The sequence below is a fragment of the Saccopteryx leptura genome, chromosome 1 (assembly GCF_036850995.1).
Source record: "Saccopteryx leptura isolate mSacLep1 chromosome 1, mSacLep1_pri_phased_curated, whole genome shotgun sequence".
In the NCBI taxonomy this organism is placed as follows: Eukaryota; Metazoa; Chordata; class Mammalia; order Chiroptera; family Emballonuridae; genus Saccopteryx; species Saccopteryx leptura.
Window position 1 is genome coordinate 145,347,246 of NC_089503.1, and position 144,179 is coordinate 145,491,424.

Here is a 144,179-nt window from a genome sequence, read left to right on the forward strand (position 1 = left end):
CTCTGTGGGGTGGGCCCCACAGAGCTGATCCTCCACCAAACCAGTATTACATGAAATGTTAAAGTGTATTCTTTAAGAAAAACACCAATATGAACAATAAAGTAGCAATAAATACATACCTATCAGCATCTGAATCTAAAAAATAAAATGAACAAGCAGAACAGAAACAGGCTCATAGATACAGAGAAGATTTTGATTGTTGCTAGATGGGAGAGAGGTTGGGGGGATGGGTGAAAAAGTGAAGAATTAAGAAGTACAAATTGCTTGTACAGAATAGTCATGGTGATGTAAAGCACAGCACAAAGAATATAGTCAATTCTAATAACTATGTGTGGTGCCAGGTGGGTATATATCAGATGATTACTTTGTAAGTTATGTACTGTCTAATCACTGGAGTGTATACCTGAAGCTAATATAATATTGTATGTCAACTGTAATCAAAAGATAAAAAAATGATTTAAAAATAAGTTAAATTAAAAAAAAACCCCACAAAGACAAGGGCTTAGGAGGCAGTGATAGCAGTTGGAAGGATGAGAGCAAGAATAACTGTGGAAGGAAAAGAGCACAATTCCTGAGTTCTTCTGTAAACGAGTCTCCTCATACCGCCCTGCAGACCTGTTCTGCCTGACAAACCAGACTGATGTGGGAACCGAGAGAAAATGTTTTAAAACTTGTGACTTCCAGGGACTGTATATAAAACTGAGGCAAGGCAGACAATCCCAAATGTCATACACAGGTGTCATCAGCCCAGAAAGACTTAAATTTTATTCGAGAAGTTGATGACTCTAAAACCACAGCTGCCAGGTGAGTTGAGAGCCTCATTTGAATTTTATATTGGAACCTATCATCAAGATGCCCCCTTTTTAAAAATTTTATTTTTAAATTCTAGCTGACATACATTATATTGCTCTTATGTATACAATATAGTAATTAGACTTTTATATGTCTTACAAAGTGATCACCACGATAAACTTAATAACCATCTGTCACTTTACATCGTTATTACAATATTATTGACTATATTCCCTGTGCTGTATATTACATCCACATGACTTATTTTAAAACTGACAGTTTGTATTTTTTAATCCCCTTCACCTTTTTTCTCCCATCTCACCACCAACCTCCCCTCTGGCCACCATTAGCTTGTTCTCTGTATCTTTTAGTCTTTTTTCTGTTTTCAACCACTATGGATAATAGTACAAAGTTTCCTCAAAAACATTAAAAATAGAAATACCATACAATCCAACAATTCTATTTCTGGGTATTTATGCAAAGAAATCTAAACATTAACTTGAAAAGATATAGGTATTCCTATGTTCATTGCAGCATTATTTACAATAGCCAAAATATGGAAGCAACTTAAGTGTCCATTAATAGACGAGTGGATAAAGAAGTTGTGGGATATCTATGCAACGGAATATTAACCACCCACAAAGAAAGTAAAATCAGGCCATGTGTGATGGGCCTAGAGAGTATTATGCCATGTAAAATAAATTGAACAAAGAAGGACAAATACTTTATGATTTCACTCATATGTGGAATCTAAACACAAAAACAAACAAACAAACAAAAAAACAAAAACAAAATGCCCTTCTAATTTCAGAGACATACTAATCTGGAACTTTATAATTTTTATATGAGTCAGTTTCCTTTAATCCTTAGTGAGTGTTTTTATTTGTTTTGATAAAATGTACATGTTATCTCTGTACAGCTAGTATTTCAGTGGCTTTCAAACTATTTTGACCAACAGTAAGAAGAACACATTGCAATCCATACAGCCATCTATATATAATCTAAAAAAAAATCACCAAAAGCACTAAGTCTTATTATGCATAATGTTCTGAGATAGTTTCTATTCCAGTCTAGTCTCTTTTATGTAAATGTTGGTCTCAGCCCGTTTGATTTTATGACCCATTAATAGGTCATGACCTATAGTTTGAAAAACACTGCTCTCTTTTGCCTGGGGTAAAATTCAAGTGTTTGCTTTGTGTAATAAAAACCTCAACAGCCTCCACTGTCTTAAAAGTTAAAAGTCTTCCTCACTAAATGTATTGGAAGCAACATAAATCTGAGACTGTGTCAGAAGTTGGCATTAATGTGCTGTAATTTGGGGCCGGTGACGGGAATATCAGCCAGTGCAGCTGGCTCTGTCACTCCTCTTGATTGTCAGAGCTAGGGAGATAGGTGCTTTTCCTCCAGGTGCCCTTTGATGCAGCTCCATGAAGAGAATGCAAACGCTATCAGCCTGCTCAAGAACCTGCCTCCCTGTAGCATACTGGGTGCAGGGCAGAGAGAGGCGTGTGTCTCCATCACTCGGAAGAGTGATCTCTTGCGTGGGGAAGCCAGGGGAATGCAGGAAGATGAGAAGGCAAGGAAAGGGGTGCAGGTGTGGGGGATCCTTCCTAGTCTTATGCCGTCACCCCCAGAGCCATATTAATGATTCCACACTTGTGTTCAGGAGGATAGGGGAGAGAAATCAACACAATTTGTAAGTCAGGCCCTGCTCTAGGCGCATTCCCGTGTGGCCGCTGTAGTTAAGTGTAATAAGAGCTAATAATGTGTATTGAGTGCTTATTTTGCTTTAAGCATTATAAGCATTATCCCACTTAAGTCTCATAATTCTATCAAGCAGAGGCTAGTGATTCCCAATTTTGCAGATGAGAAAACTGAAAAAGAAAGAATCGTTTCTTCCAGGTTACATTGCTGATGTAAGATGGAGCCCAGGTCTGCCTGAGCCCAGAGTCTGCGCTTGTCACCACCACCCCACACCATCTCTATTTGACAGACAGGAAACTGGCTCAGAAAGGTTAAGTAATCTGTCCAAGGTCACACAGCTAACAGGTGGTAGAGCCAGGATTCACATAGAGTCTGTCTTGACATCATTTCTTTCACTAGAACCACTCAACACTCCTGCATCCCAAGCCCACAGATGTGGTAAGGAGAAATGTGGTTTTTTGAATAGGCTTACCAGATAAGGAGGGTGAGGGGCGGGTGTCACAGAAATCATCCTGTTTCTTTAGACAAATAACAGTGCAAGATTGGGGACATTTCTAAGTTCTATGAAGTTCAATTCTAAAGGTGTGAAGACTTTAAATCAGTTTAATATAAAGACTTGACTCTTAAATTTCTTTCTTAATCCATGCATCTTATGAGAGGCCAAGAATCATGTTAACTTCATTGCTTAGCTAAAAAGAAACAAGCTGAGGAGGGCAGGAACCATAGTTCTTCGAATACTTAGCACTGATCCTTCTCCACTGTTACCTTGTAAAGCTCCAGGAAAAGAATTTTTGGTGTCAGGGAAGATATTTAAAATTTAGGTGAAAGGGAAGTTACCTAGATTGGCAACCTCTACCCAATATCAGTGAAGTCATTTAAGGAATAGCTTTAATACTTGTTAATATTATACATAGTTATTTTACATGAGCAGAATTTTACAACCATTGCCTCAAAATGTAATCACTCTGCTTATAATCTGAAAACTTTCTATGTAACTTTCTATATATTGTTACTTATTAGGGTACTTATATCAATGACCTTTTCTTACAATGGCCTCACAAGGTCAGTAAGCACAATGACTGTGTCTGTAGTACTTCTCTCCACAGCCTTCCAGCCCAGTGCCTGTCACAGAGCAGGTGCTCAATAAACATTCATTGAATGAGTAAAGTTTTTGATCTCCTTCCTCTTTTAATTTCAAATGGGTAAATAATAGTTGGCAAATACTACAGGAAAAATTTTTAGCTTTAAGAGTGTCAAGGTTTTGATGAATAAACACTGTTCTATAGTTTTAGAAGCTAAGTATAGATTTTGATCACTAAATGACTCATGTTAGGACTAAACTAGCCACACTAATTCTTTCTCTCTAAACAAATAAATAAATGTCTCATAGAGGTTTGGGGGGTGTTTATAATTTTTAAATTTTTACAGTTTAAAATATGCAGCTTGAACAGGGCTAGACAGTCCCCAGCAATTCGAATCCTGGTTGGTTACAAGTTCTTCTGCATGCACCTGGTTACCAGCCAGATGGACGATGCAGTTCTCCTCCACCAGCAGACAAGTCCCAGGAAAGACTAACTTCGATTTGGGGGGAGAGGGTTTACAAGCTTACAAGGGCCAACCAAGGGTCTAGACAATTTGCTTTAGCTATTAGGTCAACTGGCAATTTGGGGGCAAGGGAAAATAGGATTCCTCCTAACCCCCCCCCAAAAAAAGGACTGGTCAAACAGAATAAAGTGTGTTAATAAATACTTTTTGAAACTCAAGCAGAGTCCTTGACCTTTGAAGGGTACGAGGTGCAGGAACAACAGGAATGAAGCAAGATAAATCACTGGGGCCATCAGTTGCTATTTAGATGAAGAAGTTCCAGTCCATCCTTTATTTTCTATTTTTATATTCATGAGAAAAAAACAAAGAGAGTATAAAACTAGATAGGGATCTCAGCATTAACAGCTGAACAGATGAAAGAAATAAAAAAATTACGATCAAGAGATACCATTTCACACCCATTAGAATGGCTATTATCCAAAACATGGAAAATTACCAGTGTTGGAGAGGATGTGAAGTGGGAGCCTCCGTGCACTGCGGTGGGGGTGTCAGATAGTGCCGCCGCTGTGGAAAACCATGCGGCAGGTCCTCAAAAAGTTAAACAGAGTCACCACATGGCCCAGCAACTTCACTTTTAGGTATATACCCCAAGGAATTAAATTAGGGACTCAAACAGGTATTTCTACACTAATGTTTAAAATTCACAATAGCTAAAGGTAGAAACAACCCAACTGCTCATTACAAGACACATGAAAGGATAAACACAATGTGTATATATGTGTATATATATATATATATTACACACATGTATACATATATATGTGTGTGTGTATGTATAAAATGAAATATTTTCAGTCTTTAAAAGGAATCAAATTTTGACACATGCTATATAGCATGGATGAACCTTGAGAACACAAAGCTAAGTAGAATAAGGCAGATACAGAGAACAAATACTGTGATTCCATTTAGATAAAGTTATCTAGAGTGGTTAAATTCATAGAACCAGAAAGTAGAAAATAAGTTACCAGGGATAGGGGGAGGAGAGCGTGAGGATTTATTGTTTGTTTACTGGGTACAGAGTTTCTCTTTGGGATGCTAAAAAATTTCTGGAAATGGATAGTGGTGATGGTTGTACAATATTATGAATGTACTTAATGCCACTAAATTGCACACTTAAAAAATGGTTTGAATGGTCATTTTATTTTATGAATATTTTACCACAATGAAAAAGAACGTATTATAAAACCTGAGAATATATGAATTGCATTCACAATGTTGTACAAACATCACCACCAGCTGCTGCCACCTCCCGCAGGTGGTCTATGCCAAAGTCAGGGGAATGGATCTGCTGATGTCCACTGGCTCCTCAGCGGGCCTAGAATAGCTTTTCTACATCAGGAACTGGGGAGGATGGGAGCGGCCACTTGGAATATCCATTTAGAAATCCACTGGAATCACTCTTCTATGACACAGGCCTGTGGGGGACAAGGGACTTTCTGCACCAGCTGCCCTACTCAGCTCCTCCTTACTGAGCAGGGGCCTGGGGTTGGGGGAGTGCCGCCGGTGCCTGACCACCGTCCCGGGAAAGGTCTTCTGCACAATGCTGGAGACATGCGAGTTGCCACTGGAATGGTCTTCCACAGCATGGATCTGGGTAGGCAGGATGGGCGCAGCCATGCCTTCCACCATCCCATTGCGTTCCTGTAGGTTACATGGAATGAATATATCTTAAATTGCTGTAAGCCCTTTGATCAATCTCCAGAGATTCTGGATGATTGCTTTTGCTTACTTTTACCAGTTTAATTGATGTCTCTCTGGGGCTGAGGTTTCACTAGGATCGTCACTCCACCATTCGGGAAGCCCCCTCCTTCTCTGTAGAGTTTTAATTGGCCACAGTGGAAAGATGCATGTTTTTGGACAGCAGCATTTTGTGCAGGTCCTCTTGAAGGATCTTCCTGGAAAGTTCACTTGTCAATCTTATACTCTTCTTTTAGTCTCCCAAAGCCACATCCGATCTCAAGTCTGTCTAAAAACTTGCTGGAGATTGCATAGTGGTGGCCAAGCCCTTGGCTCAGAGAGCTACCAGTCTGAGTAGGTGAAGCATTTAATTACATAAACCTGAGATCAAAAGTAAAGTGTCCCTGCAGGAAGGTAAGGGGATTAGCAGTGAGGAGGCACATAGAGCTTTTGCAAAGACAAGCCCTTTGAAATCCACAAAATCACCTGTGTCTGCTGATAGCAGTTTAGAGTGACTTCTGAGGGATTAGACCCTGTCGGGTGGTGCTTGCTTCACGGAGATGCATCATTATACTTGATGACTGTTTATTGAGCATGCCCTGGGATGCTGGCATTGTAATTACCTGTTTCTAAGGCTCTGCATCACCTTGCTTTGATTTTTTTGCTTTTTCCTCCTGTAAAGACTTTGCAATTGCTGGGGATTTTTCATTTCTTTTATTTTCCATTGGTTTTCCAGGACTGTGAAGAGGCAGTTGATGCAAAACCACAGCTCAGGATTTTAACCACTTTTCTGACTTGGATAGCCTGTCACTCCAAGTGAAGCTGTTTTCTTTACCAGGCTTGCTACGGGTTGGAAGGGAAGCTATTCTTCAACAAGGGCAAATAACACAGTCTCTACAATTCATCCATCCCTTCATCCTAAACAGGTTAGAGACCATTTTCATTAATACTACATTCTAGAAGAAACAAAATTATTTGCCAGCATCTTAATATAATTGATTGCTAAAATGAAAGCAGTATCCTTATGCTGGTGGCTGAAACCAGGCAGGTCTATAGCGGATTCGGGCAGACAGTAAAGAAACTGAGGAGCCGAAAAGCATTGGGCCATTCGTTTAATAAAGCCTCACAACGGCAGACAAGACACAGGCAGGGGAAACTGCCTCTCGGGCAAACAGCAAAAATGGCAGGCAGGCAATCCGCCATCCTCAATCCCCCTGAGCAAGAGCACCTACAGCCTTACATAGGTCATACACAGGTGGCATAGCCACCAATCAGGCAAAATGCTTGCAGCTGGTAACACCGAGAGCAAGCCTAACACAGCTGCCCCACACCTTATAATCCATTTAGGTGTCTCTTAATGTATATTACTCCATTTTCCTCCCCAAAACCATTTGTTTAAGATCTGCTCTGTGAAAAGATTTCACAATGCATATTTCTAACAGAGATGCTTTTTTAAAAATCTTTATTGATTTTAGAGAGTGGATAGAAAAAGAGAGAAAGATAGGGTAGGAGTGGGAAGCATCAACTCATAGTAGTTGCTTCTTGTATGTGCCTTGACCGGGCAAGCCCGAGGTTTCAAACCAGCGACTTTAGTCTTCCAGACAGCAGTTTAAAATGATTCTCAGGTGTGATGCCAGAAGCTTCAGCAGCCCGCTTCACGTTGCCTCTGTGATCTCTGGCATGTCCTTCTGAGCGCCCTCCTCCTCTCACCCCCCTCCCAAGTGCATTTTGAATAGCAAGGATTTCTGGCTGGACTTTTTGTTTGGGTCAAGTTCAGAGAGAGTTCTTGTGTTTCTTTCATCCTCTAATAAAGATGGGGGGGTGGAGGTCAGAGGAAGCACATCTTACAGATGAAGGGCAAGTTGAGATCTTTGATTCAAAGGCTGTGGCTCTATCACTTTCTCTTAAACAGAAATTGCATTCATCTCACACTTCCTCCTGCAAATCACTCTGGTACGACATGACAAAGCAGCAGATACACAAGGACATTTCCCACATCACACTACAAACACGGACCCCTCTCTGGGGAACCTAAGAGAAACCTTTGGGCTTCCACTTCCCCTACATTTGTTTGAAGGATCAAGAGAACACAGTTCCATTTTCAACAAAAATTAAAAAGGAAAATCATGAAAAGAGCCAACCTCCTTTTTTTTCTTCTCTCTTAATACATTGTTGCATCCAGGGAAGAGGAAGCAGTGAGCGCCACTGATACTGGGTCCCCAAGGACCCTACACGGGTCACTCCCCAGCTATCAAATGAGCATGTCTTCCTCCACTTGTCGAGCAAGTTTGTAATGGGACTGGAAGTTACTCTTGGCTCAGCTCTGCTGTGCAAAAAAAAAAAAAAATGAAATGCCACAATGCTTCAGGGAACTGGCTGTGTTCACACCTGGGTTTTCACAGAGAGGGCAGTTTTTTGCTTTAAGGCTTTGGAGATTTGGAGAGAAGAGATTTGAAAAATCATTAGCCGTGTTCCTGCCAGCCTCCGTAGGCTTGCTAAGAACAATGTGTTCCCTAAGGGCAGGGATAAACTCTTTCCACATATTTTGTTTTTTATTTCTTCTTAAGGTACTGTCTGTAATGCCATGGGCCAATTCACTTTAGGACTTAAAATATGACAACATCTCATTTATTCTGCCTTGTTACAAAATAATGTGCCCTGGAAAAAATTTTTTCAGATTACTGGACTTTCACCCTTTGAGAACTGAACAGTTTAAAATGAAAATGTACTTGGAGTTAGTTAATAAATACGGTTGAGAATAACAACTATCCTTTGACCATGAAATTTCACTCTCACAAAGATGTGTTAGATTACACTCAGGCCCTTAAAGATGCAAAGGATTCTACAGCCTCACCTAAGGCTCTTAGAGTTCTGACCTCTTTGCATTGGCTTTCTGGGCTCTAAGTCTGTGTTCGTTTGTCTTCATGTCTGCCATTTCTTCCCAGAATCTGTGTCTGAGAAGCTTCAGGGTCCTCTTCAGTCTCAGCTGTTACTTCTTTACCAGCTATAATCCAGAACAAGACTGCAAGAAACCAGGGGGGCTTAATTCTATATACGGTGCACACATGGTGAACATGTTCTCCTGACACCCAAGTAGAGAGCCGGGGTCTCCTGATAGCTGTGCAAATCTAAATCACCCTTTCTGTCACACAAGGAGATAAACCTTATACTATCATTTTATTTTGTATTTAGAAAAATATGCATTTATCTTCTTATTAAAATTTGCCTTTGGTAGAAAAGTCAACTGGACCTCCAAAACAGATTTTGAACCATCCATGTCTAGCTTCTTCCTTGCCACTTCCTTAATCCAGGCCAGCATTCTCTCCCATAGACTGTTAGAGCAGCCGCCTAATGGTCTTCCAGCATCACCCAGCTTCCTTCCAGCCCTCCACACCACAGCCAGGATGAGCTTTAGAAAATGCCATCCTATCAGTTTACCTCCCGCACATGGCTCCCCTCAGCTGCATCCCTGTGTCCTGCTGTGTTCCGTTGGGCGGGGCGGGGGCAGGGTGCCGTTACGCAATGGCTCAGGGAGGCATAGGTGTGAACACGGGTGACCCATCTGGCTTTCCTTTGGTACTCCTTTCCCTACTCATGACAGGAAATGAACAGGTACAGCAACCCCATTCTGACAAGGGCACGTGTCTGTTCAGGCTGCTATAACAAAACCCCAGAGACTGGGTGGCCTAAACAGCAACCATGTCCCACAGTTCTGAGGCTGGGAAGTCCAAGCTCAAGGTAGCGGCAGGTTCTGTGTCTGGTGAGAGCCTGCTTCTCGGTTTTCAGATGGCTGCCTTCTAGCTGTGTCCTCACATGGTGGACAGAGGAAGGGGGGGGGGGGCTTTGCTCTCCCCTTTCTTTAAAAGAACAATAATCTCATTGTGAGGGCCTTACCTTCATGACTTAACCCAAACCTAATTACCTCCCAAAGGCCTCATCTCCAAATACTGTTGTTTGGGGTTAGGGCTTTAACTCATAATTTTTTAGGGGACACAAACATTGAGTCCACAGCAGTGTGATGACCAAGGCTCAGACCCCTTGGCAATGAGGATCTGGGCCATGCTACCTGGGAAGGTGAGTGGTACCTAGACAGGTAATGGAGGAAGAAGAAAATGATTATCAGTCGTATCTCTTAGACTAATTGCTGCAGTGGGGACTGCTGTTTGCCCCACTAACCCTGGTCTTCTAAGTTTTCCCTCAGGAGTCCTGGAGGAGAGGCTTCCTGCATGTACGTGAAGCAGTGGATAGGCGTGAAACCAGGGAGGGGGGACTGTGGTCCACACAGAAGTGAGTCACCCCATCTCTCTTCAAGGAAGGACTTGTCCTCTCTGTGAGGGGTATGGTCAGCAGACAGCCTCCAGCCACCGGATCCTGGAGTCCACGCCTGCTGAAGAGTCACACCTTTCTGAGGTCACGTCCTTCTGGTGGGGGGCAAAGGCCTGGATATTTCTGCCTAATGTGGCACAACTCTGACTGCGGGCAGCCTTGTTCCAGAGCTGCCGCTGAGGTTCGGTGGGGCCTACATCAGTTTTGCCTCTCTCTTTGCTCGCTCTTCTTTCCTCCCGCTCCTTTTAACCGAGGCCAGTCCCTCATCAGCACCTCACACTCACAGTTGTCTTAGCATGTCCGTCCAGAGACTTCAACCTGCTACAGGCTAAATGCTTTGAAGGCAAAGGAGGAACTTACCGACTCGGTAATTTGAAGCAAGCTCTTTCACTCTCCTGAGCTTCTGTTTGCGCATTAGTAAAATGGAAATAATAGTTTGACTCTCAGAGTTGTGCGAGGCTTAAGTGAGATTGAGCGTGTAAATCGCCTGGCATAGTGGTCAGCATGTAACAGTGTGTAATGTTTAAAAGGGGAGCTCCCCCCGAAATGGACAGTTTCCCATGCCGACATAGCTTTGTGAATTCTGAAGATGGAGAGCTGAGTGTTCTGTTTTCTGGTCACTCTGTTGATGACGGTGATGGCTAATTCCTACATAGCATAAACTGTGAGCCAGGCACGTAGATGTCTCTCATATATTAACTTATTTAACTCACATAACAACCTGGTGAGGAAGGTACTGTTCTTCCCATTTTATAGATGAGAAAACTGAAGCACAGAGAAGTTTATAAATTGGTCTCAGGTCCCAAAGACTGAAAGTGGGGGAGCTGGACTTTGACCCCAGGAACCTGGCACTGGAAGCTGTGCTCTGGCCCACTAGAGTACACTGCCTTTGGCTGAACTTTATTCTATAAAGAACCTGATGCAACCCTGCCTCTATCCTCCCACTTCTCCAAGATACCCTTCTGGAACTAATTTTTTTAAAATAGGAAATATGCAGAAGGCGAGAAAGATGCCACCAGCCTGCAAATGGGCTGAGGGTGAGGGTGACTAATCCTTTCTGAAGCTTTGATGGATGGGGAACCCAACATCTGTGTCCCGGGGCGGAGGCCCCAGCCAATGGGAACCACCCTGAAGAGGGGATGAAGGCAGGAGTGAGACTGGCACTGGCAGCTTCCTTGCAAAATTTTGGCTATTTGCAAATAATTAACTCAGCTTCTTCAACATATTTTTATTTGCTTAAATTAACAAAATATAGGCTACATGCTCTTTTCAGGTAAACGGCTTTTTCACTGAAGCAGAAAGCAATATTCACAACTCGGGTTGCTACACACTTGGAGTTTTAGTTTTTAAATAGCAAGCCAAAATTCTGTACAAAATCAACATATGGTGTAATGTTGTCCAAATATGTGAAGGATTTTAAATGCTAGCTCCATTACATTTTGTTCCAGCAAAGCAGACAAAGATCATGATTCATAACACAATGTTAATATTTTATTAAATGCCTTCAGGGCTTAATAAATACAGTATGTGCATTGGGCTTTCTCATACAGCTACTCAAATACAAATACACCGGTTACCCTTGTGGGGTTATGAAAGGTGAGCCTCCATCTCATGGCCAAAGGGGAGTCAAAAAAATTTTTAAAGAAGATGAAAATAATTAAAAGGCAATAAGAGGGGGTGGTCATAGGCCTGAATTGAAAGGATAAAATATGTTACTTGGCTGGTCAGTTGGTTGGTTCAAAGTGTCAGTGGCCGAAAGCCTGAAAAGCATTTAGTGGTGACCCATTTTCAGAGCACAGTGCGATGACTGACACGTTGCCCTGGCTCTGGAGCGCTGGAAGCCGTGGGTGGTTTCAGCCCTACTCTCTGAGGATGGCTCTCCCTCAGGGTTTCATTACTGTTAATTTGCTCACTAGGCAGGGCTGGCCAGCCCTTTCCTGAGCTCTGCACTGACGCATAGTCCTTGTCATTTATCACCCAAACTGGGACACTTTTGGGAGTTTAGGTGACACCACTGATAATTACCTTAGGACAACAGGTATAAACCAGGGTTGACCTAGGCAAACCAGGAAGCTGGTCACTCGACAACATACAAAACCAACATTTTAACCTTGGTTCTCAGAATGTCAGTGAATACTAACCATGGGTTAGATCTAATTAAATAACTCATACCCAGAGTCAAGAGCTATAAACAGGCTTTAGACTACACCCCATAACAACTTTTTACTCCTTTTTCTAGACCTTTTCCTCCCTCCAGATGAAATTTTACTAAGAAGGCTAACACAAAACAGAGGAAATCTGAGCCACTCCGAGTGACACGGGCATGAGGCCTGGGAGTCTCTCCTCCTCACAAAGCCTCTCTGGAGGGGCCCACGCAGGGGCCCTGGCTCCTCCACGGACAATTTGAAAACTCTTCTTCTAGACCATACTCTCTCCCTCTCGACATTAACTTGTTCCTCAAACATTCCTAGATGATTCATTTTGGTTGGAAAAGACTAGAACTTTCTGTTCTAGGCCTCTTGGTTCCTTTTCCAGCTAGCCAGACCCAGAACAAACTGGCTCTGCAGCCCTCAGAGTAGGTTCTCAACACATACATAGCCACCGGAAGAGTACATCTGTAACAGAACCCTAAAAGCTGGGGACCTCACGGTCTGCTTTCCGGGTGATTCCATTAGGGCATTGATGAGCTATGTTAATAGTGAGTGGAAAGCAAGTTGCCCCTCTGAGGACTTGGAACAGGTTCCTGGCCCGGAGTTGTGTTTGTAACTGCAGGAACCACAATATGCCCTTCACCATCCCTTTGCAGGTGCTCTGACCCGAGGACACGGGCGGCCGGAGAAAACCCAAGCTGCTCTGGCACTGACGGCGGTGAGGCTGCAGGAAGGGGCTGTGCGCATGGTGGCAGGAGAAGGGCACCGGGAATGGATAAAGACTCGGGTAAATGATGAGAGCTATACTGCTCACAAAAACTAGGGGATATTTTATAGCTTCATATTCATTTTGAAAATACCCACTAATTTTTGTGAGCAGTATAGATGAGGCTGATGGGAAAGCACCTTGGCCAAGAGAAAAAGCCAGCATGCAGCATCAGAGGTGGGCTAGGTCTTGTAAAGAAATGTATTGGGGACTTTGGAGGAGAGGAAGCAAAATAATAAACAGTACCTAGCTCTACAAATAAGAGTCAAAACTACCAACCTAGAGGCAGTTTTTACACACAGACACAGTACCAGTGGGGCTCCTGCTGATGGTCAGTCACAAGTATGGGACGTCCTGTCAGTTCTGCTTTACTCGGTGCCCAAGCCTGCGGAAAGCTGACCTGCTGGGCTCTACCTACTCATTATAATCATCGTCTCTCACTGGAATCGTGATTCAAGCATCTAGGAAGAAATAATTAGTCACTATAAGCCAGCTATGTATTTTAAAACATAGTAAGTGACCATAAACATCACAGGCATCATCTTGTAATACAGAAAGTGTGTATTTATGCTGTGTGTGTGTGTGTGTATGTGTGTGTGGGTGTCCCCTTGGGAGGCTCTTACAAAACAGGTAAGAAGTCTAAGTGAGCAGTATGATTTCCAGGTCTCCTGCTCTCTGTCTTAATGATTCTGAAGCCACACAGAGAAATATTTAGAGTCCCTGGGAGGGGTCCTGGGAGTCACAATTTCAGCCCAGTCTTCTTCAACCCCGGCTGCACGCAAGAATCATGGGGCAATTGAGAAAATAATCAATGCTGGGATCTGCTCTAGACCAATCCCATCAGAGTCTCAGGGAGTGAGGCCCCAGCTTAGGTACTTTTAAAAAGGCCCCCTGCACCGATTCTAATGTGCAGGCACACTGAGAACCCAGCCCAGATGCTCCCCTACTGGTGACTAGTGGCTGGATGTTCTAAGACTCCAAATAAGGCAGGCATTAGATTCCAGGGAGAAGTCCTCCCTGGCTCCCCAGCTCCTGCTCTGAGGAGAAACCAACAGCTCACAGGTGACAACTCTTGTTGCGGCTGCTTTATGGAGCACGAGGCCTCCGAGGAAGGCCTCCAGAAGGAAGCCCCCCCCTGCTCAGGATGCAGGCGTGAGTACTGTTGGGCCATCGGAAAATATGGATGTTCCTAATGCCATATTTAATGAAGGTAACTGGAGCAGAGCAAGGCAGACCCAGGCAGCAATCTAAGTATGGCTGGACTTTCCTGAGCCAGAATTATTCATTTTCCCTTGAAATTTTATCATATTCCTGCAGCAACTAGGTGAGAACACCCTTTTCAATAACTCACCCTCCTATGTCATTTCTGGTATTTTTTACTTTTTTTTTTTAACAAAGGCAATTTTTTTTATATACAACTACTTATATTTTTACCTATCTGGGAAAATATAACTTTCACACATTCAACTAAATAATCATTAATAAGGCAACATGTCAAGCACCATAGTTCTGCAACTTGAAAGAAATTGACCACGTATTGTGTATTAGTCAAAGAAAAATAGAATTTCTAAAAGCACCTTAGCACCAGCTTACAATTAGATATCTAGAAGAATGTGTACAGCTTATTATATTGGAGATGCATAAAACACTGAAGAAGACCCTGCCTGTGTGTGAAATGACCCAGGGCCAGGGAAGGACCTGGGGGGTTTAAGTCACCGTCACCGAGGATGGCTCTGCTCCTGCACACGCAGCCCAAGCCACTGTGCTGTGCGCCACCAGCCAGTCTCCAGCGAATGACAGCTCATGCAGAAGAAAAGCTATATTTGAACTGCCTACTTCTCATTTTCCAAATGTAATTCTTAAACGGTCCACTTAGATACCTAAAAGCACTGCTTGTTTTTCCATTTTCCTCTCCAGTAATTCTTTTAAACTCTCATCTCTGTGCTTGAAGTACAAGTAATCAGAAAAGGAGGCACCCCGCCGGGTGCTGGGCAGCGCCCTGAGGCTGAGACCCTCCCCTCTGCCGGCCCGCTCTCGCTCCCGGCCGCCCTCTGCCCCCAGGCTGTCCTTGCTATTCTCCTGGCGTTCTTCCTTCTGCACATCCTTCTCCTCCTCCTCTTCATTTCCCCCCTTCTCCGCCTCCTCCCGGGCTTGCCAGGGCGCCCTGGGGGCCGGCTCAGGCTTGGCGGAGAGATCCTGAGGCCCGCAGAGCTGCTGGCTCCCGGAGGCCAGACCCGGGCTGTCCTGCTCCGCCTCGTAGCAGGTGTCCTCGTCCTCCTCTTCGTGGCAGGAGCTGCCCCTGGCGCTCTCCCCATCAGACTGGAACGCCCGGCGCTTCTGGGACAGGTCGAAGGGCTCCTCTTGTTCCAGACTCCTCAGGACCCCTGCGGTGGGCGCCAGGGCAATTCTCCCCCTTCCAAAACCTGGGAGAACAAAGGCAGAGTTCAGGCCCCAGGAAAAGCCTCTGAGAATGGGTGGTTAGGTGGCACCCAGGGCAGGTTAGTGTAGTTTAATTTTACATTTTAAAAACAGATAAACTCCCAGAAAGGATGTGGAGATGGGCCTTGTCTCAGATGAAGTCTACATGGGTTTAACCCCTTCAAGGTGAATTTGGCAACATGAACCAAAAGCCTAAAATAAGCCTAGCTCTTACTTAGCAATTACATTGCTGAGAATCTAAACTATAAAAATTGGCAGGTGCATAAAATCTGTGTTAGGATGCTCATCACATTTTTAATAATGAAATTGTGAAAACAACTCATCTATTTAATGATAGAGGTTTGTTTAGATAAGTAATAGTACATCCACACAATGACCTATGTGTGGAAGATGTAGAGACCTAGTAATCATAAAAAAGGTATTTTCTCCATATTTTAAGTAACAAACATATATATTTATTATATACCGGTATATTTATAGTATAAACTCAATTCATTCTTTCTTTCTGTCTCTTTCAAAAAATGATTTTTCTTTATACTTCTAATGCACTTATTTCTTTTTTTATTATATTTAGTGAGCATATATTTTACCATTGGAAAAAAAATAAAATAATAAAGGCATTTCCATCTTGGAAAAAAATAACAGATGGTCTCCTTCCCCTCATCTCCGCCACAGCACAGCGCACTGGGCAGGGCGGACTAGTACCAGCACCGAAGAACTGCCTGCTTAGGGGCCACGGGGAAAGCTGCCAAGCTGGTAGACCTGGACCATGAATTCATCACAGCTGAGGACCCCGGGACTGAGAAAGTAAACTAGGAGAAAACTTCTTCCCAGTTCAGTCAGGACGGAGGCCGAGAGACGGAAGCCCCTGCTCTGCACATGGGCCTATCGGCTCTACCGAGCAGGAAAATGGTCCCTGAGCGAGTCTAGCCATGACGGGTCAGAGGAGGCCTAGCCTGCTTCAGACACACTTCTGCTGACCACAGAGCTGGCAGGCCTGGGTTTTTTTGTTTTTGTTTTTTTGTTGTTGAAAAGAAAGATTGCATGCCTTTTAACAGTTGTGCAATGAAGTGGCTACAATATAGGCTTTAGCGTCAGAAAAGTTTGTGTTCAAATCCTCACTCTGACACTTTTCAGTTGAACAAATTCAGGCAAATTAATGTCTGGCAGCCTCAGTTCCCCCATCTGTAAAATAGAGAATCACAGAAGTTTCTCCAACTAGAAGCTGCTGTGAAGGTTCGAGGAGGCCAGGCACCCGAGGCAGAATCTGGAACAAAAATCTAATAATGGCCAGGACTGGCCTCATTACAATGTTCCAAGTTATTTTCTGGAATTCACTTTTACTTACTGCCTTCCGATCTTACTTAGCATTTTATTTGTGATAGTAACATTGTTAGCCTGCTCCTGCTACCCTGTTGTAATCTTGAAGTTTATACTCCCCTTTTCGATCATAACAATCAAGTAAAGCCCCTATACACAGTCACCTCCCATTTGTTACCCGCTGGCCTCCGCAGGCTTGGGGGCTCCCTGGAAGCGCGATTACCTTGGGAATGGAGGCCCCGCTCCATGACCCCGTGTTTGACTTTCATGTGGCGCGTCAGGTTCCCCTTCAGGGTGAATTTGCTGGGGCAGTAGAGGCACTTGAAGGGCTTGCTGTCGGAGTGCAGGTGCATGTGGCCCATGAGGTTGTGCATGCGGTTGAATTCCTTCCCACACAGCTGTCGGAGACAGGGATGAGGAGAACGAACACAGGTTACTCGCAGGCAGGGGACTCTGCCCAGGCGAACCCACACCCAGGCCTGTGTGAGACCCTTGGTTTGGGTCTGGGCATTTTAAGCTGCTTGCAAAAAAGCTGTCAGCATGGAAGTCAGGGAGGACCGTCCTGGACTGTGCCCAGGCTCAGAGGTGGGGCAGGGAGGGATGGGCTCATGAGATTTTGTTCCTGTGGTACAGATTCTTAAACTCAAAGTAAAAAGCACAAAGTTATTAAAGCTTCTTTTAAACCTTTTGAAAAAAAAGAAAAGCTCATCCAAAATGAGGAATGCAAAAAGTAATTGCCCAAAGCATGCTTCACTTGAATAATAAGAACACAATTACTGTTTTAATATTATGGAGCATTTACAAGTGGGAGGCCCTATCCTAAGGCTGCCATGGAATATCTCACTTGATTCTTGCATTAATCCTATGAGATGGGTGCTGTTGTCACCACCGTTTTACAGATGGACAGACTGAGGGACACACATGACGGGACAGACAAAGGCACACAGTTAATGGGCACTGGAGCTGGGATAATGAGTTTAGGTCATCAAACACCAAAGGCCACAGAGTTAACCAGCATACCATACTGGACACCCCCAGTAATCTTTGTTTTTTAATTGATGAGAAAAAGAGAGAAACATCAATTTGTTGCTCCACCTATTTATGCATTCATTGGTGGATTCTTATATGTGCCCTGACCGAGGATTGAACCTGCAACCTTGGTGTACAGGGACAATGCTTTAGCCAACTGAGCTATCTGGCCAGGGCCCAATAATCTTTTCTGTCAGACTATATCAGCCAATACGTTTCTAATTTTTAAATTTGCTAATTATTGGGATGAATTTCAGACTTAAAGGGAAGAAGGAGACATGCAAAGGAAGAATGTGTCTTTTCTCTGGGTGGAGATTTAAAGTACTGAATATATTATCTCAGGTATACAAAAAGCAAACATGTTTTATTCATTTTTTTTCTTTGTCATTTCTCTTGATTTCCATTAAGGTGCAAATGCATGATGGACCACAACGCTTGTTCTCCAACTTCTTTCAGAAGAGAATCTGTCTTTTCAAAGGCACTGTTTGCAGAGGGGGCAGAGCGTGAAGCAGAAGCCTCTGCTGGGGGATGCTCTCTTGCCCCTGCTGTCCCCAAGCCTTAGCAGGGACTCCAGCCCTCCCGTGGCTGTGCTGGGAGGAAAGCAGAGAAGGATTTTTGTGTCTGTGCTCGGACCAGAGTGCTAAGGGAGGATTGTTCTCCTTCTCCTCCAGCCTCAGTGGCCTGTGTCATGAGGGCACAATATGGAGTGAGAGATGCCATGGAGAGAGGACTTGGGGGTACAGAGTCCTCTGAAGCTGACATCAGTTTCCTTTTCAGGCACAACGCTGGGGGCTCTGGATTGAAGCTTTAATAATTAAGGCAACGTTGTCCTCGGGTGGCTTATGGAGCTGCGAGTGGAGCTGGCCTTGCAAGAAGAGGTGGACTAACAAAGGGTGGCCTTGGGATATTGACCTGAAAGAAGCTGGGTGGTAGGAGGAAGCCAGGCTAGGATTACACATTGGGCACAGATAAGCTACAGATGGATAATGAATGGTTGGTTCTGTATTCTTAAATGACTCATATTTGGGAGTTTTAAGTTCTTTTTCCCTTTTACTTCCTTACTAGCAAGAATGAATTCAGCATACTGGTGTCCCACACTCAGTATTCAGAGTATCTGCTCACCACATTCATTTGGAAAAGTTGACCCAAGAAGGGAAAGGCTCAGAGTTGGTCTGATTTCAGCCTCCTCGGGAGCCCTACATGTGGGATGGATACTTGCTTTCTTTTATTTTGAATAGAGATAATTTATTAAGACATTATCAATTTGTGGCTTAGTTTTATACATGTGTACAGGTTCTGGCAACCTTTTTTGATCCACTTATTATCTTAGTTAATGCAGTTCTCCATTCTGGCTAAAGAAAAAAACAACTTTGAATCTAAAGATTCTGCATTAGATATTTCCAGTTGTGGGTCATTTTAGAAAAAGTATATTTCACTTGGTTCCTGATCATTTGGAGTGATGTTGCAGCAGGAGATCCCAAACCAGCAAAATCCAGCTCCTCTTCCTGCTGTCCCCACAACACATATGGGAGGAAGGAGCTGGAGGCTGGAAGACGAATCAGGCTACTGCACTCGTCCAAGCCTAAATGGTCTCATGGTCCTCCAGGCCAACAGAGAGAACCGAGAGGATGAGATGGGCACCTTCTGCACTTGGATCCCATGAAGGGCGAATTCCCACTTCTAGTTATGGTTGCCAAGATATCAGAAGCTGGACTGGTCTGAAAGGGATTTATGAAGGAGACAGAATTTTAGCCTAACCTTGAAGAACATGCCGAGTGTCCTTTGTTTGATTTTAACAGAAAAATAAAGTATCTTCATTAAACATCTTTAGACACCTCATTCAATAAACTACACTATCATTGTGTGATCATGACCAACCATTTGCAGCCGCAACTGCTGTAGCTCTGCAATCAGAGAAGATCCTGCAATATACCTGCCCCAATGTCCCACCTCCCTCCCCCCTTACCAAGGTTCCCCCCATCACCAAGGTCCCACTTCCTTCTCCCTCTATAAGGTTCCCCCTTCCTCTCCCACACCAAGGTTCCCCCCTTCACCAAGGTCCCACCTTCCTCCCTCCTCATCAAGGTCCCACCTCTCTCCCCTCTCACTGATGTCCCACTCTGTTCCCCCTCACTTCTCTCCCTACCTCATGCACCAAGATGTGTACATATCACAACGGCTACCACTGGGCATTCTCCAGAATCTTCCTCAGCTTTAGACAAGCAACTTTTTATGATCCTTATCATAGTCCAGTGTGTGTTTTTCTATTCTAATCTTTTTCTGTATCAATTTGTTCATTAGTAAACTTCCTGGGCCTGACCAGGCAATGGCGCAGTGGATAGAGGGTCGGACTGGGATGCAGAGGACCCAGGTTCAAGACCTCAAGGGCGCCAGCTTGAGCGTGGGCTCATCTGGTTTGAGCAAAGCTCACCAGTTTGGACCCAAGGTCGCTGGCTCAAGCAAGGGGTTACTTGGTCTGCTGAAGGCCCAAGGTCAAGGCACATATGAGAAAGCAATCAATGAACAACTAAGGTGTCACAACAAAAAACTGATGATTGATGCTTCTCATCTCTCTCCATTCCTGTCTGTCTGTCCCTATCTATCCCTCTCTCTGACTCACTCTCTGTCTTTGTAAAAAAACAAAACAAAACAAAACAAAAAAATCAAAAAAACTTCCTGGGACATTTCAATGGGACGTGTGGACACTAGGACATTAAAATGGTATTATCCCCTAAAGTCAAGGCCTGTGGCCTCAAGGAAGGTCCACTGTGGGACATGACTGGTAAACTATATTTTCTGATGTGTGACTGGTAACAAAGACTGATTTCTGTGCTGTTGATAAAATCTAATTTTTCAATACCAGAGTTCTCCTTCATAGTTTATGGTAGCTTACTGGGCCAGCCAATGGAGAGCTCTCCCAGGACTGAGGGGAGGTATGTGAACTCTAGAAGATGTTTGGGGCAGTAAAGGGTGCTGAGATCATCTTCAGAAATGTTAGGGCTGCCTTCCTTGTCTTTGTGGCTACCTCAGTATCAAGCAAAGGGGTATACACATAGGAACAATAAATATCTAAGTATTTAATTGAGAGAGTAAATAAACAATCAGGAAAATATCAGTAACCCCATGCAAAAATTCCAAAAAGCAGCCATCACCACTGTCTTTTTCCCCCACTATAGTGTGTATAACTCTATACAGTACACACTACTTTGTAAACCCAAATCCTTGGTAGTAGGAGAATAAAGACAGTTAACTCAGGACCCAAGGTACTTGGATAGCATTCAGATCTCAATGGTTGGCACCTTTAGCTTCTTCCTCTCAAACTCTGACCCTCCCAAAAAGCCCTTTGGTTATTATCTAGAACCCTTGACCTCTTCATCTTTCTCAGAAGATTGTCCTGACAGGACAATACATGAGTATATAGAGATATGTTGTGTCTGTGAAGTTGAGAGAGATGCCGCTCAGTCACTGTTAGTGAAGATTGTCACTGTTAGAAAGAAGACTGCGTTGGTTATTCTCTGAGCATCGTCACTGTAGCAGCAGAGGGGAGTATGACCGGAAGGAGAGGAAAGGGTGAGAGGGAGCACCAAAGCTCTAGTTTCTTTTTCTGAGAAAAGCAGCTGTCTACATCAAGGCTCCCTTTAATCATGACATGTGAGGCTAAGAGCTTGCTCAAGCCAATACTTGCTGAATCATCTCCTGCCCAGGTCTATAAAAATGAAAACAGTTAGGTATTGGCACAGGAAGCTGCTGGTGAGGATTCAGCTTTCATTTTGCAGGCGGTCATCTCGACCTGCCCACCCCTCAGGAACTCTCGGCTTCTCTGATGTGGGCTGTTAGTGAGCCTGACATTAAACCTCAGCTTTTATATCGATGCCCACTCCTATGCCTACTTTTTAAGTGGTAAGTGGACCACAACATTAGAAAATTAGAACAAATGTTTTGAACTGTCCTTGAAAAATGGGTTGCACAGATCATCAGGCTTTGAGATGACAGCACAGAGAAGTGATGGTGAGGCCCTAGAGGGGTACAGCACTAACTAACTCCATTGTCTCTTCTGTAAAATGTTGAAGAAAACAATAGTTCCTTGTGAGGTTGTTATAAAGGTCAAATGAGAGAATTCATGTAAAGGGTTTGACAAAAAGAACTCAATAAATATGAGTGTTTATTACTATCATGATCATATACATAGTATACTCTTTTACATTTCAGAAATAGAAAGATCTTTGAAGATGAGGGTGTGGTCTTTTTACACCAAATTATTTGGAGGGAATATTGAAGGAAGTAAGGAATCCTCTGAGTAAACACTGCCAGGTTACTTGAGGCATACTAGAAAGGAAGCGTTGTGCTGGACCCAGCATTGGGAAATGTGAATGGAAAAAGAAAATTCGTCTTAGATAGCAGGTCTGGGGAGAGCCTATTGTCTGGCTCCCTGATTCTTAGCCCTTTAAACAGCGGGCAGGTGTCCTGTTCCTCATCTTCACAGGAGTTCCAAATCCAGCTTCCTGGTGCCTCTTCTGTCTCTGATTAAGGCCTGGAGATGCCTCAGGCAACTTCCCATGATCCCCAGCGACAATGCTGACAGCCAGAGCCATGGAGAAGTCAAGTCAGTTGTGTGCACAGACAGGATGAGGGCAGCGGGCAGCTGCTGGGCTGGAGCCAGAGGCCTATGAAGCCAAGAAGAGCCACACTACCTCACGCCAACCAGCCTGATCTGGGTCTGGGGACTGAGATGCACCAGGAAGCCTGCGTTTTCCGATTCTGAGAGAAAAGGTCAAAGAGCCGCAACCTGCAGCTCAGGAGAATGGCCTCCGCTAAACTGCCCTTCCCTTACATTCTTCTCTCTCTCTCTCTCTTTTTTATTAAGAAGGGTGTTCCTTTCCTCAAAGGGAGAGAGAGGGAGGGAGGGAGAGAGAGACTGTAAACTGTCCAAAAGGGCCGTGAGAAAACAGGAAGCTTTGAAAAGTACAAGAGAAAGCAAGATGAAATCTATTTGCAGGCGGGCCCCTGGGGACATGTGAGGCATTGTTAAGCAGGCAGTTCATGCAGCTATATCCTTCCTTCTGCTGAGGAGGGCTTTGCTGCCAAAAGGCTGCTATCTGGTCACTGCCTTAACCCCCTCAATGCCAGCCTGAGAACCTTGGTTTCCAGTACTGAGCCCCTAAATATCCTCACACGGTTTGTCCCCTACACGGCATCAGCGAGCCGGAGGGGAAGATGGAACCTGCTTGGTAGAGGTGGTGGGGCCCTTTCCAAGGAGACCTCATCCTCTTCCATCAGCTTGCCCTTGGCCTGCAGGCCTCTGCTTCAGACCAGGCTCTAGATGACCTAGTGATTCATAACTTAGGCAGCTCCCGGCTTCACCCATCTCAAAGGAGAATTTGTCCCGGAAATTCTGGATGGCTGCTTTTCCTGGACAGGTTTCCCAAAGACGGCAGCTGGTTCTTTGCTTTTATGAAGAGCGGCCGCTACAAGGACAGTGTCCAAGTCCACCCCTGCGTACTAACGCAGAATCTGGGAAGCATCTTTCTGAAACATGGCTGAAATGTACAGGCGCGGGTCTCTGGAGAAGCTCCAACTGGCTCCCAGAGGCAAGGAGTCCAGAAGTTGAGCCAATAACAAAAGAGCCCAGAAGGGCAGTAAATTTTTTTATAAGGAAGCAAAGAGAAACATAGAAAAGAACCTTTCCTCTCCTCTAATTTTCCATTCTATTGTTAATGCTTAATTCCACAGTGAGTGAACTTTGCTGTTTGCTATAAACAGCTGTTTCCACTGAGCACAGGGCTGGAGAAAACCAGTTTATGTTGCAACAGGGGGCGGGGTTTATTTTAGGAAGGATTTTTAGTGGTGAGAGTCCCAAGAAATTAGAATCTGTTACTTAAAATAATTGCCCCACTCCCCTTTTGCAAGGTTTGGGGTAAAAGAGACAGAGCGGACTCTCAGAGTCAGGCCTGCCAATCACATGAAGGGAGTAAGTCTTCCCTGTCACCAGGTTTAGTTGTCTGGGCCTATTCGCCACCATCACTATACACAGCCTCCCAACCACTTCTCTCTGATGGCGGTGGATGGATTGCACAGCAATGAGCAATGACCCTCCCTTTCTCTCTCAACCCCCAAGATCCCAGTGAGCTCCACCCAGGGCCAGATTTCTAAGACTTCAGCACAACATGGATGGGAAGCAAAGTCCACGAGATGCCATCTCGAGATGGCCCATGTCACCATGGAGCCAGTTCACCAACACACAGAGGCCCATTACATAATCTTTCAACTCAGATGTGCTCTGAAATCCTTTGAAATGAAGAAGGTGACAGCAGGAAGAGGACACTGAGCAGGGTAGCACTGAGATGGGGACACATAGAGGAAGAACCTGGCTGTATGCTTCGGGCACTTTCCAGGAGACAGAGAGCTCTTGTTCAAGGTGATTGACATTGTTCTTATTCTAGAAATATCCAAGAATGGAGAAAGGCCACCTAAGTTTGATTTTTTTAAAAAAAGGCCCTTTACCATCCAATTCTTTTTGTTCTAATGACATATATCCACTCTCCTAGGCAGCCTCCTGACCCACAGTGCGGTCTGCTGAGAGAAGCTACCCACCAGGAGGAAGTGACTGTAGATTACAGTCCAATTCTGGTGCCAGGCTCAGCTCCCACAGGACAGGATAAACTATGCATTGCTTCAGAGTTGGCATTTTATCTTACAAGCCCTTCTTATGGAGTAATCAGACATCCAGAGCCTAATGCACACTCAAGGAGAGGTCAGCTTGAGTTTCTGAACCAGGTGACTGTCAGACACCCTTTGAACCGTGTATGGTGTGCTATCATTGGGGTGGAGGAAGAGGGACAAGATGTTCATGAAAGGAAGCCCGAAACATCACGCAAGGCTGGCTCACTGCAGGATTGGGCCAGGTTGTACTGCTAGTACAGTCTTCTATGCACTAGTACCAGAGAGAACCCTGTAAGTCCTCAAGTAGCACCTGGGCGAAGAAATCCTCTAGGCCCCTCTGAGGCCCTTGATATAGAGAAACAGGGCAGCCTCTGTGTCCCCCAAATCACACATAGCTCTGCCCCCTAACATAGCCCTCTGTTTCACAGACGTTTTTCTGCCTGGTTTAGCCTCTACTGCTGGACCTGAATTGATGAGGTGGAGGTGGGAGTTGGTTGGACTGGACAGGTGAGAATTTTCAGGGGACTGCTAACTATGCAATGGTTCCCTTCATATATTAACAACTTTATGTGCTCTCCACCACCAGTTAATAAGCTAAAAAATAAAACCACATTTCCCCATATATAAGATGCTTTCATGTATAAGATGCACCTTAATTTGGGGGCCCAAAATTTGAAATGTATTCTATAAAGTTATTAACTCAAGTTTTATTCACCAAAAAATCATACAACTCCTCATCACTGTCAAAACTTCCATCCATTAGCTTGTCCTCATCTGTGTCTGATGACGAATCACTGTCTTCATATATTGCCTCATCCTCAGTTCCATCTATGGCATTGGAAATGCCACACTTCTTAAATGCAAGTAAAAAAATCTACAACCACTATATAAGATGCATCCAGGTTTTAGACCCCAAATTTTTCAAAAAAGGGTGTATCTTATACATGGGGAAATTCAGTAATATGTGCTCAAAGTCCAAAAGTAAACTCAGCAGAAGGAATGCACGATGGAAAAGAGCTCCTGTTTGCACCTTCATTGTAGGAGAGGAGAAACCCCTGGAAGGCAGGAACAGCTCTACTAAAGGTGAAGGGGCGAAAGGGCTCAGTGAAGTGGGTAGGAAATCAATCAAAGAAGTGCCTAGTGAGAGAAAAGAGTTGGTTTGTGGTGTAGCCAAGGCTAGCTTCATGGTGTCTGTGTGACCTGAGCAGTGACACAGGACCCCAAACTCAAAAGGGTCCTGAGTCTGGCCTACTGCCCTGCTTTTATCGTCTTGAAATTCTTCATACTATTTGAACAAGGGGACCCCGCATATTCCTTTCGCACCAGGTCCAGCGTGCAGTTTCCTCCCCCTTCAGCTCAGATGACTCGAGGTGGACGTAAATTGACTTTCAAACCACTGGAACTTGAAGGGAAGGAGGGGAAACACAAGTGGGTGGCAGGAAGAGGGCTGGAGGGAGAATTCTCCCTCCCCCACCTCCGGAGAATGTCCACACAGGTCTAGGGAAGCTCTGGTTCCTGACCCCTCTCACCCCGTCCAGGAGTGGCCAACACAGGAAAGAAGTCAACTTCACAGGGGGTTCCTTCACGTGGGGGGCATGCCGCAGAGGCATTAAGGCAGAAGCAGCCCCTGAAAGCAGGACACCCTATTTTAGAAATAGGGATCGCCTGAGAATATCATCCAGACCCCATCAGACATGCAGTAACAGAGAGAAGGAAAACTTCCATTTCAAACAGAAAGGCCCCAGTGACATCTGAACATGGTGATTTCCTCCTTCTCCCCCCGCAGCCCCCTCCTCAAGGCCCGGGTGACACTTGCCGGTACAGTCCTTGCATGAAACTACCTGAGCAAGATTTCCTTTGTCTTAGAAGTGAAGGGGGATGCTGTCAGGAGGGGGCAGCCTGGGAGCCCAAGCATTTCTGAGTGACACCAGTCAGTGCCGTGGGTTTTACAAATCTCCTGCTCACACATTATCTCAGCAGATGAAATAAAAATCCAACCAAGCTAGTGTGACACAGAGATTTTAACAAAGATGCTCCATGGTCCTCAGGAATAAATGAGAAATGCTTCAGGTGACTGTGTTCACAGTTACTCCTCAGCCCAAGCCGGCATCGGAGTCCTCTGAGGGCTAGCCTCAGGTCTCTGTCACCCTCTCTCGAAGACCTGCCCTCAACTCACACCAGTCAGCCCAAGTTCCAGGAGGGCAGGAGGGGAGGCATGGGCTGGGAGTGAGGGCAGTGCTAGAAGCTTCTCTGACTCCTTTCTGCAGTCTACTCATTGGCTTGTAAGGGGAAGAGGGCTTCACTGGGTTGCTCCTTTCTGGACCAACCTTTCCATATCACCTTTATCCTTTCACCACTTCGTTCCCCAGATGGGCCTTCCCCCTCAGACCTTTCCCTGCTGGCTGCCTCCACCCTCTGGGCGCTGGTCCATGGTGAGACAAACAGGCCCAGCTGCGGGGCGGTGTGAGCACAGGTGTGGTGGAGAGGGGGAAAGCACTGCGCAGAGCCTGGGTCGGCTCCCTGGCCCCACTGTGGGCCCCACTGATGAAACGCTGTGGAAGGCTCCCTGGAGACTCTTCCCCACTGGGCATTTGCACAACCCTCCGAGTCCTCACTTTCTGCACTCTCCCAAGGCCCTCTGCCCACCTTGCATTTGAAGGGCTTCACGTCAGAGTGGACGATCATGTGTGCCTTGAGCGTCTGTTTCTGCACAAAACTCTTGTAGCAGAGGTGGCACTGGTAGGCGCGGATGTTGGTGTGGATCAGCACGTGCCGCTTCATGTTGGCCAGCAGAGTGAACTCCCGCCCGCAGATGCCGCACTTGTGCTCCTTGACGCCCTGGAGGGAGGCAAGAGCCAGACAAGCGCGGTTAGTGGGCCCGTGCTCTCGGCAGGTTGTCGTTTGCTTTTCTCTTGGTCGTAAATCCACGAGGAGCTTGCTGATAGATGTTTAGTTCTAAATAGTGTGGCTTTCGCCTTGTTAAATTGTTATTTTCTTGAAAAATATTGATTACATAATTTTTTTTTTCTTTCTGAAAATCATAAACTATGTGAAGTTAGAGGAAAGGAAAGCTATTGCTCTTGTTCCTGCTGCTGCTGGGGTTAATTCTACAGTAACAGTTCTCGGGGATTAAAAGGATTTGGGTCAGAGAACTGTCGAATGATATGCAAAATGAGTCTGTGATCCAGCTTTCACGATAACGAAAAAAAAAAAAGCTCCTAAACTGATAATATCATTTCCCATATGAAAACCAATGTTCTCTTGAGTTCTCATTAATAGACCTGAAAATCCCAGAAGAGTAACTCATATCCACACTTCAGTTAATTACAACTTAACAATCACCTCTTGAGATGGTCCCCTGGGTTCCCACAGGCCACAGTGACCTCTGAGCGACCTGGGCATGGGACCTCCTCTAAACCAGCTCTGTCCTGTAGAGAAACTTGGTTGAGGACAGCTTTCTGAATTAGAAAACAGGACCACCGATTTTCTAGTTTCCTTGTTGTTTGTAGAGAAGTGTTTGAATAACTTAAGCATCGATACCCTCAGTTGAAAGCACTCCCAGGGATTAATAACAGGAATAGAGCATTAGCTAATTCTGTATAATCAGTGCTTCCCTGAAAAGGCCTTTGCAAGGGATCTGGACCCAGAATGACTTTTTGGAAAAAATAGTTAGAAAATCATGACATTAAACTAAGATTAATACAGGTTTAGATCAAGTTGTTTAGCTAATAACTGTATTTTATAAATCTCATATTAACTGGTATCCATAGTGACCTATGGAGGGAGGGATTCCATGCTTAACTCTCACTCTCTCTGCCTATATTTCCGAGTCTTTAATTTGGGATATGATAAGAAATATAGTACCATTCTTCAGTTTTGGTAAGCCCATGGCACTAACTGTGATTTCAGGTCTCTGGCCAGGCACTAACTGGCTGCAAAACCTAAGGTAAGTCCGTGGCCTTTCCTGGTGAATACTTCCTCATCTCAAGATGGGAAGGTGAACTGTAAGAATACAGGACTCTTTCCAGATGGAACGTTCCCTAGTCTAGGTTAGTGCAGATGAGGGTGGATTTCTGCTAATGAAGAGATCACAATTTTATTGTCTTCCTAAGAAGATGCATTTCAAATGTGCTGAATATTCAAACAATGAGTTTAAAATTATGAAATTAATGAAAAATATTTTCTTGATGGGTTGTAAAATTTACTTCAGCATCTTTTTCTCAAGATTGTCTCCATATTCGGCTAGGACCAAGGCGAAGTAGCTACTTATCACTGTTTTTGGAATTCTCTAGAATTCTGTGTCCAAAGTAAAATTCACATGTGGGCTGGCCTTGAACCCAAGTCAGTAGAAGCCGGGACATAACTTTGGGGACAATAGGAAGCTGCTGTATCCCTAAAAGGATCAGTGAAATCACAGAAGGAGGGCTTGCAGGGCTTGTTAGGAATAAGGGGAGGGAGGGGGGTAAAGAAAGGGAAGTCTTGACAGTAGTGTTCAAGAGCTCAGGTGCTGGAGTCAGAGATGCTGGGTGACCTCCCCATACCTCCACGTCTCATTTGCAATTTTGGAGTAATGATACTTGTAAGTAGCTCTTGGCATTGCTGAAGAGGATTCGATGCAGAGTAAAGTGGCTGGCACATAGCAAGTGTTCAATAAATACTATGCTTGCTGTTTGCTGACATCCTTTATTAAAATACACTTCATTTCCTAATTTAAATGAGACTTATTTTGGGTATTAGGCTGTTTTTCCCATTTTGACTTCATTTTCTACTATCTTACAGACTTTTTATATGTTTCAAAATGCACCTTTGATTCCTTTCCCACACATGTAGGAGGAGCCTCTGAAAGCAGCAATTGCCTTGGTGGCTGAATCTCAGTCTCACTTCTTTGTTGATGGTTCCTGCACTTGGCAGGTCCCTTCTCGGGATGCTTTCTGCAGATGTCTTGTGCAGGGCAGGAGTTGTCTGCACAGAGTCCACAGAGCAGCCATACATGTCATGTCTGCAACAGAGCCGGAGACACCCTGTGTTCTGTCTTAACCTATCAAGGGAAACCCATTATGGCAGAGTATGAATGTATCTTGGCTGGGCAAAGTCCTCCACTAACCTTTAAGAACTAAAAAATGTTTTAGAAACTCTGTTGATGAAAATCCTTCCTGCCAAGAAGACCTTGAGGTCAAAGGTGTGAGGGCAAAGGTCAGTGGGGCAAACTTCCCCTCTTGGAAGCTCAAAGCAGCCCTGAGCAAGCTCAGCTAAGAAAGATTTCAGGGACACTACTGGGGCCTTGTTTTAGTTCATCTTGAATGACTCCAGAGCTTTGGTTACAAACCAGAAATGAACTAAGACCTGTGGGCCTGTATTTCTCCTTGAAGACTTGAGCCCAGGGAAGATATAATCCAACCAAACAGAGGATACTCTCTCATGTCTCCTGCAATGGAAACCACGTGGCACTGCAGCCAACTAGGCAGGGGCTCCACCTGGGGAAGCACAGACCCGCTGGACGCGGCCTCTGTTCACCCAGAGCCATCTACAAATAAAGCAGGTCTCCTAGTTGAAGGAGAGAACAGCCTGGGAGGTAGCGGAAGGTAGTCACTGCTTCGGCAGCAAGAGACCAAGAGAATTCTTTAGAAAGAGACTCTGATTAATATATCTCAGGCACGGGGCTGGTCTTGGGTAGATAGAGTTGATGACACACTCATGCTAGTGCCCTGGATGAAATTTCCAGAAGCAGCAGAATTTTGGAGATTCTAGGAAGCTGAGAAGCAAAAGCACAAAGACCTGCTGTTTCCTTCATCTTTTGCACCCACTCCTCCAAAGGGTCCGCAGTGTATTTCTAGGCTCATTTCAGGTGCTGGAAGGCTAGCTCTAGATGGGAAAGGGATTGACTGCTAGTTTCCTCATTCTCTCCCATTTCAAGGTGAGGCAGGGCGTCAAGGCCCCGGGACCGGAGCTCTCTCCGGGGTTACACAGCTTCTCCCGTCAAAGTGGGGAGCAGCGCGGGTTTTGGGGGCCCTAATCCCCAGGGCTCTGCCCAGCCCGCCCGCCCCAGGCTGGGACCCGCTGTACCTTGTGGGTGAGGGAGTGCTGCTTGAGGTGGTGCGGCTGCACGAACTCCATGCCGCACTCGGAGCAGATGTACGGCCGGATGTCCTTGTGCTTCATCATGTGGTTCTGCAGCTGGCTCGGGTACTGGAAAGTCTTGTTGCACTCAGAGCAGTTGTACTGGATGGGTCCGCGGTGCGTGGTGAGGTGCCTCTTCAGCTGGGCCAGCGTGGGGAAGTCGAGGCCACACTCCACACAGATGTTCTCGCGCCCGCTGGCGTGCTTGGCCTCGTGGGCCTTGAGCTCGCTCGGGTAGGCGAAGCCCCGGCCGCACACGCGGCAGTTGTGCGGTTTCACCTCGCTGTGCTGCATCATGTGGCGCTTCAGGTGGCTGGTCTGGGTGAAGGCCTTGTGGCACACCTGGCACTTGTGGGGCCGCGTGCCCTGGTGGGTGAGCATGTGCGTGTGCAGGTGGCTGAGCTGCTTGAAGAGCTTCCCGCAGCGGGCGCACGCGTGTGGCTTGATCCCGCTGTGGCCCAGGATGTGTGTCACCAGGTTGTACTTGGAGGTGTAGGACTTCTCACAGTTGGGGCACTGCCAGCGCTTCTGCGCCCCGCCCACGTCCACGTAGTAGCTGTCGTCGATCTGCACGTTCACGTCCACCCTCTCCACCTTCTGCTTGGTCTCCTCGCTCTCCTGGGGCTCAGCCTTGTGGGGCAGCAGCGGGTCCGGGGGCTGCTTGGGCAGGAAGGCGTGCCGGCTGAAGGGGAAGGGGGAGGCTGAGGGCACGAAGAAGGGGAACATGAGGCCCGGGGGCACTTTGGGGTAGTAGGGGTAGGGCGCGGGCAGGAATGGAGCGGGGGTCGTCTGGGGCCACACGGCACTGGGCTTCACCGGCTCCTGCTTGACGGGTTTGCCCCCCAGGTGCTCCAGGGTGCGGTAGAACTGGAAGCCCACATTGCACAGGTCGATCATCTGCGAATCGTACTTGGGGCGTGGGGGCTGCGGGAACAGCAGAGGGAAGTTCGGGGTTCCGTGGATTTTGCTTTCCTCGGAGTGGAGGCCAAGAGCGGCTTCCTCAGACGGGTGGTTATAGGGCATCTTGGTGGGCATGCTCTTCCGCTTCCGAGACCCGCCTCCTTCGAAGGCTCCCGGAAATCCGTCCAAGTCTCCGGGAGGAGGCTCATACCGGAACTGGGAAAAAGGCCCCCGAAGAGCTTCTGGGAAGGGGTGTCTTTGGGGCGCTTTCCCTCGGGAAACCACTGGCTGCAGGCAGTGGGGATAGGAGGGGGTCCTCTTCACACCCAAATTGAAATGCACATCCTCATCTTTGATCATCTTCATTTCCTTCTGCATCCTTGGCAATTTTCCTTTAAAGAGAAAGAAACTTATTGTTTGAAAAAGAATCCTTTTTTTTCCCATTATCAGGCTTTGGCTATATGTCAGTGCTAATTTATGAAGAGCAATGCTTGCTTAACACTGGCCCTCATTTATCCTAGGACTGTTCAGAATACCACTGTTTTTATCCCTGGCAAACCTAGTTACAAATGTGGATGGCACTGGCCTCCTGGAGTGGGACCCTAGGGCTCCAGTAAACACTCTGCCACAGAACCATAGCTGGGAAGGGGGAGGGTGGGAGCTGTGGGAGCAGAGTAGATTGGGAAGAAGAAACCTGAAAACTCATTGGGCTACTGTCCCCACTTAAGATGAGGGTATCACAGCCCACAGAGATGAAGTGGCATGTTCAAGTCCCCCAGCACAGCTACTGGGTACAGGAGTATGAACTGGGGCATATTCTGCTGCAACTTTTCAGCCTGAGACGGAATTATATATGCTAATGGTGACTTAAATGTGTCTTTTAAGGTTGTTTTTTCTCTAACGGAACCAATGATTTACACTGCCTCACTCTGTCTGGTGGCCTTTGTTGCTGGAGGGTGGGGATATTCAAGGCCACATAGGAGAGGGGACTTGAATGATTAACTTAGATCTCAGATTTTCTGAGTACCCCAAGCAAAATGTGCTGCTGGTATCTATTGAGTGGATGAGATCAGTGTGATTAAGAAAAGCATATAACCCAATGTTACAAAGTCATTCCGGCATTTGTGCTTTCTAATCTAACACCTGAAGCAACTTCAGTGGGGAAATTTCAGGATTGTGAGTCTCTAAAACCACACTTGCATCTTTCACTTCACACAGGCGTCAGAGCCTTTGGCGACTCCTGCAGTACCAGGCATTTCTCTGCTGAGCCAGTCACTGCCAGAGGCTGTGGAGCCATGGTCTAAATTAGGGGCCATGCTTCCTTTCACGTGTCTCCTTGCCATTTTTTCTCCTCTTTACATGGATACTGGTGGGAAAATCTAAGTGGCTGACTCCACAATTTCAGTGAAAGCCATTTCTACCTAAGTCTTCTGAGTTTTAATGGGATTGGTTGTTTTTGGTCATTAGAGGATTCCTCAGAGCCAGTCAGCCTGCCCAGGCAAGATCTGATCTCAGGCCACTGGAGACAGGGCAGAGATAGGGTCCTGGACTAGACGAGGGCCCTGGCCCTCGGGAATGGCTACATGCTGAGCAATATAGGCCGAGGGGCCCAGGGGTAAGGCCAACAACGTCCAGTGGTTTTCTGTAGTTCCTGGTAAGTTAAATACAGTTTTTACCTAGATATTCCCAAATCACATGTGTGTGTTTATGAGAGGTTTGAGAACTGCAGCACAATTTTTAATAAATGGATCTTTTTATATTAGATTACCAATTCCATACACAGACAATCCAATTGAGAAAAAAATTATGTGCTCTTATTATATGAATATTTGGGCATTATTTAAAATTATGCAAAAGTGTCAGAACTAAAACATAATTATCTGTTAGTCTGAGTTTATGTAAGGGGAAGATAGCCCTGTCTTGTCTTCATTCCATGGATTTTGAACTTAGTAATTAAGAGAGAGAGCTTGCATGTCCAGAAAAGGAAGGTTCAGCCTTGTGTCCCACCCTTCTTCTGCTTTTTTCTAAAATTATTAGCTAAATGCTAGGTCTTTCGCCACTGCTGCCTCAAGTTACCAGGCACTTGTAGGAAGTGATAAGTGCAGAGGAGGATGAAACAGCTAGCTTTATGACACTGGGAGGTGTGTGGGAAGGGTATCAAAATGAGGGGTATTGTGCTGTCACTGTCAAAAGGACCAAGACAGGATGGAGAGGGCAGAGGCTCTTGGGTGGTTTTTCATGTTTAATAGATTGTCTGGGGGTTTGCAATATAGCAAGTTCTGAGCCTAAAATTCATATAAAGTTATAGAGGTTGTGGTCTGTCCCAAGAAGTTGTTGCTCCTCTAGAAATAATTGGCTTTCAGACTAGGCTAATGTGTCCTATTGAAATAGAGGGAAAATGGCAGCTCCTTATTTAGAAATTTCATTTTGGCCGCAGTTGGTTTTATAGCCTCTGTGAGGATAAGATCCTATTTGCAAGGAGGCTGCTCAGACTGGAAAGAATCCTTCCAGGCTTCAGGTGACTCCAGCAGACCACAGCTGAGTCCATCCAAATGCAAATTGGTCCTGTCTGTTTTATTCTGATTTGGTGAAAAGAGTCAGTTGATTCTTACTTTATATGAGAGAGCATGATTGGAAAATTAAGCTCTGTAATATAAATATTGGAACATGGGTCAGGACTCATTGAACTTTTTTTTGTGTGTTTTATTGTTAAGAAGGTATTTGAAAATGTGTGGCTAATGATGTCTGGAATCTTTATATTTTGTTTTGGTTCTTACACTGGAAAGCTACTTAATTAAAAAGAAATGTTATTGTTAATTTTGAAAGTGAAGGTATTTCAGTTTATACACATAATTGTTAACCTTTGTTTGGTATTTTTATTTTTAGTTGTGACATAGTCTACTAACTGACTCATCTTAATATATTAGGAGCGACATTTATAATATAACCTTCATTTCAAAAGCATATTTATTTTCAGTGTCTGCATTTTTATTTTATCACCATTGACCTAGTAAAGCAAAGAAACATTGTTGAACAGAAATAATATGTTTTTTTAAAAAAATAAATGGCAGAATTATGTTCCCCAAACCTGGTCTTTACTTATGTACATTTAATTTCCTCCGTATTTCAGTATAATAAAAATTTCCCCCAGTTCTTGACTTGTGCGTATACACACTTAACTCCTAAAATAGTAGTTTTTAACTCAGGGGGTTTAAAAAGGCACTGGGATCGATCCATGGATATTTTCCCAGATCTGTAAAACAGCAGTCCCTTTCTGACTAACGATCTTAAGGAGCACAGCAGTCCCCACAGGGGTCAAGGAGAACTAGATCTGCTTCCTTGCGGCAGCAGTAATAAGTTGCTGCTACTTTTTACTATCCCTGTCTTCTGAGCACAGGATGCTAAGGCCAAGACGAAGGGAGTAAAAGAAAAGCACCCAAAAAGCAAATCCATATTGGGGATGAGGAGTGTTGAAGGGAAGAGCATGAAAAAGATGTCTTCTTCAGGACGTAATTTATCTTGAAATCAGTCAATTTAAAACTCTGAGCAGCTTCTGCAAAACCATGACTAGACCCCTAGTAAACACGCTCCCTTCTATTTCTATAAGTAAGTCCACAGATATCCATGACAGATCTGAGATTCCTATGGGGGCAGCAATGATCTACTTGGACAAGGCACACCTTCCCCTGGTCAGTGATCTGGCTGCTCCCAGAAAACTGGCAGGTTGTAGGATAGTTCTCCATCAGGACATGCTGATACAGTATGCAAAAAGAAAAAAGAATTAAAATTATAAAAGTAGACAGCTTCAGGATAGTGGGAAGCGCATTGGTTCGGAGCCTGAAGATCCGTGTTGGAATGCTGGCTTTATGTGACAGTCGTGAGGCACTGAGCACATTTTTTTTTTTGGAAAGTTTGATTTTCTCATCTATGAAAGGAAGCCTGGATATCCCCTCTGAGTTGTTGGAGACTTTAAGATAGAGTATGTATATGAAAGTGTTTTAAAGACTGCACGGTGTGGTGCTCTTGAGGGATGAGAAAGAGTGGACAGGAGAGAAGGGCTTTGCCCGTTTATCCTGAGTTGCTCTTCTCATTAGAGTGAATGTGAACCACACTCAAAGAGCCCAGTGGGCAAGGCCGGCGTGAGTTTCTTCATTCAGTGTGGAGATCATCAAGGTTCTGCAACCCAGTCATAAAACAGATGCCCAGAAAGTCCAGTGAGCAGTAGGAGATAGAAAGACACCTGGATTGAGAATGTGAAACATAAACCAAGAATGGGTAGTCACCCTGCACCCTTTCACCCACAGGAAACAGTTTATCCTTTGTACTAACATGGGGGTGGGGAGGGAGAGGCCTTAGAATTTTATTGCTATTGTCAGAGAATGTTCTAAGTTCCTGGCTTTCTTCCATGTATATTCAATCACCAAATCCAATATGTTCTACATCAGGAACAAATTATTTGAAGAGTAAAATATCAGGTTGATCTGTGTTAGAAGAATTTGGGATTCAGGGTGTCTTCTTTAACAGGTGTATATATACATGAGAATTAGATATAAAAAAAATAGGGAATGAATGGATTTTAAAAACAAAATCTCCTCTTTGCACCGCAATGAACAATTAAAAATGCAAGGCCTAACCAATATGAAACTACATTTAGTTTGGGGGGCAATTGCTTCTAATAATACCCTTGAATTGGGAATTCACCTACTGCACCAAAATATAAATATTCCCCAGATAAAATTACTGGTATTTTCTGGTTCTCATTTGATTTGAAGGTCATTCCAGTAAATGCTGGTAGAAGAATCACAGTGAGTCAGCCTGCCAGGGGCAGACCTATTTATCTCCTTTCTGTTCATCCTGACATTCATAAAAAAATATTTTCTCACATTCTGTATTCCTTGAATATTTCTAGTGTTTCACTGGAAAATGTTACATTTTTACTATCAGAAACACTGACTTTCTTTTTAATTTGAGAGACTGGTCTACTCAGCAAAAATGGAAGCAAGAAGGAGGTAAGATTCAAGGAAAAGTTTAAGAATAAGAAACAGTGCTAAAAGATGCAAAGAGTAGGGACTTGTCAGAGGACAACAGGAAGGCAGGATGGGAGACATTTGGACGGACTGCCAACCTCTCTGTTCAGAAAAGGAATCTTGTTAGTAAGACTCCTCGGACACGGGGTTTTATTGGGTCACCTGGTTCTTTCTGAATTTGTGATAACAGAAGGAGACTTTGAGTCTTAGAATTAGACAATTTAATGATTCAACATAATTGTCTTAATATATCTGAAACTATACTGCTGAGTTCTTCATCTGCAGATATTAGTACCTAATCATTCACTCTTGTATTCCTGCTGTTGGCAGGAAAGAGGGTCTCTGTGCACATCTGGAGAGGGAGCAGTATGTTCTCAGGGAAGTGAATGGTCTGCCCCGTCACTCCTGGGTCAGTAGTAGAGCCAAGAAGAGGGGACCAGATGCTTGGTAGCCAGACTCCAAGGCCCTTCCAAATGCCCTTGTGGCCACCATTTAACTTATAAACCCAAATTCTTCCCATTTTATTATAAAAAGTAATCTGTCAGCCCACAGCATGACCTGAGCCCCCTAGGAGGTCAGAAATATTAATGAGACCTGTTCATATGTGAGAAATCAATTGAACTCACATAATTTATGTTTTTAAGTTTCTAAATACCACAAAGATATAATATAGTTATGGTGAAATTTAGTTTTCCATTGTTCAATGTCCATAATGAGCATGCATATATACCATTTTAAAAAATATATATTTAAAGAGCCCTTATTAAAACAACAACAACAAATTCAGCTACTAACTTGCACAGGTTAAATCAGTGGTCCCAACCTTTTTTGGGCCATGGACCGGTTTAATGTCAGAAAATATTTTTATGGACCGGCCTTTAGGGTGAGACGGATAAATGTATCATGTGACCGAGATAAGCATCAAGAGTGAGTCTTAGACGGATGTAACACAGGGAATCTGGTCATTTTTTAAAAATAAAACATCATTCATACAAATATAAATTAAACGGAAATAATGTAAGTTATTTATTCTTTCTCTGCGGACCGGTACCAAATGGCCCACGGACCGGTACCAGTCCGCGGCCCTGGGGGCTGGGGACCACTGGGTTAAATGGATACATGATTTACTTAGTAAAGTACTTAATGCCTTGGTCTAGTTTCTGGAAAGCAGGAATGAATATAATTACTTCAGCACTGGAGCAGCTACTAGTATGTTGAGGTTATCTCTGTCCTCATGGTCCATTTAAAGGAAGGAAATGAATTGGAGATATGAGTTAGCAGTTCTCCTTCCCAACCCCCAGAGTTAATATAGTTCTTGTGGATGGAGTCCTACTTTCTTTGGGGGAAATGTCCTTAGAATGTATGTCTTTTTTTTCCTTTATGTTTATAGATCAGGTAAACTTGATATACCCACTGCTAGCTAAGAAAATACATATATACATGCATATTAGAAAGGCTCACTTTATCCACCTCTGAGAATGACAGCATATTTGGTCTGGTGGCCCTCAGAATTGGTAGACAGTGCCAGAAAATATGACCCTCCGCAAGCAAAAGTGTTAAGAGTCAACACATAACAGAAATTAGCCATCTGTGGAAGATATCCATTTTGAAAGTATAACTCAAGGCAGTATTTTGGGGGAGGAGGGGAGTGAAGAACTGTTATATTTTGATTGTGGTGGTGGTCACACAACTCTATTTGTCAAAACTCATAAAACTCAAAGCATGAACTATATTGTATGTGCATTAGAAAATAAGTTTAAAATATAAAAGAAACATACAAAAAAAGCTACTTTGCACATTATCATAAAAAGAGTAACAAAGGATATTTGGGAAATATCCCATAACAATCAAGGCAACCAGACTCTATCCTCTGATCAGTTCCTATCTATGGAATTTATCTAGTAATATGCATATGGCTTATAAAGAGGAGAATTGGGTTATAAAATCAATAATATTAATTTCTGCTTTATCCAAAGAGAAAACCTTTAAATGGCAGAAAACATCTTCTTCCTTTTTTCTTGTATGTATTCTATTCAGCAAGAATATTGTGAGGCAGGGCTGGTACATTAAGTTATCCTTCAAGGTCTTCTAATCTTTGGCCCTGATTTTATTCAGTAAACAATCTTCTATAATTGCTCCAACAGTCTTTGATATGTAAAGTAGTCTACCATCTGTGGACAAGATTCTAATCATTAGAAAATATACTGCTACCCCTTGTAAATCAATAGATTGACATTGACATTCAGGTCCATAGGTCATTCTTAGAATCATTTTCCCTAAGCCCAACTAATAGAGTGCTCTTACAAAATGAAACTCATAAATCTCCAAACCCTTGGGCCCAATTGTGAGTCATGGTAACCCCACCAGGGACTGCTATCCCATGAAGTCTGCCTGAGCAGCTAACTGTCTTCTTTCTGTGATACTTTTTATTGGCTATATCAACCAGACTGTCCCAAAATTCTGTGGATAAGAGGCAGAGAGAACCTCACCTACTAGAGGTTTTGTGACACTTTCCTTTCCACCAGAGCTGTAAAAAAATCCCTCACTTCTCCAAAGTCTACCACATTTGTTTGATGTTCCACTCATTGGTCGAGTCCCGTGCTGCGCATCACTTTTCTCTGTGGGTGGGTACCGTATATTTTACTAGAAGCTGGTTAGAAAGTCAGAAACTTGCCTGGTGCCTTATATGTTGTTGGAATCCAATAATTATTTGGGAGTTTATTTGACAAATACCGATTTTCTAGCTTGCTCTTGCTCTCTGATTCCAAGCAGAATTTTGGTATTACCTGAAAAAGTAAAATAACTGGTTGACTTGGCCTATCCTGGTCTACCCGCAAGTCAACTTCTTATCAATAAACTGCCAAGAACATCTCCAGTGAGAAAGGTGGTTTAGCTAAATAAGGTATAGCAACGAGTAGGGCAGTGCTCTTCAGAAAGCATGCCCCCAGCCCCTTGCTTCATTCTGGCTCAGTATCCTTGACCAGTGGGTGCCATTTTCTTTTGACCTGAAAGGTAGAATGCCTTGTTACACTATAATATGAATAAATTTGGGAGGGTTCCAGAGGTGCAGTGATCAGATGCCACTAAGCTTCTGAGGGAGTATGTCACCATTGAGTAGAACATGCCCACATTCTAGCAAACAATAGTGTCCCCACAATTTTTCTCACTCAACAACTGTAAGTTTCCCCATGACCATCCAGGAAAATGTCTGTTAGTTTTATGGAAATGCCCAGCCTAATGAGCAAATGCATCTGTGACCTCATCTTTTTAAAAAAAAAAAAAAACAGAATAGTAGGTAGAATTTCTACTCTATTTCTGCCTTCTGATGAGTGATCACTCTTCATCTTAAGTACCTTTTCTCTCTTACACTTTATACTTCAAGATCTTTAAAAATAATTTATTCAATTTATTGATTTTAGAGAGAGAGAGAAAGAGGAAAAAAATGCGTTTGTTGTTTCAGTTACTTATACATTCCTTGGTTGATTCCTTTATGTGCCCTGACCAGGGACTGACCCTGCAACCTTGAGATATGGGGATGACGCTTCAATGAACTGAGCTACCGAGCAAGAGATCGTATAGTTTAAGATCTTGATTGACCTGCTTTATATTGATTTTTTTTCCTATTGATTCTGCTTGCTAAAATCATTCTTGAAAAATATATATACTTACGAAATATATGTACTTAGCTCCTCAGGTACATGTGCACACAGCCTATTTTTCTAGAGGAAAAATACCAGAATCTGGTAATATTGCTTGCCTCTGGGAATGAATACTACATGGCTGGGGGAGGAAGGCTTGAGAGCCCAGCAGCCAAGTTATCAATGTCACAGTTTATAGGGAGGTGCCTTTGCAGCTGTCCAGGTCCCTGTGTGGACACTTTTAACTATATACCCTTTCAACTTAGACTTTTGGAGTTGTGACTGACTTAACTATTCAAATACTTGTATTAAAAATAAATAAAACTTCACATTGGCTTTCAAACAGCAAACATTCAGACAAAATTAGTCTTAGATTCTCCTCTTTTTAAGAATTCTCTCAAAGCATTTGTTTGGACCACTTAGTTTTTCTGCTCAAGGTCTTTTGGTGACCCTGGCAGAGGTCCCTCTGGTTTGTACAATGGGCATGCAGTGTTATGATGCAGGCTTATGTCATCAGGGAAATAAGTATAAGAACTGAAAAAACTCCTACTGGGAGAAGCCTCCCTAAAGGCATGCACTTGAAAACCCCTTCCAGTGCCTCCTCTGCTCCTGTGCCATGCTGGGGATCAGGAAGACAATGCCTCATGAGTCAGTGTCTGGCCTCAGGGAACTCACCATCTGGGAGAAGAAAGTGACAAGCAGATGTGGATAAAAATGTTCTAAGAGCTACAATGGAGGAATCTTGAATAGATATGTTGATTTGCTGAATATGAGAGAACAAGAAGAATGATATTTCTTTGACCAACATAATTTGTTTTCAGATCTGGTTCATCTTGCTTTTTAGACGCAGATATATTCCAGAGGCTATCCTAATGGTCTGCTATATGTTGTGTTTAGAGAATGACCCTGGAAGCAATGTTCACATTCCCAAGAAGGAATTTTTAACCTAACTCATCCTTTTTTTATACCTCAGGTGCCTATTGTGATAAAATGTAATTTACTCCAGGATTTGTTATTGCTTCAACACGTCTCTAATTCTTGGATTGTCCTTTGTCAATTTCCTTTTTTTAGTATGTTCTCTCCCATTCACTCCAAATGTTAACATTATGAATAAGAAAAAGAAAAGGACCAGAAGTCGATTTGCCAAGACCTTCCACCTTGATCATTCATTCCTGGGTGGTTTTTGCAAAATCTTGTTCATTGTTTCTTAGAAATGGCTATTAGCTTTTCTCCTTCTTTCCATTTTTATATCTAGAACTCTAGTTCAAGTGGACACCACTTTACCCCTAGAATACTTTCACCAGTTTCCACCTACTCTTTCAGATCTTTCTTCTCTTCCCTTCCAAATTCCTCAAATATCAATGCCAAATCCATCTTCTAAAACTTCATCACCTTTTCTAAGACAACTGGAATAATAGTGTGTAAAGATTGCTGCTGTATATAGTATGGAGATTGCCAATTGCTGCTTCAATATTCATTTCTCCTTATCCTTTCAGAAACAGAACGTTGATTTTACTTGTGGTAACAATGTCCCAGCAAAAACACTAGCTTTCCCAGACAATCAGGTAGGGGTTGCCCTTTGCCACAGTTCTGGCTAGAGACTTCTGAGAAAGCTTTTGCATTCTTGTGTGTGTGTGTGTGTGTGTGTGTGTGTGTGTGTGACAGAGAGAGACAGATAGGGACAGACAGGAACAGAGAGAGATGAGAAGCATCAATCATTAGTTTTTCGTTGCGACACCTTAGTTGTTCATTGATTGCTTTCTAATATGTGTCTTGACCGTTGGGCTTCAACAGACTGAGTGACCCCCTGCTCAAGCCAGCAACCTTGGGCTCAAGCTGGTGAGCCTTGCTCAAACCAGATGAGCCTGCGCTCAAGCTAGCTACCTTGAGGTTTTGAACCTGGGTCCTCTAAGTCCCAGTCCGACACTCTATCCACTGCACCATCGCCTGGGCAGGCGCTTTTGCATTCTTAATGCTGAAGCCTCCCGCTTAGCCTTTCCTGTCTTTCTTCTTTCTACCTGGAATGTGGCTCTGAGGCTGGAGGTAGCATTGTCATAGTGGAACTGCAGAGCAACCCAATTGATAATGCCCCCCACAAGATATAGAAGAGGGGAAGAGGGAAAGTGTCAATGTGTAGCTACTGTGCCCACTTGGTACTGATTTTCTTGTTATTTGAGAAAATGCATCCTTTACTTGGTTAAGAAAAATGTATTCAGAGATCTAGGGTTTGTAGCTAAACTGAAAATGTACCTGAAACACAAACAATTCAAATGTAAACTCTACTCCCTGACTTCCAAAGTCCTTGATAAGCAAGTTCCACTTAAGTCCCCTTCTCTCTAAAATCTTCCTAACCCCAAACTTTCACTATTCTCTTCATGCCTTTTTGCCTTTGCTTAGATCGGCCAGCTCTTAGGGACAGTCTTTCCATTGAGCCATCCCATTCTCTCAAGCTGAACTTAAGTTTAGCTTCTTCCTGGAAGCCTTCCCTCCCTAGTCTTGTGCCCAATTATCTCTCCTTTCTTTCGAAGGCTATTGTGTCATCTCACAGTACCCTGGGTTAAATACAGGTTTCCCCCTGTATTACATTCTGGTTATTTCAGGGTTAGGTTTTGTTTTCCCAACCAGCACATAAGCTCCTTCATCACGGGATTCACACTCTTCTATCTCCCATTGCCTCGTGCATGCTACCAGTCATCATGAAGATACTTGTCCAGAGCTGTTGCCTGGTTGGAATTCTATTAGTATGCATTGCTGTATCTGCTTTTTAAAACAAATTTGTCTGTGGCTTTCAGGGCACATGTGAATGTAGGCTGTATTATCTGGTAAGTTAATATTACCATTGACTGCCAGTTCAGAATCAGTATGAATTAATTTGCCACAGGGAGAAAGTTACAGTAGCAAATGTGATCACTGTGGTTTCTTTATCACTGTGAGCATTAGGTTGGATGCACATGGTGATAGAGCATTTACTGGGATTGGAGATCAACCTCCAACCCAGTAAATCTGGGTTTTCAGCATTAAGAGGTTATGAGATTAGGACTCTTTGGAGCCCATCTCTCCCTGTCTCAGAAGAAAGCAAAGGCACCAGTTAAAAAGCTAGGTGTGGGCAAGTGGCCACATATCTGTCACCTCCTGCACTGAGCCTGGCAGGATGGCTGTAGTGGCAGGTCCGCCTCGAAGCCTCCTTGGAGGACAGTGTTCTCCTCCAAAGGCAAAGGAAGAGAGGAGGAGGAAGGTGAGGAAATGCCACTGCTGATTAAATCTCTGAGGGTTTAATTACTCTTCTATGAGATGAAAATAATCACAGGAACTTATATTTAGACAGGTTTGTCTTCTTCCTTAGGCACTTACTGTATTTTTTGCTCCATAAGATGCACCTGACCATTAAGACACACTTAGGGTTTTAAGGAGGAAAATAAGAAGAAAAAAATTCTGAACCAAATAGTGTGTTAAAATATTTAATAAAATACCATATTTTTTGCTCCATAAGATGCACAGGCACTTTCCCCTTCACTTTTTGGGGAAAAAAGTGTGTCTTATGAGTTAAAAATACGGTAACTGAAAACCAAAAAGGACATCAGTGCAAGGAGGAGATATCCAAGTTCAGAAATGAAGGTTAATGTCATTTCTCAATTTTCTGCATTGATTTTTTCTTCAATGAGATGTAACTATATGCATATCCTTGCTTTCTTCCTCTCTCAGACATAAGCATACATACATGCACACTCACAAGTGTTGTATTCTTTGTGTGTTTGTTATAGTAACAAAATAGAGTTATAGTCACTATGGAAAACAGTATGGATGTTTCTCAAGAAATTGAAAATAGACTACCATATGATCCAGTAATCCCACTTCTGGGTATGTATCCAAAGGAAATGAAATCATTACCTCACAGAGATATCGATACTCTTGTGTTCCTTGCAGCATTATTCCACAATAGCCAAGGCATGGAAACAACCTAAGTGTCCATCAGTGGATGAATGGAGAAAGAAATGTGGTGTGTGTGTGTGTGTGTGTGTGTGTGTGTGTGTGTGTGTCTATAATATAATGGGCTGATATAAGGAAATATTATTCAGCCTTTAAAAAGAAGGAAATCCAGTTACTTGCAACAAGATGGATGGGCCTTGAGGGCATTATTCTAAGTGAGACAAGCCAAACAGAGAAAAAGACAAATACTAAATGGTATCACTTATATGTGGAATTTTTAAAAAAGTCAAACTCAGAGAAACAGAGAGAAGAGAAGTGGTCACCAGGGACTGAGGGGGTGGGGGTAGGAAGAAGTTGATAAAAGGATACAAACTTTCAGTTTAAGATGAATAAGATCTTAGGATCTAATGTAATACATGGTGACTATGCTTGTGACTATAACTCAGGGGTCCCCAAACTTTTTACACAGGGAGCCAGTTCACTGTCCCTCAGACCATTGGAGGGCCGGACTATAAAAAAAACTATGAACAAATCCCTATGCACACTGCACATGTCTTATTTTAAAGTAAAAAAAACCAAAAATACAATATTTAAAATAAAGAACAAGTAAATTTAAATCAACAAACTGACCAGTATTTCAATGGGAACTATAGGCCTGCTTCTGGCTAATGAGATGGTTAATGTGCTCCTCTCACTGACCACCAGTGAAAGAGGTGCCCCTTCCGGGAGTGCGCGGGGCCGGATAAATGGCCTCAAAGGGCTGCATGCGGCCTGCAGGCCGTAGTTTGGGGACCCCTGCTATAACTGATAACACTGCATTGTATAATTGAAATTTGCTCGGAGAGTAGAATTTAAATGTTCTCACCAACAACTGGGGGGTGTGTGTGGATATGTGGAGTGACGGATGTGTTAAGTAGATGGGAAGACATTTTCACAATGTATACAGGTATCAAAAAGTATAAAGTTGTACACTTTAAATATCGTACAATTTTATTTGTCAATTATACCTAAATAAAGCTGAAAAAATAAGGTGTTTTCTTCAAGAACAGTTTTTCCTGATACCTTAAATAGCACAGGTCTGCCTTAAGAGATAATAATCCTGAATCTAGGAATTGCAATAACTTCTTTATTTGGTGTTTTAAACTCAGTTTTTAAAAATTTAATTAGCAAAACAAACAATAAAGAAGGAAAGTATAAAATAACTGTTTCTTTTGGATTTTCCATGAGCCAGACCTTGGGGCAAATGCCCGCAGGACCATTTATAAATGTCTGTGAGTTGCTTCAAGGCCCTGCTGAGGAGTCTCAGAGGCGAGGGCCCACTGGGCAGTCGCTAGGGTGGAGGGAGGGTTGGAGCTCAGGAGCAAAATCATTGAGGCCTGCGGGCCTTGCAGGTTTCCTGAAGCCTCAGGAATTCAGGAGTGATAGTCAGGCTGCCCCCACAAGTGAATCTCCAATGGGTTTATTGCCCATCATAAGAAAGGCTTATGAGGGTGAGGAGAGAAGGGACACTCCTGCAGAAATGTCTAAAATACAATACCTTTCCTCAGGGAGCTTGCCACCTGGTTTGAGCTAGAGAGTACAAAATAACCGATTCTGAGTTGGAAGGGACCTATAAACCACATTGTATGTCTCTTAACCTTCAGAGTCTTGGTTCCACATTGATGGGGCTGATAGTGCCCCCTTAGCAGTGGATTAAATGAGATCATTTATCTTGCAGAGTGTATCTCTGCATGCAACAAATATAGTTCAATCTGCTTTTACTATTATAATTATGACAAGTCAGTGAATCATGTTCAAAAATGATACTGACAATGGGTTATCACTTCAGAGTGAGTTGGTCAATGAGGTCAAAGGGAAAGAGGATGAAGGCATTCCAGAATTAAAGCACTGAATATAAGGCATGCCATGTGGCTTCTGGTTACGGTGGTTTTCTGGGCTATCCAATCAGGGAGTATCTCCCATGTGTCTTCAGCCTATAGAAACTTGGCTTAGGCAAAAGTGAACAAGGAGCAGACATTTGATCCCAGCCTGTTGCTAGCCCTGAGTGCTAGCAGGGCTTATGAGCAAAGAGGGAAAGTGTGACCCACAACAATGATGTTATGACCACTCTATCTAAAGTTATGTAATAGAAAGTTACAATGCTCCCCATCATCCAGGTCTTTCTTTCACAGCTCCAAGTTTTATTTTCCCGGTAGGACTATCACAATGCGTTCCTTCATTTATTCTCTGTCTTGCCCTGTTAGACCACGAACAACATGAGACCAGGTATCTTGTCTATGCTGTTCACTGTTGTACCCACCTAGAAGAATGCCCTGAATATAGTAGGTCAGTTCATTTGAATCACTTGAGAAGTTTTAAACATACCACATTCTCTCTCTACCCCATCATACACACAGAAAATGTGATACCTAGATGCCTCCCCAGATCTAAATTACATATCAGGATCTCTGGAGGAGGAGCCTAGGTATTGGTGTATTTTAAGAGCTCTGTAGGTGATTATCATGGCCACCCAAAGTTAAGAACTACTTTTTTTTTTTTTAAGATTTTATTTATTGATTTTAGAGCGAAGAAAGAGAGAAAGAAGGGGGAGGAGCAGGAAGCATCAACTCATAGTAGTTGCTTCTCACTGTGCCCTGACCAGGCAAGCCCGGGGTTTTGAACCAGCGACTTCAGCGTTCTCTGTTGAAGCTTTATCCACTGCGCTACCACAGGTCAGGCTGGTTAAGAACTACTCTAGGGACATGCTCAGTAAGGCTTTGTTGAATGTAAGTGACAGAACCTATACACTAAGAGGAGTATGAGTAGGGATTCTGATGGAAAAAGCCCAGTGACTTGCAGTCACCCTGCCTTCCCTCCACCTATCCAGGCTCCTAGTGATGGGTGTGGGGTGACTAGGAGGTTCTCCTCCATGCCAAGGCAGACTTGATGAAGCATACAGCTTGTGGTAATGGCCGTTTTGGGGTCCACAAAGGGGAGCATCCTGAACAGGTTATGATGTACGCTGGTGCTGGTGCTGGTGGGGGCACCACCAGTGCTCCATTTGCATGCAGATGAATCTTAGACTGGAGACCCGTCCCCACCCCGTTTCCTTTACCCAAGCCTCCCCCCCCCCCCATGGCCCTGACTACAATGATTGACAATGAGGAAGAGGATGCAAGAAGGTTTTCTTCCTGCATGATTATGATACTTCTGAAAGGTTGAGCTGTGGGATTTTTTTTCTTTTCACTTCTCTCTTGGAAATCACCTCCATATGCTGATTGGACTGTAGTATAAGACTTCTTCTTTACATTGAGAAAGCTTTCCCCACTAAGGCGGCAAAGTGGGACTGCTATTACTTCAGCTTCCTTAATAGCTTTCAGTGCCATTTATCAAGGTTGGTTTTCTTTAAAAAAATTTTTTCCTCTAAATAAACAACTAAATGTAAAATCTTCCTTATAGTTTGATTGATGGTTCACACCTTTTGGAAAATCTAGCTCATATTTTTAGAAAGAAGCAGCTGGTTCTTTTGACATTTAATTCCAACAGAATGCCTCATTCAATCTTCCCTCTCCCAGATAGGGTACACAGACTATTGAAAAATATTCGGTGACATGTCTCCAAGTGTCTACATCAAGTGTGGAGGAAAGGTAGAATAAACTTATAATATCTTAGAATCTGAGCTAATGACATTGACATGTCTGGTTTTAAGAAGACATGATTATGGCAGGAAAGGACCTAGCTACTGTTGATATCCACAGGGAGGAAACTTTGAAACTGGGGTTGAAAAATCAGATTTTTTTCCTGAATCATGGTGAGTGTTTTACCCAAAGGGCTTTGCTAAAATCAATGGTATTAGTAGTAATCATGATAGCTCTCTTAACTGAGGACTCGCCGTATGCAAGGCTTTTATATATATAGATCATTTCTTTCTATCTCTATGACTATTACCCTTATTTTATAGACAAGGAATTTGAGGCACAATAACTATAAATGATATGTCTAAGGTTGCATAGCCTGGAAGTAGCAGCTTTTAGCCAGGGTTTGTCAAACAAATACAGTAAAGGGTCAAAGTGTACATTTTTTTGGCTTTGTGAGGCCTACAGTCTCTGCTGAAACTACTCACCCCTGCCGTCGTAATGAAGGCAGCAGCAGTTGCCATGTAAACAGACGGGAGTATCTGTGTTTCAATAAAACTTTACTTATAAAAATAGGCAGTGGGCTGGACCTGGCCTTGAACCTGTAGTGTGCTGACTCTTAGCCATGACACTAAGCTCTCTCTTGAGGCCTATTGCTAGGCTCTTATTTCAATAACTTCTTTCAAGATCTTTCACATTTAAACATGAGCTATTATTATTGCAAACACTCATTAAACCTACATATACAATGGCTTACTGAGTAAATAATTTAAGGGTTTTTTTTTTTTTAATGAATCACATTCACCAAATGCTAGCAACACTCTAAATGTTATGATGGAAAAGGACTTTTGAATAAGTGGGATTATAAACCACACAAGGATCCTAGTTGGGGAGTGCCTCCAACTACGTCTCAGCTCTCAGGAGTTTGTACGTTGGCACGGTGGAAGAGGAGTTATGTTTTTGCAGCATCTGCTCTATGCCAGGCCCTGTGCCAGGGCCCTCCATGCTCCCCCACTTCTTCAGAAAATATATGTCACTTATTTCATGCAAGTTTCAAGGTGGTACTCAAAAATACACCAAGATTTAAAAAATGTAAGAAAATGGAGCATTATAGCCTGACCAGGCAGTGGTGCAGTGGATAGAGCATCGAACTGGGATGCGAAGGACCCAGTTTTGAGACCCTGAGGTCACAAGCTTGAGCGCGGGCTCATCTGGTTTGAGCAAAAAGCTCACCAGCTTGGACCCAAGGTCGCTGGCTTGAGCAAGGGGTCACTCGGTCTGCTGAAGGCCCACGGTCAAGGCACATATGGGAAAGCAATCAATGAACAACTAAAGTGCCACAACATAAAACTGATAATTGATGCTTCTCATCTCTCTCCATTCCTATCTGTCTGTCCCTACCTATCCCTCTCTCTGACTTTCTCTTTTTCTCTGAAAATAAAAAATGGAGCATTATATTTAATCCCTACATCAGTCCTGCATGACAGGTGCCATTATTTCAGTTTATAAATGAGAAAGAGAAGCTCAGGAGGGAAGTTACTTGCCTGAGCTCAAAGAGAAAATGAGTGACTGAGCTAGCATTTCATCTCTGATGTGCCCACCAATTTCTTGGCTGGTACACCTTCCATTAGGGACCACTGCCATTTTATAGTGGACCGCACACCTTACCTGCTTCATAACTCAATCACTAAGTGAGTTTGGAAAGTCAGTTATATTTGAAGTTCTATTTAGTTCTCTTCTGTGAAATGGAGAATAATAAACCATAGCATACCCTATTTGTTCATATAGTTGCTGTAAATATCAAGCAAGATAGATAGAGTATGTGATAGATCCTTGCAAACGTGAAACACTTCTGGGCATGTACAGTGGTGGCATCTGTCAGGAACTGGTCATAGTTGTGGTGAGGCAGGCCCTTTCACCTCCTTGCCACATTGCTGGCCACTGAAAGGATTTCCCTGCACACAGGGGACCCCAGCCACTGAATCATTCAGATTGCCCATGTCTGGAAAGGAATTGGCCCCTAGAAATCCCCTGAAATCAGTATAAAGCTCAAGAACTTGGAAAAGGTTACAGAGTAGTCATCCAATTTCTAGTCACATAAATGACTCTTATAAACACACACATAAGTGTCATCGCCATCCCTCCCCACATCACCTTCCCCCCAAGAGACTCTCCTCCTACTTTCTATTCTTCTAGTTTCAAATGGGCTTTTTCTTCTTGAAATGAGTGTAAATTAAACCCTTTCCCCATCACCAAACTCCTGCCTAGTTGTTTCAACAGAGTGGTAGGAAAATGCTACCAATTTTATTCAAAGCCCACAGTTTCAACTCATTGGTTCTGAGGGCCTTTATGTACCTTTGCCTTCAACCTGTGACTTTCAAAACCTTTGGCTAAAAGTTGGAAAGTAGAAAATTTGAATAGTTTGATTATATACAAAGAACAATTTTTGTATATAAAAAATACATAAAATTAAAAAGAAAATGGCAAATTGGAAAAAATGTTTGCAACATAACATAAACATAGTATTATTTGATATATAAGAGCTTCTACAAATCAATCACAAGTCACCACTTAAAGTAGAAAATAGAGCCAAACCATCAAAAAGTAATGCACAAGAATAGTTCTAAAGACAATTAAAAAAAATTTTTTTTTGGATAGTGTCAAGTAACACCTGACTCCCAATTCTCATGGAATTACCAGTTATGGAAATGTCTTGACAAAAGATACAGGACTGTATCTGGCATATTTAAGATTGGTATGAGTGTGGGAAGGTATGTGATCTCTCTATATAAACCTGCACCTCCCTGAGACATTTTAGATGACTAGAGACAATGATAATGGAGACAAGAATTGGACTGAATTTCAGATCTAAAATTTGTGAAGACAGCATACACAAATATATTCAAGATTTCAACTCTGAGAATTTGAACAAGAAGAGAAAAAAAATGTATATAGTTGATCCTTAAACAGCACAGGTTTGAACTGTGTTGGTCCACTTATACATGGGTTTCTTTTTCAGTGAATATAGTAAATGTATTTTCTTTTCTTTAAGATTTTCTTCATAACCTTTTATCTTCTCTAGCTTACGTTATTTTAACAATACAGTGTATGACACATCTACAGCATATGTGTTTCTGACCGTTTCTGTCATTGAGAAGGCTTCCAGCCAACAACAGGCTATTAGTAGTTAAGTTTTGGGGGAGTCAGAGTTTACATACATGTTTTCAACTGCACAGGGGCAGGGTGTTGGCACCTCTAACCCTTATTTTGTTAGGGAAGAAGATAGAAGTAGCCTCACAATGTTGTTTTGCAATATTACCTGGAATGAAGTATACAAGACCTGAGGCTCATCTAAGGCAAAATCATACTTGGGAAAATCCATTCATGAAATCATATCATCCAAAGCAAATGACATTTCATAACTAGAGACCAGAACCAAAGTGTGAAGGATATGTTCCAAACCAATATAAAAGTGTGCAGAAATAGCTGTATCTAAATTGAATGAAAATTGTGCGACAAATTGAGGAGGTGGTAAGGAAAAGCCAGTTAAGACACTGATGGGCCTGTTCTGAGCATCTGAACGCTACATTACTATATTTAGAAGATTCTGGGTAAAGACTATTTCCTTGGAAGGGTCAGCAAAAGAAAGAATTCTTTTAAGTGCTTTTCTGTAGCCTATTTTCTGTTCCTTGGAGCTCTTGACTTTGAGTATGGTTGGGAATGTGCTTTGGTTTCTCTCTCTCCCTCTCTCTGACAGGCTGATTGTGTCAGATTATTAAGCTTCTCTGACTTTCTTATAAAAAGGGTACATTTAATAACATTATTTAATGGGGTATTTGGGAAATTTCCCCTTCAAGTTTTCATATTCATTTGTGCTGCTTGAAGAAATGGTGAAGCTAATTTAAGAGGAATTAATTCAAATGAGTGAAAAAATGGAGTGACTAAATTAAAAATCACCTTTCTAATGAGGGTCTCACCTGGTAAGTGGTAACTCAGTTGAATCTATTTGATAATAACAAATATGAGAGAATTTAATCTAGAGTTTAGGGGATTGTCTATAATTTCTCAAACCTTTAGGTTTTCAGAATAAACAGCTATTCTGTGGGGATTAATGGAAAATTCCATGTAAATTCCTGCCTGAGAAAAATGTTGCTTGTTACATCTTCTGGAAGTAATGAGTCCTGGGCCAATTCGTGTGAACTTCATGGGATGAAAGAATGTGTGGGATAATCAAGGAAGTAGTGAGCACCATATGTGGACACCCTAAAACTGACAGGTGACTCAGCTCTCTGGGCGCTGTCTAAGCTGCTGGCAAATGGCAGATGCAATATAAAGCCCACATGGCGCCATGATTAGAAAAACAAGAAGAAAGTCATGAAAGCAGTTGACAAAAACTGGCTATTGTTGATCAAGAAGGATTAAAAGACAAAATGAGTTGGCACCAGAATTAGATTAAGGTGACTTACTCTACACAATTTATTTTTAATGACCTTTATATAATATAAAGTCACTACCCTTGTAAAATTTAATGTTGAAATGTTTAAAGAAGAAAATGAAAATAATCAGTAATACCACCTCCAAGAGTAACTGTTAATATTTTGGTGTGCATGGATATGTTTTCTTTTCTAACTCTATTTACTATGCACATCTGTACAATACACAAATAATACTGCAGTAGACAATTTTATTACATAAATCTTGGTTGAGTCTCTATTTCCTTAGATTAAATTCTCTGGAAATAGAATTACTAAATCAAAGGATATGAATTTTCAGGTCTTAATACATATTGCTAAATTGATTTCCAGAAAGGTCACCCTAATTTATACTTAAACTATTCATTTCTTTAAATGTATTTTTTACCTATCTTTTCCCAACTGAAATTAAATAAGCTCCTAAAGTTGAGCCAACATTTTTTATAAAAGGAATAATAAACAATTTCAGCTTTACTGAGAGAATTATTTTATGATATCTATGGTAACTTACAGTGAGATAATTATCAAAGTTTTCAAAAACTTTCATGCCCATTATTACATTAGGTCCCCACAAAAACTCCATGAGATGAAGAGAATTAATTATAGAATGTCTTGGAGCATGGAAGAGGATTTCAGATATCATCTTGTTCATATACATACTTTATTTGTATTTCAACCTGACAGGCACAGGGAGGATATGAGAGTTTTTAAGGTCTAGAGCCTAAGTGTCTGGAATCTCACTTCACATATTACCTTCCCATTGGTGGCTTTAAATCTCTACTGATTTTTGTAAGGTTAGATGTCACTCCTAATTTCCTCCTCCCTTTGTACTGTTTTATCAATCCATTGGAAAGTATCTCTCCTGTCACGGAGATTTGCAGTAACTGGAAATATGAACTCAGATTCATAAGCAGAGACAGAGCAATCTTGAAATGAGCACTTTATCTGCAATGTGCATGATGACCCAGAAAAGAAGTCCCAAAAGCATGTGGATGACAATAAGCCAATGAAGTTGACAAAGTCAAGTCCAAACTTGGGGTGAACTTGACAAACCAAAGTGGTCAAGGGAAACATAGTAAGAACAAGTTTAGGGTTCCAAGTTCAACGTATTTTACTACCAGACTATTATGACCATGAGGATGGCTAAATGCTGTAGTATGCCAAGACACAGGGGGAATTGTTTTCGCTGGATATTCCTCACCAGCTTGTGTGACTTAGCCTAGGTGAGCTCTGTCAAAAGGAGGAATCCTCAAAGAAAACTGTCAAGGTTCCTTCCACCCCAAAGATTTGAATATTCTTTGCAGATTATCATCTGATTAATGCACTATAGAATTGCAATGTATTGCCTAGAAGTTAAAACAGCATTCTGTTGATGTTTGATGTCCACCTACAGTCCACCATGGCATCTGGTCAGTTATTGCCTCATTTTCCCATAGGGGTCAAATTTATTTTATTTAGAAACATCTCAGTAGCATTTCCATTTATTTTTGTGTATATAATTTTAAATTCAGAGAAATCATATCCTAAAATGCCTGACATTTAAGAAAATCTGGCACTGGATTGCCACTATTGAAGCCAAGTCTCGCTTATTTAGAAAGTGGTTTGGTTTAGCATGTGGAGTGTGCCAAATTTTCATTAAAATTAACATTTGTGCCATATGCTGGTACCCTAAACTCAGTACTCCTTTGGCTGATGAAAATACAAAAGGAAAACATTCTTAGACTAAGTCCTGTTCTCTCTCTTTGTAGACACTGGTATATCTAGATATTAACAATGATCTTCTCTTGGTATTGAAAGTGAGCACTCTCATTCTTGGTGAGAGGTCAAACATTACAATTTAAGAAGCTCTATTTAAAGTATACTTATTTTTTAAATATAAAAGAACCTATATTTCCAGGGTTTTTTATACAGCTGTGTGCCTGCTTCTATGGTTTAGAACTGTGCTGTCCAATTCATACTCACTAGTCACATTGGCTTTGAGCACACAAGATAGGGCTGACCCACACTGAGACTTGCTGTACATGTTAAAAGATCACTGGATTTAAAAAATTTATTTAAAAAGTAAAATTCCTCATTAACAATTGCACTGATTACATGTTTAAATAATATTTTTATTGGGTTAAATAAAATAGATTATTCAAATTAATTTCACCTATTTCTTTTTACTTTTTCCATATAACTACTGGAAAATATAAAATCACAGTAGTGGCTTACATTATATTACATTTCTACTGAACAATGCTGGTTTAGAGATTGTTTTTGGTGGAGGACTACATCAATTTATTATATAATACAACCAGGCCATGGGGCTGGAGAGAAGAGGAGGTGGTTTTCTATTCTGCCACCTCTTCCAATAAGGCTCAACACTAACTAAATCATCCTACAATAAATATTATTTAAAAGATTTGTAGAAAAATAAAATTTCAAATGTCTGTGGCTTGATCAAATACACATGTAGTAGAGTCTTATATCCATTTGTACAGAGATTTTAAATAAAACACTAGCAATTATTCTTGAACTCACCAACTCTCATGGCCCATTCAAACCAACTTACACTGACTGAATACTGCTCAGATCTATACATTCATCCTCACCAACTCTGTGGTCCAAGCAACTGTGATCTCTCCTGAGCTGCAACATTTGTTTCACAAGTGGTCTTCCACATCAGTCTTATTGCACCCCGGTAATCTCTTCTCCTCAGAGAAGCCGTAGTGAGCTTCTCAACAAGCACATGTGGCCATGTTACTCCCCTGCTTGAATTCTCAGTGATTTCAGGATGACATTAAGAATTTGAACATGGTCCATAAACCCAACAGGGCCTGACCCTCATCCATTCCTCCAGCGGCATCTTGCTCCTGTTCCCCAAGCCATCTGCATTTTACTCAGACTGTAGTGGCCTTTCAGCTCCTCATCCATACTAGGCTCCCCTCTCTTCAGAACATCCAGACATACCATTCCCATTGCCGAGGGCACTATCCCTTGCCCTTTGCCTTCTTTGCCTGGTTGACACCTATTAATTCAGATCCCTGCTCAGTGTCCCTTCCTCAGCACCTCTTGACCAAGGTAGACATACCAATGTTGACACTCAGCATATATCAGAGTGGTCATTTTACATTTATTTGTGTACTTATTGATTCCGTGTCTGGCTCTCCTCGTAGACTGTTTGCTCCATGACAGCAACAAGCCTGTTAGCTCACATTCACTGTGGTCTCCCAGCACAGTGTTTGGCATACAATAGGCCCTCAGTTAACAGGAAGCACAAGAGAAGAAAAGCAAGGTAGTTTGTACCAACAAGAATCCTGCCTCTTTTCTTTACCATTGCGGAATCCCATTCCTTCACAGCTCACTACCATGCTCCCCGATAGAGCACCTGAGTACCCCGGTATAGGGATCGGCGGATACTGTGGGTTCTGTTTTCATTGTCTATCCAGAATCCAACCATTTCTCACCACCTACACTGCCCCCACCTTGGTCTAAGCCACAAAAACGTTTTCCAAGAGCTTTGGCTTTTCCTCTGAAATAGATGGAAAATCACTTCCTAAATAACTTCCTTAATTCTTCTCTTTACTTCCACCCTTGGTTCCCTTTAGCCCACTCAATAATAGTCAAACCGATTTTATTAAAATGTAAGTCATATCTTGTTATTCGCCTGCCTAAAACCTTCCAGTAATTTTCTATTTTAGAGTAAAAGCCAAGTCTACCCAATAGCCTATGAGACTCTCCATGAGATAGTTACCCCTCTGACCTCATACTTGTCCCTTGCTTACTTTACTCCAACTCTCTGGCCTCTAGTGATTTCTTGCACACACCAGGCATTGCCCCCACTCCACCTTAGGGCCTTAACACCTGTTCTTCTTTCTGCTTGAACAGCCCTTCCCCAAGATACCTAAATAGCTTTCTTTTTGTTTCCTTCAAGGTTTTGCTCAATATCACCTTTTCAATGAGGCCCCGTGATCCTGCTCCCTCGCAACCCAGCTCTCCTTATTTTCTCTCCTTCCCTACTTTTTCTTTTGTTCCCTGATATGTTCCCAGTGCCTAAAACAGTATCTGCCAGTAGGTGGTTGCTCGATAACTGTTTATCAAAGGAAAGACTAAGGCTCAATTTATGCACCTGAAAAACAGGTGTGCTTGAACCTGGCTATTGAGCGTGAACACGCAGCGCTGGCCTGTACTGTCAGGAGGACAGACTCGGCTCCATTGCAGAATTCGTTCAGGAGACTTGGAGGCTCCCTAAGCCCCAATCAACTGCTCAACCTCCCAGCTCATTTCTGTAACTGTCTGTGAGGCCCAAGGAAGCAGTTTGGTTCCAGAGAGCATCAAAATAGCTCCTCCCAACATCCTCCCTCTACTCTCTCTTCTAACCCAACCACACACAATACACCACACAACCCTCTCCCTTTCCAAGGACACAACTCAGGCTATTTCTAAAACTCAGATTCTGATCCAAAACAGTATCCAACACATAGTGCTTCTTAATAGGCACAGGAAAAGACAGAAGACTTCTGAGCAATTTCCTGGCCCTATATTTTTCCATTCCAGTAAATGAGGCCTTCTTTAGCTCAGGAATCTCTCTCTGAACCAAGCTAATGACTTAATGGTGCATGTAATTTTTACTGCCTAGGCTTGTTTCTTTGTTCTTTTATTTTCTATTTTAAGTGATCAACACCTGGGTCTCTTCTGTCAAAAAATTTTTGACAGCCAGCTCTTCGAGGTGTTGACTGATAGTTAAGGCACATGTAATGTTAATGAGGAGTTCCCTTCCTAAACAGGCATTTTACTTAATAATACATAATACTTAAATTGCACTCTGCCTTCAAGGGGTTTTGCCAATTTTACACTCCATTAAGCTGAGCAGCACTCGAGTTCATGGCCGATGGCTGGGACACCAGCAAGGTTAAACAGTTTGCCTAAGGCTAGAGCTAGCTGTGCTTGGACAAAGTGCTTTGTCTCTTTTAATGGAGAGGGAAATACAGCCAATAAAAAATGTAGTACTTCTTTAACAACTGTGTTGATCAGTAAACTAGTTCTGAGTTCTTTCTGTGTGCTTTTTTGAGCCATATTGTGACTTGCTCCCTAGGCTGTACTGGTTCCCCACTGTCTCCAGATACCATTTCCTGTTCCTTTTCTTCCTTCTCCTCTACCCCTCCTCTTCCTCTTCCTTGCCTCTATCCTCTCTGTTTCTGGGAGACTATACCGGTCAAAGGGGAACCCACCATACCGCCCAACAGACAGGGACCCTCATTCCTGTCTCTCTGGGACACACTTTCAGGTACTGAGCATATTGTTAATGGATGGGGAAGGCTTGAGGTCAAGTTCGTAAGGGTGGTGAAAACCATAGAATAAGTTGTGTCTTCCTGGACTATCAATTTTATGTAGTGGTGAGTAATATAAAACATTTTTTAAAATTAATTTTAATGGGGTGACATTGATCAATCAGGGTACATAGGTTCAGAGAAAACATCTCCAGGTTATTTTGATATTTAATTATGTTGCATACCCATCACCCGAACTCAAATTGTCTTCCATCACCTTCTATCTGGTTTTTCCCCCCCAACCCCTCCCTTCCCTTCCCCACCCCTGGTAACCACCACACTCTTGTCAACATTTTAAGTGCAAAAAAATATAGATATATTCTGAAGAGAATGCAAAAGACCAGAACAGGTTAACATCTGAAATTCTACCTGTGGCAGACCACTTAGGATTTCTTTTCCAGATTTTTCTCTCCCTTTAAGAGTACTTAGATTTTAAAAGTCAGAGAATGACTAACATAACAGTCCTTCCTCTGGGCTCCAGGAAGATGAAATACTAGAATTGATTTCTAAGGGCTAGTGGAATCAGTCATTGTTTTATTGTTCCTTTGAGCAAGATTTTTTTTTTCTGGAGACTCAGTAATGGAGGGAATCTGAACCATTCTTTCCCCTGGTCCTTAAACATCCACCAGGCAGCAGTCTTACCAAACTAAGGGCAGAGTAGCCCTTTTCTCATTATTCAGCAAATAAGAGCAAAGACAAGGAAACCTAATCGCACTTGAGATCATGATTAAAAAGAAAAATCTGGCATGTGTTCAAAGATGAAATTTCTTTTACATAGTGATTTCATGCTGAATATGTTGAAGACCTTTAGGAAAATAGAAATGAGTAATAAAATAAAGGTTAAGCTACAATAACTTTGATTTGGTTCTACCTGTCCACATCCAGGTGCATATGAATATGTGTCTCCTTAAAGTGTCCCAGGACATGTTAGCCCAGCACAGCATTTGGAGAGAAAGTCCAGCACCATGTATGTAACATGCCTGTAGAATGTACCCACTGTAGGAGAGCAAAGAGTTCAGGAGACAAAGTCAGGAAACCTGGCTTTGAATCCCAGTTCCACCACCGACTAACGTTCTCAAGCATACATCTTCTCAATCATAATGACACTTTATCTATCAAATATGTCTAGCTGTCATGGGCACATGGTTGGATAGCATTTCCCTACTTACCTTTATATGTAGACATGGCCACGAGACTTTCTTTGGCCAATAAATTGTGAGCACAAGTGGCATGTGTCATTTCCTGTGGAATCTTTGAGAAGCAGTCCATGATTCCACATTCTTTTCTTTCCCTCTGCCATAGCAACCTCAAGCATGTCCAATAATAGCTGTTCTATCAGCCTGGAGCCTAAAGTTAAGATGACCTGAATCAAAGCTATAGTTGATCCATGCCATGGATATGTAATGAAAGTGAGAAATAAATCTTTTCTTCCTGTCTCTCTCTTTTTTCTTTTCTTTCTGTGTGTGTGTGTGTGTGTGTGTGTGTGTGTGTGTGTGTGTGCGTGCGTGTGTGTGTGACAGAGACAGAGAGAGGGACAGACAGGCACAAAAGGAAAGAGATGAGAAGCATCAATTCTTCATTGCAGCTCCTTAGTCTCCTTAGTTGTTCATTGATTACTTTCTCATATGTGCCTTGACTGGGGGGGGGGGTACTACAGCAGAGTGAGTGATCTCTTGCTCAAGCCAGCAACCTTGGGCTCAAGCCAGCAACCATTGGGTCAGGTCTATGATCCCATGCTCAAGCCAGTGACCCTGTGTTCCAGCTGGTAAGACCTCACTCAAGCCAGATGAGCCTGCACTCAAGCCAGTGACCTTGGTTCAAATCTTGGTCCTCCAAGTTCCAGTCTGATGCTCTATCTACTGCGCCACTGCCTGGTCAGGCACCTCCCTCCCTCCCTCCCTCTCTCTCGTTTCTTTCTTTCTTTCTTTCTTTCTTTCTTTCTTTCTTTCTTTCTTTCTTTCTTTCTTTCTTTCTTTCTTTCTTTCTTTCCTTTTCTTTCCTTTTCTTTTCTTTCTTTTCTTTTTCTGTTATAAATTTTTAATAGCCAACCCCCACAAAAGCTGAAAACCCATATATTACTGATAGGATTACAATTCTTTTCTTTTTTTGGATGTTGTTATTAAAACATAACCTGGTCTATCCTAACAAACACACTACTTCATAGATATGGAGAAGAATCAAAATGGGATACCTAATTGGTAATATGCACAGCACACAAGTGCTGAATAAATGTTAGTTTTCTCTCCCTCACCAAATTTCTTTGCTTTGTGACCCTTCCCAGCCCTTCCTTGTCAGCCCTGTGCTATGCTACTTTCCAGAGAATTTTTTCAATGAATGAAAAATTAAAATGAATTTTATTTTAAGAGTTCTTAAGGTTTTCCCTAATACCCTTTTAAAGAAACGAGAGATCCCCTGAGTAGAGCCCAGTTGGAAATCCCATAATGGGAAAAGAACCTGGTTCTCTGAAATTTATAAAAGAGAAAGGAGCTAAGTGTCTTAGGAAAGAAATCAGCCAGAAAATAAAACCAATGAACTCTGAAAATTTCCAACCACAGAGAACACTCCACCCCACAGCACTGTGATGCTATCATGGAACTGGGATGGGGCACAGGTTTCTCATAGGGACTCAATTCTGACTCTCCTTTAGCAGGTTATCTGTCCTGGAGGGAGGTGGAGTCCTTGTTCTACTGGGTACCAGCTTTTGTCTCAGTGAGAATGGTGAGGATAGTCAGACCTCAGGCTTTTAGCTTTTTCCTCATAGGCTCCTTAAGAGACCTGTCCCTTCCTCTTCCTGATCCAGGTCATGGCTTCATGGGTCTGAGAGGGGAAGTAAACTGGGCCATTGCTGCTGCTTTGAGTAAATGCTTAAACTTAATCACTTAACAATTTATTCAACTAGGGCAATAGCCTGATACTTTTTTAGGGTATTTAAGTTTACTTTTGAGGAAAAAAAGCACCTACATAAAATTACTCTGAAAAATCCATGTCTTTGAGCCTTACATAAAGGGTAAACTGCAGTTAATTGATTTAGAAGGCATTCATGACAGCTGTGGGTCTCCAAATTATTGAAAATTTTGAGAAGAGAGGAAGGAAAAAGGATGAAATATGGATGAGACAGAGCTGTATAACCTTTGAAGTTGCTTCAACTGTGACGTTACTTGATCTCTGAGCCTCAATTTCTTCATATGGAAAATGGTAATAAAAGATAATAGCTATTGGCTCAGTGGTAGAGCGTCGGCCTGGCGTGCAGAAGTCCCGGGTTCGATTCCCGGCCAGGGCACACAGGAGAAGCACCCATCTGCTTCTCCACCCCCCCCCCCTTCCTCTGTGTCTCTCTCTTCCCCTCCCGCAGCCGAGGCTCCATTGGAGCAAAGATGGCCCGGGCGCTGGGGATGGCTCCTTGGCCTCTGCCCCAGGCGCTAGAGTGGCTCTGGTCACGGCAGAGCGATGCCCCAGAGGGGCAGAGCATCGCCCCTGGTGGGCGTGCTGGGTGGATCCTGGTCAGGCGCATGCAGGAGTCTGTCTGACTGTCTCTCCCCATTTCTAGCTTCAGAAAAATTAAAAAAAAAAAAAAAGATAATAGCTCATCTCACAAGGTTATTATAAGATTTTATAAAATAAATAATTAGAAATCCCCTGATATTAAAAAAAAAGGCACTCAATAAATAGTAAGGATACTGGTATTTGGGCTTCCTAACAACCCTGGTAAGAAGATATTCTCATGGTTGTAAAAAGAAAGGAGGAAGACCTAAGACCAGATTAGACAGAAAAATAATATGGCAAATTAATAATTCTCATTCCAAGTTTTTTATTTTTTATTTTGCCAGGCCCCTTCATCTGGACCTTTTGAGGAAGAATTTTAGCAGCTTCTGAAACCCTGAAAATGGGCCTCAGAGAGCCCAGCTCTATTGTGTACTGGCCAAACCATTGGGATGGGGAGAGGGGCCATTCTGGGCCAAACATATGGAGCGGAGCGAACTAGGGAGTGGTCAGAGGTGAGAAGACATGAACCCTACCTAACTGAGGTGGCTGCAGGACCCTGGCACGTTATAAAGGAGGTGTGTTAGAGGCCTGGGGCCTTGAGAGCTTATGTTTAAATACTTCAAAGAGCTAACACTTAGGTGGACTGGATTAGTTTCCTGTGGTCCTAGTAGGCAGAAACAGGGCCAGTGGATGGAGGTGACCAGGGAAGCATTCATCTCCATTCAGTACAACCATTATTTTACTGGAAACCTCTGGAAGATTCAAACTGGACCTTCATCACTTTAGCATCTATAGCACCAGGACAAAGTCTCATCCACATGGGACAGCCAAGGAGCAGAAGCTGCCAGACTTTCTACTGGCTGGTTTTGGAAAAAAGCTATTTCTGAGAAGCTGATTATCAATTAGTTGACCCATCTGCTGGAGACTTTGTTAAACAACTGTGTCAGCCAGCAGCGAAACTCAGGACAGGTGCTTTTCTTTTACCTTCAACATCGCATTTTGCAAACACTGAAGAAAAAAAAGTTTCTAGCAGGCTCAGAGGTTGTTTATGTAATAAAGCTAAAAACTATCTGTGGGATGATCTGGAAGTGAAATGTTAAGCTAGATAAATGCTGAGCCTGTTATGAAAGGTCATTCTTACTTCCTTTGACCCCTTATAAGTGTGATCCTCAGCATTTTGGTTTGTGGCATGACAGCATTGCTTCTCTCTGCCTAGCTAATGGTCTACTGGCTTTGTTTCCTCTTATAATTTTTTAATGGGAAATAAAGTCTGTATTTGACATCAGCTCCAAGCCCAAACTTTTTTCTGATACCTTAAGCGCATGTCTTGATGAATCTAACACATAAAGTTGATAGACTTGGAAAGTCTGTTGGACCAGAAGATACAGAAACATTATCATCTCTAGCTTGAGCTCACTGAGGCGAATACTTCCAAATGTAGCATTTGCATAAAAGCAGCTGTCCTAATTGCCTGCCTATGACTAAGAAAATGCAGGTGCAGAATTATGTGTCTAAAATTGCCCTTTATTCACAGTTCACATTTTTTCTTATTCACTAATTGACTCCAAGAAATTCAACCAAGTCCCAACTATGTGTCAAAAACAGTGGCAAGTGATGCTTAACACAGCAACAATAATATTTGCTGAGTGTTCCCTCTGCAACAAGAATGTGTTAAAGACCAACCCATGTGACTGTCACAGCATTCTATGAGATAGGTACTATTCTTTTTCCTCATTTTGCCATTGAGGAAACTAGGACACATAGAGGTTAAACAAATTGTCCAAGGTCACACAGATAATAAAAGAAGGAACCAGCAGGTTTTTTGTAGATAGTTGTTAGAAGGAAGAAATTAAACAATAATGATGTATACTTCCAGATGCTTTCTAGACTTGTATTAAATACACAAACTTATTCTAGGGAGCTGTTTGAGATTGGAAAATCTCATTGCCACCAGAAGACCAAAATTATTTAAAGTACCTCCCTACAGTGTATTAGGCCCAGCTGTGGTCTACTGCAGTGGTTCCCAGGCTTCTCAGCCTGAGAATTTGTAAATTTAAAAAATAAACTTATTTTGCAAATCCCCAGTAAGTGAGAAAAAATACAAAATAACCAAAAATATTTTGAATTCAGTAACATCTTTAAATGAACTTATATTTATTAATTGCTACACTATAACCATATCAGAAAAGCAGAGGTTCACATACTTTCAAAACACTGTTTTATTCAGCATGCAAACATGAGGCACTTGACATCATTTTTTTTCTCCTTAAGTGAGAAACAGGGAGGCAGAAAGACAGACTCCTGCATGCACCCTGACCAGGATCCACCAGGTAAATCCCCTATGGGACAATGTTCTGTCTATCTGTGGCCATTGCTCCATTGCTTGGCAACTAAGCTATTTTAGCACCTGAAGCAAGGCCATGGAGCCATCCTCAGCACCCGGGGCCAACTTGCTCCAAATGAGTCATGGCTGCGAGAGGAAAAGAGATAGACAGACAGAGAGAGAGAGAGAGAGAGAGAGAGAGGAGGGAGAGGGGGAGGGGTGTAGAAGCAGATGGTCATTTCTTCTATGTGCCCTGACTAGGAATTGAACCCGGGACATCCACATATCAGGCCGATGCTCTACCACTGTGCCAACCTGCCAGGGCTGAAACTTGGCACTTGGCATTTAAATAAAGACTCCTTGCAATAGCACCACAAAACCCCAGAGATCCATAAGAGCTGTATGGCTTTGGCCAAATACTTTATCTTCTCTGAGCTTCAGTTTCCTCATCTGTATAATGGGGATAACAACAAGTTTTTCAAAGGATCTCAGAATTAATTTGAGACCAGAAAGAATCCAGACAGCTCTTATCCTGACAGTACCAAATGATTAAAAGCACAGTTCTTGACAAATAGCACTCCAATGTAGTTAGAGATAACAGACATGTGTGTAAGAATTAGTAAGCAGGGCAACCCACTAAACTACCTTTTGGGATCTAGTCCTAGAATGTGATCTGATCATCTGCAAGGCATGGAGTGCATACAAAAGTGGTTCATTACCACCTTACACACAAGGAATTCAATTCACTTAAGAGCTATCATTAAGAGCAAATATATTCAATTCATATTCTGGGGAGAAGGGGGCACTATCCATATCTGAGAAGTTTGAAGTTACAGGAACCAAGAGGTTGCCTCTGTAGATACATCCTTTGCTGTGCTGTGCTGAGGATGAATTTGGGAAAATGGGCATGTGCACATCATGGTGATGGAAGATTTTTGGTTTGGTTTGAAGCTGTGATTTATATTTTTAAAATGGTTACCATGGAGAGGAACTTCTACTATGGCCCTAATATTAATATTTAATGCTATTTTGATCAAATGCAATTTAAGTCATATTTATCTTGCATATAGAAACCTGCGGTTTAACTTCAGTGGTTCAACCTCCTGCACAGTCTCAGTCTTGCAATTTTACAGCCTGCATTCATCACATTTTCAGGATACAACTGAGTCCAGGGGATGAAATCTTGGAAGAAGTTGCCTGCAATGATACTGACTTGGGGGCAGCAGAAAATTCTCCAGTCTATCTTTTTTGGGTTGTCGGACTGAAAAAAGAAAAGCCATTTCATCACGCCAGGACTTCCAGATCACTGTGTTAATGAATACATCGCTTGATAACTTAGATGCTGGCAGGAGAGCTCCAGGGCCCATGAGCAGGAGTTGAGATAAATAATTAAAAATGGTAACATTTATTGGCTCTTCCTAGGCACTGTGCTAAGCAGTAACATGAATTAGCACTCTTAATCCTTACAACAAACCCTGGAAGGGTGGTGAGATTTTATACTTGTCATGCAGATGAGGAAATTACAACTACCTGTGGTCACTGTGCTGGCAAACAAGAGAGTCAGGACTTGATCCCAATCGGCTGCCCCTAAAACAGGGGCTGTAACCTCTGCTCTGCGCTGCCTTGCCACTCCTTCACCCCGGGCTTTGTGCAGCCTCCTCACCCTAGCTGACATCCATATTTCACATGTTGCAAAGTGGATAGGGACCCAATAAATAAATTGAGAGAAAGCCTGTGGTTGTGGCTTTGCATGTGGCAGATATGACATATTGGCAGGGAAAGGACAAGAGGAAGGTAGACAGGTGTGAGATGATCATCCTGAAGTAAATTCTCAGATTACAGAATGTAAAATCAGAAGCATCTTTAGAGATTAATTGTCTAACTCCCTCATTTTACTGATGAGGAAATAGAGTCTGAGGCAGTTGCCCACGATCACAGAGCTGGTGTGGGACTCAAAACTCTCTCTTACTCTCAATAATTATTTTTGATTGCATACAAAAGGATATACAGTGAAAATTTCCCCTTATGCACCTTTGCCATGCCAGCTCTCTCTTCTCCTGCCCACAGGTAAATTCTATTAGCAGATCTATTGTATCCTTCTAGAGATACTGTATGCATGTCAAAAACAGGCTTTTTTTTTACACAAAAATTCTAGCATTCTATACACTGGCATAATCTTGCTTTTTTTTAAACTTAACTATCCAGGTTAGAGATTGCTCCATTATTAGAACATATAGAGCTGCCTCATTCTTTTTTTTTTTTTTATCCCCAACTCTTTAACAGCTTTATTGAGGTCAATTTACATAATATAAAATTCATGCATTTTTAAGTGTCAGTGTGATGAGTTTTAGAAAATTTATGCAGTTGTGTAGCCATTACCAAAATCCATTCTGAAATCATTTCATCCCCCTCCCCCTACAAATGGGTTCCGTTCCGCTCATTTGCGGTCCCTCCCCATTTCCACTAGCGCCCCAGGCACAGTAATCTACTTTTTATCTCCACAATTCGTGCTTTTCAAAATCACAGATAGGTGAAATCATTCAATATTTATTGTGTATCTGGCTCCTTAAATAATATTTTGTCTGGCTTAGCATGATGTTTTTGAGATTTATCCACAAGCTGACTATAACAGGGGTTTCTTTTCATTGCTGAGTAGTATTCTGTTGTATGGATATGCCATCTTTTGTTTATCCACTCACCAACTGGTAGACCTTTGGATTGTTTCCAGAGTGGGGATATTATGAATAATGTTGTCGTGAACATTTGTATAAAAGTCTTTATGTGTACATTTAAATTAATTATGGGGGCATAGTTACCCAGAAGTAGAATTACCCTGTTGCTTGGTAAGTATATATTTAACTATTTAAGACACTGCCAATCTGTTAGAGCTCTAGTTTCTTCACAACTCTACAAACATTTGTTATTTTCAGTCTTTTTGGTTTTAGACATTTTAATGGACGTGTAGTGGTTACCTCATCATGATTGTGGTTTGCATTTTATTAATCTATTGATATTTTATATCTTTTCATGTGCTTATTTGCCATTTGTATATCTACTTTAGGTAAAGTATCCATAATTTTAGCCAGTTTTTAACTGGGTTGGTTTTTTTTTATTATTATTGAGTTAAGAGTTCTTTATAGATTCTGGAAACAATTCTTTTATCAGATTTGTTTTGCAAATATTTTCTTCTAGCTTATGGCTTGTGTTTTCATTTTTACAACAGTGTCTCTTTTTTTTTGAAGAGTAAAAGTTTTTAATTTTTATGAAGTTCAAATGATCAATTTTTTCATTTTTTTGTGTATTTTGCATCACAGCCAAAAAATTGTTGACTAACCCAAGGTTACAAAGACTTTCTCCTCTGTTTCCTTTTAGAAATTGTATAATTCCAACTTTTACACTTAAGTCTATAGTCTACTCCAAGTAAATTTGTGTGTGTGGTGTGAAGTAAGAGCCTAAGTTCATTTTTCATTTTGCGTATAGATGTTCACTTGTTCTGGGGCCATTTGTTTCAAAGATCCACTTGGCAATCCTTTACTACATTACACCTTTGTCAAAATCAGTTGAGTATATATCTAGAGTCCCTTCATGGATTCTATTTCATTCTATTTCCTCATTATTTTTAGGGCTGTATTATATTTTATTATATAGACACATTTTACTTAATTTAACCAATCCTCCTTATCAATGGACAATTGTGCTATTTATAATCTTTTTTTTCTTTTCAAATAATGCTGTGGCAAATATATTGTGTTTTTTTTTGCATTTTATATTTGCAAGATAAATTCCAAGAGGAGTCAATTTTGCATTTTGATAGCATTCGCATATTGATCTCTCTGGAAGCTTAGCTAATTCACTATTACATGGATCAAGTATAATAGTGCTTTTCAGAGCCTCAGAAACAAATATACTAACAAACATTTATCTTTATTTCATTAACTAGGTAGAGAATGGTATCTTATAGTTTTAATTTGCATTCTCTTATGAAGTAGGATGATGTCTTTATTTTTAACATTTTTAAGAACCAAATATATTTTATGTGAAATGTGTTTCATCTCATTTGTCCACATCCTGTTCATATTAAGTTCTTTGTGATATACATTACAAATGTTTCCCCCTAATTTTTTGTTCGTTTGTCTTTTGATCTTGTTTATTGAGTTTGAGTCCCGTAAGAAGCTGTTTATTTTAATTTAGTAAGATATGTAATAAATATTAAGCCTGGGTAAAACTAGAAAAAATTCCCCTACTTTGAAATTAAAATAAAATCTCCCATTTTTTCTAGTATGTTTATGTTTTTATTTTTAACATTTTAAATCTTTGATCTAGAATTTATTTTGTTTTATTAATTTTTTAAGTTTAATTATTTTTTTCTTTGCTTAATACCAGACCTGAAATTTATTTTAATTTAAGAAAAAAAAGTCGGGATATGCTCATTTTCCCCAAAGAGCTACCTAGTTGTCCCAACATCAATAATTACATAATCCAATCTTCCCTTTTGATATGCAATGACATTTTAAAATTCTTTCTTTCCTTTTTATTGAATTTATTGGGGTGACACCAGCTAACAAAATTATACAGGTTTCAGGTGCACAGTTCCACAACACATCACCTGTACACTGATTGTCTGCTCACCACCCCAAGTCAAGTCTCCTTCACCATTTACCAACCCCATACCCAGCTCGGAGTGAATGGCAGCCGGGAGAGACTTGCGTGGCAGGAAGTGAGTTTAGCAGAGAGAGGAGGGTCCTGAGCCTCAGGAACAAAGCCCCAGCTTGCAGCCCCAGAGCCCAGAAGAGGCGTAAGGACAGTATTTAGCTGGAAACAAGTCAGGATACTGTTTTTGAGAATCAGATACTACATTCTTGAGTCAAATAAACAGTTTGGTGCTAATTTATGGTTTCCTTCCATAAGAGCTAATAATTTTGGATAAGCTGTGTGTACGTGTGTGTGTATGTATGCACATTTGTAAGGCAGATGTGCCACATACAGAAGAGAGTACTTTACTGAGTTAACGAATACTCCCTCCCCATAAGTCCATATTGGTTGAAGAGCAAATCAATTTGGTACTGTATGTCCTGATCCTTCTGGGATAGAATTTGTTCATGGCTCAATGTCCTTCCCAACTGCAGGTATTAAATATATGATGCCAATGTCCTCTTCTAGGAGGCTCAGAAGGAGCAGAAAGGAGCCAAGGTAAGCCACAGTAAAGAGTGAGATGTATGAGCAGTAAGAGGTTATAAAGACACACCAAATGAAATTACCTTCTTAAAATGATATATTTGGCTACACCTGCTTTTCCAAAAACTAGGCTTTCTACTCTTTCTCTAATGTTCTCTTTCAGACCCAGGGCCTGGGCTGTAGCTAAGAGATGAGAACTCTCCATCCCTGGGGGCTTTAATGGACCCAGGGACATGTGATTGTGCCACGATGTGGATGTGCCCAGGGCTCAGGAGGGCTGTGGATCATGCTGGAGGAGATGCCACCTTGCTTGCTGCATTATTGGACGTCTCCTGATGGTCAAGAAAGACAATGCTCAGAATAGTCCCTCCTTGCCTATGTCTCTTAAAAAACCAGGATTCTTAATATACCTAGGAGTAACCAGGTAGGACTTTTTGTGTGTTCTTCACTCTGATAGTTCAAGTTCTAGTAGTTTAGAAACTCTGTCTTTATGGATTAAATATAGTATTACTTAGTTCCTTAAAAGTGCTCAGTATACACATTTTCTAGGATAATGTTGGAAGACTTCTCTTTGTACATTTTTTTAAACTGAAAAAGTCTGTAAGAGTGGGGTGAGGGAAGTTCCACTATGCTGTGGAAAAGAAAACTACCTCAACTAGAGAAATAGCAAGAACAAAGTGGTGGTGGATTGTGGTGGGAGTTCCATAAAACAGTGCCAAAACCTCAAGTTTTTCCCTCTCCCTTCACTTCCCATAGAAGAAGACCAGAGGTCCTCCATTAAGAGGGGAGATGCCATCATCTCCATCCAGGCAGAAGCCCCGTTGTGTCCCAGCTGAAGCAAACCAGAGGCGATTCCGGTCCTCTCCCTCACTCTCTTCCGGCTCCGCTTCCTTTCCCCGCCCCTCCAACAATAGCCCCTTCTTGATTTCTGTTCCAGGAGAGAACGGTGAGTCCCCAAGGCAAAGGAAACTCTAAGGATTCTTTCCGCAGTTTTCTAACTGGGGAGAGTGAGGTGTATGCTCTGGCATTTGCTCCTTGGTGGTGGTGCTAGAGACCCAGTTCCCCTCTGTCCCTGAGAAAGACAGAAGGCAGGAGGCAGGGGCTCTTGTCTCCGTTCTCCTGCATCCCAAGGAAAAATTGGCAGGGTATTCCTTTTTTCCTGGAAGGATTCTGAGGTGCTCTCTCTTGCTTTTAAATATTTTTTTCAAACTGCTAAAAAATCTAAACATCCTTTTGGGATGATGTCCCCAAAATACTTGTCTCTGCCCCTGCTAGGACTTTCTTACCTTAAGCCAAACATTTGTGGAGTAGATGGAGATTTGGTCCCTCTCCAGACTTCTTAGATCTGAGGAAAGGCCTAAAAATCTGCCCCAGGTGATTCTGAAATTTGGTGCTCAGAACACACTTGAAAAACAGTATTTCAGACCTTTCTTCTCTGAAATCATCAGAATCCCTTGGGATGGAGTTAACTTGCTGAGTGAGCAATCATACCTAATGTTGCTCAGAGCTGAATAGACGCAAGACTTGTCCAGTAACATCATTATCTGAGAAGGAATTATGTTGTCTTGGACAAGAATCAGACAGAGTTAACCTTGCAACTTTTTGGAAACCTACACTCCAAAATCAGTCTGTATACATAACTGAAGCAGTGCTGTTCAGACCTGTGATCCTATTAAAATGATGACTCAGATCCAGGAGGCTGAGGTGAGCCTGAGATTCTAACAACTCCCAGGTGATGCTATGGTATTGGTTCTTGGACTAATTTGAGGAACACTACCTTAATGGATACTTAATGTTTTTTTAAAAAAAATACGTGAATTACAGATGACATATGTCCTTTCTAATGAGAAACCTGTAAACAAGCAACATCAATTTGGTGATCCTGAACAAATCACTTACTTCTAGTTTATCTGTTAAGCTAGGTAGTTGCCTTTTCTCCTCTCTAAAATGGGATAATAAAGCAACTACTTCTTAGAATGGGAGGGTTAAGTAAAATGATGTAGGTTGAGTTCTTAGCAGACCCCAAACTTGATAACGACTCCTCCATAAATGTTGCCGTTGGAGCTGGTGGTGCTCTTCTGGTTATCTCCTTCTCCTACTTAATACCAGCGGCCATCACAGAGCGAGGTTTAAGTGAGGCCACAACATTTCAAAGCAAAATAGGAGAATAGGTCAGAAGTGCCTGTGTGTGCCCTGGTACTTGGCACTAAGGAGACAGGCTTTATCAAAGTAAACAGAGAGAGCTTCTTCCGTTTCTACCACAAATAACAGAAACCTTAGACCCCAGTGTTATTATTGTATTTATATTTACCACTTTAAATTTTCCAAATAAGTACAAAACTGCCTCAGTTCAGTATTTGTTCACTTTGGCTGTCTCCATGACCTAATTATATAAAGGAAAGGGTATTGTGCTCCACAAGGATATCACATTTCCCTCCCTGAGTTCACCCCCTCGTATTTATGTAAACTCAGCCCAAGTGGCATCCCTTTAACTTGGATTTACAGCCCTGCCTAAAAAAAAAACAAAAAAAACAGGGAGCACTGAGCATTTCCTACAAAGCTGAATCTTGGCTCACAACTTTTTTAGTCAAGGAAAAACAAATACCATTTTCTCTCTCACCAAAAACAATCTGCTAACCCATCATCTGCCCAGAAAACAAATGAAAAATAATATGCAACCAAAGCCTATTTTGTTTATCTGATAAACGTTTATCTCTACGAGCAAGTGGGAGGTGTTCTTTCCAAGATGGCATCTTCATATACACGTAGCAGCCCCATGCATGTAATGGTGGAACACACCATAATTCCAGTCAATTCAGATAGGGAATAACTATGTCATGCTGGCAGTCTGGCATTGTCCAGACCCCTCCAAAACTGACTTTTTTTTTTTTAACCTATTAACTGCTGCATCTGGAAGTATACAAAGGTAGCATGTTTTACTCTACAGCCCACTTATTTATTAAATCATCTATTCAACAAATATTTATTGTGCATCTACTATATGTCATGTGCTATTCTAGGCTCTGGGCACACAGGTGAACAAATGAAGTCCCTGTCCTCATGATGCTTACTTTCTAGTGAGCTGATAGATTTACACATAACTTCTGATGAAGACATGTCCTATTCTTTTACCTAAATGTCATTGTTTCCTCTAGATGTATTGGGTATTTGGCTAGCTATTTCTGAGAGTGTAAATCAACATATCTCTTGCCTCTCTGCTCCTGTCAGATGGAGACCTATGTCCTATAGTGCTTTACTTAATTAGTCATATAAATATAGGAGAAAAAATATCAAGTGATTTAGGTAGTAATAAAATCAGGCAAATCAAAACAATTATTTTTCCTATCAGTTACAGATTTTTCTTATAATTAAAGCAGACTTAACACGGCTTGTGAGTGTTGGTTTTTTCAAACACCATTATCAATCTTTTACCCTTCCATGTCACCATGAACTTAGGGACAAGGATTTAACTTCTAAAATGGGCTCAGCACAGCACACATTGTAAAAAGGTAAAAATCAAACCAAACCAAAAGAAGTTTATGAGATTGGCTCTACCAACAGTTACAAAAAATGATTAGAAAAATTTAGTATCTGTGTTTTCCTTGATTAAAAATATATCCACCTAGGACACTGAGGACCCAGCTCTGAAACCCTGGGGTCGCCGCCTTGAGCACAGGCTTACCAGCTTGAGTGTGGGGTCACTGGCTTAAGCATGGAATAACAAACCCAATCCCATGGTCACTGGCTTGAACCCAAGGTCATTGATTTGAGCAAGGGGTCACTGGCTCAGCTGGAGCCCCCAGTCAAAACACATATAAGAAGCATCAACTCATCAACTCCCATATGTGCCTTGACCAGGCAAGCCCAGGGTTTCGAACCGGCGACCTCAGCATTTCCAGGTTGACGCTTTATCCCACTGCGCCACCACAGGTCAGAAAACACATATAAGAAGCAATCAATGAATGAACAACTAAAAGTGATGCAACTATGAGTTGATGCTTCTCATCTCTTTCCCTTCTTGTTTGTCTGTCTCTCTCTGTCTCTGTCTCTCTCACTAAAAAAAAAAAACCCCAAAAAACAAAAAACAACAGAATGCATGCTCACTATAAAATACAAATAATATAGACCTGCATAAGTCAAAAGGGGCTATTCATACAGAATTACAATATTGATAGACCTCAGTAATTGCTTTATTATGATTCATACATGGTTATAGAACACTAATCAGTCTCATCAGATTGCTTGGCTGACTAGCATATTCCTTATTCCATAGTACTTCTAGAATAACAATTAATATATTTAAAACTAATTTCTAGAGAGAACAGCCAAAGCCGAATAAAAATTTCACTTAAAAGCATGGTTAAAGCATACATTTTTATTTATTGTCAGTGCAACCCTGAAGAAGACAGAGCAAGACGCTGACCATCTGTTTAAGAGAATCACAGGATGTCAGCATCAGAATCTCATGAATCTTCTATGCAGTAGGCAGGAGAGAAGAGTGTAAACAAGCCCACAGGTGAGTTCTGATACAGAGCCCCCCCGCCCCCCCCCCACCATAGGAATCACTGATTTGGTCCCACCCTGTCATTTTCTAGGTGAGAAAACTGGGGTTCAAGCAAGTAAAGAAACCTGCCAAGTCTCACACATAGAGGGTGGCAGAACAGAACAGAAATGATCTGACTCCCAGTGTGGTCTTTGTTCTACGGCACTAAGCTGCAGTAAAAGACATCTTTTGCACATAAGTGTACACAAGCCAGCTTCATTTGCCTCTCTGAAGGTTAAGTTGTCCAAACAAGTCTCTTATTTACCATAGCCTCTTTCTCTGACTATAGAACCTCACAGGTCTGAGTTATTGGTGGTTGGTTTTGGTGGTTTTTGTAGTTGTGTGTTTTGCTTTTGGAAAGTGGAGAGGGAAGTTTAACAAAGACCTAACTTAAAGTGCCATTATTACTTGACAAACTAAGCAGCATGTCTGTTTTAAAGTTTAGAGTGAGAGAAACAGCAGTTGGATCAACTCCACCTCCCTCAGCCACTCACCTACTGTGGTGATACTGCTGTTCTGTTTATCAGTTTGCAGTTAAGTGGCTCAGTACTAAAATGTTTGAGGAGCAGGATCTCCGAGTACTTTAGTGGATGGGAGAACATGTGACTTCAAGTCCTTTTCTCTCTGGTTGTCATGTAACTGCCATGACAGTATCCAGTCATGTAACTGCCCTCTACTGCCAGGGAGAGGGTCACCAGTGACACAGGGCTCAAGAGCTTGGGGAAGTGGGTTAAAAAGAGAATGAAATGTCTACAATATGATTGCAGTCTCTTCAAACATTCAAGGCAAGCTTTCCCTTGAACAGAGCCCTATGAAACAGAGCTGGCATGTAAATGAGGGTAAATCTGGCATTTCTGCTGTTTTCAAAGATGAACAGCAAAACAATCATTTCACCCTTCCTTTATTTTATAAGAATGCGGGGTTCAGGGTTCAAGATATCTTTACTCAATGTATGCCTAGCTCAAAAGCTATGAGGAGTAATTTCTGTTCTGATAGGTCCTTGGTATAGTACAGAACAAGAATTATGACACAAATCATCAGAGATGTATTCTATTCCCTACATTCAAAAAATAAAGTACCCTTAAGTAGTAATATGACTTAAAAAATTACAACTGGCACTGATCAACTTTTACTACTTGCCACACATTGTGTTTTTTTTGTTTTGTTTTTGTATTTTTCTGAAGCTGGAAACGGGGAGAGACAGACAGACTCCTGCATGCACCTGACCGGGATCCACCCGGCACGCCCACCAGGGGGCGATGCTCTGCCCCTCCGGGGCGTCGCTCTGTTGAGACCAGAGCCACTCTAGCGCCTGGGGCAGAGGCCAAGGAGCCATCCCCAGCGCCTGGGCCATCTTTGCTCCAATGGAGCCTCGGCTGCTGGAGGGGAAGAGAGAGACAGAGAGGAAGGAGAGGGGGAGGGGTGGAGAAGCAGATGGGTGCTTCTCCTGTGTGCCCTGGCTGGGAATCAAACCCGGGACTTCTGAACGCCAGGCCAATGCTCTACCACTGAGCCAACCGGCCAGGGCCACCACACATTGTGTTAATTGTGCTGCATAAATAATCTTATTCAATCTTCACAACAAGTCTTTTATGTCAATGAGATTTTACACTTGGGGAAACTGAGGCTTAAAGAGGTTAATTACTTGGAATAAGGCTCACAGTTCGTAAATCACAAAATTGTAATTCAAACCTAAATTTTTGTTTCAACGAAGCCTGTGTTTTTGATATTCTGAGTCACGTTTCAGCACACAGACTTACAGGACACAGCCTAACAACATTTATATGACAAATTTATAATTTATTTAGTTTTATTTGTACAATTTTGGCACAAATTAGTTAATAAAATCTTCTGTTTGTCAGATTCTAGATCATTCCAAGCTGGAGTTCCCCTAATGATATCACAAAAGAGCCTCTGATGACCCCAAAGAAAAATCACACCCTGGAAGTTTCTCTCCTTGGATGCCAGCTCTCTCCTTGGACTTGAGTGGAGACAGATCAGTACTAACCAGACTAAACATGTCAATGGCTTTTTTCTTTAGGTAGCTGAAAATTTTTTGCCTCCATCAAATATTCTTATGGTGATGACTTAACTTGAATGGAATTATGAGTGCACAGTGCAATCCACAGTACAAACACTATAGAGATGTTCACCTGAAACCTATGTACTCATATTGATCAATGCCACCCTGTTAAATTTAATTTCTAAATTATAAAAAGACCAAAAAAAAAAAAGGGAACATGTTGATTATTTTTTTTCTTTAGAAGAAAAGAACACGCCCTGCGCTCCTTGACCGGAGGCCGCAGTGAAGACCCCTGGAGCGGGGGCTGCGCAACGTAACGCGGGGGATCACCTCCCGCCTCCCTCGTCTTTAGTCAGTGTGACTCTGTGGGCAGTTTTTCTTTTTTATATTGTGTTGCATCTGATTTTTTAATTCAATAACCAAAACTGGAGAGCATCCTGTGATGTTGTTTTAATTGGGCACAAAATTAAATACGTTATCAAGGAAAAGTGAAACTGAAAGAAGCAAGTAAAGAAAGAACCCAGCCCTGGGCTTTCTATGGGGGTCACAGTTGCTGATAAAAGATGCCAAGTACCCAACCCAATCGTTCCTGCGACCTTTTGACCAGAAGAACTATGAAATGGGTGACGGGTCGGTGGCAGGGGAGCTGGAAACCACTTCCAACTGCGAATAGAATGATTTTGCATCCTCAAGCAAGCAACCGTTAATCATGTCTCTTTTATGTTGCTCATTTTATAGTGCTCCTAAGGGAAGTCTCTTGAAAAAAGAGAGAGAGAGAAAAAAAGAAGCCTACTAATGAAACAAAATCTACGTAACAGTCTAGCTCTATCATATTTTCTCACTCTCCTTAAGATTATGGCTCAGTTTTGAATAAAGATTAATTACTTGATTGTGGTTAATGTATAGTCTGGCCAAATTAATTTATAAATGAGAGACTGGCTATTTTCATTACACTCTTCACATCTCAAGTGATTCAACCAGTATATTTCATAGAAATGAATATAAAGAAAACTCTTCACGGTTTTTGTCCTTCACCCATTCAATACTTCTTTGAATTAAATGATTAATACTAGTAAATTTACACAGTCTTTCCAAGGGACCTTGCTGGCCTATTTATGATAATGTGATCTTGCCTCCCTTGTGGCTTTCCATTGAGAATTCTTGGTAACATCCTTTCTGACAAATTTAATCAAAAACAATTTAGACTTTCAAAAACAAGTTGTATATTTTTAAGCTTGATTAGTTTGTTGTGTCCTATTCTGTTTGGAAAACGAGGCTCTGGGTGAATGTTTTTCAATTATATCTACACCTTAGTTTTCCACTCCCACTGATACAAGTGATCAATCTCAATCCTCTTATTCCTGTTGCATGCTATTTTCAAAAACTAAAGCTACATGCCCCCAAACCTTTGTCTTCTTTTGTGTGGCAGATGACATTTTCCATTGACAGTAGATAATAAATTTACACTCAACCCACATGTGGAGCATGAACACACAAGCATCACCCCCCAAACACACACAGACAGTATAATTCAAAGTGATATTCCCTTCTTTTTTTCCCTCCTACCTCAGTGGTAGAGAATAACAGTCATAAATTAATATTTCTCTTTTGGAGGAGGCTGAGTGGAAACAAAAGAACAAGAGAAGTACACCTCAATCTAGACAACAGGTAACAAAAGCCCCAAAGCAAACCACAGTTCTTAGCAGACACCCTGAGAAGCTTCCCAAGACAGAGCACTGAGGAGTTGAATTCTCCAGCGACACACATCACACACTCCAGTGGCTCCTGGTTAGCCCAGCCATACTATCTATGCAAAATTCAAATTTAACTCGATGTCCTCTTTTAGCCCCAAAGCAATTCCGTTTCCAGTTCTGCTAGCCTCAGCTCTGCAGTACATCAGTATTCTTTTTTTAAAAAGGTATAAGCTTAGATTCTGGGTCATCCATCAGTCAAACCCTTGGACTGAGGATTACACCAGGAAGGCATTTTCTGTTGAAGAGCCCCGTGGCAGTCTCCATCCCAGGGACACTGAAATGGCAGCAGAAGCGATTGCATGGGTAACTTACCAGCTCCTGAGTCTGAGTGGCTGCAGCAGCCCCGTGCTTTACCTGATCCCTTGCTCTCTCTGTGCCTCTCCCTCTCTCTCTCCCTCTTTCTCTGTGTACAGATTGCAGGGAACTTAAAGAACTTGCAGGGACAGTGTTTCAAATGACTTAAGAAAGAGAACAGGAACAATACTTCGTTCTCTTTTTCTCAGATGAGTACCTTCGGGAAGAAGGAAGGAAGGGAGGGGAGAGGGAGGAAGTCAACAACCCTTTGCTTTCCTGAAAAAAAATAAGGAAACAGAAGATAGACATCTCATTTTCTCTTAAACAAAATGTTGGAAGGGGCAAAAAAAAAAAAAATCTTTGAAAAAAGGAATTCCTCAAAAATTCTCTCTGCCTTGGGAGCTTTAAAGAGATGAAAAGCCTTACTGGCCTGGTCTGTCCAAACAAATGGTGTTCCAGAAAGACAGGCTCCCTGAGCTTGCAGACTCGTATCTGGTTTGCAGAACTGACAAGGCCAAAAGGGAACAAATCATGTCGTGTTAATTCTGAGCGAAGGAAGGTTTGGTCTGTTGTGCTAACGGAGTCAAACCTGCAGCCTGTTCGAGCCAGAGGTGGCCGGCCAGCAGACGGGCCGTGGGGCTCTCCCTGGGCCCGTGAGACACCGGCACTGCTGCAGTCCCTCCGCCTGACTCCAGAGCCTCAGGGTTCCTCCACGGTCGGATAGCACATTCATGCACTGGTCACTGAGTTTTATATCACGGACTGAACCAACCTTCCATCTTTGCTAATGCTTAAGAAATAAAAACATAAAGCAACTTACCACAGTGGTGCTAGACATAGTTTCCTCAGACGTGTTGTTTATATTGTTCTTTACATTCTTAAGGTTTCTTGGGTTCACAGAACACTGAAGCAGTCTAGGTCTTAGAGCAGTCAGCCACAGTTTTTAAAAAGCGGTGGGGAGGCTGAATAGGAGAGAAAATGGAGAGAATTTTCTTTACCAAGTTAGGGGTAATTGGGAGTTCAATGGGCAGGCCTGGGCTCTGTTTACGGTTAGGCACTTAAGAATAAGCCTGGCTTCAAATTCTCTGAGTTGTGCTGTGTGTCTTATGACCTTCATTCATTTGGTTAAGACCATTTTCACTGTGAACAGAAACCAGCAGTTACGTGGACCTTTGTGGTAGCAAAAGAAAAACCAGCTCTAAGGTAGTTCCTTATTTCACTCAATTGTGAAAAGGGGGGGTGGTGGAGAATTACACCTGATCACAAAAAACAATTAAAACCTGGCTTGTGGTGATGCAGTGGGTAAAGCTTCAACCTGAAATCCTAAGGTCACCAGTTCGAAACCCTGGTTTTGCCTGGTCAAGGCATATAGGACAAGCAATCAATGCACAACTAAAGTAAAGCAACTATGAGATGATACTTTTAGTTCCACTTCCTCCACTCACTGTAAAATCAATTAATAAAATCTTTTTAAAAAAAGCTATTAAAGTGGCTCTGGCTGGTTGGCTCAGCAGTAGAGTGACTCCTCATCATGTGGAAGTCCTGGGTTTGATTCCCGGTCAGGGCACACAGGAGAAGCGACCATCTGCTTCTCCACCCCCTCTTCTCTCTCTCTCTCTCTCTCTCTCTCTCTCTCTCTCTCTCTCTCTTCCCCTCCTGCAACTATGGCTCATTTTGGAGCAAGTTTTCACCGGGCGCTGAGGATAGCTCTGTGGCCTTGCCTCAGGTACTGAAATAGCTCAGTTGCCGAGCAATGGAGCAACAGCCCCAGATGGGCAGAGCATCAACCTGTAGGGGGCTTGCTGGGTGGATCCTGGTTGGGCACATTTGGGAGTCTGTCTTTGCCTCCCTGCCTCCCACCTCTCACTTCATAATAATAATAATAATAAAAGCAATTAAAGTGAAAGGGAAAGAGTGACTCTGATTCAATCTGTCTGAAGGATTATTGGGGATTCTATGAACTATAAGATTATTCTTTTATCCAAACAGTTTCCTCCCTCATTATCTATCTATCTATCATCTATCTACCTGTCTATCATCTATCTATCTATCTATCTATCATCTATCATCTTTCTAATCTGTGCATCAGAGAGAACAAAGATATTGTGATTAGGTAGGTTTGCAAGAGCCAGGACAGTGTTATTCTTTACATTTCCCATGGCACCAATACAGGCACAACCCCTGGTTTCTGGCATGAGGTGATCCCATCCCACCTACAGATGAGAAAGCTGATGCCCAGAGAAGAGTCCCCACGGTTTGCTCAAGGTCACACAGGTCCGTGGAGAAAACAAAATGCTCATCTCTCTCCTGCTGCAGCTCTGGTGCTCTTTGCCCTCTGCTGGCCTTCCCCTATAGCCTGCCTCGTACACGTGGGAAGGAAAATGAAAATGAGAATCTGAGAAAGCAAGAGAGGAGCAGGAGAGAATGGAGTGGACGGGGGAAGGAACAGAAAGCGATCCTTTTGAAGGAGTGGCAATTCGGGGCCACCCCTGAGTGATGGTGAGGGTGGAAGCACATCAGGGAAGTGCTGCTGAAACGCACCATAGACAGTGGAAGTAGGTGGGAGTGAGGGGCGGGGGAGGGCAAGCAGGGAGAGGCTGCCCTAGGTTCTGTGGCATCACCAGCACAGACCAGGAGGGGACGTGAGGAACAAAGCCGCTCAGGCTACAAACTCCTTGCAGGACTGAAAAGTCTCAGATGGCCTGAAGAGTCAGTGACAGCAGCATGCAGCCCTTTCCGTGTTTTCATTCCTCCTGTAGCCTCGGGCAAGGCCAAGCTGAGCACCAGGAGCCCAGGCAGAATCCAGAGGATTTCCCTTTTAAGTCTGCAGAATGTGGGGACTGTCACGTTGAGGCATGTTGTTTTTTCCCAGCCCGCTGGCCCGCCCAAAGAAGGCCTGGATGGGGACATGTGCCATCTGAGCTGCACAGCTTTGATGTAATGAAGTGGCATCCGGCCGGTGGCAATCTGGAGACATCACCTCTGGAAACACTGGAAGGGATTTCTCGTGTTTTTGAAATGCGACTGTGAAGCAGCATGGGTCTTAGATATATATGTCAGCCACAGTTTTTCAAAGGGGATTCTCAGCCTTGCCTGTGCCAAGCTATTCCATTCATACTTTCCATTGCAAACTGGCTTCTCCCTCTTTCCCTGCTCTGCCAGTCACATGAAAAGTCATCCTCTAAACAATGCCAAGTCACCCGCTGGGTGTCTAGAAGCGAAAATTCCTATTATGACCCTCCCACTAGGTTTCACAGGAGAGATTTCTAATCAGGCCACTCAAACAGGTGAAGTTTACTGTTCAGCCACCTCGTGGCTTATTCAGATTCTGACTGAGCGTGGAGGAAATGGATGTTTGCACTGCAGGCAACGGAGGAACCCACGTGTAGAAATGGAACACAGCCATGTTCCTCTTTCCAACAGGTAAGCCACACATCGCACTGGATATTAGAGATAATCTGAGTAGAAGGAGAGAGCTACAAGATCGTGGGACTGGATCAGGAGATAAGGAGAAACACGAAGGTGTAAAATTTGGGGCAACCAAATCACTGACCTGACTCAGAACCACAGAAATATAAGCTGTACTCAAAATGGCTTCTCACTTCTGAAGCATCCAAAGTGGTACTTGTCCAGCTTCTGGTTGTCCAGAACTCTAGAGCTGTTTATTTCATGACTGAGTTAATCCCTGATCATGGCAGGTGGTAGAGTGAGGGTAGATTGAAATATATCGTATGCTCAGAAAAGTGTACAAAAAAATAAGTGTACTTTTCAGTGACCTTTCACAAAATGAATACATCCGAGTAACAGAAACAGAACAGAATATCCCCTGCGGCACTCTAGCCACTAGCAGTGGTTCTCAACCTTTCTAATGCCGTGACCCTGCAATACAGTTCCTCATGTTGCGGTGACCCCAAACCAAAAAATAATTTTGGTGGCTACTTCATAACTGTAATTTTGCTACAGTATTTTCAGGAATGTAAATAGCTGATATGCATTATGTATTTTCCGATGGCTTTAGGCGACCCCGCCGGGGTCGCGACCCACAGGTTGAGAACCGCTGCACTACAGGATCCTAACTCCTACACCAGACTTAGATGTATATTACCTGGAATGAAATTTACATAAAATGGCATCTAATTGTACTTTAAAATTATTTATTTATTTATTTATTCATTCATTCATTCATTTTAGAGACGAGGAAGAGTGAGAGAGGGAGGGAAGAAGGGAGAGAGACAGAGAGAGAGAAAGAAGGGGGGAGGAGCAGGAAGCATCAACTCCCATATGTGCCTTGACCAGGCAAGCCAGGGGTTTTGAACTGGTGACCTCAGCATTCCAGGTCGATGCTTTATCCACTGTGCCACCACAGGTCAGGCCTGATTGTACTTTTTCTGAATTTCTTTGCCTCAATATTATGTCTGTGAGAATCGCCCCTGTTGTTGAGTGCAGTTGGAGTTCATTCACTCTTGTCGCTGGAGAATATTTCATTCTGTGACTATCACAATTTCTGCATCTACTTTACTGAAGTTGGATGTTTGGGTTGTTTCTAGTTCGAGGCTTTTCAAATGGGCAGCCAGGAACACTTCTGTTCTTGCCAGATGTCTCCTCAAGTCTGATGCACAGCTCACCTCGCCAGGAAGACTGTCCACTCCAGGGATTCACAGCATTTTTACTGGTTTCCTTTGACAAACATTTCCTCTCGCATGGATGCATGGCATACATGGATTTTTTAAAATTGAAATGACTTTGGTTTGAGGGCATAGTGATGCCACTGGACACACTGGCAGAGTCCCTGGGGAGTGTTGGGTGGAGTTGGGACCCTAGGTCTCACTGCCGGCTGCAACCAGAAGATGCCAGTTCCTGCTGCTCTGAGCCACGCTCCATCAACCCCCATACTCTCTTGCAGAGTCTGCGGACAGTGGGCCTCTCTTTCCTCCTCTGGACTTCTTGCAGACAGGCTAAGTTTCATTACATTAATGTGCACAAAAGATGGCCAACTCTCAGGCCTGAAACTGCTTTGACACTTCCTTTGTTTCTTTGATTTATTCTCTTCATCTTGCCAAACCTCAATATCTTCCAAGTCCCAACCCTCAAAACATGAGAATACTCCTTTCTTCCATTTTAGCTGCCTTTTTTCTTTTTCTTTTTTTACCATGAAAAAAATAATACGAAGAATTTATTTAAATAAGTTGTTGAAGAAAGTCTGTTTCATGAATCCAGTTTCCTCATTTGACAGTGGGGAAATAACAGTACACTATTTTTCACAGCGTTGGGAGTAAAGAATAAGAATAACTAACATTTTTCACATACTTACCAAGTGTCAGGCACTGTTCTGAAGACTCCACATGCTATAGCTTATTTAATCATCACAGTGGCCTGTGCAGAAGCTGCCAGTGCTGTCTTAGAGCCATCCTTTTTAAATTTTTTTTATTTTTCTGCAGTGAGAAGTGGGGAGGCAGACAGATAGACTCCCACATGTGCCCAACCAGGATCCACCTGGCATGCCCACTAGGGGGTGAGATGCTCTGTCCATCTGGGACGTTTCTCCATTGCAACCAGAGCCATTCTATCACCTGAGGCAGAGTCCATGGAACCATCCTCAGCGCCCGGGGCCAACTTTGCTCCAGTGGAGCCTTGGTTGCGGGAGGGAAAGAGAGACAGAGAGAAAGGAGAGGGGGAAGGGTGGAGAAGTAGATGAGTGCTTCTCCTGTGTGCCCTGACCAGGAATCGAACCCGGGACTTCCACATGCCAGGCTGATGCTCTACCGCTGAGCCAACCAGCCAGGGCCTTAGTATTGTCTTTCACCTCTGCTTCTTTATAGATGAGGGAACTGAAGCATGGAGAAGTTATGCTACTTTCCCAATGTCACACAATTAGTAAAATTTCAAACCCAAGGAATTCTGGCTCAGAGCCCTACCTTTTCACCCTGAAGCTAACTTGCCCTGCCCTCTAAACAAACATCACTTGTCACACAGTAAATGCAATACGTGGACCCTCAAATCAGAGAACTACAGTTTTCATAATACAAAAGTTAAAGATGTATGGCACGGAGGCTCATTTTGCAACCATTTAGTGCCCACGTCTAATGGACCAGAAGGCTACGTGTGGTTAATGTGCTTCTGCCTTTTCCTGCCTGGTGGAGGAGAGACACATTAAACAAATCCTACCTGAATACCTAAGCAATTGTGGTCAGTGATCTGAAGAGGAAATCTGGGAGTTAAGATAGCTCACAGACCTGGCCAGATAGCTTGATTGATTAGAGCTTCATCTGGAAGTGCCAATATTGCCCGTTTGATCCCTGGTCAGGGCACGTACAGGAACAGATCGATGTTCCTGTCTCTCTCTCTCTCTCCCTCCTTCTCTCTCACTAAAATCAATGAATTAAAATTTAAAAAAAAAATGAAAGAGAAAGAGAGAGCTTACAGTCAAGTACCAAATCTAGACAAAAGGTCAGAAAAGATCTTCCTGACTGAGCGATGGTGGAGCAGTGGATAGAGCTGAGAGCCCCTATTCAATATCCTGAGGTCACAGGATAGAGCACAGGCTCATCAGCTTGATCATGGTCTTGCCAGCTTAAGCACAGGGTTGCCGGCTTGAGCGTGGGATTATCAACATGTTCCCAGGGACTCTGGCTTAAGCAAGGAGTCAATGACTCGGCTTGAGCCCCTCCATCCCGTCAAGGCATGTGTGAAAGCAGTCAATAAACAACTAAGGTGAAGCAACAATAAGTGATGTTTCTCATCTTCTCCCTTCCCTTTCTGCCTCTCCTCCCCCCTGAAAAAAAGAAAGAAAGAAAGAGAGAAAGAAAGAAAGAAAGAAAGAAAGAAAGAAAGAAAGAAAGAAAGAAAGAAAGAAAGAAAGAAAAGGTCTTCCTAAGAAAATAACATGTGAACTGGGACCTGAAGACGGAGTAAGCATGCCCCAGGAAATGATAGGGAAGCGGCAGTCTACGCAAGGGACAGCCTGTTGAGTCCAAGTTCAGATTCTGAACTTGCTCCTAAAATGAATGAGAAATTATTTAAGATTTTACACAGGAATGGGACATGATTAGACTTGCATTTCAAAAAGCTGATTTTGATCATTATGTAAAAAAAATGGATTGTGGAGAGCAAGAGTGGAATCAGCCTGACCAGGTGGTGGCGCAGTGGATAGAGTGTCAGACTGGGATGCGGGGGACCCAGGTTCGAGACCCCGAGGTCGCCAGCTTGAGTGTGGGCTCATCTGGTTTGAGCAAAGCTCACCAGCTTGGACCCAAGGTCGCTGGCTCGAGCAAGGGGTTACTCGGTCTGCTGAAGGCCCACTGTCCAAGGCACATATGAGAAAGCAATCAATGAACAACTAAGGTGTTGCAATGAAAAACTGATGATTGATGCTTCTCGTCTCTCTCCATTCCTGTCTCTCTGTCCCTATCTATCCCTCTCTCTGACTCTCTCTCTGTCTCTGTAAAAAAAAAAAAAAAGTGGAATCAGAGGAAAAATTGTGAAGTCTAGTCTAAGGAGATATAAGTGGGCATGTTAGTTACCTAGAGAGATCATGGGATGACACAGTTTGAGATCTGCACTAATATGCTATACAATGAGAGTCTGTGGAAGGATGAATATAGGCAGCGCCTAGCACACAGACAGCTACTTATTGAAGTTCATACTTTGAAATGGCAACACCTCTTATACTCCTACACCCATCCCCAATTCCCAGAGCCTCTAAAGCTGAGCACCTAGCTGCCTTCACTCCATCCCAACCTCCTGGTCTACTTGCTTTGTTGTCCTAAGGTGTGTTCCCATGCCTAAATTTCTCAACATTCACCCAACAGCATTTGCTTTCCCCAGTCACATACTCAGTGCTATTACTGAAAAACTAGTGGTATCCTCAAAGCTGGGCCAGGAGTGGTGGGTGGATGGAGTAAAAATCAGGGTTTGAACTGCTAGGGTTAAAGAAAATGTACCTTAGGCATTCCATGTTAGATCCCAGGCAGAAATTTTCTAAGGAAAGTCTGTTATACATGGTGGATTGTCAGTGTTATAATTTAGTAACAATACTATGGGTCTTAAGGACTGGTATGTGGACTTAATCACCAAGGAACATATGTTTTCTACAGGAAAATGCATTCTGGGCTTCAAATATCTGATATAAACATATGGGCATTTTTACATTGGGAAATGGTGATAGTTGTATTAGAAAGCAACTATGGATTTATTACCAGGTTAGGGGTGAGCAAGCATTCTCCTCCAGTATTCACTTTTGTAATTTAGTTGAGCTCATCTTTTCGCATTCTTCCCCAGAGTGGGTTATTTTACAGGCTCTCTCCAAACATCCTAAGGTCGTATGTGTCTGTGGTACAAAAGGGACAAGAAATAACTTTATTTAATACATTAAATTAGACCTGGTTAGAGTCCCTCTCCTTGATGAAGTTGGCTAACAGCTCTCTATCATGATTCTTCATGGCTCTCACTGCTTCCTTGGGCAGAACCAGACCCAGGACTCCCACAGTCCCAGGAAATTCGTCCCTGAGTCTTGGCCAATGTTGGCTGATTCACGATCCCCTCAGAGGTAGCTAGTTCTGCTCCTGACCTGACACCCTTAGTGCCAAGTTCTGTCACAGGAACATCTACCAAATCTTTCAAGACCATCCTGATTAATTCCCAGCCCTCTACAGTTATCCTTGTCATCTCTACAACCCTTTATATGTGAGACTCAAGGTTGCTGCTACTCTAGGAAAACCCACACTATCTCAATTTTCAATCTTTCGGGATCCAACTCACCCAGGAGGTCGGGCTTCTCTTTTCTTCAAGCCCATCGCCACAGCTTTCAGTGTCTTTGTACTTAGACCAGTGGTAAAATGAAATAATAAATGAACCAATACCACAAGTTGTGTTTCACGTGTAACACAAGAGAGTATGGTAGCGCACAAGGCAAACTGAAGTCTGTACCCTATCTAAAGTGGCTTGTGACCATGTGAGAGCATAGGCCGAGGGTGGCTAGATCATCATATTTTTTAAAAATAAGACGTAAATCTGGATTTTTATGTGAAATATCTTGATTTAAAAATTTTAGATTAAAAAAGCCCTTTTAATGGCAGTAAGGAATTATTATTATCAATAATTTGAAGGGAGCATAATAGTGGTATGGTAGCTTTGCTCTAAAAACATATAGTGAAGTCTTACTAGATGAAATGTGATTTGTTTTAAGATTCTACAAAAAAAAATAATAAATTTTTTTTCTTTTGTTTTTTATTTTATTTTATTTTTTTTTCTGTATTTTTCTGAAGCCAGAAATGGGAGAGACAGTCAGACAGACTCCCGCATACGCCCGACCAGGATCCACCTGGCACGCCCACCAGGGGGCGACGCTCTGCCCACCAGGGGGTGATGCTCTGCCCCTCTGGGGTGTCGCTCTGTTGTGACCAGAGCCACTCTAGTGCCTGGGGCAGAGGCCGAGGAGCCATCCCCAGCGCCCGGGTCATCCTTGCTCCAGTGGAGCCTCGGCTGCGGGAGGGGAAGAGAGAGACAGAGAGGAAGGAGAGGGGGAGGGGTGGAAAAGCAGGTGGGCACTTCTCCTGTGTGCCCTGGCCAGGAATCAAACCCGGGACTTCTGCACGCCAGGCCGACGCTCTACCACTGAGCCAACCAGCCAGGGCAAAAATAATAAATTTTATATGCAAAGGGAATCTAAATTTGATTGTTTTAACTATACCCACACATTTTAAATTCTTTGATATTCCTCTCCTTGAGAGATGGTCCCTATTCCCCATCCCTTGAGACCCAATGACTCTTAGACTTAGTGATTTCTTCCTAAAAATAGAATAAGGTAGAAGTAGTGGGGAGTGACTTAGGAGACCAGGTTGCAAAAGCCATTGTGGTTTCCTCCCCATTCGCTCTCTCAGATGGCTGCTCTGGGGGAAATTAGTTGTCATGTCATGAGGACACTTAAATAACCTGTGGAAAGGGCCACATGAAGCAACACCGAGTCCTCCTGCATCAGCCCCGTGAGTGCGTCGTCTTGGTAATGGATTACCCAGCCCAGTCAGGCCTTCAGATGACTGTAGCCCCCACTGCATCTGTTTTCACGAGAAATCCTGAGCCAAACCACCTGGCTCAGCTGTTCCTAATCTCCTGACCCATAGAAACTGGGAGATTATAATTTTTTAAAGCCACTAGGTTTTGGGGTAATTTGTTATACTCCAAAAGATAATTATTATAAGGTCTACCGGAAAGTTCTGTCCGTTTTTGGAATAAAACAAAATACAAGTTTTTCTTACCGTCAATAAACTATTAAATAATATAATTGCCATTATTATTAATGATTTCTTGCCAGCATGAGGGAAATTTGTGTATCCCATTTTTGAAAAATGTTTTATCTTTTGATGTGAAAAATTGAACCAGTGCTTGTTTGGTATCTTCTTCATTTTTGAATTTTTTGCCCTTCAAAAAATTTTGTAAGGACAAAAACAAGTGATAGTTGGAGGGTGCTAAGTCCGGGGAATATGGTGGATGCGACAGACATGCTTCTGTAGCATTTCTTCCTTGTTGAAATTCGTAAAAATTACAGTGACGTAAATGAACTTTATCAGTAGCCATGGGTACACTATCGCTTCACACATAAGACTAACGTGAATCAACTTTGTTTTAGTTAATTTGCTACGTCAGTATATATACATTAAGTGATAAAAACAGAGGGGCACACATGCGCCAAATAAACATGTGCTTACGTGTTGAAACTTGTGATAGAAACGGACAGAACTTTCCGGTAGACCTTATACATTTGCATGGGGAGGCTGCTAATTTACAAAAATTTACCTTAACTTTTCAAACAAAGAAACAAAAAAATCCCAGGTGGGAACATTTGTTGGCAGCAATCACAGTTTGACCCTGAAACTCAACCGGGCTGTTAACTGCTACATCCACCTTCATGCCACCACCAGACAAAGGGGGTCGACTCTAGAGTATTTCCACACTGATCCTCTCTTACCTGGAATACCTGGGAAAAAATCCATAAGTGCGCCCTAGCATACATATAACAGACGACGAGCTCACCTTGCCTCCTACACCATCGATGTGTTCATTTCCCTCCCACATTTGTTAGTGAGCGGAGGTCCATGGCAAGTTCTCTTTTTAAGTCTCTTCACCTGATAGATTTTTAAATTGCCAGGGGTCAGAAGATCAGTAGCTAATTTGCTTTACGTGGTGGTAAAATCTCCACTTAGTATTGTGAGTGCTTGATGTATACCAGTTATTTCTTTGAAAGCTAAATATTGGATTTTATTTAAAAGAAAAAAAATATTAACAGAAACCTTTTACCAAAAAATAATCCAACTTAGAAACTAATGCAAACAATAGAATGTGAGTTTCACCTAGACTTTGCTGGTTCATTGCTGTATCTCCAGGGTCCAGAAGTCACCTAGCACATGGAATTTGCTCAAGAGACATTTGTTGAATTAATTCATTAGTGAATGAATGAATGAATGAATGAATGAATGAAACCAAAGTGAAGAGTCTCCATTGGAGGAGGAATGTGAAGCACTATATTCCCTGGGCATTTTCCTCTCCCTCACTACGCCCATTCTCTTTCAAATGTCATCATCTCTGAGGCACTTTCAAGAGGCTAAGACTGCTTGAGAAGCACAGTTTTAAATGCAAGGACCAGGAAGAACCCTTTGGGACTAGACATGAGCAGGCCAGACTCCTGTCCTCCCACTTACTGGCCCCAAGGCCTGGCAATAGGCTTCACAGCTCTTCTTTGGTTCTGATTGCTCCTGAGAAATAAGTTAGAAGCTTCCAGCCTCAATTCCAGAGGTGCCAGGGGCTTCCCCTGCTTTTACTAAACCTACTTTTACTATTATTTCACCAGAAGGAGGCCAGTCACCATTTGTGAGGCACTTTGAAGCTGACAAGCCGGAGGCCTCAGAGCGATGTGACCTGAGGCGCACAGCTTGGCACATGACCTGATGTGACTGATGTTCAAAGCAGCTGTCAGTGAATAGCAGGCGACCTGCACAAAAGAGCCAGCCAAAAATAATGAGGGAGGTGACAAGAGAAAAAAAAAGAAAAGAAAACTCATGCAGGGCAGGGCTCAAGGTCACTTGTGTTTCCTCCGGTCTCACCTCCTCCCACTCCTCCACCCAGTCCTCAAACAACCCCCGCCTGCCTCCTCCAAAAGAGAAGTTAAAAGCTTTCTTTTGGAAGTAGAGTGGTTTGCTTAGACTGCTGCTGTTTACCTTTGGTAGGACAGCCATTGGTGGCAGAGTTCAAACACAGGAAAAGGCCTCTGGTTACAGGAAGAGTTGCAGACGGGCCTGGAGGCCTTGCTGAGATGCTGCCGGCGTTTGTACCTTAGCCTCAGGCAGGCAGGAGCAACCTGGGACCTCTCACTGGGCGGCTGCGCGTCAGGCAACCAGCCTTCAGCTGTTTCTTGGACTGCACTTACTTCTCCCTTCCCTTGGAGATGTTGATCCTAAAGCATTAAGATGGTGAGGGATAGAGGGTGATGGGTGGGGAAGGAGGAACAAAATGAGAAAAAGAGGCTTAAATTAAAAACGAAAACAGCATGAACATGTATTTTCAGTCTAGTATGGAAAATAGAATTGCAACAAGTAGCAAACTTTGGGTTTACCTTTGAGAATTTTATTTGTTTTCAACCATTAAAATTATCTTCCCTGAACTAAAGAGACCACATTTTCCAAAACAGAGCCACAACTCTGCCCCAGAAAACCGATTTCTCTCCAGCTGCCGCCAGAACGCTGCAATTTCTTTGTGAAGGGAAGGAAGAGAATCTGCTTTCTTGCCTCTCAAAGCACTTGCTCACGATGCCTGCCCACCTGAGGAGGGTTAGACGAAATGGTGAGAGCAAGGACAAAAATCATGCTGAGGAGACAAATGCTATCAAATAGTCCAAACCTTCGGGGGTCTTTCCCGTTTCCCCCAAATTTCTTTCCTCTAATTCCACTTCAAAAATTCCCCTGGCTCCAAGAAGCACTAGACTTCCTGGTCAGACCATTTTCAAGTTTACCATGAGGATCTCACTTCTCTCTTTGCCTGATTTTACAGTTATGTGTACCAAAATCTTTCTGTCTTCCAGAGAGCCTACAGCATCCTGTCCCTTCCAGAAGACCTTGCTCAGCCAGAATGGAAGTGATGGGCTCCTGACCTCCTCTCTAGCCACTTACCTCCATTTACCCAACACCCGTTGTTAGCAAGCTTCTCAAAGACAGGTCGTGCTATGTAGTGAGAAGCAGCAATTCTTCTCCATTGAAAAATCTCCCCCAGTACTTCAAGTTCACTAAACTTTGGCTGCAGTGTTTGCCTTAGTGTGGAATGAGTCTAACAAAAATCCTTTTGGATTCTTTCAAGAGTTTTTCTCTCTAGCATTTATTTTTAGCAGTTTGACTCTGATATGTGTGTGTGTATGTGTGTGAGTGTGCGTATGTGTGTGTGTGTGTGTGTATGTGTGTGTGTGTGTGTGTTTAAAGCTATGCTGCATGGGGTTTGCTCTCCTTAAATCTGTAAATTTATCTCTTTCTATAAACTTGGAAAATTTTTTATCTATTCTTTTTTTTCCCCAAATACTTTTTCCTGCCCCATTTTTCTCTCTTCTCCTTCAGAGAGTCCCACTGAACATTCATTAGACCTTTTGCTATTGTCCACAGGTTTCTGAGGATTTGCTCATTCTTTCCTGTCTCTCTCCTCTCTGTTCTCTATATTGGATCATTTATATTGAACTATTTTAAAGTTCACTGGTTTGTTTACCCTGTTCTCTCTATTTTACTGTTTCATTTTAGAGATTGTAGCTTTCAGTTCTAGAATTTTCATTTAGTTCTTTTTTCAAAAAAGTAGCTTTTTAGAATCACTTTCTAACCTATCACCACACTCATCTGTGAAACAAACATCCATATGAAGAATGGTGGGATACTCTTCTTTAACCTATTTTATATCTAGAGAAACCAAGGAATTGACAAGTGAAGATGATTTAGCAAGATTAGAGAAGCAGTGATAAATAGGGCCAGGATAAATACTATATAGTTTGTAAGATGGTGGAGGATGTGAAGATAAAAAGAGGAGGAGATTAAGAGGAGTAGGAATAAGGCAGAATTTGTGATTTCAAAGAGGATGTTTAGGGAAGGCCTCACTGAGAAGGTGAGAATAGAGAAAACATCTGAAAGAGGCAAAGGAAAGGGAAGAAGATTTCACTTAGTAGGAAGAGCAAGTGCCCTTAGTAGGGCATGATATTATGTATATAGGTTACAAATAGATCACTGGACCTTCCATTATATTTTTATGAGTGGATGAGGTAAAAGTTTATTATACTGAATCCCAAAAGCCAGACATGTCATGACTTAAAATTATCTTATGAACTTTCATATCATACCTGTTAGATTCTTTAAAAGGATTTGATGAGTGTTATATGATAGTGTTTTGGTTCTGTGGGATACATTACATCCTTGGCATATGTAAAGTACTTTATAGGGACTAACAATTGATAAACATAAAGAAGACTAAAAAATTTTCTTTCCTCTGATGAGTATATAAATTGTATCTTCTACTCCCAGTAATTGATGACTAGGACATGGATCAACTCTTCCACTAAGGAAACCTATAGAACTGGATGAAATAAATTTTTAAAAATCTTCTTAAAAGCATCAAAATGTTAACAAGGTTGTGAGGAATTTAAACGCTAGAATGTAGAAAAGGAGGACCCAGATAACAAGACGTATTCAAATCTGATTTGCCTTAATGACATTTGCCAACTCTAAAGAAATAGCTGCAAACTGCGCTATACTTTTTTTTTTAATTTTTTTATTTATTTATTCATTTTAGAGAGGAGAGGGAGAGACAGAGAGGAGAGACAGAGAGAGAGAAGTGGGGGAGGAGCTGGAAGCATCAACTCCCATATGTGCCTTGACCAGGCAAGCCCAGGGTTTCGAACCGGCGACCTGAGCATTTCCAGGTCGACGCTTTATCCACTGCGCCACCACAGGTCAGGCTGCGCTATACTTTTGACAGATTCCTGGAGTAAGGGGGCAAAAGGCAAGACTTGCAACCCACCAGAAGCAGGAATTCTAATAAACCCCCTCCACTTCATACTGGGATCCCAAAGAGTTACAGCTTCCAGTAAGGTCAACCACTAGTAAATCAATCCCTGCAAAGAATTTCCTTCTGGCTTTATGTCATCTGGGTGGTCCAGAGAACCTCACTCAAGCCTTGAGCTTGATTTGAGATGGATCCAGACTGTAGCACCTCAGGAGTCCAGCAGAGGCAAATGGAAATCTTCCTTGGGAGATGATGCTACCATGCTAAGCCTCAAATTATTCTTACAAATAATATTTAAAATACAATGTCAAACACACTGTCAAAAATCATCACTCATACAGAAAAACAACATATTGAGCAAGAACCAGCAGACACAACAGACAACACAAACAGGAAGATAATGTCTGTGGAATTATTAGCCACAAATTATAAAACCACCTTGCTCTGTTTGAAGAAGAGAAAGATCCAAAAGTAATGTTTTAAGAGGTAATAATAGCTGAATATATTTAGAACTAATGTAAGACACCCATTCTATACAGTTTGACTATAAACACCCTCATATACATCATAGTAAAACCATAAGAATCTCCCAAAATTGAACCTTATATATACCATATATTATAAGCAGCATAAGGAAAAGGACATATTACCTTCAAAGACATAAAGCTAAATTGACAGCTGGTTTGTAAAAATCAATAATATAGAGGACAGTAAAATGATATCGTCAATAGGCTGAAAGGAAACAAATGCCTGCTTAAAATTCTATTCCCAGTAAACACATACCTATAATATAGCCCCAGTAAACACAGTACAATTATAAAGATGAATAGACACTTTTAAAGTGAGGCAGTTTGGGAAATTCTAAAAGATATATTTTAGGATAAAGTAAAATGATCCAGATGGAAAGTCTTAAATGCAAAAAAGAAATAAAGAGCCAAAAAAAAAAAAAGTATCTCATGGAATTTAAAAGTTATATAGAATTTAAAATTTGAACAACAATAGCAAATGAGTTAGGTTGGGAGTAAATAGTTTTAAAGGTTTATGTTTCTGAACTGTATAGACCAGTGATAAAGATCAGTATTTATATTAGACTTGGATAAGTTAACAATGCAAGGTTAATAATAAATTAATAGAAAAAATACTTTTTAAGCTAACCACTAGAAGAGTTGATTAGTATAATCTTTCGAAATAGGAGAGGGGAAATAATAACAATAAACAAATCTTAGTCAATCCAAAAGAAGTCAGAAAACAAAAAGAAAAGAAATCATAGAAGAGGTAGGACATATTTAAATCATGAAACAAGATGATAGATTAAAACTCACATATATCACTAATTACATTCAATGAAAAAGGAATAGCTTAACATTTGTACATCAGAAGGCTGTAAGGAATGCTGGAGAGTGCACTGATCTGAGGGTAGGAGGCCTGAATTCAGGTTGAGGTTTGGCCATCAGCTCACCATGGAATTCTGAGCAGTTTTCTGCACTTGAGCTCCCCCAGGAATGAGTTCATTAGGTTGGATAATGAGGGAGAAAGGGAGCTTAATTCAGCCCTCATAGGCACAGAGACTGCTGTCATGACCTCTTTCATAGGACCCAGGTCTTAAGATAGCCTCTGTGGCTAAGGGCTTGCCACATTCCTAGAAGGAAGGGACGCCCTCTGCTGAGACAAAATTGAATTCTCTTAAGCCTCTGTCTGCTACTGGGCAAGATAACCTAAGATGGCCTATGGAAATGGTATATGTTAGAGGTGGAGAGTTAAAGGTAGTATAAATACTCTTTAAATGACTGTTCATCTCATGCCAGAATCTTCAACAATGATTTATTTGAATTAGCAAATAAAAAATGCAACTCAATGGTTTCTAAAGAAAGGTGAGAAGAACTTCCATCTATGTCTATGTATCTTCTACCATAAGAAATTTATATTTATCAACATTTAATACACCTAACAACACTGGTGCCCTCACTTGGTTAATATGTAAGATGGTCACAGGTCACAAACAAAGCTGAAGTTATACTGAGAAAAAAATGGGAATTCCAATAAATGGTGATAAATGAAGACTTGATGGGGGTGGGGACATGAGAACACACAATATACAATGTACAGAGATGTGTTGTAGAATTGGGCACCTAAAATCTGTATAGTTATGTTTACCAGTGTTACCACAATACATTCAATTAAAAAAAAAATAAATGAAAATTTCACACTGTAAAGTGATTGGCCCTCATACTGTCATTTCTTCATTGGCTTTCAGTGTATTGCAATGAAATATAGCTTCTGTTTTGCCAACCAACAATTTGGACAGTTGGCTTAAAAAGATTCCTGCCAAAATAACTACAAGTTAAATAGAGTATTAATAGTGCAAGCTCAAGTAAAGAACAGGAAATTAACAGACCTGACATTTTCCTGCTCCTTTAACCATACCACAAAACAAAACCAATGATAATTTAGTCAGATTTGCAAAGAAGCCTGATAAAAGTACTAAACACTACCAAGAAAGCTTTTTGATAAATGAATAAACAAAACAGAAACAGACTCATAGACACAGAGAATGGATACCAGTCTACTGCCAGATGGAAGCGGGGTTGAGGGGCTGGGTGAAAAAAACGAAGGGATTGCAGTAAGAAGTAAAAACTAATCATTACAAAATAGTCTTAGGGATGTAAACTACAGCATCTGAAATATAGCCAAAAATATTGTAATAACTGTATGATTTCAGATGAATACTGGGTTTATCGGGGGGATCACTTCAAACCTGAAACTGATATAAGATTAAATGTCAACTGTAGTTGAAAAAAATGCAAAAAAATAAAGTTAAAAAAATTTTTTTTAATCAATTTCAGCAATAGAGGAAGAGGGAGAGAGAGGCAGGAACATCAAGCTGTTCCTGTATGTGCCCAGGTCAGGGATCGAACTGGCAACCTCTGTGCTTCGGGATGATGCTCTAACCAACCAAGCTATCTGGCCATCGCAAGAAGGCTTTTTGAAATACAGATTCTTTACCCTATGTGATTAATGAAATCTTCAACTAATACCAGCTGAAATCAGCTCATGATAAAATGGGGCCACTATGATTAGCGGGAAACCTGAAAGTATGGTTTATTGCATTTTCTCCATTTTATTTTATTTTCTTTCTTTATTTTTAAATTTTAATGGGGTGACATTGATAAATCAGGGTACATATGTTCAGAGAAAACATCTCTAGGTTATTTTGACATTTGATTATGCTGCATTTCCATCACCCAAAGTCCAATTGTCTTCCGTCACCTTCTAACTGGTTTTCTTTGTGCCTCTCCCATCCCCCAACCCCCTCCCTCTCCTCCTCCCCACCCCGTAACCCCCACACTCTTGTCCATGTCTCTGAGTCTCATTTTTATGTCCCACCTATGTATGGAATCATATAGTTTTTAGCTTTTTCTGATTTACTTATTTCGCTCAGTATAATGTTATCAAGGTCCATCCATGTTGTTATAAATGATCCGATGTCATCATTTCTTATGACTGAGTAGTATTCCATAGTATATATGTACCATACCAAAGCTTTTTAATCCACTCATCCTCTGACGGACACTTGGGCTGTTTCCAGATCTTCGCTATTGTGAACAATGCTGCCATAAACATGGGGGTGCATTTCTTCTTTTGGAGCCGTTCTATGGTGTTCTTGGGTTATATTCCTAAAAATGGGATAGCTGGGTCAAAAGGCAGTTCGATTTTTAATTTTTTGAGGAATCTCCATACTGTTTTCCACAGTGGCTGCACCAGTCTGCATTCCCACCAGCAGTGCAGGAGGGTTCCCTTTTCTCCACATCCTCGCCAGCACTTATTCTGTGTTGTTTTGTTGATGAGCGCCATTCTTACTGGTGTGAGGTGATATCTCATTGTGGTTTTAATTTGCATTTCTCTGATGATTAGTGATGTTGAGCATTTTTTCATATGCCTATTGGCCATCTGTATGTCTTCTTTGAAGAAATGTCTATTAATTTCTTTTGCCCATTTATTGATTGGATTGTTTGTCTTCCTGGTATTGAGTTTTACAAATTCTTTATAAATTTTGGTTATTAAGCCCTTATCATACGTATTGTCAAATATGTTCTCCCATGGCCCTGTCCGGTTGGCTCAGCGGTAGAGCATCGGCTTGGCGTGCAAGGGACCCGGGTTCGATTCTGGCCAGGGCACATAGGAGAAGTGCCCATTTGCTTCTCCACCCCCCCCCCTTCCTCTCTGTCTCTCTCTTCCCCTCCCGCAGCCAAGGCTCCATTGGAGCAAGGATGGCCCGGGCGCTGGGGATGGCTCCTTGGCCTCTGCCCCAGGCGCTGGAGTGGCTCTGGTCGCGGCAGAGCGATGCCCCAGAGGGGCAGAGCATCGCCCCCTGGTGGGCAGAGCATCGCCCCTGGTGGGCGTGCCGGGTGGATCCCGGTCGGGCGCATGCGGGAGTCTGTCTGACTGTCTCTCCTCGTTTCCAGCTTCAGAAAAATACAAGGAAAGAAAAAAAAAAAATGTTCTCCCACTGTGTAGTTTGTCTTTTTATACTGTTTTTTTTTTTTTTTTTTTTGTATTTTTCTGAAGTTGGAAACGGGGAGGCAGTCAGACAGACTCCCGCATGTGCCCGACCAGGATCCACCCGGCATGCCCACCGGGGGCAGGCGATGCTCTGCCCACCCAGGGCGTTGCTCTGTTGCAACCAGAGCCATTCTAACACCTGAGGCAGAGGCCATAGAGCCATCCCCAGCGCCTGGGCCAACTTTGCTCCAATGGAGCCCTGGCTGCGGGAGGGGAAGAGAGAGACAAAGAGGAAGGAGAGGGGGAGGGGTGGAGAAGCAGATGGGCGCCCTTTCTGTGTGCCCTGGCCAGGAATTGAACCCAGGACTTCTGCACACCTGGCTGATGCTCTACCACTGAGCCAACTGGCCAGGGCTTATTCTGTTCTTATTGTCTTTATCTGTGCAAAAGCTTTTTAGTTTGATATAGTCCCATTTGTTTATCCTGTCTTTTATTTCACTTGCCCGTGGAGATAAATCAGCAAATATATTGCTGCAAGAGATGTCAGCTTACTGCCTATGTTTTCTTCTAAGATGCTTATGGTTTTATGGCTTACATTTAAGTCTTTTATCCATTTTGAGTTGATTTTTGTGAATGGTGTAAGTTGGTCATCTAGTTTCATTTTTTTGCTGGTAGCTATCCAATTTTCCCAACATCATTTGTTGAAGAGGCTGTCTTTACTCCATTGTATGCTCTTACCTCCTTTGTCAAATATCAATTGACCATAAAGGCGTGGGTTTATTTCTGGGTTCTCTGTTCTGTTCCATTGATCTATATGCCTGTTCTTATGCCAGTACCATGCTGTTTTGAGTACAATGGCCTTGTAGTATAACTTGATATCCGGAAGTGTGATCCCTCCCACTTTATTCTTCCTTTTCAAGATTGCTGAGGTTATTCGTGTTCTCTTTTGGTTCCATATAAATTTTTGGAATATGTGTTCTATATCTTTGAATTAAGTCGTTGGTATTTTAATCGACATTGCATTGAATTTATAAATTGCTTTGGGTAATATAGACATTTTAATGATGTTTATTCTTCCTAACCATGAGCATGGTATATGCTTCCACTTGTTTGTATCTTCCCTGATTTCTTTTATCAATGTTTTATAATTTTCCGAGTACAAGTCTTTAATCTCCCTCGTTAAATTTATTCCTAGATACTTTATTTTTTTGGTTGCAATGGTGAAGGGGATTGCTTCCTTAATTTCTCTTTTTGACAGTTCATGGTTAGTGTATAAAAATGCCTCTGATTTTTTAGTATTTTATATCCTACCACCTTGCTAAATTAATTTATCAGGTTCAGTAGTTTTTTGACTGAGACTTTAGGGTTTTCTATATACAATATCATATCATCTGCAAATAATAATAGTTTTACTTCTTCTTTTTCAACTTGGATGCCTTTTATTTCTTCTTCTTGTCTGATTGCTGTGGCTAGGACTTCCAGAACTATGTTGAATAAGAGTGGTGAGAGGGGGCACCCCTGCCTTGTTCCTGATCTTAAGGGGATTGCTTTTAATTTTTGCCCACTGAGTATGATGTTGGCTGTGGGTTTGTCATAGATGGCCTTTATCATGTTGAGGTATGTTCCCTGTATTCCCACTTTGCTGAGAGTTTTGATCATGAATGGGTGCTGGATTTTATCAAATGCTTTTTCTGCATCTATTGAAATTATCATGTGGGCCTGACCAGGTTGTGGCCTAGTGGATAGAGCGTCAGACTGGGATGCGAAAGACCCAGGTTCGAGACCCTGAGGTTGCCAGCTTGAGCGAGGGCTCATCTGGTTTGAGCAAAAGCTTACCAGCTTGAGCCCAAGGTCGCTGGCTTGAGCAAGGGGTTACTCAGTCTGCTGAAGACCCGCAGTTAAGGCACGTATGAGAAAGCAATCAATGAACAATTAAGGTGTTGCAACACGCAAAGAAAAACTAATGATTGATGCTTCTCATCTCTTCATTTCCTGTCTGTCTGTCCCTGTCTATCCCTCTGTTTGACTCTCTCTCTGTCTCTGTTAAAAAAAATTAGAAATTATCATGTGGTTTTTCTCCTTCCTTTTGTTTATGTGATGAATCAGATTGATTTGCGAATATTGTACCAGCCTTGCCTCCCAAGAATAGCTCTGGCTGGTTAGCTCACTCAGTTAGAGTGTCCTCCTGAAACACCAACATTGAGGATTTGAGCCCTGGTCAGGGCACATATGGGAAGCAACCAATGAACATACAACTAAGTAGAACAAATGAATGCCCCACTCACCCTGTCTGTTTCTCTAAAATCAATCAATAATTTTTTTTTTAAATTGTGTGTGTGTATTTTATAATGAACTATACTTAGTAAACAAACAAGTATTTTTGGAGATGTTTGCTCAAAGGAAAGCAGCAGGAGTACACTACACAAACAAAATAATCTGGAGCCCTCAGGCCTGATTAAAAACCAGATCTCTGGGGCTGACCTTGAGAATGACATGAATCTTAGGACTACCAGACGGTCCTGGGACTGGAGGGCTGGGCTCTGTGGTTAGTGGCTCTGAAAGCAGACAGAGGCTCCAGCTCCAGCCCAGACCTCTCTAGGCAAGTGGAACAGTCTAGCCACCACTGAGTGGTCTGGGAATTATTCAGCCCCAGTTCCTCGGTTGAAGTACTCTCCCAGCTTCCTGCTAAACTCAGGGAACCTGGTCTGCCACAATGCAGAGTTTGCGTGACTTCTATTTCCAAAGGAATTTTGACAGAACCTACTTTCCATATGCCCCATGACTTCAGCTTTCCAAACATTGGCTATTTTTAATTTTAAAAAGATTTTTTCTTTTGATTCTGATTATGACATGTATTTTTAATGTTTTATATTCGTTGATATTATTATTACTGTGTGTTTGCATAGAGTAGGGAGAAGTATTGATGTGATTACCTTTCCATCTTGACTCAAAATCTTTGGACATTCATTTAAAAGTTTAACCAGCTAAAGCCCAGGAGGTTAACTGAGTTTCCCAGGTGCCACAGTGTGTTAGTATAGTCAATCTCTTGATTAGGATGCAGTGTGCTCTCCATTTCCACATTGAGATACAAGATTTTGTTTGCCTATTTAATTATTTATTTATTAAGCTTCAGTAGCCTGGGAACAGAAACATATAAGACAGGGGTTGAGAACCTATGGCTCACAAGCCAGATATGGTTCTTTTGATGGATCCATCTGGCTCACAGACAAATCTTTAATAAAAAAAATAATAACATTAAAAATATAAAACATTCTCATGTACTACAATCCATTCATTTCCTACCGCTCATGTTCATGGTTGCGGGTGGCTGGAGCCAATCACAGCTCTCCTCCGGGACAACACCAAATTTTTATTGGATAATGCCTAACGTACACGGGTCGTTGTATGGCTCTCATGGAATTACATTTTAAAATATGTAGTGTTCATGGCTCTCTCAACCAAAAAGGTTCCTGACCCCTGATATAAGATATAACATCTCTTTTATGTTTCAAACTAAATTAGCTCAGTTGCAACAGTGGCATGTATAGTGGCCCTTGCAAGACCTGTGCCTTCTTCCTGAATTGTCCAAGAACATCAGGGGTTATTTAGTCCAAAATAGCCAATCCTCCTATCATGGTCCTAGTTCTTCTCTCCCTAGTAGATGTCTCACTCCAGATCACGCTACACCATGCATTGTCATTGCAGAGCCAGTGAGCGGCTCAGCATGCACTATGTGGCCAACTAGACATGAAAGCAGGAGGCGATACTTCTGGAAAAGATCTCCCCACTCCTAATAAGAGAGATAATAAAAAGCAACTCTCCTTTTGTGTCCTCTGAAAATCTCTGGATGTGTCTTTTGGGACTTGCACAGATATGTATTGATCTTGAAAGGAGCTAAATGAGAGTAGAGTGGAAAAGCCCTAATGATGTAAATGAGCCAGTGCATTAACTCTGGTTCTTCCTAGCCTCTGACAGTTTTCTCTGTGAAATGATACATTTCTTTGCTCTTTATACCACTTTGAGTTGAAGCTTCTGTTACTTAAATATGAAAGCAGCCTGACTGATAATACCTGCTTCTGAATCGCCCCAGCGGTGAGAACAGGATCCCATAAGCCAGCGCTGTCCAATAAAAATACAATGCAAGTCACATTCTAGGCCAAATACCTCATTTAACATCTTTAGTGCCCACATTAAGATGAAATTAATTTCAGTAAGGTATTTTTTAACCTACTCCATGCAAAATATCATCATTTCAACATGTAGCCAATATAAAAATTAAGGTATTTTACAATCCCTTTTTTTATTAAAAATCTTCCAAATCCAGTGTGCATTTAACACTTACAACACATGTTTCTATTCAGAGGAACTGCATTTTAAGAGGTCAAGAGCCACGTGTGAAAAGCGGTTACAGTTCTAGAGGGTTCTCTGGTGGGCTGAATTGGGGACTGCGGTTACCTTTCTCACTGCTGCATTCAGGGTTGGAAATGGACCAGGTAGGGTCCCCTACTGGGGCTTCTGAGATAAGAAGCATGTTCTTTAAGCCCCTTATGCCTGGAGAGTCAGGCTTGCCTGAGCCTCATGCTAAGCTGGACGAGCTTGGCCCACAGGGACATCCAGGCCTAGTACTCAGCCCAGGTCATAGCTGGACCCCCCTTCCTCCCGTGAGTTATCCTGAGAAGGTCTTCCACATCTTTTCCTGCTGATGTAGTTCAGATGGGACCACATTGAACATCACAGTAGAGGCAATCTTACAAGGCATCTTCACCTCCCTCCCTATAATTTTTTTTTTTTTTTGTATTTTTCTGAAGCTGGAAATGGGGAGAGATAGTCAGACAGACTCCCGCATGCGCCCGACCGGGATCCACCCAGCACGCCCACCAGGGGGCGACGCTCTGCCCACCAAGGGGCAATGCTCTGCCCCTCCGGGGCATCGCTCCTTGCGACCAGAGCCACTCTAGTGCCTGGGGCGGCGGCCAAGGTGCCATCCCCAGCGCCCGGGTCATCTTTGCTCCAATGGAGCCTTGGCTGCGGGAGGGGAAGAGACAGAGAGGAAGGAGGTGGGGGGTGGAGAAGCAAATGGGCGCTTCTCCTATGTGCCCTGGCCGGGATTCGAACCCGGGTCCCCCGCACTCCAGGCCGACGCTCTACTGCTGAGCCAACCGGCCAGGGCCCCTCCCTATAATTTTTTTAACTCTTTATGGACCTCTGCATAATACTTTAATGGACCTCTGCATAACAAAGGCCAATGGGATGAGCAATACACTTTGTTTTAGACCATAAATGCCATTTTACCTTTCAGGGTATTAAGTACCAACTCGCCTTACATTTGGAAAATTAAGAAAGGACACTTGAGTGCCAGACAAGGCAAAAATGTCAGTAGTAACTTTTAAAAGGAAACTTTCCTGACCCAAGTTCCATCTAACCAGCTAACAAAATAAAAGTGAAAACATACAAATAATAGAATCTTTAATGTTTTCTTTCATCCAGAGATTTGAAAGAGTGAATAAATAGACAAGGGGGTGCCTGTAACTTTATTGTTTTTATAATAGTGAAAAGCTACTGCTGTAGCTTCTAGCAAGAGCATCCATGTGGCAGCGGACAGCACATGAGCATCTACCTTAAATAAGGGGCATCATGTAGCAATAACAGGAAAAGACAGAGGACCTGTGGAAGGAGTGAACAAATTCCACATGTCTTTCTCCATGCAAAAGAATCAGGACTGGCTCTTTGGACAGAGAGAGCTGAAGGGGTTTTCTAAGACAATCCCAGGGTCAGATGAGGGGGAGATCTTCTGTGGGATGTAAGATTTTCTGCTGGTTAGGTTGGAGAGACAAGGGAGAGCTCAGATGATTATTTCGTCAATACCGTTGAGTCTTAACCTTGTCTGTACACATGGCAGGCCATACCAGTTACAGCAGGTAAAAAATTCCAGTTATTGACAGTCTAGAGCAGGGGTCCCCAAACTTTTTACACAGGGGGCCAGTTCACTGTCCCTCAGACCGTTGGAGGGCCAGACTATAAAAAAAACTATGAACAAATCCCTATTCACACTGCATATATCTTATTTTAAAGTAAAAAAACAAAATGGGAACAAATACAATATTGAAAATAAAGAACAAGTAAATTTAAATCAACAAACTGACCAGTATTTCAATGGGAACTATGCTCCTCTCACTGACCACCAATGAAAGAGGTGCCCCTTCCGGAAGTGCAGCGGGGGCCGGATAAATGGCCTCAGGGGGCCACATGCAGCCCACGGGCCGTAGTTTGGGGACCCCTGGTCTGGAGCTATTGACATTAGCTTTAAATTGCAACTACATTTCTAGTTCTCTTTTCTACGTGGAATATATAAAATAATGATAGACTATGATGATGGTTCTCAAATGTTCATGTTTTCTAGGATCACCTGCAGAGCATTTAAAAATCCCGGTGCTGAGGCTGAGCCCCAGACCAACTAAGCCAGTCTCTCTGGAGGTAGGACCCAGCCATCAGCATTTTCTAAAGTTCCCCAGATGATCGCTCTGTGTAGTCAGATTTGAGAACAAGTGGATCATGAAATTCATGGTGTCTGTTATTAACAAAAATTTTAAAACATTTTCATATCTAAATAGATTTAGTAAAGAATATCCAGATGAAGTTGATGCTATTGACTGTCTGCTTAACAACTCTTCCCCCTTCTTCTTTTCCAATGGACCATGCGTTTTGTTCAGCCTCCTCTGAGTGGCCATGATTGGCCTTTCTTTTGTCATAGGGATGGAAGGATCGACTGGAGGTTACATGTTGGAAATGGGGATATCTCTCAGTCTATTCCCCAAGACCTATGTCTATTAAAAAGCAAACAATCCTCTTGCAGCAGATGCAGAGGAGAAAGTTGGGAGAAAGAAGTATCACATTGTTCATTGTGAATGGAAAGATGCCAATAGGGCATATTGAGTGGGTTCTTTCCAGTCTAATGATATTGTACACAAGCACCCGTTTCAAAGCTGCATACCAGATTCTGAGAAGGACGTGTGCTCCCAGAGAGTGGCTCGATTAGCTCTGTCCTTTCTCTCCCTCTCAGATGTCTGTGATGGCTGGTAACACTTCTTGAGCAGGAAAGCTGTTTTGAATTCCTGCCACTTGGAGTGAGGTTGGATGCTTTTGCCAGCAGGGTGAACCAATTACCAGGCAGCAAAAGTGGGCCCTCAGGGACAGCCTTCCTGGGGAGTCTGGCCCAACACACAGGAGAGGAAGCTTTTCCGTCTGCCTCCAGCAACACCCTTTCAAAGGACTGCTGGCTCTGCCTGCCCAGCCCTATTCTGTGGGAGGATTCTATGAGCATTCTTCTGCAATAAAGCAAGGAGTCCTGAAAAATAGACTCTGAGAGGAAAGTAACTTGTTTAAATGTAAGGCAGTCTTGACAAGCTAACAGAGAAAACCATTCTAGAGACACACATATACATGAATTATAATCTGTAAGAAAGACCAACACATGTCTCTTCTCAGACCCTCTTTGAATTGTTGTAAGAACTGGACACTTGCCATGAGGACCAGTTCAACTTCCAGCAATGTCTGAGGGGCTCTCATTGAATCAACTCTCCTGCAAATAACTATAAACTTCAGACACTGTATTAAAAATCTACTGCCTGAACACATGGAAGAGTAAGTAAAACCCAGCAGATATTAGAGAGGGTTTGAAAAAAAACAAACATATGCAGTAGCTCTAAATTGAAATCTGGACAACATTGCTGAGAAAAATTAAAGACCCAAATAAATAGAGCAATATGTCACACTCAACATTGCAAGACTCGACTTAGTTGAGATGTGAATACTCCCCAAATTGATATATAGATTTAATGCAATTTCTATCAAACTCCCAGCAGGTGTTTTTGTTGTTTTTTTTTCATTTGGGTAGAAATTGACAAGGTGATTCTATAATTTAAACAGGAATACAAAGAACCTAGAGGAGCCAAAACAAGTCTGAAAAAGAAGAACACAGCAGGAAGATTTACACTGCCTTATTTCAAGACTTACTGTAAAGCCACAGTAATCAAGACTGGTATCAGTGTAACACTGATGCCCAGAGAAGAGTCCCCGCGGTTTGCTCAAGGTCACACACATCCGTGGAGAAAACAAAATGCTCCTCCCTCTCCTGCTGCAGCTCTGGTGCTCTTTGCCCTCTGCTGGCCTTCCCCTATAGCCTGCCTTGTACACGTGGGAAGGAAAATGAAAATGAGAATCTGAGAAAGCAAGAGAGGAGCAGGAGAGAATGGAGTGGACAGGGGAAGGAACAGAAAGCAATCCTTTTGAAGGAGTGGCAATTCGGGGCCACCCCTGACTGATGGTGAGGGTGGAAGCACATCAGGGAAGTGCTGCTGAAACGCAGCATAGACAGTGGAAGTAGGTGGGAGTGAGGGGCGGGGGAGGGCAAGCAGGGAGAGGCTGCCCTAGGTTCTGTGGCATCACCAGCACAGACCAGGAGGGGACGTGAGGAACAAAGCCGCTCAGGCTACAAACTCCTTGCAGGACTGAAAAGTCTCAGATGGCCTGAAGAGTCAGTGACAGCAGCATGCAGCCCTTTCCGTGTTTTCATTCCTCCTGTAGCCTCGGGCAAGGCCAAGCTGAGCACCAGGAGCCCAGGCAGAGTCCAGAGGATTTCCCTTTTAAGTCTGCAGAATGTGGGGACTGTCACGTTGAGGCATGTTGTTTTCTCCCAGCCCGCTGGCCCGCCCAAAGAAGGCCTGGATGGGGACATGTGCCATCTGAGCTGCACAGCTTTGATGTAATGAAGTGGCATCTGGCCGGTGGCAATCTGGAGACATCACCTCTGGAAACACTGGAAGGGATTTCTCGTGTTTTTGAAATGCGACTGTGAAGCAGCATGGGTCTTAGATATATATGTCAGCCACGGTTTTTCAAAGGGGATTCTCAGCCTTGCCTGTGTCAAGCTGTTCCATTCATACTTTCCATTGCAAACCGGCTTCTCCCTCTTTCCCTGCTCTGCCAGTCACGTGAAAAGTCATCCTCTAATAAATGCCAAGCCACCCGCTGGGTGTCTAGAAGTGAAAATTCCTATTATGACCCTCCCACTAAGTTTCACAGGAGAGATTTCTAATCAGGCCACTCAAACAGGTGAAGTTTACTGTTCAGCCACCTCGTGGCTTATTCAGATTCCAACTGAGCGTGGAGGAAATGGATGTTTGCACTGCAGGCAACGGAGGAACCCTCGTGTAGAAATGGAACATGACCATGTGTCTGGCCCAGCAGGTAAGCTCCAAATTGAGTATGATTTAAACTTTAAGTAAGAGCCAGAGGTTTGAAAGACCTTGTGATGGGGTGGGGACAGAGGAAGATTTAATGGCCAGCACACTGGTGCACACCCTTGGCCCCGACTTCTGAAGGACCCTGCAAAACCCCTACTTTATAGTTTTTTCTAATAACACCAAATTTGGTTTCATATATGCAATTTTAACATTAATAGTACATAATATTTTTTATTTATTTAAAAATATGGTTAACACATATTATTTTCTCTGTCTTTCTGTTTTTTTAAGGGGCTCAATATTTCCTTCTGCTCCCGGGGCCTCAACTGACCTTAATCTGCCTCTGGGTGAGGAGAAGAAGTAGAAAAACTATGGTTTGTAATTGATGGGATAGAAACAGTAACAGCAAAACTCTGAACATACACACAAAATTCTGAACTTTTCAAAATGGCTTTCCACTGTCTGAGACATCTTTATTTTATTTCCTTCTTCAGATCCAATTATTCAGACAAGCAGGATGGTCCATTCAATCCAGGAATTATATATATATATGTGTGTGTGTGTGTGTGTGTGTGTGTGTGTGTGTGTGTGTGTGTGTATCTTTTTAAGGGACAGAGAGATAGAGAGAGGGATAGACAGGGACAGACAGACAGGAACAGAGAGATGAGAAGCATCAATCTTTAGTTTCTTGTTGCGCATTGCGACACCTTAGTTGTTCATTGATTGATTTCTCATAGGTGCCTTGACTGTGGGCCTTCAGCAGACCCAGTAACCCCTTGCTAGAGCCAGTGACCTTGGGTCCAAGCTGGTGAGCTTTTGCTCAAACCAGATGAGCCCGCGCTCAAGCTGGCGACCTTGGGGTCTCAAACCTGGGTGCTCGGCATCCCAGTCTGATGCTCTATCCACTTGGGCCACCGCCTGGTCAGGCCCAGGAGTTATTTAACACCAGAATACTGCTGCTTTTTTGTTTGTTTTTTCTTTTGTTCTTTATTTTTCAAAATATTGTGAAGTGTAACATGTCTGCAGAAAAACGCACAAATCATAGTCAGCTGATACACAGCCCAAGGCATAAATGGAACATGATCAGCACCTAGAACCCTTCCCTTCTTGCTTCTTGCAGCCACTGGCTCCTCAGGTAGAGCCATGATGCTAACTGACTTCTAACCATGACCACTTATTTTGCCTGTTTCTGAACTTGCATAAAAAGTTAACATAGACATCAGAGAAATGGTGGTGTGAGAGATTCTCCCAATCTCTCCCATTGAAATTTCAACAAATTTAATGACTATACACAGACAGCTTAGGAGCGCCCGAAATTTACACACACCAAACAAAGGTATGATTGGGTGAAAAGTGGCTGAATATATAAGACGGAGGATGGGGCATTTTGCTTTCCGCACTGATCTGAGGTAGGGGCACTTTTGTTCGGAGCCCGGTGAAGAGAAGAAGCTGAACTAATAGGGATGGAACGGAGGTAGGATGGGCGCCCAAACAAAGGAAAGATCACACCACTCTGCCTGAGATCGCAGACACTGGGCAGTGGGATCCACCTAAAATTACCGGCACAGGTTGCCCACGTGGGCCGGCGCCAGCGTCTTTGTGTATTCCCAGTAGCGCTAGCGGCTCTACCTAGCATCACCAGCACAGGGAGCAAGCGGGCGTGCGTGCAGAAGCATTCATGAAATAATGGACTACAATGAATATGACATATATTCTTTTAATTATCTAATGGTAACCACCCCTGAAAATACCACTACTGAAACACATGGCTTAAAAAAAAGAAGAAACAGAAGAAAGAAGTATAGAATACAAGCAAATAAAAACAAATAACAGAAAAACAAAACAGAAGAACCAAACAAGAAATACAGCTATTAGAAAGCATTACATAAAATGGCAATAAGAGCCTGGCCGGGTGGTGGCATAGTGAATAGAGCATTGGACTGGGATGCCAAGGACCCAGGTTCAAGACCCTGGGGTCACCAGCTTGAGCACAAGCTCATCTGGTTTGAACAAAAGCTCACCAGCTTGGACCCAGGGTCTCTGGCGCAAGCGAGGGGTTACTCAGTCTTCTGAGGGCTTGTGGTCAAGGCACATATGAGAGGGCAATCAGTGAACAACTGGGATGTCGCAATGCGCAACGAAAAACTGATGATTGATGCTTCTCATCTCTCTGTTCCTGTACGTCTATCACTCTCTCTGACTCTCTGTCTCTGTAAAAAAAAAAAAAACAAAAAACAACAACAACAACAATAAAATGGCAATAGGAAACCCTCAAGTGTCAATAGTTACATTAAGTGTAAATGGATTAAACTCACCAATAAAAGGCACAGAGTAGCAGAATGGATCAAAAAAGAAAGTCCAACTGTATGCTGCTTTTAAGAAACATATCTAAGCTACAAAGATAAAAATAGACTCAAAGTGAAAGGCTGGAAAGTGATTCTCCAAGTAAATAATATCCAAAGAAAAGCAGGAATAGTTATATAAATACTTATATCTAATAATGCTGACTACAAGACAGCAAAGGTAATCAGAGACAAAGATGGTCATTTCATAATGAGAAAGGAAACATTGAATCAAAAAGTTATAACACTTTTTAATATATATGCACCAAACCAAGGAGCACCAAAGTATATAAGACATCTACTAACTGATCTAAAAATAATAACCAACAAAAATACAATAATACAAAAAAAATACTTGGAAAACTCAATACACTGCTGATGGCTCTAGATCATTCATCCAAACAGAAAACTAATAAAAAAATAATGGCCTTAAACAAAACACTAGAACAATTGAATATGATAGACATCTACAGAACATTTCCTCCCAAAATATCAGAGTATATATTTTTCTCCACAGTACATGTTACATTCTCAAGATGGCCATATGTTGAGCCACAAAACTAACATCAACAAATTCAGAAAAATTGAAATTATACTAAGCATATTCTCTGACCATAAATCTTTAAAACTATAATTAAACTTCAAAAAAGAAGTACACAAGCCCTGGCCGGTTGGCTCAGCGGTAGAGCGTCGGCCTGGCGTGCGGGGGAGCCGGGTTCGATTCCTGGCCAGGGCACATAGGAGAAGCGCCCATTTGCTTCTCCACCCCCACCCCCTCCTTCCTCTCTGTCTCTCTCCTCCCCTCCCACAGCCAAGGCTCCATTGGAGCAAAGATGGCCCAGGCGCTGGGGATGGCTCCTTGGCCTCTGCCCCAGGCGCTGGAGTGGCTCTGGTTGCGGCAGAGCGACACCCTGGAGGGGCAGAGCATCGCCCCCTGGTGGGCAAAGCACCATCCCTGGTGGGCGTGCCGGGTGGATCCCGGTCGGGCGCATGCGGGAGTCTGTCTGACTGTCTCTCCCCGTTTCCAGCTTCAGAAAAGTACAAATAAATAAATAAATAAATAAAGAAGTAAACAAACCCACAAAAATGTGGAAATTAAACAACATACTTCTAAAAAATGACTTGGTCAAACAAGAAATAAAAGCAGAGATCAAGAGATATATACAGACAAATAAAAATGACAACACAACATATCAGAATCTCTGGGATGCAACAAAAACAGTAATAATATGGAAGTTCATATCATCACAGGCTTATATGAACAAAAAAGAGAGAGCTCAAGTAAACAACTTAACATCACATCTTAAAAACTAGAGAAAGAAGAACAAAGGCAACCCAAAAACAGCAGAAGAAAGAAAATAATAAAAATTAGAGCAGAAATAAATGAAATAGAAAACAGAAAAACTATAAAAAGAATCAATAAAACAAGGAGCTGGTTCTTTGAAAAGATCATCAAAATTGACAAACCCTTGGCAAGACTCACTAAATAAAGAAGAGAAAGGACTCATATAAACAAAATCCAAAATGAAAGAGGAGAAATTACCACAGATATCATAGATATACAAAGGATTATTGTAGAATAGTATGGAAAACTATATGCCACCAAATTTAACAATCCAGAAGAAATGGATAAATTCCTAGAACAATATAATCTTCCCAGACTGAATAATGAAGAAGAAAGCCTAAACAAACCCATAAGCAGGGAGGAAATAGAAACAACTATCAAAAACCTCCCAAAAAATAAAAGTCCAGGGCCAGACGGCTATACTAGTGAATTCTATCAAACATTCAAAAAAGATTTGGTTCCTATCCTACTCAAAGTCTTCCAAAAAATAGAAGAAAAAGCAATATTTCCAAACACCTTTTTTGAGGCCAACAGAACCCTCATACCAAAACTAGTAAGGAGAACACACAAAAAAAGAAAACTACAGACCAATATCTCTAATGAATACAGATGCAAAAATCCTAAACAAAATACTAGCAAACCAAATACAACACATTAGAAAATAATTCACCATGATCAAGCGGGATTCATCCCGGAATCACAAGGATCGTTCAACATAGGTAAAACAATTAACGTAATACACCATATCAACAAAACAAAGAACAAAAACCATATGATCCTATCAATAGATGTAGAAAAGGCATTCAATAAAATACAACATTGTTTTATGTTTTAAACATTCAATAAAATGGGTATAGAAGGAAAATATCTCAATATAATAAAGGTCATTTATGACAAGCCATTAGCTAACATCATACTAAATGGCAAAAAACTGAAAACCTTTTCTCTAAAATCAGGAATGAGACAAGGTTGCCCACTCTCTCCACTCCTATTCAACATGGTGCTAGAAGTTCTAGCCAGAGCAATCAGACAAGAAAAAGAAATAAAAGGCATTCATATTGGGGAAGAAGAAGAAAAGGTTTCATTTTTTGCAGATGATATAATTCTGTACAGTGAAAACTCCAAAGACTCCACAAAAAAGAGTATTAGAAAAAATAAACCAATATAGAAAGGTTGCAGGATACAAAATTAACACACAGAAGTCAACTGCTTTCTTATATGTCAACAATGAAACTTCAGAAAATGAATTCAAAAAAAGAATCCCTTTTATGGTTGCAACAACAACAACGAAAAATACCTAGAAATAAACATAACAAAGAATGTAAAGGACTTATATAATGAAAACCACAAAGCATTATTAAAGGGAATAGAAAAAGACACAATGAAATGAAAAAATATTCCTTGTTCTTGGATAGAAAGAATAAATATAGTAAAAATGACCATATTATCCAAAGCAATATACAAATTTAATGCAATTCCCATCAAAATTACAATGTCATTTTTTAAAGAAATGAAACAAAAAATCATCAGGTTTATATAGAACCATAAAAATCCCTGAATAGCCAATGTAATCCTAAGGAAAAAAATTGAAGCTGGGGGCATTATGATACCTGACTTCAAATTATACTACAAAGTCATGATAATCAAAACAGCATGGTATTGACAGAAAAATAGAGACACAGTCCCATGGAACAGAATAGAGAGCCCCCCAAAAAACCACATCTATATGGTCAAATAGTTTTTGATAAAGGAGCCAAAAACACACAATGGAGGAAAGAAAGCCTCTTCAATAAATGGTGCTGGTAAAATTGGAAAGCCACATGACAAAAATGAAACTTGACTGTGGTTTGTCTCCTTGTACAAAAATTAATTCTAAATGGACCAAATATCTAAATATAAAATCTGAAACAATAAAATACATAGAAGAAAACAGGTACTAAACTCATGGACCTTGGCCATAAAGAGCATTTTATGAATTTGACTCCAAAGGCAAGGGAAGTGAAGGCAAAGATAAACAAATGGGACTATTGTACATCAGTCTAAGAAGCTTTTGCACAGCAAGAGAAACTGACAACAAAACAGACAGCCAACTAAATGGGAGATGATATTTTTGAACAACAGCTCAGATAAGGGCCTAATATCCAAAATATATAAAGAACTCACAAAACTCAACAACAAACAAGCAAGTAGTTCAATAAAAAAATGGGAAGACATGAACAGACACTTCTCCCAGGAAGAAATACAAATGGCCAATATATGAAAAGATGCTCACCTTCACTAGCTATTAGAGAAATGCAAATCAAAAATACAATGAGATACCACCTCACACATGTTAGAATGGCTATGATCAACAAGACAAGTAACAAGTGTTGGAGAGGCTGTGGAGAAAAAGGAATCCTCGTTTACTGTTAGTGGGAATGTAAAGTAGTAAAATCATATGGAAGAAAGTATGGTGGTTCCACAAAAAAAATAAGAATAGAACTACCATATGACCCAGCAATCCCTCTACTGGGTATATACCTTCAAAACTCAAAAACATTGGTACATGAAAACACATGCAGCCCCATGTTCTTCTCAGCATTGTTCATAGTGGCCAAAACATGGAAACAACCAAAAAACCCTTCCTTCAATAAAAGATTGGATAAAAAAGATGTAGTATATATATACTATAGAATACTACTCAGCCATAAGAAATGGTGACATAGGATCATTTACAACAACATGGATGGACATTGATAACATTATACTGAATGAAATAAATAAATCAGAAAAAAACTAAGAACTGCATGAGTCCATACATAGGTGGGACACAAAATTGAGACTCATGGAATTAGATAAGAGTGCAGTGGTTACCAGGGAGAGGGGAAGGGAAGAGAGGGGGAGAGTGGTGGGAGTGGAGGAGCATAAACAAAACCAAATGAAGGGTGAAGGAGGACGATTTGACTTTGGGTGATGGGTATACAATATAATCGAATGTCAAAATAATCTGGCCCTGACCGGTTGGCTCAGCGGTAGAGCGTCAGCCTGGCGTGTGGGGGACCCGGGTTCGATTCCCGGCCAGGGCACATAGGAGAAGCGCCCATTTGCTTCTCCACCCCCCCCCCCTTCCTCTCTGTCTCTCTCTTCCCCTCCCGAAGCCAAGGCTCCATTGGAGCAAAAATGGCCCGGGCACTGGGGATGGCTCCTTGGCCTCTGCCCCAGGCGCTAGAGTGGCTCTGGTCGCAGCAGAGCGACCCTCCGGAGGGGCAGAGCCATTGCCCCCTGGTGGGCAGAGCATCGCCCCTGGTGGGCGTGCTGGGTGGATCCCGGTCAGGTGCATGCGGGAGTCTGTCTGACTGTCTCTCCCCATTTCCAGCTTCAGAAAAATACAAAAAAAAAAATAATAATAATAATCTGGAGATGTTTTCTCTAAATCTATGTGCTCTAGCTAGCTGACCAATGTCACCTCGTTAAAATTAATTGTCTAAATAAAACTATTTAAAAATAAAAAAAATAGGCCCTGACAGGTTGGCTCAGTGGTAGAGCGTCAACCTGGCGTGCAGAAGTCCCGGGTTTGATTTCCGGCCAGGGCACACAGGAGAAGTGCCCATCTGCTTCTCCACCCCTCCCCCTCTCCTTCCTCTCTGTCTCTCTCTTCCCCTCCCGCAGCCAAGGCACCATTGGAACAAAGTTGGGCCGGGCACTGAAGATGGCTCTAGGGCCTCTGCCTCAGGTGCTAGAATGGCTCTGGTTGCAACAGAGCAACGCCCAGATGGGCAGAGCATCACTCCCTGGTGGGCATGCTGGGTGGATCCCAGTCAGGTGCATGCGGGAGTCTGTCTGACTGCCTCACTATTTCCAAATTCAGAAAAATACAAAAAATAATAATAAAATAAAAAAATTAAAAAGTTAACATAACTTTTATGTCATTTTTGTTACTCCACCTTAAATTTGTGAGAGTGAACCATGTTGCATATACTTGTAGTTTGTTGACACTTGTGCTCATTGTTATAAAGTATTCTGTTGCTTAAATATATAGGATTTGCATGTGCAGTCTATGGAAGAGGATTTTTGGGTTGGTCTGGTTTGTGACCACATGCGTTGTGTTGCTGTGAAAATTCTTGCACATACTAGGTCATATTTTAAAAGCTTGATGCAAGACTGCCCATTGGTACTCTGACCCTTTCTACCAGGAAGGTGGTTCACTCTCATGATTTACTGTATTTTTGGAGTTACAACGCCTTTTTTTTTATTCCTTAGGGCACCTACTTCCTCCCAAAATAATATATGGCATAGCTTTTTTAAAAATAAAAATTAATCTGGTTTAAAAACCTGGCAATATCATCAGCATTGACACACCTCTGTGTGTCTACAGCAATTTGTTCTGCACCAAAAAAAAAATTACAAATTTTGTTTAATTGTACTAAATTGTTTGAGAAGCCTCCATCCTCCACAATTCCTCCCTCTCTTTGCTAAACAAAACATCATAACTCCCTCAAGCATTCCTTACAACAATTTGACTCTATTATTTTGCTCTGCTATCCCCAGTATAAAACATTTTTGGAAAACTCTATACCTATTTATGTACTTTTAAGCTGGCATCCTATATTGTTAGCACTAGTTTAAATAAATGCAGAATGGAATTTCTGTCATATTTTAAATTGTTTAATACTTTGTTATTTTTATTTATTTTATTTTTTATTTTTAATAAATAAATTTTTATTAATGTTAATGAGGTGACATCAATAAATCAGGGTACATATATTCAAAGAAAACATGTCCAGGTTATCTTGTCATTCAATTATGTTACATACCCATCACCCAAAGTCAGATTGTCCTCCGTCACCCTCTATCTAGTTTTCTTTGTGCCCCTCCCTCTCCCCCTTCCTATCTCCTTCCTTCCCTCCCACGTTCTCCCTCCCCACACCCCCATAACCACCACACTCTTGTCCATGTCTCTTAGTCTCGTTTTTATGTCCCACCAATGTATGGAATCATGTAGTTCTTGTTTTTTTCTGATTTACTTATTTCACTCCATATAATGTTATCCAGATCCCACCATTTTGCTGCAAATGATCCGATGTCATCATTTCCTATGGCTGAGTAGTATTCCATAGTGTATATGTGCCACATCTTCTTTATCCAGTCTTCCATTGAAGGGCTTTTTGGTTGATTCCATGTCCTGGCCACTGTGAGCAATGCTGCAATGAACATGAGGCTGCATGTGTCTTTACGAATCAATGTTTCTGAGTTTTTGAGGTATATATCCAGTAGAGGGATTGCTGGGTCATAAGGTAGTTCTATTTTCAGTGTTTTGAGGAACTACCATATTTTCTTCCATAATGGTTGTACTACTTGACATTCCCACCAACAGTGGATGAGGGTTCCCCTTTCTCCACAGCCTCTCCAACATTTGCTATTACCTGTCTTGTTAATAATAGCTAATCTAACAGGGGTGAGGTGGTATCTCATTGTAGTTTTGATTTGCATTCTCTAATAACTAATGAAGATGAGCATCTTTTCATATATCTGTTGGCCATCTGTATTTCTTCCAGGAAGAAGTGTCTGTTTATGTCCTCTTCCCATTTTTTTATTGGATTGTTTGTTTGTTTGTTGTTGAGTTTAATGAGTTCTTTGTATATTTTGGATATTAGGCCCTTATCTGAGCTGTTGTTTGAAAATATCATTTCCATTTAGTTGGCTGTCTGTTTATTTTGTTGTCAGTTTCTCTTACTGAGCAAAACCTTTTTATTCGGATGTAGTCCCATTCATTAATTTTTGCCTTCACTTCTCTTGCCTTTGGAGTCAAATTCATAAAATGCTCTTTAAAACCCAGGTCCATGAGATTAGAACCTATGTCTTCTTCTATGTACTTTATTGTTTCAGGTCTTATATTTAGGTCTTTGATCCATTTTGAATTAATTTTAGTACAAGAAGACAAGCTGTAGTCGAGTTTCATTCTTTTGCATTTGGCTTTCCAGTTTTCCCAGCACTGTTTGTTGAAGTGGCTTTCTTTTCTCTCTTGTGTGTTGTTGGCCCCTTTATCAAAAATTATTTGACTATATATATGTGGTTTTATTTCTGGGTTTTCTATTCTGTTCCATTGGTCTGAGTGTCTATTTTTCTGCCAATACCATGCTGTTTTGATTGTCGTGGCCCTATAATATAGTTTGAAGTCAGATATTGTAATGCCCCCAGCTTCATTCTTTTTCCTTAGGATTGCTTTGGCTATTTGAGGTTTTTTATAGTTCCATATAAATCTGATGATTTTTATTTCCATTTCTTTAAAAAATGTCATAGGAATTTTGATGGGAATTGCATTAAATTTATAAATTGCTTTGGGTAATATGGCCAACTTGATTATATTTATTCTTCCTATTCAAGAACAAGGAATATTTTTCCATCTCATTGTATCTTTTTTGATTTCCCTTAACAATGCTTTGTAGTTTTTGTTATATAGGTCCTTTACATTCTTTGTTATGTTTATTCCTAGGTATTTTATTTTTTTTGTTGCAATCATGAAGGGGATTATTTTTTGAGTTTGTTTTCTAATATTTCATTGTTGGCATATAAAAAGGCTATGGACTTCTGTATGTTAATTTTGTATCCTGTGACCTTACTGTATTGGTTAATTGTTTCTAGTAATCCTTTTGTGGAGTCTTTGGGGTTTTTGATGTATAGGATCATATCATCTGCAAAAACTGATACCTTTACTTCTTCTTTTCCGATATGGATGCCTTTTATTTCTTTCTATTGTCTGATTGCTCTGGCCAGAACTTCTAGCACCACGTTAAATAAGAGTGGAGAGAGTGGACAACCCTGTCTTGTTCCTGATTTAAGGGGGAAAGTCCTCAGTTTTATACCATTTAATATGATGTTGGCTGATGGTTTATCATATATGGCCTTTATCGTGTTGAGATATTTTTCTTCTATACCCATTTTGTTAGATGTCTTAAACATAAAGTTGTGTTGTATTTTATCGAATGCCTTTTCTGCATTTATAGATAAGATCATGTGGTTTTTGTTCTTTGTTTTGTTGATATGGTGTATTACGTTAACTGTTTTACATATGTTGAACCATCCTTGAGATTCTGGGATGAATTCCACTTGATTATGATGTATTATTTTTTTAATATGTTGTTGTATTCGATTTGCCAGTATTTTGTTTAGCATTTTAGCATCTATATTCATTAGAGATATTGGTCTGTAATTTTCTTTTTTGTGCCGTCCTTGCCAGGTTTCGGTATGAGAGTTATGTTGGCCTCATAAAATGTGTTTGGAAGTATTGCTTCTTCTTCAATTTTTTGGAAGACTTTCAGTAGAATAGAAACCAAGTCTTCTTTGAATGTTTGATAGAATTCACTAGTGTAACTGTCTGGGCCTGGACTTTTACTTTTGGGAATGTTTTTTAATAGTTTTTTCTATTTCCTCCCTGCTAATTGGTCTGTTTAGGCTTTCTGCTTCTTCATGACTCAGTCTAGGAAGGTTGTATTGTTCTAGGAATTTATCCATTTCTTCTAGATTGTTGAATTTGGTGGCATATAAATGTTCATAGTATTCTACAATAATTCTTTGTATATCTATGATGTCTGTGGTGATTTCTCCTTTTTAATTTTGGATTTTGTTTACATGAGTCCTTTCTCTTTTTTCCTTGGTGAGTCTTGCCAAGGGTTTGTCAATTCTGTTGATCTTTTAAAGAACCAGCTCCTTGTTCTATTAATTTTTTTAATAGTTTTTCTGTTCTCTATTTCATTTATTTCTGCTCTGATTTTTATTATTTCCTTTCTTAGGCTGGTTTTGGGTTGTCTTTGTTCTTTTTCTAGTTCCTTAAGGTGTGAAGTTAAGTGGTTCACTTGGGCTCTCTCTTGTTTGTTCATATATGCCTGAAGTGATATGAACTTCCCTCTTATTACTGCTTTGGCTGCATCCCAGAGATTCTGCTATGTCATATTGTCATTTTTGTCTGTATATATCTTTTGATCTCTGCGCTTATTTCTTCTTTGACCCATTCATATTTTAAAAGTATGTTGTTTAGTTTTCACATTTTTGTGGGTTTTTTCCTCTTTTTTGCAGTTGAATTCTAGTTTCAAGGCTTTATGATCAGAAAATATGCTTGGTACAATTTCAATTTTTCTGAATTTGCTGATGTTATTTTTGTGGCCCAACATATGGTCAATTCTTGAGAATGTTCCATGTACACTAGAGAAAAATGTATACTCTATCGCTTTGGGATGAAGTGTCCTGTAGATGTCTATCATATCTAGGTGCTCTGATGCTATTTAAGGTCAATATATCTTTATTGATTTTCTGTTAGGATGAACGATCTAGAGCCATCAGCAGTGTATTGAGGTCTCCAAGTCTGATTGTATTTTTGTCAGTTTTTGTTTTTAGGTCAATAAGTAGCTGTCTTATATATTTTGGTGCTCCTTGGTTGGGTGCATATATATTAAGGGTTCTTATGTCTTCTTGATTCAGTGTCCCCTTAATCATTATGAAATGACCATTTTTGTCTCTAAGTACTTTTTCTGTCTTGTAGTCAGTATTATTATATATGAGTATTGTTACACCTGCTTTTTTTTGTATGTTATTTTCTTGAAATATTGTTTTTCAGCCTTTCACTTTGAATTTGTTTTTATCCTCGTTGCTTTCTTGTAGGCAGCATACAGTTGGATTTTCTTTTTTAATTCATCCTGCTACTCTGTGTCTTTTTATTGGTGAGTTTAATCCACTTACATTTAGTGTAATTATTGACACTTGTGGGTTCCCTATTGCCATTTTATAAATTGCTTTCTGTTAGTTTTTTATCTTGTTTGATTCTTCTCTTTTGTTTTCTATCATTTGTTTTTGTTTGTATTTCATACTTCTTTTCTCTGTTGCTACCTTTTTTAAGTCATGTGCTTCTGTGGTGGTTTTTTCAAAGGTGGTTACCATTAAGTAATGAAAAGGGTACCTACCATATTCATTGTAGTATCCTATCTTATGAGTGTTTCTGCACTTCACCATCCTTTGCTACTGTTAATCTCCATCCTCTCCCCTTTTTTTGCTTTCGTTGTCACAGTTTAAGTTTGGTTTTATTGTGTTCTTGGTGGAGCTTTTACTTGTAGTTTTTTTTGTTTTGTTCTTTGAATCTGGTTGGAAAACCCACTTTAGTATTTCCTGGAGTGGGGGTTTTCTGATGATAAATTCCCTCATCTTTTCTGTATTTGTGAATGCTTTTATTTCTTCTTCGTATTTGAAGGATAACTTTGATGGGTATAGTATTCTTGGCTGAAAGTTCCTCTCTTTCAGGGCTTTAAATATTAGGGTCCACTCTCTTCTAGCTTGTAGAGTTTCCGCTGAGAAATCTGATGATAATCTAATAGGCTTTCCTTTATATGTTGTATTCTTCTTTTCCCTGGCTGCCTTGAGATTTTTTTTTTTTGTCGTTGGTTTGTGCCATTTTATTAAAATGATGTGCCTTGGAGTAGGTGTGTTGTGGTTAAGAGAACTCGGTGTTTTGTTTGCTTCTTGAATTTGAGGCCTTAGTTCTTTCCACAGGCTTGGGAAGTTCTCGTCTATTATTTGCTTGAATATATTATCCATTCCATTTTCTTCCTCTCTCTTCTCCCTCTGATATACCTATTATTCTTATGTTATTCCTTTTGATGGAGTCAGACAATTCCTGTTGGGCTTTTTCATTTTTTTTTTAATTTTTGAGTCTCTCTCTTCTCTCTGTTGTGCCTGATTGCTTGTCTTCTATGTCTCTAAGCCTACCTTCTATCTGGCCTGTTTTATTAGCTAAGCTTGTTACCTCGTTTTTCAGTTCATGAATTGAGTTTTTCATATCTGTTTGATTTGTTTTTATAGTTGCAGTTTCCTTGGTAATATATTCTTTGTGTTCATTGAGTTGTTTTCTGAGCTATCTAAATGCCTTTCTGTGTTTTCTTGTATATCTCTGAGTATTTTTAGGATTTCTATTTTAAATTCTTTGTCACTTAGCTCTAAGGTTTCCAATATATCAAAATTTTTTTCTCCATAGATTTTCCCACATCTATCTGTGCTACTTCTCTATGTTTTGTATCCATGATATTCAATTTCCTTTTCCTTAATGGCATCTGAGGGTGGTCTTGTTGATAGCACTTTGCCTTCAGTGTGTGGAACTCCTGGATGCTCCAAGGATAGATTTTTTTATTTTTATTTTTTACTATTTTGATAATTTTATTTTTTTAATGGGGTGACATCAATAAATCAGGATACATATATTCAAAGATAACATGTCCAGGTTATCCTGTCATTCAACTATGTTGCATACCCATCACCCAAAGTCAGATTGTCCTCTGTCACCTTCTATCTAGTTTTCTTTGTGCCCCTCCTCCTCCCCCTTTCCCTCTCCCTCTCCCCCCTCCCCCCTCCCCCCGTAACCACCACACTCTTATCAATGTCTCTTAGTCTCACTTTTATGTCCCACCTACGTATGGAATATTGCAGTTCCTGTTTTTTTCTGATTTACTTATTTCACTTCGTATAATGTTATCAAGATCCCACCATTTTGCTGTAAATGATCCGATGTCATCATTTCTTATGGCTGAGTAGTATTCCATAGTGTGTATGTGCCACATCTTCTTTATCTAGTCATCTGTTGAAGGGCTTTTTGGTTGTTTCCATGTCCTGGCCACTGTGAACAATACTGCAATTAACATGGGGCTGCATGTGTCTTTACATATCAATGTTTCTGAGTTTTTGGAGTATATACCCAGTAGAGGGATTGCTGGGTCATAAGGTAGTTCTATTTTCAGTGTTTTGAGGAACCACCATATTTTCTTCCATAATGGTTGTACTACTTTACATTCCCACCAACAGTGGATGAGGGTTCCCCTTTCTCCACAGCCTCTCCAACATTTGCTATTACCTGTCTTGTTAATAATAGCTAATCTAACAGGTGTGAGGTGGTATCTCAATGTAGTTTTGATTTGCACTTCTCTAATAACTGAAGAAGATAAGCATCTTTTCATATATCTGTTGGCCATCTGTATTTCTTCCTGGGAGAAGTGTCTGTTCATGTCCTCTTTCCATTTTTTTATTGGATTTTTTGTTTGTTTGTTGTTGAGTTTTATGAGTTCTTTGTATATTTTGGGTATTAGGCCCTTATCTGAGCTGTTGTTTGAAAATATCATTTCCCATTTAGTTGGCTGTCTGTTTATTTTGTTATCAGTTTCTCTTGCTGAGAAAAAACTTTTTAGTCTGATGTAGTCCCATTCATTAACTTTTGCCTTCACTTCTCTTGCCTTTGGAGTCAAACTCATAAAGTGCTCTTTAAAACTCAGGTCTATGAGTTTAGGACCTATGTCTTCTTCTATGTACTTTATTGTTTCAGGTCTTATGTTTATATCTTTGATTCATTTTGAGTTTATTTTAGTACAGGGGGACAAGCTGTAGTCCAGTTTCATTCTTTTGCATGTGGCTTTCCAGTTTTCCCAGCACCATTTATTGAAGAGGCTTTCTTTTTTCTCTGTTGTGTGTTGTTGGCCCCTTTATCAAAAATTATTTGACTATATATATGTGGTTTTATTTCTGGGTTTTCTATTCTGTTCCATTGGTCTGAGTGTCTATTTTTCTGCCAATACCATGCTGTTTTGATTGTCGTGGCCCTATAATATAGTTTGAAGTCAAGTATTGTAATGCCTCCAACTTCATTCTTTTTCTTTAGGATTGCTTTGGCTATTCGGGGTTTTTTTATAGTTCCATATAAATCTGATGATTTTTTGTTCCATTTCTTTAAAAAATATCATTGGAATTTTGATGGGAATTGCATTAAATTTATAAATTGCTTTGGGTAATATGGCCAACTTGATTATATTTATTCTTCCTAACCAAGAACAAGGAATATTTTTCCATCTCATTATATCTTTTTCGATTTCCCTTAACAATAGTTTATAGTTTTCATTATATAAGTCCTCTACATTCTTTGGTATGTTTATTCCTAAGTATTTTATTTTTTTTGTTGCAATCGTGAAGGGAATTATTCTTTTGAGTTTGTTCTCAAATGTTTCATTGTTGGCATATAAAAAGGTATTGACTTCTGTATGTTAATTTTGTATCCTGCAACCTTTCTGTATTGGCTTATTTTTCCTAGTAGTCTTTTTGTGGATTCTTTTGGGTTTTCGATGTATAGGATCATATCATCTGCAAAAAGTGATACCTTTACTTCTTCTTTTCCAATATGGATTCCTTTTATTTCTTTATCTTGTCTGATTGCTCTGGCTAGAACCTCTAGTACCACATTAAATAAGAGTGGAGAGAGTGGACAACCCTGTCTTTTTCCTGATTTAAGGGGGAAAGCCTTCAGTTTTGTGCCATTTAATATGATGTTAGCTGATGGTTTATTATATATGGCCTTTATCATGTTGAGATATTTTCCTTCTATACCCATTTTGTTGAGTCTTAAACATAAAATTGTGTTGTATTTTATCGAAAGTCTTTTCTGCGTCTATTGATAAGATCATGTGGTTTTTGTTCTTTGTTTTGTTGATATGGTGTATTACGTTAACTGTTTTACATATGTTGAACCATCCTTGAGATTCTGGGATGAATCTCACTTGATCATGATGTATTATTTTTTAATACGTTGTTGTATTCGATTTGCTAGTATTTTGTTTAGTATTTTAGCATCTGTATTCATTAGAGATATTAGTCTGTAGTTTTCTTTTTTTGTGCCATCCTTGCCTGGTTTTGGTATGAGGGTTATGTTGGCCTCATAGAATGTGTTTGGAAGTATTGCTTCTTCTTCAATTTTTTGGAAGACTTTTAGTAGAATAGGAACCAAGTCTTCTTTGAATGTTTGATAAAATTTGCTAGTATAGCCATCAGTGCCTGGACTTTTATTTTTGGGGAGGTTTTTAATGGTTTTTTCTGTTTTTTCTCTACTAATAGGTCTGTTTAGGGTTTCTTCTTCTTCTTGACTCAGTCTAGGAAGGTTGTATTGTTCTAGGAATTTATCCATTTCTTCTAGGATGTAGAATTTATTGGCATAAAGTTTTTCATAGTATTCTACAATAATTCTTTGTATATCTACGGTGTCCATGGTGATTTCTCCTTTTTCATTTTGGATTTTGTTTATATGAGTTCTTTCTCTTTTTTCCTTGGTAAGTCTTGCCAAGGGTTTGTCAATTTTGTTGATCTTTTCAAAGAACCAGCTCCTTGTTCTATAATTTTTTCTATAGTTTTTCTGTTCTCTATTTCATTTATTTCTGCTCTGATTTTTATTATCTCCTTTCTTCGGCTGGGTTTGGGTTGTCTTTGTTCTTCTTTTTCTAGTTCCTTAAGGTGGGAAGTTAAGTGGTTCACTTGGGCTCTCTCTTGTTTTTCATATAGGCCTGAAGTGATATGAACTTCCCTCTTATCACTGCTTTTGCTGCATCCCAGAGATTCTGATATGTCGTATTGTCATTTTCATTTGTCCGTATATATCTTTTGATCTCTGCACTTATTTCTTCTTTGACCCATTCATATTTTAAAAGTATGTTGTTTAGTTTCCGCATTTTTGTGGGTTTTTTTTCCTTTTTGCAGTTGAATTCTAGTTTCAAGGTTTTATGATCAGAAGATATGCTTGGTACAACTTTGATTTTTCTGAATTTGTTGATGTTGTTTTTGTGGCCCAACATATGGTCAATTCTTGAGAATAATCCATGTACACTGGAGAAAAATGTATACTCAGTCACTTTGGGATGAAATGTCCTGTAGATGTCTATCATATCCAGGTGCTCTAGTGTTTTGTTTAAGGCCACTATGTCTTTGTTGATTCTCTGTTTGGATGATCGATCTAGAGCTATCAGCGGTGTATTGAGGTTTCCAAGTATGATTGTATTTTTGTCAGTTTTTGTTTTCAGGTCAATAAGTAGCTGTCTTATATATTTTGGTGCTCCTTGGTTTGGTGCACATATATTAAGAATTGTTATGTCTTCTTGATTCAGTGTCCCCTTAGCCATTATGAAATGGCCATTTTTGTCTCTGAGTACTTTTGCTGTCTTGTAGTCAGCATTATCAGATATGAGTATTATTACTACACCTCCTTTTTTTTTGTATGTTATTTGCTTGGAGTATTGTTTTCCAGCCTTTCACTTTGAATTTGTTTTTATCCTTGTTACTTACATGAGTTTCCTGTAGGCAGCATACAGTTGGATTTTCTTTTTTAATCCGTTCTGCTACTCTGTGCCTTTTTTATTGGTGAGTTTAATCCATTTACATTTAGTTTAATTATTGACACTTGTGAATTCCCTATTGCCATTTTATAGATTGCTTTCTGTTAGTTTTGTGTCTTGTTTGATACTTCTCTTTCGTTTTTCTATCTTTTGTTTTTATTTGGTTGTATTCCATACATCTTTCCTCTGTTGCTATCTTTTTTAAATCATGTGCTTCTGTGGTGGTTTTTTCAATGGTGGTTACCCTTAAGTAATGAAAAGGGTTCCTACCCTGTTCATTGTAGTGCACTCTTTTGTGAGTACTTTTGCACTACATCGTCCTTTGCTACTGTTAATCTCCATCCTCTCCCCCCCCTTCTTTTTGTTGTTGTCACAGTTTAAATTTGGTTTTATTGTGTTCTTCTTGGAGCTTTTACTTGTGGGTTTTTTTTGTTGTTGTTCTTTGTATCTGATTGGAGAACCTCCTTTAGTAATTCCTGGAGTGGGGGTTTTCTGATGATAAATTCCCTCATCTTTTCTGAATCTGTGAATGTTTTTATTTCTCCTTCATATTTGATGGGTATAGTATTTGTGGCTGAAAGTTCCTCTCTTTCAGGACTTTAAATATTGGGGTCCACTCTCTTCTAGCTTGTAGAGTTTCTGTTGAGAAATCGGATGATAATCTAATGGGCCTTCCTTTATATGTTGTATTTTTCTTTTCCCTGGCTACCTTGAGAATTTTTCTTTGCCGTTGGTTTGTGCCATTTTCAGTATAATGTGCCTTGGAGTAGGTTTGTTGGGGTTAAGAAAACTCGGAGTTCTGTTTGCTTCTTGAATTTGAGGCTTTAGTTCTTTCCACAGGCTTGGGAAGTTCTCATCTATTATTTGTTTGAGTATATTCTCCATTCCATTTTCTCTCTCTTCTCTCTCTGATATACCTATTATTCTTATGTTATTCTTTTTGATGGAGTCAGATAATTCCTGTAGGGCTATCTCATTTTTTTTAATTTTTGAGTCTCTTTCTTCTTCTCTCTGTTGTGCCTCAAGTTGCTTGTCTTCTATTTCACTAATCCTCTCTTCTTACTGGCTTGTTCTATTAGCTAAGCTTGTTAACTAGTTTTTCAGCTCATGAATTGAGTTTTTCATCTCTGTTTGATTTGTTTTTATAGTTTCAATTTTTTTGGAAATATATTCTTTGTGTTTATTGAGTTGTTTTCTGAGCTATGTAAATGGCCTTTCTGTGTTTTCTTGTATATCTCTGAGTATTTTTAGGATTTATATTTTAAATTCTCTGTCACTTAACTCCAAGGTTTCCAATATATTAAATTTTTTCTTCATAAATTTTTCCTCATCTATCTTATCTGTGTTACCTCTCTTTCTTTTGTATCCATGATATTAGATTTTCTCTTCCTTAATGGCATCTGAGGGTGGTTTTGTTGATAGTATTAATGAGATTTAATAAAGAATAAAAAGTTCAAAAAATAAAAGATTGAAAAGAGGTGTTTTTTTTAAAAAAATTAATAATGAAATAAAGACAAATAAAATAAAATAAAAATTATAAATAAGAAAGTTATTCCTCCCCCTCCTTTTTTCCTCTCCTCTCCTCTTCCCTCTTGTGAAAATCTTGTGGTGAACTGTGAATTGTACTAAATAGAACAAACAATGCTTGTAATGGAGGGCCTGAATTGGGGAGAAGTAATAATGGGGCAAAAAAAAAAAAAAAAAAAAAGGAAAAAAAAGGGGGGGGATATGGAGCCACAAAAATCAAATAAGGACAAAAATTTGGGTCAAGAATAAAATGATTTGCTTTTAGGTGTTGGTTGACTAAGAGTTATGATGAGAGGAATAAGAGGAAAACAGGAAAATTGGGGGACAAATTAAAAAATTACTATTGTATTTAGTGGAACAAGAACTAGATAAAATGGAGAGCCAGGGATTGGAGCACTGCTAGTGAGTTAAAAAGGTGAATTAAAAACCCCCCAAAATGCCACAAACATAAGTTTGAGTCCCAGATAAGATAATTTGTTCGTTGTTGAGGTTTGAATGAGAGGAGACGTAAAGGAGAAAGGAAGAAATTAATATAGAGGGAGAAAAGAAAGATAGAAAAAAAATGAGGGAACCACTAAAAGAAGAAAAAAGAAAAAAGAGGAGAGAGAGAGAGAGGGTTTTGGAGTGCAACCCTAATAGAGAGAAAGGAAGAGGAAAGAAAAGATAATGGGAGATGTAACACTTATGGGTAGTGTAGTTCAAGAAGAGGAGAGAGTAAGACCAGCAGAGAGTTGAACGACCAAATTGGAGGAGGAAAAAAAATCAAGAATGAATATAAGAGGAACAAATGAACAAATATAACAAAATGGGATAGGTTATAAAGTCTGCAGATTATTCTTGATTTTGAGAGGTTATCTTCTTGCTTTTTCTTTTCTCTCCCTCTTCCTGGTCGGTGACTCTGTACCCCGGGTTCTGCCCCTTTGGCACGCTCAGGTAGAGGTTTGCAGTTGATAAGTCTCTATGGCGATGTCATGTGCTGTGCTTTAGTCTCGTTGGCAGTCGAGGCTCATTAGCATTTATAGGCTCTGACAGTGAGAGAGTCTGTGTTCCTGGAGCCTCTCTCCTAGTCTTTTCTTCCTCAATTAGTAGCCTGATAATTCAGCTATGGGGTTGCTGCTGCCTCTGCCTGGATAGTAAGAGGCTCAAAGAGCTGGCAACTCCCTACTCTATTCCCACTCAGCACAGGGCTCTTGGTAAGGCTCAGTCAGTCAGAGCTGCTAGCATAATCAGGCGGGGCTTCCACCCACTCAAAGACCTCTGGCTCTGCCACTCTGTCCAGTAACATGGGCGGGCGCTCACTCTGGGGGCTCTTGGAGGAAACTCTTGCTCACTATCTGTGCTCGCAGACCAGGATATCAGGCCAGCAGTCTCACACTCTGAGTGAAACCCCCGCCCGCACGGAAAAGTTCCAGTGTTGGAATTGGCTCTCGCTCCCTCCCTGTGCGCGGCTTTTTCAGTAAACTGGGGCAGCCCAACTTTCCGCTTTTGGTCCACACAAAGGCCCCTGACTCTGCCCCTCTGTGGGGTAATACAGCCGCCCACTCCTGAGGTGCTTGGAGGAATCTCTTGATGACTCTCCATGCGTGCAGACCAGGATATCAGGCTGGCCATCTCTCACCCTCTGAGTGAAACCCCTGCCCGCATGGAAAAGTTCCAGCGTTGGAATTAGTTCTCACTCCCTCCCCATGCGCGGCTTTTTCAGGGCGCTGGGGCAGCCCAGAGATTCCGCTTTTGGCCCACACAAAGGCCTCTGACTCTGCTTCTCTGTGAGATAACACGGGCGCCCACTGCCGAGGCATTCGGAAGAATCTCTCGCCCACTATCTGCGTGCGCCAATCAGGAGATCGGGGAAAGTGGCTGCCCCACTTGTCTTTCTTTGTCTGGGTTTGGCATGAGTGTTAGCTTGTATTGTCTGGATTGCCACAGGAACAGATTTTCCTTAGCTTGGATCTCCGTGCCACAACCTGGTTCGGCCGTTTGTGCCGCGGCCTGGATCACCATCTTTCTTAGGTGGAACAGTCCCCTCTGAGCGGTATCAGCCTGCAGAAAAGCAACTTCTCAATCCTTGGCAGTCTCTCCTAGCCCAGTCATGGTGACAGGTTGTTAAGAAAGTCCAGGAAGCAGGGGGCACGTCAGTGACTCAGTTTTCTTGTATTGAGGCCAGAGCTTTCCCCCACACACTCCTGACTCTAAGACTGGTGTTTCCAGTTCATGGGAGACTCAGAAGAAACTGTGTGAAGGATGGGCAGAGGCCACACCCTGGGCCTCAGAAGCCACACCTACTGGACTCCTGGGGCCACACCTTACTGAGGTCTGTCAAAATAGTCTGGATAGGTTGATACCTTGGGTTGAGGAGAGGAGCCATATCAACCATTCTTCCTAATCCCTGAATTGCCATAGGGTATAGACTCTACCAGAGTTCTTTTTAATGGCTAAGGTCAACAAGCAGACAGAAACTGCAGAAGGACAGACTCAAGAAATCTTAGTCTTTTAAGAGGGCCTTTCCCCAGGCCCAGTGTTGGTAAAAGCCAGCCTAGGTATGCAACTGGTATTTCCATGTGTACCTGGGCCCAGCAGAGGCAGCCACAAACTCTGGATTGCTTGTATCTCCAAAAAGGTTGCTGAGGACCCGTCATAGGCAGTGTCTCTCACTGGTCTGCATCAGGTTCCTACCAGGGAGGCCCAGGGCTGGCTTAATCAGGAGCAAGATGCAGAGAGCACCGGATCAGGACCTAACAACTCTTGGTAGAGTGGTAGCCTAAGGAAGGGTCCCTCACACCTGGTCCAGCTGAGGTGAGTTCCACTCTCTATGATCAGCACTGGCACAGCAGCTCATGTCATTGGATAAAGTGGAGCTTCACAGTCAGCTAGCCTGGGTGCTGGAAATTCTGCCCTGTTGGGCTAGATTCCACAGAGGGAAGGGAAAGAGGTTTGGAGAACGGACATTTAACTGTGGGTCCCTGTGAGTCTATTATGGGATCTGATCAAGGGGCTAAGCCACCTTTGGGGGTTAGGGCACAGTTAGCCCCAGGAGAAGATTCTCTAAGTCTTCCTCCATGAGACCAGGGTCTCACCAGCTGAAAGAACTTCTGCAGAGGGGACTGTCGACCACATTCAGTCTGAGCCTGCTGCTCACTGTGTTGGGAAGAAATAAAATTTGAGTGTCCAGCAGTGGCAGAGGGATTAGGCTCTGGAGTGGGGGCCACATTCCCCATACTGAGCTACTACTGATCAAGAGACCCTTGGAAAAAAAAGACCCTTGAAGTAGGGGGTCCCACTAATATTGCATTCCCAACCTCAGCTGCCCTAATCCACCAAGTGTGCAACCTGTAGAGGGGTTGGTTGGGTGAAGCCAGTCTTTCCCAAGACTACAGTCTTTCTATAGAAGACTCTGTGAGAAGACCAGGCAGCTGCAAGAAAAGGGTGAGCAGCTGAAAAGTGGAGACAAATTTTACATATCTTGGGATTTTTACAGAGCTGCTAACATATCTAAGAAGAAGGAAGCTGATCCTTATACAAAAGTTGGCTGCTCCCACACCACCCAGGCACAGAAAATGCAGACACAAACAACAAAAATTGCAGTGGCCCTGGCCGGTTGGCTCAGTGGTAGAGTGTCGGCCTGGCGTGCGGGGGACCCAGGTTTGATTCCCGGCCAGGGCACATAGGAGAAGCGCCCATTTGCTTCTCCATCCCCCTCCTTCCCCTCTGTCTCTCTCTTCCCCTCCCGAAGCCAAGGCTCCATTGGAGCAAAGATGGCCCGGGCGCTGGGGATGGCTCCTTGGCCTCTGCCCCAGGCGCTAGAGTGGCTCTGGTCACAGCAGAGCGATGCCCTGGAGGGGCAGAGCATCGCCCCCTGGTGGGCAGAGCGTCGCCCCTGGTGGGCGTGTCGGGTGGATCCCGGTCGGGCACATGCGGGAGTCTGTCTGACTGTCTCTCCCCGTTTCCAGCTTCAGAAAAAAAAAAAGTGCAGTAAATACAGACAGGTAGCCCACAGCGGGTACAAACAACAGCTGATGCAAACCCAAGAAAATCTAGAGCCAATACAACTGGTAGTAAATAGCAGACAGCACCAACATTAAACTCAGCTAGCTATACAAACAGCTTGCCCAAAGGAGGAGTCTAGCAGGCAACAGACATTGTGGAGAATAAATACACCAAACAGGACAGATATTGCACAGTGTGTACTACACATGATCAAGGTTGACCTTTAGAGCCAGCAAGCCTGAAAAAAATAACCATACCCAAGAAAGGACCAGCTGCATGCAATACTCACATACAACAGGAGGGAAAATAATACCCTCAAGAAACATTCCTAGAACATGAAAAACAAGTAGCCTGGAGGTTAGTACCACCAAGCAAATCTTCCTCATAAAGATACCTCAAAAATTTCAAAGTCAGACAGCCCCTACCTAATGCACAGACAAAATGGGCAGACAGCAAAATGCGACCCAAATAAATCAACAAGAGAAATCCCCAGAAAAGGAAGTAAATGAAATGGAAGTAACCAAACTACAAGATGCAGAGTATAAAATAATGAATTTTTAGGATGCTCAAGGATCTTAGAGCAACAATGGATGGATATAATCAGCACCTAAATAAAGAAATAGCAAGCATCATAAATGACATTGAAATCATAAAAAAGAACCAGTCAGAAATAAGAAACACAAAATCAGAAATGAAGACTGCACTAGAAGGAATCAAAGCGGGATGGATGAAGCAGAGGATCGAATCAGCAGGATAAGATAAATGAAAGCATGGAAGCAGAGCAACAAAAAGAAAAGGCTCAAAAAGACTGAGGAAACTCTAAGAGAGCTCTGTGACAACATGAAGAGAAACAACACCCACATCATAGGGGTTCCTAAAGGAGAAGTGAACAAACAAAAGATAGAGAACCTGTTTGAAGAAATCAAAGCTGGCCCTGGCCGGTTGGCTCAGTGGTAGAGCGTTGGCCTGGTGTGCGGGGGAACCAAGTTCGATTCCCGGCCAGGGCACATAGGAGAAGCGCCCATTTGCTTCTCCACCCCCCCTCCTTCCTCTCTGTCTCTCTCTTCCCCTCATGCAGCCAAGGCTCCATTGGAGCAGAAATCGCCCGGGTGCTGGGGATGGCTCCTTGGCCTCTGCCCCAGGCGCTGGAGTGGCTCTGGTCGCGGCAGAGCGACGCCCCGGAGGGGCAGAGCATCACCCCCTGGTGGGCAGAGCGTCGCCCCTGGTGGGCGTGCCGGGTGGATCCCGGTCGGGCGCATGCGGGAGTCTGTCTGACTGTCTCTCCCCGTTTCCAGCTTCAGAAAAGAAAAGAAAAAAAAAGAAATCAAAGCTAAAAGCTTCCTTAAATTGATAAAGGAAAAAGTCACACACATTCAAGAAGGACAGAAAGTCCCAATAAGGAGAAACCCAAAGAAGCTTACACCAAGACATATCATGATTAAAGTACCAAAGTTAAGAAACAAAGAAAGAATACTAAAAGCTACAAGAGAAAAGCAGCAAATTACCTACAGAGGAGCCCCCATAAGGATGACATTCAACTTCTCAACAGAAACACTTGAGGCCAGGGGAGTTGGCAAGGAATATTCAAAGTGATGCAAAACAAGAACCTACAACCAAGACTTCTTTATCCAGCAAGGCTATCATTTATAACTGAAGAAGAAATAAAAAGCTTCCCAGACAAAAATTGACTCAATAAATTTATTACAACCATAATAGTACTGTAAGAAATAGTGAGGGTCCTGCTGTAAAAAGAGCAAAGGAAAAAATCTAGAGAAAGAGGATTGTGGATTTAAAGAATAAAATGTCAATAAATAATTACATATCAATAATAACCTTAAATGTAAGTGGCTTAAATGCTCCAATTAAAACACATAGTGAAGCTGCATGAATAAGAAAACAGGACCCATACATATGCTCTCTACAAGAGACCCACCTCAGAAAAAAGATACACATAGACTGATATGAAGGGATGGAAAAAGTATTTCATGCAAATGGAAATAAAAAAAAATGGGTAGCAATACTTATATTTGACAAAATAGACTTTAAAATGAAGGCTATCATAAGGGATAAAGGAAGTCACTACATAATGATAAAGGGAGCAATCCAACAGGAGGATATAAACATTGTGAATATTTATGCACCTTATATAGGAACACCTAAATATATACAGGAGATTTGATGGACATAAAGGGTGAGATCAACAGCAACTCTGTAATGGAAGGGGATTTTAATACTCCACTAATATCAAGAATAGATACTCTGGACAGAAAATTAACAAAGAAATAGCAGTCTTAAATGACACACTAGATCAACCAGATTTAATAGACATCTTCAGAACCTGTCATCCCAAAGCAGCAGAATATACATTCTTTTCAAGTGCTCATGGTACATTCTGTAGAATAGACCACATGATAGGACAAAAAATGAGTCTCAATAAATTTAAGAAGAATGAAATCATATCAAGCATTTTCTCTGATCACAATGGCATGAAACTAGAAATCAACTACAATAGAAAAACCAAAAAACATTCAAACACTTGGAGGCTAAGTAGTATTTTATTAAATAACAAATGGGTTAACAATGAGATCAAGGAAGAAATAAAAAATTTCCTTGAATCAAATGAAAATGAACATACAATTCAAAATTTATGGAACACAGCAAAAGTTCTGGAAAGGAAGTTAATAGCATTATAGGTATACCTTAAGAAGCAAGAAGAAGCTAAGAATAAAAAATAAAGCCCAGAGGAAGCAGAAGGAAAGAAATAATAAAGATCAGAGTGGAAATAAATGACATAGAGGCTAAAAAAAATCAATACAAAAGAGCAATGATACCAACAGCTGGTTCTTTGAAAAGGTAAACAAGATTGACGAACCTTTAACCAAATTCATCAAAAATAAAAAGGAGAGAGGAGTCAAATAAATAAAATTAGAAGTGAAAATGGAGAAGTAACAACTGACACCACAGAAATACAAAGAATTGTAAGAAAATACTAAGAAAATCTATATGCCAAAAAATTGGACAGCCTAGGTCAGTGGTTGGCAAATTTATTAGTCAACAGAGCCAAATATCAACAGTACAATGATTAAAATTTCTTTTGAGAGCCAAATTTTTTAAACTTAAACTATATAGGTAGGCAAATTCCTTATTGAGGTAGTGCCCACACATGGTATTTTGTGGAAGAGCCACACTCAAGGGGTCAAAGAGTTGCATGTGAATCACATGCTGTGGTTTGCCAACCACTGGCCTAGGTGAAATGGATAAATTCCTAGAAACATAACAGTCTTACAGAATCTGGAAGAATTCTGGAACAATCCGGAAGAATCAGAAAACCTAAACAAATGAATTACAACAAATAAAATTGAAATAGTTATCAAAAAATTCCCAACAAACAAGAGTCCTGGACTGGATGGTTTCTAAACTAATTTTACTAAACATTCAAAGAAGAACTAACACTTATCCTTCTTAAGCTATTTCAAAAAATTCAAGAGGAGGGAAGACTTCCAAGCTTCTTTGATGTGGATAGCATTATCCTCACTCTAAAACCAGGTAAAGACACTACAAAAAAAGGAAACTATAGACCTGATAAACATAGATGCTAAAATTCTCAATAAAATATTAGCAAACTGGATCCAGCAATACATTAAAAAAGTCATACTTCATGATCAAGTGGGATTTATTCTGGGGAGGCAAGGCTGATACAATATTCACAAATAAATAAATGTGATTCATCACATAAACAAAAGGAAGGATAAAAATCACATGATTATATCAATAGATGCAGAAAAAGCATTTGATAAAATCCAGCACTCATTTATAATCAAACTCTCAGCAAAGTGGGAATATAGGGAACATACCTCAACATAACAAGGCCATCTATGACAAACCCATAGCCAGCATCATACTCAATGAGCAAAAATTATAAGCAATCTCCTTAAGATCAGGAACAAGGCAGGGGTGCCCCCTTTCACCACTCTTATTCAACACAGTTCTGGATATCCTAGCCACAGCAATCAGACAAGAAGAAGAAATAAATGCATCCAAATTGGAAAAGAAGAAGTAAAACTATCATTATTTGTCAATGACATAATACTGTACATAGAAAACTTTAAATTAGTCTCAATCAAAAAACTTCTAGACCTGATAAATAAATTTGGCAAGGTGTCAGGATATAAACTTAATATTCAAAAATCAGTGGCATTTTTATACACCAAGAATAAACTTTCTGAAAGAAAAATTAAGGAAATAATCTCCTTCACTATTGCAACAACAACAACAACAAAATGTTTCTAGGAGAAAAAAAATTTTTTTTTTTTACAGAGACAGAGGGAGTCAGAGAGAGGGATAGATAGAGACAGACAGACAGGAACAGAGAGAGATGAGAAGCATCAATCATTAGTTTTTTGTTATGATAGTTTAGTTGTTTATTGATTGCTTTCTCATATGTGCCTTGACCATGGGGCTACAGCAGACCGAGTAACCCCTTGTTCAAGCCAGTGACCTTGAGTCCAAGCTGGTGAGCTTTTGCTCAAACCAGATGAGCCCGCGCTCAAGTGACCTCAGGGTCTTTAACCTGGGTCCTCCGCATCCCATCTGATGGTCTATCCACTGTGCCACCGCCTGGTCAGGCCCTAGCAGAAAATTTAACCAAGGAGGTAAAAGACTTGTACTTGGAAAGTTATAACACATTGAAATAAGAAATCAAAGATGATACAAACAAGTGGAAGTATATACCATGTTCATGGATAGAAAGAATAAAAACCATTAAAATGTCTGTATTACCCAAAGCAATCTATAAATTCAATGCAATTCCTATTAAAATACCAATGGCATACTTCAAAGATATAGAAAAAATATTATAAAAATTTATATGGAACCAAAAAAGAACACAAATAGCCTCAACAATCTTGAAAATGAAGAATAAAGTTGGAGGTATCACACTTCCTGATATCAAGTTATACTACAAGGCCATAGTAATCAAAACAGCTTGGTATTTGCATAAGAACAGGCATAGAGATCAATGGAACAGAACAGAGAACCCAGAAATAAACCCATGCTTTTATGGTCAATTGATATTTGACAAAGGAGGTAAGAGCATACAATGGAGTAAAGACAGTCACTTTAATAAATGGTGTTGAGAAAATTGGACAGGTACATGCAAAATAAATGAAACTAGACCACCAACTTACACCATTCACAAAAATAAACTCAAAATGGATAAAAGACTTAAATGTAAGTCACGAAATCATAAATGTCTTGGAAGAAAACATAGGCAGTAAACTCTCCAATATCTCTCGTAGCAATATTTTTGCTGACTTATCTCCATAGGCAAGTGAAATAAAGGACAAAATAAACAAATGGGACTATATCAAACTAAAAAGCTTTTGCACAGCATAAGACACCATGAACAAAATAAAAAGACAACTCAGACAATGGGAGAACATATTTGTCAATACATCTGATAAGGAATTAATAACCAAAATTTAGAAATAACTTCTAAAACTCAAAATCAGGAAGGTAAACAATACAATTAAAAAGTGGGCAAAAGAACTGAATAGACACTTCTCCAAAGAGGACATACAGATGGCCAATAGGCATAAGAAAAAATGTGTCTTTTTTCTTTTTTTTTTCCTGAAGCTGGAAACAGGGAGGCAGTCAGACAGACTCCCACATGCGCCCGACCGGGATCCACCCAGCACGCCCACCAGGAGGCGATGTTCTGCCCATTCGGGGTGTCGCTCTGTCGCAACCAGAACCATTCTAGCGCCTGGGGCAGAGGCCAAGGAGCCATCCCCAGCGCCTGGGCCATCTTTTGCTCCAATGGAGCTTTGGCTGCGGGAGGGGGAGAGAGACAGAGAGGAAGGAGAGGGGGGAGGGGTGGAGAAGCAGATGGGCGCCTCTCCTGTGTGCCCTGGCCGGGAATTGAACCCGGGACTTCCGCACGCCAGGCCAACGCTCTACCGCTGAGCCAACCGACCAGGGCCAAGAAAAAATGTTTAACGTCACTAATCATTAGAGAAATGCAATGAAAACCACAATGAATACCACCTCACACCTGTCAGAATGATGCTTATTAACAAATCAACACACAATAAGTGCTGGCGAGGGTGTGGAGAAAAAGGGAACCCTCCTGCATTGCTGGTGGGAATGCAGACTTGTGCAGCCACTGTGGAAAACAATATGGAGTTTCCTCAAAAAATTAAAAGTGGAACTGTCTTTTGACCCAGCAATCCCACTTTTAGGAATATATCCTAAGAACTCCAAATCACTGATTCAAAAGAAGATATGCATGCCCATGTTTATTGCAGTATTGTTTACAATAGCCAAGATCTGGAAACAACCTACGTGTCCATCAGTGGACAAGTCAATTAAAAACTTGTGGTACATATACACAATGGAATACTACATGGCCGTGAAAAAGAAGGAAATCTTACCTTTTGCAATGACATGGGTGGACCTGGAGATTATTATGCTAAATGAAATAAGCCAGGCAGAGAAAGACAAATATCATACGATCTCACTCATATGTGAAATCTAATGAACAAAGTGAACTGAGGAATGGAATAGAGGCAGAGGTGGAGTCACAGGGATCAGAGGGACAGCAGTCAGAGGGAAGGGGGATGAGGAGATGGGATCAGAGAAGGTGAAGGGATTAGTGATTTTATATACATATAACACAGAGATACAGATAACAGGAATGCAAAACCAAAAAGGAAGGGGGGTGGGGTGGCTATGGAGGACAAGTGGGTGGGGGTGAGGGAATATTGAGTGGGACACTTGAATCCATGTTAACACAATATATTAAAATTAATAAAAATTAAAACAAAAAATAAGATGAACTGTAAGAAATTTCCTGATAGGATATTTGCTTACCTGGAATTTAGAAAGTCGAAAACTCTCTCTCTGAATTATTCTGTTTTGCTTTTTTTATACTGTGCTCAGGTGTTTTCTATCTAGTATTAAAATCAGCACTATCATCAATTCTTAATTATCTAACAATATTTATTTTGTTCATTACCTGAGATCAATTTTTATTATAATTTGAGTTGACTTTTTCCTGAATTTAGCACAACAAACATCCTAGCTCATTGCTCCCAACCCCAACACACACACAGCTCAACAAATGTGAGCTCATGGAATGCAAACTAATCTTAAAATAGGCAAGGAATTGCCCTGGCCGGTTGGCTCAGCGGTAGAGCGTCGGCCTAGCGTGCGGAGGACCCGGGTTCGATTCCCGGCCAGGGCACACAGGAGAAGCGCCCATTTGCTTCTCCACCCCTCCGCCACGCTTTCCTCTCTGTCTCTCTCTTCCCCTCCCGCAGCCAAGGCTCCATTGGAGCAAAGATGGCCCAGGCGCTGGGGATGGCTCTGTGGCCTCTGCCTCAGGCGCTAGAGTGGCTCTGGTCGCAACATGGCGACGCCCAGGATGGGCAGAGCGTCGCCCCCTGGTGGGCAGAGCGTCGCCCCTGGTGGGCGTGCCGGGTGGATCCCGGTCGGGCGCATGCGGGAGTCTGTCTGACTGTCTCTCCCTGTTTCCAGCTTCAGAAAAATGAAAAAAAAAAAAAAATAGGCAAGGAATTCCAAAGGCAAGATTCTACTTCCAAAATAATAATACTTAATAACAATAATATGTATAATAATGCATTAAGTGTCAACTGACATCTGGCACATTCTATTCTCCACAACAGCTGCAAACCTGAAAATATCCCCAAAGAACTCTGAGAGTGAGCACTCTGGGAAGACTACAATCTTGAGGTTACAGAAGATACAAGTTGACCATTTCTTCCCCCAGACAACAGCACACACTCAAGGAGTCTACAGGATATAGAAGTCAACCATTGAGAATGTCAAAACCTGGTAGTCCAGGGGAATTAAGTGGGAGAAAAGCAGAATAAGCAGGAAAAAAAGTGATAAAAAATGCAAAGCAGCGGTAGAGCGTCGGCCTAGCGTGCGGAGGACCCGGGTTCGATTCCCGGCCAGGGCACACAGGAGAAGCGCCCATTTGCTTCTCCACCCCTCCGCCGCGCTTTCCCTCTCTGTCTCTCTCTTCCCCTCCCGCAGCCGAGGCTCCATTGGAGCAAAGATGGCCCGGGCGCTGGGGATGGCTCTGTGGCCTCTGCCCCAGGCGCTAGAGTGGCTCTGGTCGCAACATGGCGACGCCCAGGATGGGCAGAGCATCGCCCCCTGGTGGGCAGAGCGTCGCCCCTGGTGGGCGTGCCGGGTGGATCCCGGTCGGGCGCATGCGGGAGTCTGTCTGACTGTCTCTCCCTGTTTCCAGCTTCAGAAAAATGAAAAAAAAAAAAAAAAAAAAAATGCAAAGCAAGTAGCAAAGAGAGAATCCAGTAAAAGCGTAGAAATGTTGATGATTCAGGAAGAAACAGAGCCTCCCCCAAGAGAAGGAAGAAGGGAATTAGGGAAACCCAGAGAACAACCAAGGAAAAGCAGTATAGCCCAAAAAGCAGAGAAGATTGGAAACCCGGAGTGTTGGCCCACTGCCCTGGTCACCTCAAACCTCTGACAACCTACACACAGTATTAAGGGTGTTTGTTGTGTTTCCATCTTTTTGCCTTTAAAGAACAGAGATTCACCCATGATCCTAAGGAAAAAAGGAAGTCATTGAAAGAATCCATGTGTATTGTAACACAATTTAGAACTGAAATAATATCAGGAAGTAAGATGACTCAAGAATTCAGCTATTCCCTTTTCTTCCTGGATCTCAGACTTCCAAAAGACCCTGCTTCGCTCTACATATGGGTTCCCTAGCCTTCCCTCAGTCAACTCGAGCTGTTTCATAAGTACTGCTTCCTCACAGCTGTGTGAAGACCCTCGTGGGGTCTTCAGCTGAAATTGTTATATCATTCATCTTGTCAAGGATCAGTCTGCCAAGAATATGTCTACTCCCCTATCTGTTTATACCAGGAATGCTTTTATTATAATTATATAATTTATTCATAAGTCAACTCAAAATATGTGAATAGAAAAATAAGAAATGGGCCCTGGCCAGTTGGCTCAGTGGTAGAGCGTCGGCCTGGCGTGCAGAGGTTCCGGGTTCGATTCCCGGCCAGGGCACACAGGAGAAGCACCCATTTGCTTCTCCACCCCTCCCCCTCTTCTTCCTCTCTGTCTCTCTCTTCCCCTCCCGCAGCCAAGGCTCCATTGGAGCAAAGATGGCCTGGGCGCTGGGGATGGCTCCTTGGCCTCTGCCCCAGGCGCTAGAGTGGCTCAGGTCGCAACAGAGCGACACCCCGGAGGGGCAGAGCATCGCCCCCTGGTGGGCAGAGCGTCGCCCCCTGGTGGGCGTGCCAGGTGGATCCCGGTTGGGCGCATGCGGGAGTCTGTCTGACTGTCTCTCCCCGTTTCAAGCTTCAGAAAAATACAAAAAAAAAAAAAAAAAGGAAAAATAAGAAATGGTTGGTTATTTAATTTGAATGCTTTGAAAGACTCATAAAGTTGAACTTCACACATACATAAAAACTTCAAATTAGATGTGATAAGAACAACTCCAAGAGACAAGAGAGCAATATCCAGAAAACATAGAAATATTCTGCACTGAACATACTTGAAAATTGTCCTGAAGTTGTTGATTCACTTGAAAGAAACCAAAATTGGGAAATGGTAGATGAGTCATCATGTCTTTATTCCAGAAAGATAATTTACAACTCCAGTCAACAAATCTATAATCAAAGCAAAAGTCTTAGTCTTAAATGAAAAGATAGTAAATAAACTTTCATTATATGTATTTATATGAATTCATGTGTTTATACATTCATTTACATATATATACACAATTAAAATAAATCTCTTTGGATAGTGTCATTTTTAAAATTGTTCTCTTCAGTAACTGCCAACCATCAATGAAGTCAGATTGGAAGAAATTTCTACTGCAGTTTCATACATTCTGCTGTTCCCCACTTAGTGACTTGCTTAGCACCAAGTATACAATAGGCAGTAAGTAATATGCCCCTGTTCCTTGACAACCTCAGAGGAAGTCAATAAGCCAAACAGTGATAAACTAATACCTGCTTCCAAATTATCTTCACAGCCCAATACTCCTCAAACACTAAGCCAACTCTACATAATTATGAACTCAACCCTGTTCACTGTGCATTCCAAGAAATAAAATAAGACAGTTCCTTCCTTTGAATTCTTTGTTAAAGAATTTGACATGCTTTTAAATATCTCCCTAAATAGCAAGGAACCTTCCCTAAATACTGTCCATCCCTTAGAGAGGTGGTAAGCAGGACAACGGGGGCAATGCAAAATAGCCCAGGACTCCTTGGCAACTACATAACTTTTCTAAGTTTCAGTCTCCTCTTCTATAAAATGGGCTGTTATAAGAACTAAATGAGGTAATGGATGAATAGCAAGATAAGGTTTTTCTTAGGTTTCATTCTTTAACCCTGCCAGTAAGTCTGTTTCAGGGCTCGCAGCAGATGACCAACCGCAAAGGAATGTCTGACGTCACAAGCTGAGAAGTCCTGGCAAACTTCCATAAAAGACCATCCTTGGTCCAGCAGCCAATGGGCTAAATGCCCCATGACCCTTCTCACTCCCCCTCCCCAAAACCCTTAAAACTCAGTCCCAGGCTGTGCCTGGCATGCGACTCTCCCTTGCGAGTCAGCCCGGCAGGGTTCCTTTCTTCCTTTCTATAAAGCCTGTTACTCTGGTCTTTTTGGACTACCATGGATTCTAACAGTTTTCTTTTCCCCTATCCTCTCTTTTCTTCTTCTACCCACCCATCCACTATGGGGTGAGGGGAGGTAGTAAACACAATACAGAGAAGAAATATCACCCTAATCAGGCCTGGAGTCATAGGCAGAATGGTTAGCAATAAGGAGAAACACATATAATATATCATTATATTTGCCACACTCTAAAGAACATAAAGAGCCTAAAAGCCCTTCATGCTCTCATGGGCAGGCCCACAGCAACCACACGTGCATTCAGTGGGATCCTCTCTGTGCAGGCGTTGTTAAGGCACAGCAGTGGAGCAGAACAAGTTCTTTTTCTCATACAGCTTACATGACCTTTGTTGGGGAGCAAGAAACTTTCTTCTACTCTCCTAGTTCCTTTGAAGGGTCAAATGGTTAAATCTCCAGGAGACAAGATTAGATTAACAGGAGAAAATAACCAATATAATTACATGCACATGTATGGGGACCTTACATACATGAAAGAGTCAGAAATCCCACATATAGAAGAGGTTCAGAGATAAAAAGGGGAAATGAGGTATATATGACACTTTAGCTAAGGATAAGGTAAGGTGCCTTGAGGCTTACGAGGGGAAGATCACTGCAGAATGGTAAGAAGAGCAGATGTTCAGTAATTAGAAGTTCCCCTGCCATATGGATAGGTCAAAAAAGTATTTCTGGTGATAACTCTTATTATGAGCAAGGACCCAAATTTGAATTCTTGAGGAGAGATAAAAGTTTCTCTTGTAACCACAGGGTCTCGACTGCCTTCAGGTCAAAATGATCTATATGCCAAAGTGGTACATCTTGGCGCAGCGAACTGTTCTGAATCTCTTCACATTGAAAAAGTCAGAGACTAAGAAGTTACCTATGAAACCTGTCCACAATGCCTGTTGCATAGTTAGGACTCAATAAAGAGCTATTTTAATTATTATTGTTATTATCAAGACAATTGAAAATTTTAATTTAGGATTATTAAAAGATACCTTTTGACTTCATCCCATATATAGGTATTTCCTGCCTTAAAGCTGAACCCACCTGACATTAGCCCTCTCCAAAGCCAATTTCAGGACCCCTGTGCCCATCTAAGCGAAAAACCTCTTTGGATTTTATGATATCCTCTCTCCCACCTTCCTACCTATTTTCAAAAGTCGCACCCTTTTCCAAATCTCAAGGTTAGGATGGAAACTGGGAAGTTAGAGGTATAATGCCCTATTAAACATGAATAATTGATGCTCCACTCTCTTCCTATTCTTGAATTAAAGATAGCTACCCTTTCAAGCTTCTCCAGCTTTCTGCAAATCTCTGAACACAAAGCCCCCTAAGGGGCTACCCTGAGGTGGAGGCAGCTCATCTGCAATGGCCTAATTTCTGCCCGACCAATTTCCATTGTGTGGTCCTCTGAGGGTCTACTCAAGCCACTTTGTTTTAAATTGGAACTCACCACACTTTAATCCCCTTTTACCCCATCTGTGTTTTAAAATCACCTTCTAATATATAATTAATTCACTTATTTATTCTTTATTTTGTTTTTCTTCCATGAGAATGTAAATTCTTATGAGGGCAAAGATATTAGGTTTTGTTCATTAGAACAATGCCTGGCCCATATTAGGCACTCAGTACATATATTGCTCACAAAAGTTAGGGATATTTCAAAATGAATATGAAGCTATAAAATATTCCCTAATTTTTGTGAGCAGTTATATTTGTTGAACGAATGAATGAAAACTTCAATGGATGGGTATTGCACCTTAGTGAGAGCTTCTGAAGGCAAAATCAACTAAAATAACTTGGACAACTAAGACTCTTGGAGAGCACGGTCCCTTCTTTCTGGAACGGCGGCTGTTTCCTGCTTGTCTTGTTACTGTTCTTTGACAGCCCTATCCATTCCTGGTTTTGTATTGTGTGCCTGTTCTTTTCGCATCAGGGCTACTGTGAACAAATAAGTCGAAAAAGGATGACTTATCGCTCCTGCAGCATGGACTTCAGTGGTGATCCGATAGATAGAAATCACAAATACGTAGTAAAACTGGGATCCGACCGCCCAGGATCCGGGTCTGGAGAGGATCGGCTGCAGAGCCAAGGTGGCTGGGCAGAGTCCTGGCCCCGGTGCATGCGGAACTGGCCAAAGTAACACCAGGAGAAGGCAGTGGGTGGAGAGGACTCCGGGGCCAAAGTAACATCAGGAGAAGGCAGTGGGTGGAGAGGACTCCGGGGCCAAAGTAACATCAGGAGAAGGCAGTGGGTGGAGAGGACTCCGGGGCCTAAGTAACATCAGGATAAGGCAGTGGGTGGAGAGGACTCCGGGGCGAGGGGAAAGCTCTGCTTGCACCCCTAAGCCGCTCTGTGACCGACAGCTTGCTTGCACTCAGTAGGAGAGCGAGGGGACACCTTGAAGGGCCATTTTCCCTGCTTTTCCTACTTTCCTCCAGAACCCAGGGCTTAGAGCAGGAGTGGGGTCGGAGAACAGTGTTCCTCCACTTCCCCAAGCCAGGCGAGGGCAGGCCGGCTGCTCTCTGCTCCTACCCTGGCTGGAGCCAGCTGCCAGGCTCTCCTGTGGCCCCTCCACCTCCCCTGAGGCGGGTTCTGACCACTCTGACCTTCCTGACGCCCCCACCCCTGAACTCCTGCAGCAGTGCTGCAGCTCGTGCGCTCTCTCATCTGTCAGTGAATGTCTCCTCAGTTAAATTGTAAAGTACATAAAGAGCCATATGTTCTTCTTAAGTTTTCTTTTTTTCTGCTTATACAGTGTTTCTGTAGTTTCCGTTGTGCTCAACCCAAAACAATGACCCTCATTGGCCACTAACTGCATAACTTCACAAAATATTTTTCTGGAGTAGCTTTCTCGCATGCAAAATGAGATATCTAAGGTTCGTTCCAGCTTTTAAATCGCTGACTTTCTAAGAATTAGAGTTGGTTTACTGGCTAGAGCTGCTCCTGGGGCTGTGGGTCTGAATGCTTTGTTGGTGGAGGTCATGGGTGGGTGGCATCTGAGCAGCCATCAGGAGGAGGAGCCAACAGTGAGTCCTGGTTTCTTCCCTTCTGGACACTCACTATCTGCCCCTACTCTTCTAAAACTGGTCCCCAGGCCAAGGCCCTGGCTGGTTGGCTCAGCAGTAGAATGGCAGCCCAGCATCTGGAAGTCTCGGGTTCAATTCCTGGTCAGGGCACACAGGAGAAGTGTCCATCTGCTTCTCCACTCTTCCCTCTTGCCTCTCTCTGTCTCTCTCTTCCCCTCCTGCAGCCAAGGCTCCATTGGAGCAAAGTTGGCCCAGGCACTGAGGATGGCTCCACGGTCTCCACCTCAGGTGCTTGAATGGCTCTGGTTACAATGGAGCAACGCATGATGGGCAGAGCATCACCCCCTAGTGTGGGAGTCTGTCTTTCTGCCTTCCCACTTCTCACTTCACAAAAAAATAAAATAAAATAAAATAAAATAAATAAAAACTGGTCCCCAGGCCATACACATGTGACCACTTTAATACTGGCTGAGGTATGGGGGAACAAATCTCTTCTATAAATTCCACACTGATAATGGAAGAAATTTTTCAGAAAGACTTTTTGCTAGGAAATCACAAAGCAAGAAAACACAAAAGCATAGAAATATCCAGTCAGAGTCCACATTCTTTAACTTCAATAAAGGGAGACATTGGTTAGCACATTTTAGGCAACCTTGAGCCCCACACCATTTCCCTTGGCTGAACCATGGAAGGGAAAGGATGCCAAGCCAAAGATATTCAGCCCTCCACTATTTAGACTCTACAGCCCCTTTCTGGGCCTGGGAAGGGGCATGGGCTCTGAGGCCATTTACATGGAAATCTGACTTTACTTTTGCCCTTATTCTGGTGCTCTGGACTTGGGCAAGCTTCCTAACTTCTCTGATTCTCACTTTCCTTTTTACTAAATAGGAATAGTATCTTTTTTCTCAATGAATTGAGTGTTAAATAAGAATGTATGTGGATCATTCAGAGTCCTTCATTGTAAACACAGACTTACCCCTCTTGGCTTAAGTGCACCAGTGATTTATTAAGGGGTGCTAAGGGATCACAATCCCTAGAAAGTTTGGGGAATCCGGCATGGGCGGGTGTGAAGCCAAGAAGGCTTCCTACAATAATTATACCACTGTTATAAAGTACCGCACCCCAGATTCTGAAAGGCACTGTACCTCATTTCATCGAGTTCACGTAGAGACACCCAGTCCAGATGAATTTTGAAGAGTTTTATTAAAGGAAGAGATTTATTAAATATGCCGGCCACATATGGCTGACATGGGGCATCTGCAAGCCCAAATCGTGCAGTCCCCAAAA

General features: G+C 41.7%; 1 protein-coding gene across 1 annotated transcript; it reads right to left on the minus strand.

The window, feature by feature from the left end:
* Nucleotides 1-11,348: 11,348 nt before the first annotated feature.
* ZNF366 (zinc finger protein 366) lies at nt 11,349-77,166 on the minus strand. Its single transcript, XM_066376914.1, has 5 exons — nt 77,089-77,166; nt 30,532-31,877; nt 27,115-27,306; nt 17,003-17,177; nt 11,349-15,443 (listed from the first exon to the last, which is right to left on the minus strand). The coding sequence occupies exons 2-5, from the start codon at nt 31,861-31,863 to the stop codon at nt 14,893-14,895; spliced, it is 2,250 nt and encodes a 749-aa protein (XP_066233011.1). The 5' UTR covers nt 31,864-31,877; nt 77,089-77,166; the 3' UTR covers nt 11,349-14,892.
* Between the last annotated feature and the right edge of the window lie 67,013 nt (nt 77,167-144,179).

Bases quoted from the DNA above. Each gene is read 5' to 3' on its own strand.
- ZNF366 (XM_066376914.1), bottom strand. From the start codon at position 31,863: ATGCAGAAGGAAATGAAGATGATCAAAGATGAGGATGTGCATTTCAAT. The intron at 27,307-30,531 runs GTACAGCGGGTC...GCCTCCCTCCAG, and splicing joins AGCACTCCCTCACCCACAAG to GGCGTCAAGGAGCACAAGTG. The intron at 17,178-27,114 runs GTGGGCAGAGGG...TGTCTCCGACAG, and splicing joins TGAAGCCCTTCAAATGCAAG to CTGTGTGGGAAGGAATTCAA.